Source organism: Mytilus galloprovincialis, chromosome 3 (genome assembly GCF_965363235.1).
Source record: "Mytilus galloprovincialis chromosome 3, xbMytGall1.hap1.1, whole genome shotgun sequence".
In the NCBI taxonomy this organism is placed as follows: Eukaryota; Metazoa; Mollusca; class Bivalvia; order Mytilida; family Mytilidae; genus Mytilus; species Mytilus galloprovincialis.
Genome location: NC_134840.1, coordinates 89120630 through 89252571, shown reverse-complemented (window position 1 = coordinate 89252571; position 131942 = coordinate 89120630). Strand labels below are relative to the sequence as shown.

At 33.1% G+C, this 131942-nt stretch overlaps 1 protein-coding gene and 1 long non-coding RNA gene across 2 annotated transcripts; one reads left to right on the top strand and one right to left on the bottom strand.

Annotated features, from left to right (window-relative positions):
- Window positions 1-37293: 37293 nt before the first annotated feature.
- On the bottom strand, window positions 37294-121248 carry LOC143069311 (acetyl-coenzyme A synthetase 2-like, mitochondrial). Its single transcript, XM_076243878.1, has 14 exons — window positions 120870-121248; window positions 113628-113724; window positions 97447-97646; window positions 93242-93417; window positions 86121-86273; window positions 80389-80536; window positions 79200-79337; window positions 75118-75210; window positions 74116-74228; window positions 67445-67571; window positions 57791-57918; window positions 43215-43278; window positions 40642-40763; window positions 37294-38953 (listed from the first exon to the last, which is right to left on the bottom strand). Exons 1-14 carry the CDS (start codon window positions 121204-121206, stop codon window positions 38768-38770), a joined length of 2082 nt encoding a protein of 693 aa, XP_076099993.1. The 5' UTR covers window positions 121207-121248; the 3' UTR covers window positions 37294-38767.
- Window positions 121249-126689: 5441 nt separating this feature from the next.
- LOC143069309 (uncharacterized) lies at window positions 126690-131523 on the top strand. Its single transcript, XR_012976361.1, has 2 exons — window positions 126690-126824; window positions 131042-131523. It is a non-coding gene; the product is annotated as an uncharacterized LOC143069309 (long non-coding RNA).
- The last annotated feature ends 419 nt before the right edge of the window (window positions 131524-131942 follow it).

The window sequence follows — 131942 nt, the reverse complement described above, 5'->3', positions numbered from 1 at the left end:
ACCTCTCCAATGGAAATGAGTTTTAAATGAAAATTTTCAGTTTTCTTTAATTTTTCACTAGTAAAATTTTGTAGCATAGAAAAATCCATATCTGAAGTATTATTTCCAATAAGTTTTTCAGCTACGGATGAAAAATGAACATTAAGAGTATTTACAATATCTTGGTTGTTATAAACCGTTTGATTTTCATACTGCATTTTAGGTGGAAAAATATTATCCTCTTTTGGATTTAACTCTTTAATATGATTCCAAAGTTCTTTACTATTTTTGGAACTAGTTATGGCGTTTTGGTAATATTCCTTTTTTGCATTAAATATTAACTAAGTAATATTAATTATTTGGAAAACAAAAGGTCCTGGAATGGAGTATTTTTTTTAATCAACAGCATTGTCCTATATTAGTTATAAATAAAGTTGAAGTCTTTGATTCGCTGTTTTACGTCATGCCCGATAACAAATTGAAAACTGTACCTATACGCCTTAATATTTTTAGTCCAGATTTTTAGTATTCGTATTGTTATCTTAGAAAGTCTTACTGATTAAAATACTACAATAGGTAACAATTTGACAATTTAGTAGTGTCAACCCTGTGATTATGACCCGTGTATATAGCATATTAATCCTGAATACACCGTTTGTTGGTGCGCCTGTCAGATGCGGAACGTACAGATAAGGTAATAGGTAACAGGTGAATATACTATTGGTATCGGTAACGGACTCGACCCGGAACTTCTTAATTATTGGCAATATTAATTACGTGGAAAACAAAAAGGCCTGGAGTGGTGCAATTTGTAATCTACACCTTTGTACTATATTAATTATATATAAAGTTGAATTCTTTGATTCGTCGTTTTTACGTGATGACGGCTGACAAATTGGACCTAAAAAAACAAAAAGCGGTCACTAAATAGTAGAATTATAGAATAGAATCAGAGATATAGGACTATAGTATTATATGTCTCTGTTATAGATAATGCAAATTTTAAGGTTTTTCTTGTCGTAGAACACACCGAGGGGTGTCAGGATTGATCAAATGAAAGACCGACCGGACCTGAGGTCTTTCTTTGAACAATCCTGACACCCTGAGGTGTGTTCTACGACAAGAAAAACCTTAAAATATGCATTATCTGACTTATATACCGTAAAAAAAAAAAATATTTTAGAAAGATTTGTAAAATTTAGTATCCTATTTTACCGACAACACTAAAGTGGGATATTCCTTTCTAATGCGTTCAGGTTTTAATACGCCCTGCGGCTCATTTAGAATGTGAAATAAAACTCACTAAATAATTTAGATACCACTGTCACTCTAATATAATTGTAATCAATTTAATTATTGTAAGTTTATTGTCTTCATTTTGTATGCCATAACCATTTAATGTAAATGTGTTTGTGCGAATAAAATATTGTCTATTGTCTATATTGTCTATTGATATAAACCTTTTAAAAAATATTATCCATACACAATTAAAATATTACTTTAACTGCATGAAGTAAGACACAAATATATTGTTACCATCCGATAACGGTGTATGACAAATACAAGACACATTGTAAGTACTTTATTGTACCACTTAGCTTATGAAAAAGGGGGAGGGGGTATGGTTTTTTTTCTATTTGTTATGTTATTTCTATCGCGGAAAAGTGGTTATTTTTTAACAATTTTACTTGAATCGAATGAAAAATTCAGAAAGATTGTCTTTTGAATAGCAATACATTTTATTAAAAGATAATCAGGATATAATTATGAGGGGGGGGGGGCTCAATTATATACCCTCCGCACCCGACCCTTTCGTGAGTTACGTTAATGTTATTCAATAGAATATAAGATTATCTTATTAGTTGATCATTTGATAGAGTAAAAGGTATACATAAATTTTACAAATCTTTATAGAATAATTTTTTTTTTTACGGTATATAAGTCAGATAATGCATATTCTAAGGTTTTTCTTGTCGTAGAACACACATCAGGACAGGGTGTCAGGATTGTTCAAAGAAAGACCTCCTTCCGGTCAGTCTTTCATTTGATCAATCCTGACACCCCTCGGTGTGTTCTACGACAAGAAAAACCTTAAAATATGCAAATAGGAATGAGTGGTAGTGATGAGCCGCTGGAATAGGTCACTATTTCATGCTCCATTATATATGAAACAAAAACACATGGCCAGATATTTTGCTGTTGTTACATATTCTAATGAATGATTAAGTAATGTGTAATTAAATGTGATTGTATTTTCTATTTCTGATGACTGAAATTACATTACACTTAATTAACTGGGTGGAATGCCATTTCCACGTTGTTTCCCACGATGCCCGTTTGTCAAGATCTTTTTGTAATGTTGATGCATCATACTTTGATTTTATTGCCAAATAAACTATTGTGTCGTCCGCAAATAAACGTACTGTAGGTGTTCGACTAGTTGGAATGTCGTTAACGTAATACAGGAAGAGACTTGGTCCAAGAACTGACTCCTGTGGAACCCCTGACTCAACTGCAATACTAGTATACTCCGATTCCCCCTCTAAAACTACTGCCTGTTTACGATTGCTTAAACAATTGATATCCAGTAGTTTAATTTCCCCTGTATCGGGTATTTAAAAAATGATTAAGGAACACTCTTTTTGTATGGCCAAAAAATATAAGAAAAATACTCATGGGGAAATTCACTGTGGATTGTAACCTACGTTTGTCTTAGGCAATATATGGCACTTTTGGGTTTTATATATACATATATTAAAAAAACAAGAAGTGGTTAGAGTGCTAATGAGAGGATAAGTCACAATGTATAAAAGAGTTAACAATTAAGGTCAAAGTACAACCTTCAACACGGAGGCTTAGTGATGCACACCGAAATCTAACTGTCTAATCAATAAAAAATCAAAGAGTTTATTGCTCTGAGGTGGGAAAGATGTATAATGGTAACTTGAACATAAAAGCAGCCCCCAACGAATTATCCTGCTCTGTCCCATTATTGTTGTATACGTAATATGTTCTTCCAATAATAATAATCTTTAATAAGACTCTTCAATGTAAACTTCGATATGCCAGAGACATATAGCACATATATCATATGTCTCTGGATACACTAAACATGAAAATCTGGAAATACTGTTGATTCAAATTAAATTTCTATAACTGAATCAAGTACATTCCTATACATTCGTCAACTTGATCGTGCGGTTGTTTTAGAGTACATACAATCTAACTCTCTTTCATCTTGTAATAGTATTAAAACATTTGACTTTTCTACAATATACACAAGTATTCCACATTCCAAACTAAAAGACAAATTAAAAGAGATGGTATTGCTTTGTTTCATAAAAAAGAATGGCCAACGTAGATACAAGTATCTTGTCTTAGAGAGGGATAAATCCTACTTTGTAAAGGATCACTCTGATTCAAACAAAAAATTCTCTGAAACTCACATTATCAAGATGCTTGATTTCTTGATTGACAACATATTTGTTACGTTCAGAGGACTATTTTTCAACAGACTGTCGGCATTCCAATAGGAACAAATTGTGTCCCTCTTCTTATCGACTTGTTTCTTTATTATTCTGAGGCTGATTTCATACAGAAACTTCTTAGGAAGAAAGATAAGAAGTTAGCAATTTCCTTTAACTCTACTTTCCGCTATATTGATGATGTTCTTTCATTAAATAATTCAAAATTTGGTGACTATGTTGAACTCACCTATCCCATCGAACTAGAGATAAAGGATACTACAGATACTGTTAAGTCGGCCTTATATCTTGACTTACATCTAGAAATTGACAATGAGGGTCGGTTAAAAGCAAAACTTTACGACAAAAGAGATGATTTCAGCTTTCCAATTGTGCACTTTCCATTTCTAAGTAGCAACATTCCAGCAGCACCTGCATACGGGGTATATATCTCCCAATTGATGCGATATTCCCGTGCTTGCATTTCCTATCATGATTTTCTTGATAGAGGGTTGCTGCTCACAAGGAAGCTATTAAACCAAGAGTTCCAAATGGTGAGGTTGAAATCATCCCATCGTAAATTTTACAGACGCCATCACGAGTTGGTTGACCGTTATGGAATAACCGTTTCACAAATGATATCGGATATGTTCCTTGCGTCGTAGCTGCAATCCCCTTCCCTTTCATGAATGTGACCTATCGAATTAGACTATTTACCGGATTTGTTATCACATAAGCAACACGACGGGTGCCACATGTGGAGCAGGATCTGCTTACCCTTCCGGAACACCTGAGATCACTCCTAGTTTTTTGTGGGGTTTGTGTTGCTTATTCTTAAGTTTTCTATGTTGTGTCATGTGTACTATTGTTTGTCTGTTTGTCTTTTTCATTTTTAGCCATGGCGTTGTCAGTTTATTTTCGATTTTTGAGTTTGACTGTCCCTCTGGTATCTTTCGTCCCTCTTTTACAGTAATTAATTAGGAAACCCTGCCCACCTAAGGCTTTGAATGTGTATATTTCTTCTTTATATAAAGCTGTGGTCACCCATTACCGGATAGCACGAACCAGGAACATATATATAATTATACTGTTCCCAGCTCGAACCGACGCCGAACGGATGAAAAAAAAAGGTTTTCCGTTGACAAAATTTTTATCCTTTAGGAGTCCGTTGGTGTACTGACCAAATAAAACGGACATGTAACAAATGTCTAACGGACACATGAAGGATATGAAACGTATGAGAAACGGAAAGGAACTGGTCTGAACTGATGTCGAACTTGCATCCAATAGACTGCATAAAGCGGACACATAACGGAAGCGTACCGGATAAAACGGTTGAATAAAATAAGCAGAAAATTAAACACAGCAATAATGATCAATTTGAATACAATATACTTTACAACGAGATTTTTTTTTCGTGTGACTGGTTTTAATGAATTCTTAAATATGCCGCCAAGTGTGGAAAAGGAATGGGAAAAAAATGTCAGAAAAAAAGCCTGACCATTCAGAAAATGAGTCAAAAATAATCATGATACAAAAGATGTCTTACATGTCAACAATAGATTTTTTTGACTTTTTCAATGGGTATGTATCCGTTTAATCCGTTATCTTTCCTTTATCCTTCCGTTCAGCTGTTGTCACACCTTACCGGCCGCGGATAGCACGAACGGACGACTAACGAATGAAAAAAAGTTTTTCGCTGACAAAATTGTTATCCGTTCAGTTGGAAGTTCGTTGAACTGACCAAATAAAACGGCCACGTAACGTTTGCCTGCATAACGAACTAACACAGGATATGCAACGTACGAAAAACGGAAACGTACCGGATAGAACGGATGTCGAACGTGCATCCAATGGAGGAGTACCCGATAAAACGGATGATCAAGATATGCAGAAATGTTAAAGGCGATAATAATAATACCTGTAAATCGCATGAATATTCAAAAAGTTTCCGTGTAACTGGTTTATTATGTTCTTCAAAATTCGGCTAAATTTAAGGATAGGGTTCTGAACTGAATTTTAATGTGCGTATTGTTATGCGTTTACTTTTCTACATTGGCTAGAGGTATAGGGGGAGGGGTGAGATCTCATAAACATGTTTATCCCCGCCGCATTTTTGCGCCTGTCCCAAGTCAGGAGCCTCTGGCCTTTGTTAGTCTTGTTTTATTTTTTTTGTCGAGGCTGCAACTTTTGAAAGCTCGACATAGGGATAGTGATCCGGCGGCGGCGTTAGCTAACTTTTTAAAAGCTTTATATTTTAGAGGGTGGAAGACCTGGATGCTTCATACTTTGTATATAGATGCCTCATGTTACGAAGTTTCCGTCAGTCACATGTCAAATGTCCTTGACCTCATTTTCATGGTTCAGTGACCACTTGAAAAAAAGTTCAGATTTTTTTTAATGTTGAATTCTCTCTTATTATAAGTAATAGGATAATTATATTTGGTATGTGCGTACCTTGCAAGGTCCTCATGCTCGTCAGACAGTTTTCACTTGACCTCGACCTCATTTCATGGATCAGTGAACAAGGTTAAGTTTTGGTGGTCAAGTCCATATCTCAGATACTATAAGCAATAGGTCTAGTATATTCGGTGTATGGAAGGACTGTAAGGTGTACATGTCCAACTGGCAGGTGTCATCTGACCTTGACCTCATTTTCATGGTTCAGTGGTTATAGTTAAGTTTTTGTGTTTTGGTCTGTTTTTCTCATACTTTATGCAATAGATCTACTATATTTGTTGTATGGAATGATTGTAAGATGTACAATGTCATCTGACCTTGACCTCATTTTCATGGTTGAGTGGTCACAGTTAAGTTTTTGAGTTTTGGTCTTTTTATCTAATACTATATGCCATAGGTTAACTATATTTGGTGTATGGAAATATTTTATGATCTATATGTCAGTCCCGCAGGATTTATTTGACCCCGACCTCATTTTCACGGTTCATTGCTCAGTGTTAAGTTTTTGTGTTTTGGTCTATTTTTCTTAAACTATAAGTAATAGGTCAACTATATTTGTTGTATGGAAGCATTGTTAGCTGTACATGTCTGCCTGGCATGGTTCATCTGACCATGACCTCATTTTCATGGTTCATTGGTCTTTGTTTAGTTATCTTGGTTAATGCTAAGTTTATGTGACAGTTTTTAATAAAGCTTTATACTTAGGACTATCAACATAATATCAATAATTAGTAAAGAAGGCGAGACATTTCAGCGTGTGCACTCTTGTAATTTTAGTTTCTTGTGTACAATTTGGAGTTTAGTATGGCGTTCATTATCACTGAACTAGTATATATATTTGTTTAGGGCCAGCTGAAGGACGCCTCCGGGTGCGGGAATTTCTCGCTGCATTGGAGACCTGTTGGTGACCTTCTGATGTTGTCTGTTCTATGGTCGGGTTGTTGTCTCTTTGACACATTCCCCATTTCCATTCTCAATTTTATTCTGATTTGAATAACAATTGCTTGGTAGTGAAGACGTGCTCTTACTCTAAGATCAATAATGAATAATAAGAGTTCATGACACTCAAAAAATCTGACATACAAATAATTCGCATTTCTGACTCGAAATTTTCAATTGGCATTTATCCGTTTCGCATCCGTTCAACACCCGCGTCCGATAGAAGTTTGTCGGTGAATTTATCTACCGGACCCCTAACATATGAATAACGGACATGCAAGTAACGCATAGTGCACTAGTGGTTTATGCCACAGGGTAGTGATATGCGTCAAGTGTGGTTACAATTCATTGATTTGTTAACTACCGCTGGCTAGCATACTTGCTGTGTGAAAAGAAAGCCGAGTGTGTAAGTCTTTCCTGTCAGTACATAGCCTCTACACTAACAAGACTCCTACAATGCCTCCCCGCGACAGTGCACGTAAACTGGGGTCTAGTACCTCAGGCTAAACTGCAGGAGATCGCGGAGCAGCAAGTGCCCTATACATGCAGTGTGTAGGCCCACCGGTGTGTGGATATGCCCTAGCACTCATCAACCGTGTCTAAGCTATGGGTAAATAGGCGGTTAGATGAGAGTCGTAGCCCAGTAAGGTAACTCATCTAGGAGATGGTAAACTTCGAAAACAAACCTGGATAGAATGGATTCATAAGCTCAGGACAGCAGCCCTTCTGGAGGATGGAGACCTTGACTACAAATTCCCTGGCTCTACAGGTTTGAGTGTTGGGCATGGGGTTAACTCCCCCATCCTATAAAAACTACTACAGTTACAGAAACCACAACAAATGAAATTAGATTACACTCTGTTATATGTTCAACGGGGGACTCAAACCACAGCGGAATGACTTTTCCTAGTGAAAGCCCTTTGTGGAAACTAGGAAAATGAATATGAGTCTTCTAGGGCCTAAAGCACAAATACATATAGGCTTATATGTAGCAATAATTATATGCAAAGAAAAGGCAAAATCATTACTAGAATGAACCAATCAGTGAAAGATTAGTAACAGCAAGATTTAACTCCAACTACTGTAAACTTTCTATCATACAGTGTTACGCACCAACAAATGATGCTGAAGATGAGACCAAGGATGATTTTTATGAACAGCTGCAGACTGCCATTTCCAAAGTACCTCAACACGACATGCTGGTAATAATGGGAGACCTTAATGATAAAGTAGGATCCGACAACACTGATGCTGAAAATGTGATGGGCAGGCATGGTTGCGGGGTGAAAAATGAGAATGGTGAACGTGCTATCGATCTTTGTCTTTGCAATAAAATGGTGATAGGAGGGCCCATCTTTCCACATAAAACATCACTAAACTAACATTGAAATCACCTGATGGAAGAACGGTTAACCAGATTGACCACATATTGGTGAACAACAAGTGGCGTAGATCATTAAGAGATGTACGAGTACTCAGGGGTGCAGATGAAAACAGTGATCACTTTCTACTGAAAGCTTCCATCAAGCTAAAACTAAGAAAGGCACCTATTGAAAACCAGAACAGAAAGAGACTAGACACAGCAAGGTTGAAGTCACCAAATGTCAAGAAAGCTTTTTGCTTAGAATTGAAAAATCGGTTTAGTGTTCAAGATAACTCTGGTGATAGAGAAGATAGTGTACAAGAGAAATGGGATAACATCACAGATATTTATAAGTAAAGGCGGCAGAAAAGACAGTTGGTCACAAGACAAAAAAGAACAAAGATTGGTTAACATCGGAAACATGTAAAAAAAAAATGAAGAAAGAAAGACTATAAAACTGAAACCAGTAAATGCAAAATCCAAAAGGTTACAAGATCAACTGCAAGTAACATACAGAGCAAAAGACAAAGAGGTTAAAAGAAGTGCTAGAAAAGATAAAGACAATATCTGGAGGACCTTTCAAAAGAAGCAGAAAAGGCAGCCATTCTTGGAGAGTTAAGTACAGTTTACAAAATCACCAAACAACTCTGTGGAACATCAAATGCACAGACAGCACATGTAAACAACAAAAATGGCAAAGCATTGAAAACAGAAAGGGAACACGCGGAAAGGTGGGTACAACATTTCAAAGGGGTATTAAACTGCCCTGAGCCTGATTTCATAGCTACCCCTGAACCATCAGAAGATGATTTAAACATCAACACAGAACCATCAACTATAGATGAAGTAAGAAATACCATTAAATCATTGAAGACAGGGAAGGCACCAGGCATTGATTCCATTCAAGCAGAGATGTTAAAGGCAGACTTAGATACATCATCCAAAGTACTCCACATTCTTTTCCTTGTCATCTGGGAAGAAGGGGACATTCCATCAGACTGGAGCAAAGGCCTGATTGTGAAATTACCAAAGAAAGGCAATCTACGCAACTGTGACAACTGGAGAGGGATTACATTACTTGCTGTCCCTAGTAAGGTCTTTACAAAATTCTTCTTAAAAGAATTGATAAAATTGTGGATGAAAAGCTTAAAGAAGAACAAGCAGGCTTTAGAAGAGGCGGAAGATGCATTGACCAAATTTTCACTCTGAGGAACATCATCGAGCAATGCATTGCATGGAACACACCACTCTTCATTAATTTCATCGACTTCAAAAAGGCCTTTGACAGTATACATAGAGAAACTCCTTGGAAAATTGTTAAATCATATGGAATTCCACCTAAGATATTGATGCTAATAAAAGCCTTCTGCAACAGCTTTGAATGCAGTGTCATCCTTGATTGCTCTATTTCAGATTCATCTGGAGCAAAATCTGGTGTAAGACAAGGATGTATTATGTCACCAATCCTATTTTTATTGGCCATTGACTAGGTACAAAGAAATACAACATCAGACAAGAAAAGGGGTATCCAGTGGACCATGTTTAAGTTATAACCAGCTTGAAGACCTTGATTTTGCTGATGACATTGCCATATTATCAACAACAAGTGAACACCTCCAAGAGAAGACCAACATACTTAACAACTATGCAAAGCAAACTGGTCTGGAATGTCAATGCCAAGAAGGCCAAGGTAATGTCAATATACACTAGAAATACAACACCAATAACAATCAATGATCTGCCAGTGGACAGTGTTGAAGATTTCTCTTACATTGGAAGCATCATAAGCAAAGATAATGGAACAGGGAAGGATATAAAGGCAAGATTATCTAAGGCACGTGCAACATTTGCAAGACTTAATACAATCTGGAAGTCCAACCAGTACAGTTTAAGGACCAAACTGCGAATTTCTAACAGCAATGTAAAATCTGTCCTACTGTATGGTTCAGAAACTTGACGTGTTTAAGTGAGTGACCTTCAAAAAGTAGATGCTTTCCATACTAGCTGCCTAAGAAAAATCAACAAAACATTCAGGCCAAATAAGATCAGGAAAAAGAGCCTTTTGGAGAAATGCAATGCTAAGAGTATAACAGCAGAAATTAAACAACGAAGATTTAGATGGTTATGCCATGTACTGAGAATGCCACAACGTCGCACACCTAAAAAGCCTTATATTGGACACAACCAGGAAAAAGGAAACCAGGAAAACCTAGAATCACCTGGCGAAGAACTGTAACAGCAGAATTAGAAGCAATGGGCTACACCTGGGACCAAGCCCAGTCATGGCTAAAGTCAGAGAGAAGTGGAGGTAGTTTGGTGTGGCCTTATGTCCCACTTGGGATGAAGAGGATAAGTAAGTAAGTAAGTAAGTAACGCATACAAAACAGAAACCGAACGGACCAGTACGGTAACAAAAAACGGACGCCTACAGGATGTGAAACGGACACTTCATTCGTTAAATGTCCGTTCAAAGTTTTAAACATGCTCAAAATTTGCTACCGGGCTGAACGAACAACGACGGTAAAACGGACGCTAAATCGCGGACATTAAACAGAAATGAATGCACGTCTAACAGATAAGAACGGACGTCTAACGGACAAGAACAGACGTCTAACGGACATGAACGGACTGAAAAAAAAAGTAATCCGTTCGGCGTCCGTTCGCGTTATCCGTTAAGCCTCGGTCACACCTTAACGGATAGCTCGAATGGATGCCTAACGGATATATAATAGATCGTTTTTCAATCAGACTTGACAATTTGTTCCAACTTTCTTATACTGTATATGTCCGTAGTATATCACTGTATTTGAGGAAATCAACCTACAGTGCATGCATAGCAAAAATCATTAATTTCTTGTCAATTTTTTATGTATATTTCATATTTTCATATTTAAAGATCGTTTTTCAGTAATATCTTTGAAGGCTTGTATGGTTCGATTTAAACGCAGATTTATATGTACAATATTTGTTTGTTTAGTCATACATTTTTTTTGGGTTGTCTTTGTTCCTTTTTTCCCCTTTTCTGGTCAACTTGTATCATCTTTCGGGATAATCTGAATGTCTTATGCAATAAAAAAAATAAGTTAAAGGTTTACAAGTGTTTCAGTATTTCAGAGAGTTCATTTTACTGGTCAATGGATGGCACAACGATAAGCGCAACGGATGTCATCAGCTGGGTAACTGTAAGTTACTGGCTTCTATAGCTGTCCCAAAGCTCCATCAGCTTGGACTGTGCTCTCTTTGTGGCTGCTCTTTGGTAGCGGGTGAGTTTGTGCTCCGACACCAACTGGATCTGCATGGGCAGGTACCTGGCTTCATCACTGAGGACTTTCAGCATCACATACAAGTGCATGAAGGCTGGCACCCTTGGCCTTGCGGTTTAGTCTGTTGTGCTAGCCTTCCACGTCGTTGTTGGTGCGAATGGGTTGGCCAAAAACAGTCCAAGCACTGATGGGGAAGATTGTGCTGCCTATCCATGCATCTGCGTTCACTGATGTAGGTTAGCAGGCGATACATGCGGTTGTTAGGCTGTACACGACTTTTAAGCTTTTGGAAGGCTGCTGGGATGTGCTCTTTTGGTAGGTAGGGAAGTTCACAAATTAATGAGTTTCTGTGTATCAGCTACTACTATTGGCCGGGGTCAGTTGTATTGTCGGACTATAGGTGTTTCGGACCAATGAGGTGTCGGACTAACGGGGTGTCGAACCAATGGGGTGTCGGACTAACGGGGTTTCGGAACATCGGGGCTGCCCCGTAGGGAACAGTGTGGATGGTAAATAAATCTAGAATAATTACCAGTTTATTGTTACTTTTGCTTACTGTCTTTAATAGCATTACCTAAATGGCACGTATAGTCTTACAATTATTGCCATATATCATAACTTCCTTGAAAATTGTCTCTTCGCTCATACCCATATTTGTGACATTCCTAGTTCTTTCAGTTTTCTAACTATTTCGTGTTTTCACCATTTCCAAATGTCTTAACTTGAAAGCTTGTTCACCCTTCCAATTTCATGATATATACTAGTATATAGCTGTTTTCATAAGAACTATAAATAATATATGCACAAAAAAGATGTTGGAACGTTTTTAGTGTCAGTATCAAAGCATATATACGGTAGAACAAATTATGTGATCTGATTGACCACACAGATTTTATTTAAAATTTACCTTATTTCAAATAGACCTTAATTCAAATAAATACTGTAATTTAGTAATGTTTTGTCCAAGAACAATAGAATTTTGACATTACAACATTTTCATAAACATTTTTATCTAGAAATGAAATTAATAAAATGGGCCCATAAAAATCAACTTTGGGACGTTCAACAGTGGCAGAATCAGATTCGAGATTCAATATTTCATTACAGGCTCACCACTTGTACAACATATAATACAATCGTTATAACATATATACATTTAATAAAGCAGTAATTGTATAAATTAAAATACAAGTGCCATTCTATGAATAATTATGAGAGACTATAGAAATCAATATAAATCTATAACTATATAGTCTCGTTTCTTCTTTGCTTGTACCTTGTTTGTTTCGAAATTAGACTCTGGGCATTGTGGAGACTAAACGGGTATAACACCTTATTAGAGTTAAGCTCTAACAAAGTAGTCTCCCAATCCCATCGTCCAATCTTCTTTCTATTTTTTTTTCTATTGGTGTTGTCTTTATCTTCTTTCTTTGCTATCTTGTACCCTTTGAGATTTTTCTTTTTAATTTTTATTTAGTTGTATTTTCTGTATATTTCTTTATCCTTATGAAATTTCATTTGTAATTTGTAAAGATTTAAAGTGCCCCCATAATGCTTACAGGTCCATACTGTGTATGTATATCCATATATTATAGGCATTAGTTCTTTTTTTATGCCTACCAGTAAAAGTGATTTTTCACTTATTTCAAAAGTTGGATCTTCTGACTGTCCGTTTTGTGTCACATAGGTTCTAAACATTTTTAATTCTTGACAGTCTATAAATAGATGTTCTAATGTTTCGAAATGTCTATTGCAATACTTGCATTGTGGATCTATACCTCTTATTCCTCTATCTATTTGTTTTTCTCCTGTTAATACAGCTCTGTGTATTATTTTATAGATAAATTCTCTGTGTATATTATTTTTAATGTCAGCTATTGTTGTCCAAATATTTGTAAATTCTATTTTTTTGTTGTTCTTCTACTGTTATTATATTTTTCCTTTGTCCAATGGTTTCATAATAATTATGTTTTAGTGTAATGTTTTCTGTTAGTTTGATTTTACTTCTGTATTGGATATATAATTATTTTATTTTTTTTGCATTTTTCCCAAATTGTTCTGAGTGGCTGTATCTATTTTCTGCTAATTCCGGCAGAAGTTCTCTTGTTGTTATCCCTAGAAAATAAGTATATAGGGTTTTCCAGATTGTTGGTTTTCCATTGAACATATCACTTATTTTTTTGCAGCCGCATGGCATTAATCTTTTCTTCAAAATCAGGCATTTGAATTCCCCCCTTTTTTTTCTTTTTGTTCAAAGTTGTTCTTTTAATTAGCTCTGGGCCATTCCATATAAATTTATATCATGCTCTATTTATCCTTTTTGTTATTTCTTGAGTTGGTAGAATTACTCGTGCTACAAACCATGCTTTGCTCAACATATATGTATTTATTATGTGTACTTTTGAGTATATGTCTATATTTCTGTTTTCCCATTCCTTACATGTTTTTGCTATTGTTTCCACTATTGGGTTCTAGTTTATGACCATTTTATTTTCCCCAAATTTTATTCCTAGTACTTTAACATTTTTCTTAATTAAATCCTTTACCTGTTGATTATTGATTGCTTTTGTCCTTCCTATTTCTAATATTTCTGTTTTGGATTCATTTATTTTTGACCCCGATACCTCGCCAAATCTTTTAAATTCTTTTACAAGATGGTCGTAATCTGAAATTTCTGTTGTGATAGTGGAGCAGTCATCTGCGTGTTGGAATAATGCGCATTTTCTTTTCTGTTTGGTAGGTTTATTCCTTTTATCTATTTCGAATTATTGTTTGATGCCAAAGGTTCTATGAATAATGCATAAATTGTAATAGATAAAGAGCACCCTTGTCTTATTGAACGTTCTATTTTTTTTTCTTTTGTGAGATGACCGTTAATCTGTATCTTACTCTTTATATCTTTATGAATAATCTCAATCCACCTAACTATGCCAAGGGGGAATTCATTATTTTCATAACTTGAATAGTATAATTATGCTCCACTCTATCAAATGCTTTTTCTTGGTCAAAGGATACAAGATAGCCATTCCAATCATTTATTTCCTTTTAGTGTCGCTGGAACTTGTTAATTATTTCTTTTGCATCTTTTGATATAAGTATACATACACCCCTTGCCCTATTTTCTCCATCAGAACTGTAAATCTTATAATTTGTTGTGGCTTCAATATCAATTTGGGTTGATCTTTTTATAGTACTGCAACTGACATCGAAAAAGACGCTTAGTTAACGAGTTTAATGGTCCGGAATAACACACGGCTGCAAATTGTTTTAAATGATAGAATAATATCTATATTTTAATTTCCGTCGGGTCGTAAAAAGTTTCTATGGTCACATTTTTGTATTTTATCCCTTTAATGGGGGTACCCCACAATTTACGGTTTTGGGTAGTTACCTTAAAATCCAAAAATATATTTTTTGGTTAAATTTCCCGCTATTTTCGTAAATATTTTCTATGCACATATCATCAAGGATCATCGGAATGATAAAGACATAAATATAATACCATCTCCAAGTAACACTTTCAAACTTAAAGTTAGCTGTTTTTTAGGTAGAAATTTAACGCGTTTTTCTTTGAAAACGAGAAAACATATGATTCAAAAATAGTATTTGACATTTGAGAGGACAAAACATATTATTGCGATACTGCATGCAAATTTTGTTGGGCAAATTCCAAACAATTTTGTCAAAAACTCAAAAATAAAAACATCATTTGTACCTTTTTTTATTACGGAAATTTCCTATCCGTCAATCAGCTCCACCATTTATTTTTTCCTTCACCATCAATTTGATAGTTTCGATGTGATTATGTAGATTTTGTAGGAGAAGTTAATTTATTTTTGATTGATTTGAATATATATAGTAGTTCTTTCGTGTATTTTCTGTAAATAAGTTATATTTTTGTTAATAAAATTTGGACTTTATATAAAAGTTAACCAAATCCTTCGGATAAGAGGTTTTTCCGGATAATGACTATAGTTGACATTGTGTGAAAATACATTGTATGTCAATGTTTAACCTCAGAGCAATTAATATGCATGCAAGTGGTCGGGGGAAAAGTACTATTGAAGATTCGCAGAGATTTGGTGTGTGACAAGGTGATGCTAAAACCAACTTCTCTTAATTATTCTGCTTTCCGTGGGCGAATCATTAGTGATGTTATGAGACTTGCACCAGAAGGCAAAATTGGTGCGTTTTTAAATTAGATTGATTGATTGATTGTTGGTTGCTTAACGTCCAGTGACAAATATTTCATGCATGTTCAGGACGAGAACAAGTTAACAATAAAAACAATAGGTAGGTTTTGTCATAATAGAGGCCATTCGGGATGATGATCGGGAAAATTTAGACTGCCACTGGAAAATGATGGTATATTGGATTTGGGACAGAAATTTTCCATTCCAACAGGCCACCTTCGGACTCCTCAAAGAGTTGATGCAAGGGTTTTAACATGCAAAGAACGTGAAACTCCTTTTACACGAGGCAATCAGTCGAAAAATGCATTTTTCCCGATACTAGTATGTCACAGTTTGACGTCGCGAAAATAACATATTACGTTAGCAACGTCATTACCTCCCCTGTAACTGTATCGTATGCCCTTAATTAACGTCCCTATTATGACCGGACGTGACTGCGAACTTGATACATCCCGCACAGCCAAACGGACGCCCCACTTCGTTTTACTGCCGGTCGGGAGAAGACCAAGTGACCACATTTCGTTTCCCCAGTCACCCTTGGGGAACTTTAAATTAGAAACAACAGACATCCATACATGTGATCAAACTGATCAACATGTATCCCCACAACCTGACACTTTTATACGATCTCGCGCTCAGTTTCTTCCTTGTAGTTTGGATATGAAAACAGGGTTTTTATGTAAAAGACAAACCTTTAAAAAAAAACCCAGAAAACTACGCAAAACTGAGTCCTCTAAACGTGTTGACAGTCTTTTAAGTTGTGCTTATTAATTTGAGTAATCATTTATCCATGCATGACAAAGTACTTATTGAAGTCAACACCTGTGCAATTAAGTAAAACAGTTACTGAAAAATTAGAATTTGAACTTGCTGTCAGTTCATTAATAACGATTGTTAGTGATGTGATTTGTTCTTCCATAAAAAAAGTCTTTCTCATGTAGCACATCCTCTATATATACCGATCAATTTTACCCAAGATTGTCTCTGATGCTTACCAAACTGCAAAACTCCAGAACTACATGTAACTAGATATTGTGACACCTTACAATTCAGACACAGTGAGGCCAAGGGATATGAAATAAAGAGTTTAGCTCTGAACTCAATTTAGGGGATGCCATATCTGCTGCAGGAAAATTGAAGTCTATGTTAAGACTTTCAGAATTACACCAAGGTGTGTCTGAAAATATTAAGGATACATTAAAAGAAGAACAATTACTTCACCCTGCCACCAGTGCTCATATGAGCTATGTCCTCGTTTTGGTATTTCTATGGAAATGCATAGCTTGTTAATAGATATCGGAAGATGTGGTATGAGTGCCAATGATACAACACACCATCCAAGTCACAATTTATAAAAGTAAACCATTATAGGTCACGGTCCGGTCTTCGACACGGAGCCTAGGCTCAAAAGTTCATTTGTTAGTTAATTGATAAAAATAACACAAAGGCGCTTCTGAACCGTATATTGTCCCTAAAGATAACAAAAATTCGTAAATGGATGGATATTTCAAAATCAATCGTTTCTGTAGCAACATTCGCCCCATTACATTTTGGATTGGCAGTGGAGATACATCATGCATATGCATATGGGAATATGGGTCACTAACATTGATCGAAACTTTGTACTCACATTTCTTTTGTGTTTCCTATGCAAAGGTAAGACTATATCTGACGAGTTTGACCGAATCATGACGGTATTTACGCTCCAGATAGCATTTGTACTCAAAAACTGTGTTTGCTTTGAACAAACTCTGTCCTACGCCGAACTTGTTCTTATAAAAAAGGGAAGTGTCTTGTAATGCTAATACGCGTACTGAATCCGCATATGATGACTAAGAGATTGATTCATGTCCCTATTTTATGAATACTTGAGCTATTGTGTGTCACTTTTAAAAGTTATATAAGAACCATGACTGATTTTGAATTACAACATTAGAAAATTGGCATTGCATTGTATAATTTTTCATTCTTCCCTTAAAAAATTAATGAGTTAACTTTTTTACCAGGATTATCCCACTAAAAAAATGTTCATGCACCAAACTGACTTTGTTTTACACTCATTTTTTTTAAACCTCGCATTCGCCTCGTGTGACTATAGTATATTTTGTGTTATAACTGCCCTGTCTAGACTTTGCAAATACACGATGTGTTTATCTATAACTAGATACTAATTTTCACAAAATACACAACCTTTAAGATGCAAAATTAAAAACACTGTTTCAGTGCTTGAATTTTGTTTTTTTTTTCAAAGATAGAAAAAATATTGAAATAATTTGATAAACTGGTGTTTTATACTTTAGAAAATAATTCTGTAATATACTATAGTGAAATACTATACACAATATGAAAGTTTATGGATGTGAAAAGGTCAAGGCCACTTCTTCTTTTGCTATGTCTTAAATGGAAAAAAAATCAGAAGGTTCCAAATCAACGCCATTTTTTAATGGCAGCTTTTCATATAAGTAGTCAAATTTGTCGTTTTAACATCGTTTATACCATATGCTTATGATTGAATCGTTTTTGTAGCATTCTATTGAATAAATATCAGAATATTTCTCCTTTTTGTCCTTGTGGTTGAAATGTTGATATTTTTAGGTCTGACCTTTGACCTCAATTTCACAAAATTGTGACCACTCTGGATTTTTACGACCCAACTTTTCTTATTATACACGTTTTCCTCTTTCCATCGATATATAATTTAGGTGTGTGTTCTTCCGGACCATTAAAGTTTTAAAAAATGAACTCTGGTTGCAGTACTATTAGTACCCCTGTTTTTTGTAGACAAATGATATTTGCGTCTTGGTACCTATTGATAATATCTTTATACTTAGTGTTGATATTTTTCCTTATATTTTGTGAAATAATATGAAGGGTGCTCATGTGTGCTAGTAGAAGAGAGTATAGTAGTAATGAGAAGATACTTATCATAAATAAATATTAAATATTTTAAAAGTATTTCATGATTTTATTAAGACTATTTTTTGAGCCGAAATTTACCACATTTTGAACGAAAGAAAATTTATTGCGTGTTACTATCACGGAATTTTGACTCTGATTACACCAATAAGACATGGTTCATATGTGTGCCAAATATCTTTCGTGTAATGTTAATCGGTGAGAAGAAAAAAAACATTGAAAATAATTCTGCCTTGATTCAAACACGCCTTTTCTCGTGTCGTTAATCGTTTTGTAGCTTACACTATCAGGTCATTAACTAGGACAATTGTCACTAACTTCATTTCTCTTTTTTGCTTTTTGTGTGGTCGATTTGTATATTTGAAATAGTCCAGGTAGTTTCATGATCGTTGCTTTGTAATTGGAAATATTTTTTTGTTGGTTTTTATACCTTTAATTGTTTTATTTGAATTGATAGATTTGTTATAATTGTAATATACAAATGAAATCCTTCGGTCACTTTTCAGACCCGGAATATGGCACACATTCACAGTCCTGTTAAACTATGCCCATCAAGCCCGAAACGAAGTAGGAATGAAATACAATGGGATAAGTGTGTTATATGTCAGGGTTCTTCTACTGAATTGCTTATTAATATGCGAAGAATTAGCACAAACAAAGGCTTTATCGAGGCTATGGGAGCACGGAAAGATTGTAGTTTATTGCATGATGCTTCAGACCTAGACAATCTTCGTACTGTTGATTACAAAATGTTGTACCACCATTTTTGCTATAAATCTTACACCATCAGACACAACTGCAGTTATTTTAAAGCTGAATCAAGTTCTTGTTCGTCTTTAAAAATGTTTCGGGTCATATATAGAAGGTCGTCAAATTCCTGACTGGAAAAAGTTTCTTTGAGTCAGTGAGAACCAGCAGGCTTAATCAGATTTCTTGGCGAATCGATTGTTCAGCATCATGGTAGATCAACAGTTACTATGATACATGAGGGAGTCAAATTCTAGCTAGCACTTACAATGATCCTAAATCAGCTCAGAAGGAGTTATTATGGACGTCAAGTTGGTTACCTATTCCCTATTCCCTATTCGTTACCTATTCCCTATTCCCTATTCGTTACCTATTCGTTACCTATTCCCTATTTCCTATTCGTTACCTATTCGTTACCTATTCCCTATTCCCTATTCGTTACCAATTCGTTACTTACTATTCCCTATCGTTACCTATTCGTTACTTATTCCCTATTCCTTATTCGTTACTTATTCGATTTTTAATATCCTTCCCCCTTTTTAATTAAGTCTCCCAAACAAAGTTTGGAGACTTATTGTTTTTGCTCAGTTCTTATTATTTTTATTATGTCACCCGATCGACAATGTCGGGTGACATATTGCTTTTCCTCTATTATTATTATTTTTCTTCCACCTAATTTTGTCCGGCAGTTTTCTCAGAGCCAAAGGAACCAATCTAAACGATGGTGCACTATAGATGATTTTGGCAAACATGTTAGCAGGGTGTACATCGTTTCGGAGCATGCTATTACCTTGTTTAATTCGTTCCATCACTCGCTTATAATTCGCTTATAATACGTGTATCATACGTTGCACCTTTTAAAACATGATTTTCAATTGTTTTGTTGTCTCTGGTAGTAGATTTTAGGTTCTTACAGGTGATATAACTCTATAAGCGCATATGTACCCGTTCCAGCGCTCGGATAATACACTGTTAAATATTCGTTACTTATTCGCTTTTAATACGTTTGTTGTACGTTGCACCTTTTAGAAAAGGATTTTCAATTGTGTTCATATCTCTGATGGTAATAATGTGTTCTTATAGATGAAATATCCCTATTAGCGCGTATGTACCCGTTCCAGCGCTCGGATAATACCCTGTTACTTATTCGTTCCTTATTCGCTTTTAATGCGCGGGGTAAGTATACGTTGAACCTTGAAATAAATCGTTTTTTAATTGTGTTCATGTCTCTGGTGGTAACAATGTCTTCTAAGAGACGAAATGACCCTATTAGAGCGCATGTACCCGTTCCAGCGCTCGGTTAATACCCTGTTACCTATTCGTTACCTATTCACTTATAATACGTTTGTTGTACGTTGCACCTTTTAGAAAAGGATTTTCACTTGTGTTCATGTCTCTGGTGTTAACAATGTGTAATTAGAGATGAAATGACCCTATTAGCGTGCATGTACCCGTTCCAGCGCTCGGTTAATACCCTGTTACCTATTCGTTACCTATTCGTTACCTATTCACTTATAATACGTTTGTTGTATGTTGCACCTTTTAGAAAAGGATTTTCACTTGTGTTCATGTCTCTGGTGGTAACAATGTGTAATAAGAGATGAAATGACCCTATTAGCGTGCATGTACCCGTTCCAGCGCTCGGTTAATACCCTGTTACCTATTAGTTACCTATTCGTTACTTATTCGCTTTTAATACGTTTGTTGTACGTTGCACCTTTAAGAAACGGATTTTCAATTGTGTTCATATCTCTTGTGGTAATAATGTGTTCTTATAGATGAAATACCCCTATTAGCGCATATTACCCGTTCCAGCGCTCGGATAATACCCGGTTACTTATTCGTTCCTTATTCGCTTTTAATGCTCAGGGTATACATTGCACTTTGAAATAAATCGTTTTTAATTGTGTTCGTGTCTGGTGGTAACAATGTCTAATTAGAGATAAAATGACCCTATTAGCGCGCATGTACCCGTTCCAGCGCTCGGTTAATACCCAGTTACCTTTTCGTTACCTATTCACTTATAATACGTTTGTTGTACGTTGCACCTTTCAGAAAAGAATTTTCACTTGTGTTCATGTCTCTGGTGGTAACAATGTGTAATTAGAGATGAAATGACCCTATTAGCGTGCATGTACCCGTTCCAACTCTCGGTTAATACCCTGTTACCTATTCGTTACCTATTCACTAATAATACGTTTGTTGTACGTTGCACCTTTTAGAAAAGGATTTTCAATTGTGTCCATGTCTCTGGTGGTAACAATGTGTTCTTAGAGATGAAATGACCCTATTAGCGCGAATGTACCCGTTCCAGCGCTCGGTTAATACCCTGTTACCTATTCGTTACCTATTCACTTATAATACGTTCGTTGTACGTTGCACCTTTTAGAAAAGGATTTTCAATTGTGTTGATGTCTCTGGTGGTAACAATGTGTTTAGAGATAAAATGACCCTATTAGCGTGCATCTACCCGTTCCAGCCCTCGGTTAATACCCTGTTACTTATTTGTTACCTATTCGTTACTTATTCCCTATTCCCTATGCGTTACCTATTCGTAACTTATTCCCTATTCCCTATTTGTTACCTATTCGTTACTTTTTCCCTATTCACTATGCGTTACCTACTCGTTATTTATTCTCTATTCCCTATTCGTTACCTATTCGTTACTTCTTCCTTATTCGTTACTTGTTCAATTTGTGATATCCTCACCCTCGAATAGGTAACAGGGTAATAACCGAGCGCTGGAACGGGTACGTGCACGCTAATAGGGTCATTTCATCTCTAATTACACATTGTTACCACCAGAGACATGAACACAAGTGAAAATCCTTTTCTAAAAGGTGCAACGTACAACAAACGTATTTAAAGCGAATAAGTAACGAATAGGTAACGAATAGGTAACAGGGTATTAACCGAGCGCTGGAACGGGTACATGCACTCTAATAGGATCATTTCGTCTCTAAGAACACATTTTTACCACCAGAGACATGAACACAATTAAAAAACGATTTATTTCAAGGTGCAACGTATACTTACTCCGTGCAGTAAAAGCGAATAAGGAACGAATAAGTAACAGGGTATTATCCGAGCGCTGGAACGGGTACATACGCGTTAATAGGGATATTTCATCTATAAGAACACATTATCACCACCAGAGATATGAACACAATTGAAAATCCTTTTGTAAAAGGTGCAACGTACAACAAACGTATTAAAAGCGAATAAGTAACGAATATTTAACAGGGTATTATCCGAGCGCTAGAACGGGTACATATGCGCTTATAGAGTTATATCACCTCTAAGAACCTAAAATCTACCACCAGAGACAACAAAACAATTGAAAATCATGTTTTAAAAGGTGCAACGTATGATACACGCATTATAAGCGAATTATAAGCGAGTGATGGAACGAATTAAACAAGGTAATAGCATGCTCCGAAACGATGTAAACCCTGTTAACATGTTTAACCCCACCACATTATGTTAGTATGTGCCTGTCCCTAGACAAGAGCCTGAAATTAAGTAGTTATCGTTTGTTTTTGTGTTACATATTTGTTTTCCGTTTATTTTTTTGTATATGAAATACGGCCGTTAGTTTTGTTGTTTGAATTGTTTGAAATTGTCATATCTGGGCCTTTTATAGGTGACTACACGGTTTGGGTTATGCTCATTGTTGAAGGCCGTACATTGACCTATAGTTGATAGTTTCTGTGTCATTTTGGTCTATTGTGGGTTGTTGTCTCATTGGCAATCATACCACATCTTTTTTTTATGCAAGCGCTAACACGGTGATTTCATCCCTTCGAACCAATATCCATCTTCAAACATACGGACATAAAGCAGTTAAAAGGTAGAACGTATAAAAATCAAATAAGGAACAAATGAGTATCGAACATAAAGTAAAAGGATCGGTTGAGCACAAACAATATAAATAGGTCATAAAAAGATCATTTTACCTTAACAAATTTAGAACTATTACCAGATATAAGAGTATAAACAACAAGAAGTAATTGTAACAGGATGCTGTTACGAAGTCTCCCAAACAAAGCTCCCATAACTCGCAATTCATATGGTCCCATGTTCATTTGATTTGATTTTTTGTCCCATACAAGAATATATATGGCTTACTGGTGGGGATCTCCACCATTTACAAGTATTCAAACAGGAGGGGGTGGTGGTGACCCCCCAGGGACTTTACCTACATTTCATTTTATTTGTTTTATTGTCCCCTACAAGAATATATATGGTTTAGGGGTGGGGATGTTGACCGTTTACAAGTTTTCAAACAAGAGGGGGTGGGATGACCCCCTCAGGACTTCCCTTTTATCTCATTTTATTTGTTTTATTGTCCCCTACAAGAACATATATGGTTTAGGGGTGGGGATCTGGACCATTTACAAGATAATAGTACATTCTGAAATTGAACGGGGTGGGGGTGACCCCAATGAACTTTCATTTAATTTCATTTGATAGTTTTATTGTCCCTTACAAGAATATATATAGTTTAGGGGTGGGGATGTTGACCGTTTACAAGTTTTCAAACAAGAGGGGGTGGGCTGACCCCCTAGGGACTTTCCTTTTATTTCATTCCATTTGTTTTATTGTCCCCTACAAGAATATATATGGTTTAGGGTGGGGATCTGGACCATTTACAAGATAAAAGTACATTCTCAAATTGAACGGGGTGGGGTGACCCCCAGGAACTTCCATTTAATTTCATTTGATTAGTTTTATTGTCCCTTACAAGAATATATATAGTTTATGGGTGGGGATGTTGACCGTTTATAAGTTTTCAAACAAGAGGGGGTGGGGTGACCCCCTAGGGACTTTCCTTTTATTTCATTTCATTTGTTTTATTGTCCCCAACAAGAAAATATATGGTTTAGGGGTGGGGATCTGGACCATTTACAAGATAATAGTACATTCTCAAATTGAACGGGGCGGGGGTGATCCCCAGGAACTTCCATTTAATTTCATTTGATTAGTTTTATTGTCCCCTACAAGAATATATATGGTTTAGGGGTGGGGATCTGGACCGTTTACAAGATAATAGCACATTTTAAAATTGAACGGGGTGGGGGTGACCCCCAGGAACTTTTATTTAATTTCATTTGATTAGCTTTATTGTCCCATACAAGAATATATATGGTTTAGGGGTGGGGATCTGGACCGTTTACAAGTTAAAAGCATATTCTCGAATTGAAGGGGGACTCCCCTATATTTCATGTGATTTGTTTTATTGTCCTTCAATCATTTCTGAAGACTGCATGTATCTATCACTTACAGTTTTCAAGTTATATTCATTTGAAAATTTTAGAAAATAAAAACCCATAGGGTTCTATAGTAAACCACTCCCTTCTTTCTGCCCCCCCCAAAAAAAACCCCTTAATAGACCCCAATGCACAAATGAACGATTGATGGCTCACCTAGACATATTAGTCTAACATTTTATGAAACCCTAAGTAAATCTGACAAGTAGTTTTGGAGAAATGCTGCGGACAAGTTAATTTTTAAAGTGGCGGAAGAAGAAGAGGAAGAAGAGGAAGAAGAGGAAGAAGAAGAATAATAAAAATAATAAGAAGTGAGCAAAAACAATAAGTCTCCAAACTTTGTTTAAGAGACTTAATTAAAAAGGGGGAAGGATATTAAAAATCGAATAAGTAACGAATAAGGAATAGGGAATAAGTAACGAATAGGTAACGATAGGGAATAGGGAATAAGTAACGAATAGCCATTAGGTAACGAATATGGAATAGGGAATAGGTAACGAATAGGTAACGAAGAGGGAATAGGGAATAGGTAACGAATAGGTAACAAATAGGGAATAGGGAATAGGTAACGAATAGGTAACGAATAGGGAATAGGTAACGAATAGGTAACGAATAGGGAATAGGGAATAGGGAATAGGTAACGAATAGGTAACGAATAGGGAATAGGGAATAGGTAACGAATAGGGAATAGGGAATAGGTAACCAACTTGACGTCCATGGAGTTATTCAGGTTTTAAGAATTATTTTGTACGCCCGATGAAGTAGATACTCGCATGACTTTACATGTTATTCATGTAGACAAAGAGTTCGGTGTGAAAGGAATCAAGGGTAGGATAATAATAAAGTCGCAAGATACAGATATTCTGATCTTATGCGTTCATTACTTTCCCTCCATGCAATATACGCATGAGCTATGGTATCAAACAGGCACTATAACTTGCACACAAGATTTGCGCCGCTATATACCTATCCATGAAATATGTAAAAGTCTCGGGTTTGCCATCTGTAACATTCTACCAGCCGCTATGCTTTAAAATGATGTGTTCCAACGTAATCGGCCCTGTTTTTGATCGGTAAGGGCATTGTTTTTTTTTAGTCTTGAAGGACAACCCATATGATTTCACCGATTTGTCAAACCTTTTTAATTATGACGTCGATGAATCTATAGATGCAGCTCGAGATCTTGTTGTTTGATTGAATGATTTCAAGTCAAAACTAACCAGATGCTCCGCAGGGCGCAGCTATATACGACCGCAGAGGTTGAACCCTGAACAGTTGGGGCAAGTATGGACACATTTAAGCTGGATTCAGCTCTAAATTGTGAATGTGATTAAATAGTTGACACAGCATAGGTTTTGGACACAGAATGAATGTGGTCTAATGAACTTAAAATAAGGGTAGGATAATAATAAAGTCGCAAGATACAGATATTCTGATCTTATGCGTTCATTACTTTCCCTCCATGCAATATACGCATGAGCTATGGTTTCAAACAGGCACTATAACTTGCACACAAGATTTGCGCCGCTATATACCTATCCATGAAATATGTAAAAGTCTCGGGTTTGCCATCTGTAACATTCTACCAGCCGCTATGCTTTAAAATGATGTGTTCCAACGTAATCGGTGCTGTTTTTGATCGGTAAGGGTATTGTTTTTTTTTTTAGTATTGAAGGACAACCCAGATGATTTCACCGATTTGTCAAACCTTTTTAATTATGACGTCGATGAATCTATAGATGCAGCTCGAGATCTTGTTGTTAAATTGAATGATCTCAAGTCAAAACTAACCAGATGCTCCGCAGGGCGCAGCTATATACGACCGCAGAGGTTGAACCCTGAACAGTTGGGGCAAGTATGGACACAACATTTAAGCTGGATTCAGCTCTAAATTGGGATTGTGATAAAATAGTTGACACAGCATAGGTTTTGGACACAGAATGAATGTGGTCTAATGAACTTAAAATAAGGGTAGGATAATAATAAAGTCGCAAGATACAGATATTCTGATCTTATGCGTTCATTACTTTCCCTCCATGCAATATACGCATGAGCTATGGTTTCAAACAGGCACTATAACTTGCACACAAGATTTGCGCCGCTATATACCTATCCATGAAATATGTAAAAGTCTCGGGTTTGCCATCTGTAACATTCTACCAGCCGCTATGCTTTAAAATGATGTGTTCCAACGTAATCGGCCCTGTTTTTGATCGGTAAGGGTATTGGGTTTTTTTTTAGTATTGAAGGACAACCCAGATGATTTCACCGATTTGTCGAACCTTTTTAATTATGACGTCGATGAATCTATAGATGCAGCTCGAGATCTTGTTGTTAAATTGAATGATCTCAAGTCAAAACTAACCAGATGCTCCGCAGGGCGCAGCTATATACGACCGCAGAGGTTGAACCCTGAACAGTTGGGGCAAGTATGGACACAACATTTAAGCTGGATTCAGCTCTAAATTGGGATTGTGATTAAATAGTTGACACAGCATAGGTTTTGGACACAGAATGAATGTGGTCTAATGAACTTAAAATATTTTTTGTTTGCCTTTGAGCAATTCACTATGCTGTTGAATATTAATCCTCTCAAAAAAATGTTTGAAGAAATTTTAATTTCATTTTTATTTATGAAATCTGAAATGAGAAAAATTTACCCCCCCCCCATTTTTTTTTCACATCCCCCTTTCCCTTTTTCCAAAACTGATCTCAATTCAAATTCCTAATGGAGTTTGCAACAATAACTACTCATTTAAATACATCATAAAATATTAAAATGTAAAATAAAGTGCTTGTTATCACTGAATGGTAAAGATTGTTTTAATTTATCAGTTGGTAGTAAAAGTGAATATACAATGATTTAAGTTGATTCAACTAGTATTCTGGACAAAGAAAGATAACTCCAATTGAAAATTTCTTGCTATTGCACAATGTTGTGCAATTAGATATTTCTTGCTATTGCGCAATACTGTGCAATTGAAAATATTTGCTATTGCACAATACTGTGCAATTGAATATTTCTTGCTATTGCGCAATACTGTGCAATTGAAAATTGCTTGCTATTGCACAATACTGTGCAATTGAAGATTTCTTGCTATTGCTAAATACTGTGCAATTGAAAATTTCTTGCTATTGCACAATACTTAATATAATAATTTTGGATCCTGATTTGAACCAACTTGAAAACTGGGCCCATAATCAAAAATCTAAGTATATGTTTAGATTCAGCATATATAAAAAAAGCCCAAGAATTCAATTTTTGTTAAAATCAAACTTAGTTTAATTTTGGACCCTTTGGACTTTAATGTAGACCAATTTGAAAACGGGACCAAACATTAAGAATCTACATACACAGTTAGATTTGGCATATCAAAGAACCCCAATTATTCAATTTTTGATGAAATCAAACAAAGTTTAATTTAGACCCCGATTTGGACCAACTTAAAAACTGGGCCAATAATAAAAAATCTAAGTACATTTTTAGATTCAGCATATCAAAGAACCCCAAGGATTCAATTTTTGTTAAAATCAAACTAAGTTTAATTTTGGACCCTTTGGACCTTAATTTAGACCAATTTGAAAACGGGACCAAAAATTAAGAATCTACATACACAGTTAGATTCGGCATATCAAAGAAACCCAATTATTCAATTTTTGATGAAATCAAACAAAGTTCAATTTTGGACCCTTTGGGCCCCTTTTTCCTAAACTGTTGGGACCAAACCTCCCAACCTTCCTTTTATGGTCATAAACCTTGTGTTTAAATTTCATAGATTTCTATTTACTAATACTAAAGTTATGGTGCGAAAACCAAGAATAATGCTTATTTGGGCCCCTTTTTGGCCCCTAATTCCTAAACTGTTGGGACCAAAACTCCCAAAATTAATCCCAACCTTCCTTTTTTGTTCAAAAACCTTGTGTTTAAATTCCATTGATTTCTATTTACTTATACTAAAGTTATTGTACGAAAACCAAGAATAATGCTTATTTGGGCCCTTTTTGGCCCCTAATTCCTAAACTGTTCGAACCAAAACTCCCAAAATCAATCCCAACCTTCCTTTTGTGGTCATAAACCTTGTGTCAAAATTTCATAGATTTCTATTCACTTTTACTAAAGTTAGAGTGCGAAAACTAAAAGTATTCGGACGACGACGACGCAAGACGACGACGACGACGACGCCAACGTGATAGCAATATACGACGAAAAATTAAAATTTTTGCAGTCGTATAAAAATAAATCATTGTGACCTTAACAAATTGAGCGTAAAACTGGCTACAATTTAAATTTCTCCCTTGTCAAACTTCCTCCTTGTGAATCTACTTTTAAACAATATGTAATAAGAGCTTCACGCCAGACGTAAATTTGATGTCTTCCCATATAGAAAAATTACCCTAACAGAAGTTCGAATGGGAAAAAAAAAATGACTTGTTCCTGTCTATTTCGCAGGTCAGATGTCATGCGAATTTCTGCAAGATTTAGTTTGTACTTGTAAGGGGAACTCGGTGTTTTCAAAGGGTTGCATTTGCTTCGAATAAAATCTATCATGTATAGATTTATGCCCATGTCAGGCAAATGACCACAGGCACTTGTTTCTATCCATTGGAAGACCCACTATCAACGTACATTTAAATGTACGTTGATAGTGGGTCTTCCAATGGATAGAAACAAGTGCCTGTGCAAATGACATATGTCAAAATGTAAATACTCGTCTGGTTGCAGTTAGAAACATTGATGACGACGAAGATGACGATCTTAAGATTTATTTTTTCTGTGTGTGCCTTATAAATAATTGTTAGTTGTCGAATGAAAATTTAGCAGTCCATAATATTTTCTAAACAATAAATAGAACATCTACTCAAATTTGAAATCGTGAGAAATATAGTAATAATCTATCTAGTGGGGATTCCGAAAGATATGTAAATCAAAGAGCTGAAAGCTCTGAAGAAAAATGACGCCACTGTCTCTAATATTGGGATAGTTTTTATGCAAGTCTTGATTTTCACATACCGTAATTAGTTTAACAATGCAACATGTATCGTAAGCATATAATTGATATTCGTATATGTGTGTGTGTGTGTGAAGTGAAGGTGACAACTGGCTGGTTTTTTAAGACAAATGAATAGGTCAAGACTAGCTGAATTGTACAAATAAATACCGTAGAAAGGCTTGTATATTTCTCACTGGTACATAGTCTGAATCTGAGTCCGTTCGCTTCCATTCACGTTTGCGCCCACTCATTTTCACCCCTTTCACTTTCACACCCTACATGTTCGCACCCAATCTTAATTGGTTTTGTGTTTAATAACTATGTAAGCAAGTGTTTTCTTATAAGTATAATTGTTGTCATTGTCTCAAAATAAAGTGAGACAGCAATTTTTTTTTTGTGTTGAATAAATCTTAATTATGTTTTGGATAAGGTATTGCTAAAAATAATAATAATCCTTTCTAAATAAAGTGGTATTTTGTCAACGTTTTATTTTGTGTTGAATAACTCTTAATCATGTTTTGGTAAGTGTATTGCTATAACTTGTTTCATTGACTTGTTTCAAAATGAAGTGAGATTCTGACTATGTTTGTTTCTGCGTGTTGAATAAATTTTATCATGTTTTGGTTATATTAGTGGATTGCTATATTTTGGTTTCTATGTTTTATTGTTTCGTTGTTTCAGATCAATGGGACCAAGCTGTTAAAAACAATTATCTTTTGTGTTTTTTCCTTTAAAATCTTCAATGTTTTACTCATACCAAGCTATAAATACATTCAGTATTTACACCAAAGCAATTTAAAACAACAACCATAATTTTCCAATTATTCAACTTGAATTTGAATTAAAATTGGGCGTGAATGAGTAGAGTGTGAATGTGCGAACGTGTAGGGTGCGAAAATGTATTGGGCACAAACAGACCTGATGCCACACAGTCTGAACCCCTTCTCCCACAAAATATTAAGTAAATAATCTTTTTGTTACTGCTATCAAAGGTCTAATGAAACTCAGATAGTTTCAAACATTTGTCAAAGAATTCTAGTCAAACTGGCACCTAGTTAAATTGGCACCTGAACGTCGTAGGAAGGCGTCCCAGAAAAATAATAAAATAGCCTTGCCAGACGTCATAATTATTTGGACTAATACATGAGATATTGTGTATTTTTCTGCATTATTTTAACCAGTTGAGTATTTTACAGGATTGTTGGTTTAATGCTGTTTAAACTTTACTGAAAAACAAACACCTTAAATTGCTAATTATTTGGCATGAAAGTTTGATTTATTGAAAGGGACTCATAGTTTTCCATTTTATTTTAATAATTGACTTGTTTTTACAATTACACAAATTGTCTAATTGTTAAAACAACAGCTTTGGTAAGGGCTTCGTTGTTTACCTTTATACACTACATATTCACTTTCGTTTCATGGTTTACCAAAATACACAACAACATATTCACTATGTACTTGGTAACAGTAATTAATTAATTGAATAGAAAATATTATATCAAATATTATTGGATGCCGAATTGACGTCGAATAGGTGCCGATTTGACTAGATGCCAATTTAACCAGGTGCCGACTTGACTTGTACGTTTCAATTCCTCTGCGATCGTTTGCGGTATTTTCTTGAGAAAACCTATTTTCCATCATCAAAGAGAAGAAGAAACTGCTTTAAAATGATTCTGGAACGCTTCATGATTGTTAAAATAAGTTTAATTCACTCAAAAACAATTTTAAAACTTGCGATTAAACAGGAAGTTTCCGAAGCACGTGTAAAAGAAGAAATTAACCGGTGAGAGTGGAAATCCGTATATGACAGATATCCCTATAGTACGACTTTGAAAGTAAAACAGTTCAATCCTTTTGTAAAACAATCTTCAATATACCTATCACATTAATGTTTGAATGGTCTTAAGCTTATTCAAACCATATGAGTCGGTATGAAACACCAAAACGGAATGAACAATAACCGATTACGTTTTGTAGTTTACAAATTCTAAAACTGGTTCCCGTCAAACTACAACACTTTGTTCGAGTGTAGTGGAATACAAGCAAAAACCAGTGTAAACTGGGTCCTGGCTGGTTTAATACTACACAATGATGCATAATGATAACACAAGCAGATTCCAGTTTGTTTGGAAAATAGGAAATACGAAACCAAGCGCGGTAGGCAGAGCAATGTAATGAAGTTCAGGTCGGCAGTTATGGAACAATGACTGCGTCATTTTCCAAAAATAAATAAAAAATAAACTGCCATACATGTATGTTACTTGACCTTGGCATGGTTGGTGGGCTTAAACTACAGGAGACCATAGAACGTAATAGGTAATACTAGCTTCGATCATAATTTTCTATTTGCATTTGTTCTTTTTTCTCGTATTTTGCCATGCTGTTGTCTGCTTGTCTTCATTTTATAAGTTTTTAATGTTCCTTTGGTTTCTCGCGCCTTTTTTGTTTGCAATTGCTTGTAGAATACATCGGTGCTGTACATAACCCTCTCTCTCCCTTATTATATATTTTGAAATACTTGTAAACATTATAGCCAATTGTTGCTCATTTAGTCATCTGTATATGAAGGATGTTTTTTTTTACCTGTTTCTAATAGACGTTTTGTTTTCATAACTTTTACCCCCCTTTTTCTCTGTTTACAGTAATTTTTACTTCTGTAAAGCAAAGCTATACACAGAGCTTTATATTCAACCAAGTTCGACGTTAACTTCGTAACAAATCATTTATATAAAATTATACTCTTTCACAGCCAATAACAGAAATTTGATATTTACCTAGAAACTGACAAACACCTTACTATCAAAAGACGTGAAAAAAAAAGTTTTCAACAAATAATCAAATTTAATATCAAAACAACATCTTTAAATCTTACTTGTAACGAATTAAATACAAAAATTTCAAATTTAGAAAATGAAATAGGTCAAGGTCACTGTTATTTAACAGCTGTTTGAAAATTTCAAATTTTTTCACCCTATATGCAAAAAAGTCAATCTAAAGTAATTTTTGGCGATAAAAATATAAAACAAGTTCAAAATGTAGATACAAAAGATACTTTTCTATAAATTAGTTGTTTTTATTTTGCTCCAAACGCATATATGTAAGAGAAACAAGCTATCTAAATGTGACTGTGCATTTGTCTTGAATTTTTGCTTTGACCTTTGACCCTGATTAAAAAAAAAAACGTGACCACGGCAGACAACGACGACAACGCTATTTCGATGAGGCTTGTTCTCCTCTTCCTAGGAAGTTGCCCCTCTTACGTAACTATCAGAACCAAATCCAAAAATCCTCTTTCCCTTTCGTCTCATCCTTGTTTCGAAGAAGCCAGAAGCAATGAGACCAGTCATCGATTTGTCTATCCTCAATTCTTACATAATTATTCCCCATTTCAAAATGGAGACCAATCGTTTAATCAGTGCATCTATTCTTCCAGGTATGTGAACGACATCCGCTTATTGTCATGTTCCAGTTTGCTATTCATACCGCAAATTCCTTCGGTTTGTTTGGCACAAAAGGGTTTACCAATTCGGAGCTCTCCCTTTTGGTCTGTCAACTGCAATACTAGCCTATACCAAACTCACTGATCCAAGGAACTTTCTTCCGAGAAACTCTCAGATTCATTCTTACCTGGACGACTCACTGATCAAGGAACTTTCTTCCGAAAAACTCTATCTCAATACGGATGTAGTCATCATATTGCTTCTCTCTCTCTGGGGTTTCTCATCTCTTCGAAAAAGTCAGCATGTGACCTCATTCCGTCTCAGGACTTTATTTTCCTAGGCGAACATTACCTTACTCATAAGTGCATAGTTTGACCTCCTCATGAAAAGTTTCAGAATCTTTGATCCAAAATTCATGTTTCAATCTCAAAATCATTCACTGCCAGTTTTCACAACTTCTAGGTCTAATTCACTAGCCATCCATGTTGTTCCACTTGGTCACCTTCATATTCGACCTTTTCAATTTTATCTACATCCACATTGGCTCCCAGCTACACATGATTGGGAATTTCCAGTTCTAATCATTCATCAGGAACTGTATCCTCATTTGGTTTGGTGGACTTCTCAAGCAACCATTTTGAGAGAATGTAGGACAGAAAGTCACAGGACAAAAAGTCACGGACAAAAAGTCACAATTAATTTTTTCTGATTATTTTCTTTGAACAAAAAACGCTTATTTCTACAAAACTATTTTTGTATTTTTCTTGAACCATTGTATATAAACCAACTTTGTAAACAAAATCCTAGAAAAAATATCAAAGATGATCAAATAATTGTTAAAAAAACAAAATGTCAAAGTGGCTTGGCACTTAAATGGCTTCTTGGCGCCAAGAAATAGGGCGATATCTTTTTGCGCCAAAAAGTAACTCATTTGCGCCACAACTTAATTGCGCCAATACTTCTATTGCGCCACCTAATTTTCAAAACTATAGGTATCATTTGCGCCAATGAAACAATCATCCTAATAAAATTATCCCGCTTTCTGGCTCCATACACAATACAAAGTCATCATCTTTGTTTAACAACACCAATATCATCCAATATTCTGTGAAATTCTGCTTGACTTTTAGGTTGAGCCGATGCAGTTTCATTCTCTCCATATACATTGACTGACGCACATATTTTAAATCTTTCTTTTCTAAATTTTCTTCTTCAATTTTGAAGAGCTCTGAATTTTTTTTTATTTTTGAAGGTCGCTCTGGCAACATATATAGGTTGCTTTTCTTTTGTACACAGTTCTCAAAATTTGACGTTCTTATTTCTGGACTTTTGTTTCATGACATATAATCTAATTTTCCAATCAAAATAATTGTACAAGATTCATCTGTGAATAACCTAGCACAACACGACTTAACTGTACATCTCCACCTTATTTCTCCAGTTTTCCTTAACTGTTACATCTCCACCTTATTTCTCCAGTTTTCTGTACAAATGCCTGACGGAATTTTGTGTTCTTCAACAAAGATGACCGGTTTTTCCTGTATCAGATTCTATTTTCTTGAATGGTATATCAGACACTCTTGACTCGTGAAAAAATATTCTATTACTAAACAATTTATTTTTGGCGAGTTTTCTTAAATTTGACGAGTGTTCAATTAAATCTGAAGTGGAAATTTTAATAATAGTACATGTATGATAGGTAAAACATGTACAGGTATGGTATAAGTAAAAACATTTACAGGTAAATGTTGCGCAATTTCATTTCATTTATTGGCGTAATTAATACCATCAAAATAAAAGAGAGTGGCGCAATTAATACCTTTTCAAAACTGCAATTGGCGCAAATTGATTCTGCCCAAGAAATATATCTTTTGCATGATTAAAATTAAATAGATCTTGATTTTTCAAGTATAATGACACATTTCCTTAACTTTTATATCAATATATGTATTAAAAAGTAACTATTTCAAGATATTTCTCTTATATATTCAAACAATTGTCAACAAATTATTTGTGACTTTTTGTCCTACCAAATTTGTGACTTTATGTCCTGTGACTTTTTGTCCTGTGACTTTCTGTCCGTTTACCTTTTGCATCTTACATGTTCGCACCCAAAGTCCGTTCGCACCCTACATGTTCGCGCCCAATCTTAATTGGTTTTGTGCTTAATAACTTTGAAAGCAAGTGTATTCTTATAAATATAATTGTTGTCATTGTCTCAAAATAAAGTGAGACAGAATTTTTTTTTGTGTTGAATAAATCTTAATTATGTTTTGGATAGTGTTTTGTTAAAAAAAATAATAATCCCTTCTAAATAAATTGGGATTCTGTCAACGTTTTATTTTGTGTTGAATAACTCTTAATCATGTTTTGGTTAGTGTATTGCTATAACTTTGTTTCATTGACTTGTTTTAAAATGAAGTGAGATTCTGACTACGTTTTTTTTTGTGTGTTGAATAAATTTTATCATGTTTTGGTTATATTAAAGAATTGCTATATTTTGGTTCCTATATTTTATTGTTTCATTATTTCAGATCAAAGGGACCAAGGACGTATAACTAATATACGTCCTTGAAGGGACCAAGCTGATAAAAATAATTATCTTTTGTGTTTTCATTTAAAATCTTCCATGTTTTACTCATACCAAGCTATAAATACATTCAGTATTTACAACAAAGCAATTAAAAAAAAAACAATCATGATTTTCCAATTATTCAACTGGAATTTGAATTAAAATTGGGCGCGAACGTGTAGAGTGCGAACGGACCTTGGGTGCGAACGTGCGAGGTGCGAACGTGTAGGGTGCGAAAGTGTATTGGGCGCGAACAGACCTGATACCGCCTCCAACCTCGGTCGGGGAGCTTGTCTGGAAGTTCTTTCAGTTTCAGTAGTGTGGACTCCAGATCTTTTGAAGGAACATATCAACATTCTAGAAATGAAGGCAGTTCTTCTTGCACTGTCTCATTTTCACTCCCAACTGCAGAACAAATATCTGGTTCTAGCATCAAAACCACGTTGGTGGCTTATTTGCGAAAACTATTTCATGTCTTACCAGGAAAGACATCCGATTGTTAACAATTTTTTTATTATGTTCACTCGAAAATTCTGGTCAAATCAGTAGAAAAAAGCATATACCAAGCAAGGCACCTACTGGAATCTCAAAGACCTGAATACTCCGAAATAGGAGCAGAAGTATTATAAATAAACTCATCATAGATACCAGGACTAAAGTTAAACTAGAGGCTCTAAAAGCCTTTATCCCTCACCTTGGTCTATGTGCATACTCAACAAAGGAAACTCTCTAACTTTGTATGTGACAATAAAATTCATGACAAAAATCAGTTTTGTTGATTTTGTTAAGCTAACCATATAGTCTGTTTACTTTCTCTCGATCTTCTATAGTTTTGCTCAAAACACAAAAGAGTGTTAGAAAAAACCCTCATTTAAAGGCAATCACTCCTATAAATAGTGACAATCTACTAACTATATTGCCACAATTTATGGGGTATTAAATTAAAATCCTGGTACCTTTGATAACCAATAAGACTTGTTAGTCTAGACCTGCTCATCATTTTTGTGATTTAAAGTTTCTATTTATCTTTTATAATTATTTATCATATCTGGCCAAACAAAAAACGCAAAAAAAAATATGGCGAAAATCATCTGTAAAGGACAATAACTCCAGTAAGAAATTGTCAGACGAATTTTTTCAAATCTGACTTAATTGCAGCAGATCCTATTTATCTAGTCATTTTTGTCCATTTAATTTTCCAATTTCATTCTCAATTTTTTCTATTTATCTATTTTTATTTTAAGATTCAAGACAAAAAAAAAAAATTGTAAACATCGTCATCAAAGAGTGAAATTTTTAGTAAGGAGTCGACTGACGATTTCAATCATTAACTTATTTGTAGCACTTGTTTTGCTGATCATTTTTGCAATTGAAGGTGTCTCTTTATCTGTTATAGTTTTCAAGATATTAGGCAAAACATGAGAAAAATGGTAAAATTTCTAATGTAAAGCCAATAAATCCTATCAGTAGTTGTCTGACGGTTGTGATGTACTAGTATATGGACAATCGGTTGAGCTCAAAATAATAGACAAAACTTGATTTTTACACCTATGTTCTATTTTAAGTCATGTTGGCCATCTTGGTTTCCAAGTGGATTTTTTGGGGGGACCAGGTATAATAAAAACGAGAGACATTCAATCAAAACAACTATTATAAGAACATCTAAAATAAAAACAAATAAACTGCATAATTATATACTTATGCTACATTTTAATACAAGTAATTATTTATTTTGAAGATCATCAATAATAATTTATATGCTAAATAGTTTCTCTTATATCAAAAATGTACACATTTTTTTTGATGAATTAAACTAGATTTAAGGTTGAAATCACCAGTCATCAAGCACCAAAGGAGTAGGTTCAGTAAGACCCCTTTTTGGCCCCAAAATATAGCAGTTTTACAAAATTGTTAAAATGTAAACCTTTAGTTATTTATTGGACAGTAGAATGCTTCTGCTACATAAATATGGGCTGTTTTTGACAATACAATGCACATATATCCAGTACTAGCACCATTAAGTCATGCTAAATTACTGAAATCCTCATAATTCTAGCATTTTAGTTAAATTTTAGACGGTTTTCGTGTAAAACGAAAGTGGCCGCATTCGTGTTCATCCTTAATATTGAAATGTAAGTTGTATTTTATGATAATACATAACATATATAAAGGTTGAGGATGAACACCGATGCGGCCACTTTCATTTTTACCAAAAACCATCTGAAAAGTGACATTTTTCGGCATATTAGGTAGATTTTTCATATTTGAGCTTGAATCGGATTGTTTTTAATGACTAAATCTGTTAAAATCTTTCACATAAACTAATTAATTCAAATAAAATAGACACTTAAGTGTTTAAAAAGTGGTCAAAATCTTTTGTCAGATGAACCTGAAATTTGAGGCCAAAATCGGTCCTTACCGGACCTACTCCTTTAAAAGACTATGTACACTTTATACGAAAACATTTGACTAGAGATTACAACACATGAACAATATATTATTATATAAGATTTAGTTTTTAATCATATTTTGAAATCAATTCAGGTAACGTTCTACGTAAAAGTAAATTCACTTTTAAAATCTTGTGAGCCAAGGCTCTGTGTTGAAGGTCGTACCTTGACCTATAATGGTTTACTTTTACCAATTGTTATTTGGATGGAGAGTTGTCTCATTGGCACTCATACTACACTTTCCTACATCTATTAGCACTTTTAATTTCTTTAGTATATATTTAAACATCGATCTAGAAAATGAGACAATGGATTTGCCTATAAAAAAATTCATTGAAATTTTAGCACAGAAACCATTTCACAAAATTTCTGATTGTTTAATATAAACTTAATTCAACTGCAAGTTTGACACCTGGAATCAAATCTGAAATGCATATCATAACTAAATATCAATTTTCTTTGCAGTGATGTTTTTGAATTTTGTAATTTTTTAACAAAACTTATAGTTTTTGTGACAATATTTTTTCAAATTTCAACAACATTCTAGTCTCTGGGATAATTAATAGTTATAATATATATATTTTAGATTTTAGAACTTATCTTATAGATATCAATAATTTAAAACCTTGAAAATAAGTTCCTCAATACCAAATAAAAATCTGTACAAATTAAAATTACATATACTGTAAAACATGTATAAAATACTTTAACTTGTTAGAAAGGCAGTTCATATTCAGCTTCTATGAACTTTTCGCCATGTCTTTTGACAATTGCTTCTACTATTGATGGATCAAATAATGTTGAAACGTCACCTAGTTCATTAGGTTTGTTGGCAGCAATTTTGCGTAAAATTCTTCTCATAATCTTTCCTGATCTGGTCTTTGGTAGTCCAGGTGAGAACTGAAATTTGTAAAATTTAAATGAAGAATGGAATGAAAAGAGAAGTCATACGTTGTATTGAATTAAGGTAAAAAGACTTAAATTGTATTGGCTTAAAAAAAATCATGCATATCTATTTCCCACCAACCTAAAATAAGGTGCATTTTCAAAGGAGTAGGGGCAATAAGGCCCTTATGTGGCCCAAAAATCACTGCAAATTTAAAAGTTTTCATACTTATTCTTTAATAACTGAAAACTTGACTAAGGTACAAGATATTAAAAATAACAAATCAAATTTGACATTGAACAAGTAACTATGGGAACAAATCATGACATAATTTGCATATTTTGAAAAATTTCATGATTTTCCTTGTTTTTCATCAAATTTTTAAGTACAGTTTAGATTGAAAAAGTATGTGAGCACCCAAGAAACAACTTTATATTTGTTGAGATTGTGTCAATAGTTATAATAAAGCTTCTGTAAATTATTTTGTTGTTTCTTGGCTGCGCATGATGTTTCCACAACGGAAATAAAGATAGAAAACTGCATAAATTCTGTATTTTTCATCGTTTTTGTGAAAACAGTACATATTATGACGTAATTGTGACGTCATCAGATAAAAATCTTTATGTTTTTTATTTATATTTCTTGACCCTATGCATTTCTTAGCTTTATGTGTCAATTTGAAATTGGTATCAAACCTTTTATTTTATTGGGCCAAAACCAGAGTCCAATTATATTGATAACTTATATAGTACAATGCTGTTGATTAACAATTACTCCATTCCCGGCCCTTTTGTTTTCTAAATAATTAATATTACCAATAATTGATAAGTTTCAGGTCGACGTGTTCAAACAGAAAGGTTTTGAATGCAGAGAAAACTGCATGCATCTTATAATCAGCATGACTTTGTCAGATGACAATACCAATACTAACAAGAATGTGTCCATAATACACAGATGCCCCACTCACACTATCATTTTCTATGTTCAGTGGACAGTGAAATTGGGGTCAAAACTTTAATTTGGAATCAAAATTAGAAAAATCATATCATAGGGAACATGTGTACTAAGTTTCAAGTTGATGTAACTTTAACTTCATCAAAAACTACCTTGACCAAAAACTTTAACCTGAACGTCGCACTATCATTTTCTATGTTCAGTGGACCATGAAATTGGGGTCAAAACTATAATTTGGCATTAAAATTAGAAATATCATATCATGGGGAACATCTGTACTAAGTTTCAAGTTGATTGGACTTCAACTTCTTCAAAAACTACCTTGACCAAAAACTTTAACCTGAAGCGAACGGACGCACAGACGGACGAACGGACGCACAGACGAATGGAGGCACAGACCAGAAAACATAATGCCCCTCTACTATCGTAGGTGGGGCATAAAAATCCAGGTTAAAATAAGGCTTCCACATTATAAGATACTTTAATTCAGTCACTGACCCGCGATATCGTGGGTGTGTTCTAGTCTTCTAATATTAAATCTTAAAGAAATTACCAGTCTGTATTAAAGGTGTTTTTTACTAGACAAGATAAGTGAAATCGTTCATACTGACTCGATCAATGCTTTTTTGGTATCATCGGTGTATGATCAATCATATTCATTAATGATTAAAAGATGTTGTGTTTAAATGTTTTTTAATCATATTTTTAAAGAATCTTCCTTCAACTTTCTGTTCAGAGATAAACATACCAATATTTTATCTGGTTGAGCAAAGCCGGTAATCTTTGTTTTAACCATTTTCCTGAGTTCTTCTTCAAGTTCCTCTTCATTATGTTTACCGTCTTCCATTAACACTACGTAGGCATATATTCCTTTAAGAATATAATGTATAAAGTAAAAATCCAATAGTACAATACTTAAGTGAATAACGGATACACAACTAAAGTGTGTGTACAACTCATATGTCAAGGCTACATTCTAATTATAAAAAGTCAGTAAATCTGATTTGACCAAACATGATCTGTTACTCCATTTTACACACTTACCAGGTTTGTATTGACATAAGCATTTGAGGGGTGCCATATGTGGACCAGGATCTGGTACCATTCTAACGTACCTGAGATCATTCCCTATTTTGAGTGGGGTTCGTGTCTCTAGTTTTCTATGTTTTGTTTTAGTGCACTGATTGTCTTTTTGTCTTTTTCTTGTTTTGCCATGGCGTTGTCAGTTTATTTTCGAATTATTTATAGTTTGAATGTTCCATTGGTGTTTTCCCTTCTCTTTTACAGTTACTTAAAAAGTCAGCTGCACCTCTGCATGCATTGTACACAAAATAACGTTTAACTTTTAAAAACTTTATTCTATGAAAGAGGTCAATCGAAATGAATTTTCTTTGTAAGTAATCATTATACAATGTAACAAATATTAGCACAATTTATGTTGACATTAATACGAAAAAGTCTTTAGACAACTGTTAATTGCTAAATGCAAAGAACAGATATGAGTTTGCCTCTTAGTTGTAAGTTTGTGATAACACAATAAAACCGGTCTATCGGCTTTTGTATGTTAATTTAAAATTTATCGTACAAAATTTTAAAATTTTGCCCAATATCCAAAATAGTAATACAAGTTTAGAACCCCCAACAATGAAAGACTTTTTTTTTTTAATAAATATATAAATTGTTATATATAATAATTTACACACCCTGTTTGGTGTGTATCTCCTGCCATATCAGCTTGTAACTGTTATATTTAAATCAGAAATTATGAATGGCAAAATGGATTTTTTTTTAGGGATAAAAAAAACCAAAAAACGATTTGTTTGCTCATCAATCTCTTAAGTATTAATATATCAACTTATCTGTGTAAACATCAGACGTGTACGTGTAGCCCTTTGTAGTCCATCATACATATTTCACTAAACCTCTTCACTTTGTACTCTATTTGGCCATTTAAACATTTTTTGATTCCAGAGTCACTGATGAGTCTTTTTTAGAAGAAACATGTGTCTGGCATAAATATAATAAAATTTTTATCTTGGTATCTCTGATGAGTTTATTTGCAACCACTGGGTCGATGACACTGCTGATGGAGATTTATTTCCCCGAGGGTATCACCAGCTCAGTAGTCAGCACGTCTGTGTTGACTTGAGTTATCATTGGTATGTTCATAATTATAAATTAACTGTTAACAAAACTTTGAATTTTTGAAAAACTAAGGCTTTGCTATCTCAGGAATATAGATTACCTTAGCTGTATTTTGCAAAACTTTTAGGAATTTTTGGTCCTAAATGCTCTTCAACTTTGTACTCTATTTGGCCTTTTAAACGTTTTTTAATTCAAGCGTCACTGATGAGTCTTTTTTAGACGAAACACGCGTCTGGTATAAACATAAAATTTTGATCCTGGTATCTATGATGAGTTTATCCGTAAAGAAGTACTTTTATTTATGGGGTACCCATTTTCGTGGCTTTCGTGGATTGCTTTACGCACAAATTAAAGTGTCCACGTACTATAAACCATATTCACAAAGAACAATAGTTATCAAAGGTACCAGGATTATAATTTAATATGCAAAGACACGTGTTTCGTCTACATAAGACTCATCCGTGACGCTCAAATCAAAATAGTTATAAAGCCAAAGAAGTACAAAGTTGAAGAGCATTGAGGAACCAAAATTTAAAAAAAGTTGTGTCAAATACAACTTAGGTAATCAGTATTCCTGGATTAAGAAAATTCTTAGTTTTTCGCAAAATTCAAAGTTTTGTAACTAACAGGAAATTTATAAAAATGACCAAATAATTGATATTCATGTCAACACTGAAGTGCTACAAAATCTTTGAATTTTCAGAAACTAAAATCCCTGAGTGTAACAACCCATTTGACAAAACAAACTGCATTTTTAGGCATTTTATGAATCAATAAAAATGAGGACAAGGACAATCGACAGAAACATGGGACAAAAAAGTTATTTGCATACAAGCTATAGATCAAGGTCTGCATCCTTCTCAAAAATAAAGCTTTAAACAAATAGTATATGTGTTATACGACAACACATATATATATACGTTTCTTTCTACTTTAATGAGTCGAAGTTCAACTATAATTATTATATTTCTATCCATAAATACAGAAACTGTTAGCAGGTATATTTAATTACAAATCCTCTGAAAACTTTTATTTTTCCACTTCAGTTATACTAGTATACGAAAAATTGAGCATAGATGATGATAGTTCTGTGTTTTTTTTTAGTCCACTATTCTCTTATTCGGAGTCATAATATTGATGATTAAGATTAAAATGATAAAATTAAAATCAAATTACCTTCGCCCTTTATTTCATGAGGAAATCCTACAACTGCTGACTCTGCAATTTCTGGATGATCATCCTACAATTTAAATTAAAGAATTCTTAAATATTCGGATTTATTTGAATACATACGATTATGATACATATATTTTTGAAATTCATGATCAACAATTTATAAAAACACTATGAATAACACTGTTACTACGCAGTATATAAATAAACTCATCATAGATACCAGGACTAAATTTTGTATATACGCCAGACGATTCATCAGTGCGGAATAGAGAACATGTAGATTTTGTTCTCACTGATGTTCCAAAATAGTTATCACAGACTTTTAAAGATGAAAAATTCTGATCACAAATGTTAGAAGACATTATTTAATTTGATTGAAAACATTCCTCAAATATAGGATTTGAACTCAATATACAAATTGACAAATTGGGATAAAATAAAATTAAAAATTCCATCAAGGAGAAGAATCGTTACCATGAGTTGTATATAATTTGTTATGCCGGCTTAAATCCGTAGTTAAGATTAATGATATATATAATCATGATTCTAAAAATGTGTAAATAAGGGAATGTAGTTGGTCGTGACAATTTATAAAAATCTATAATTTCAACTTTTATCTATTTATACAACTTTTAGCCATGATCACAAATAAGAGCAATTTGAGTGAATAGTTCCCTTTAATAGTTATTACAAATTAAACAATTCCTGATCACGAAATCATTTTTCTTTTCAGAGGTCTTAAATCTTTTTTCAATATTATGACTTTTCTAACTGGGTCTTGATGCATAGTATGTGACCATAAAGTGATTGACTCTGAAAGAACCTTATGCTTTTCATGTAATTAGACTTCTTCGTTGGTGGCTAAGAACACAGTTATTTCAAAGTGCATTTCATTTAGACAAAAATTGCAAATTAAAACAAGAATGTGTCCCCAGTACACGGATGCCTCACTCCCACTATCATTTTCTATGTTCAGTGGACCGTGAAATTGGTGTCAGAACTCTAATTTTGCACTAAAATTAGAAAGATCTTATCATAAAGAACATATATACTAAGTTTCAGGTTGATTGGACTTCAACTTCATCAAAAACTACCTCAACCAAAAACTTTAACCTGAAGTTGGACAGACAAACAAACAAACAGACGGACGAACGGACAGACGGACGAACGGTACGACAGACGACAGTACGATGGATGAACGGACAGACGAATGGTCGCACAGACCAGAAAACATAATGCCCCTCTACTATCGTAGGTTGGGCATAAAAATTCAAATTTTTTTTACAGTGTAGTGTACCACTTTTTGGAAAATTGTATCAACACTATATATATATATAGAAAAGTATATCTGCTCTAACTTAAAATATGGATAATTAATGTCAAGAAGGTGTGAAATTCATTTTGACAGCTTCAGACATACAATTTTTTTTTTACCTTTTCATGATATTCATAATGGACCAAATCACTACTTTACCTAAAAATTTATGTATCAATTTTTTTAAAATTTAATTTCATACCCCTAATTTATTATGGATAAAATATAAATAAATAAATTTGGAAGCTGTATGAGAAAAAAATGCAAGTTAAACACTGTCCACACTATGGACTCTATTTGTAGATAAAGAAAATCAAAGGACAATAACTGTGTCCCCTAACCTATGGTAATAGGATAGAAAGACTTGACCAATTTTAGTTAAAATTGACATAAACTAAGATTAGGAAATTATTACAGCTTAATTTCATGACAATAGAATATTCATTGGAGATGGACTATATGGTCATTATCATATTTACACTTCGGGCGTTTATTTTTTTACGCTTAAATCAAACAATTTTAACTATCAAGATTAAGGCCAACAAAATTAAATATTGCAAAAAAATACTTTTTAAATGCCTTTTTATATATAATGTAGCATTTATGTAAAGCAGTTGAATACTCATTCAATGTATCAGATAAATACACTTGTCATAGATACCAGGATTAAATTTAGCATTTACTCTAGATGCGCGTTTCGTCTACACAAGACTCATTAGTGACGCTAGAATCCAAAACAGTGAACAACCGTAACAAAGAAATACATATAACATGGATTAAAAAGCAGCAGGGAATTGAAATTTGTTACAGTTTGGTCAATTCTATCCTCAGGTAACATCATACAAGAAGTCTGGTTCTTTTTCTTCAGTGAAATCAAAAACAAACAAAAAAAAGGTTTTTCACCTTCCATTTTGGTTTTTAAACTAGAGGCTCTAAAGAGCATGTGTTGCTCACCTTGGTCTATGTGCAAGCAGTATATTAAACAAAGGACACAAATTATAGACGACAATTGAATTCATAATAAAACTGTGTTTTGGTGATGATGATGTGTTTGTCACATAACGGTAACATATAAGAAAAACTCCACTTCAGTTCTTATATGACAGACATAGATTTATCGGAATTCAGAGAACTCTCACACTTTATCAAAACTGGGAATTCCCTCTGACGTGTTTCTAAATTTATAAATACACTAAATATAATTTTTGGTACAATGTCAGAGAGATCCATACAGTTACACACACGTTATTGTCTTGAAACTAGAAAAATGCTTGTTTTTGGCCCCTTTTTGGCCCTTACTTCCTAGACTGTTTGCCCAATAACCCCTTTAGATATATCACAACCTTCTACTTATGGCATTAAACATTGTGGTACAATATCAGAACAATTGAAATCTTAATACACAACTTTTTGTCCTGAAACTAGATAAATGCTGTTTTGGCCCCTTTGGACTACTTATTCCTAAACCTTTTGGGACCATAACCCCGAAATCATTCCCAAGCTTCCTTTTGTGGTATAAACATTATGTTAAAATTTTAATGATTTCTTTTCACTTATTCAAAAGTTATTATCCGGAAACAATCAGTCTTCGGACGACGCTGACGACGATGACGCAGACGACGACGACGTGATACCAATATACCACCAAATTTTTTAAAATTTTTGCGGTCATATAAAAACGGCAAAATTTTCTTAAAATTACCAATTAAGGGGTAGCAACCCAACAACTGGTTGACCGATTCATCAGAAAATTTCAGGGAGATAGATGTTTACTTGATTAACAATTTTAACCCATTTCAAATCCTTGTCAGATTTGCTCTAAATGTTTTGGTTTCAGAGTATAAGCCAAAATCTATATTCTACCCCCATGTTCTATTTTTAGCCATGGCACCCATCTTGGTTGGCTGGCCAGGTCAACAGACACATTTTTTTAAACTACATACCCTAATGATGATTGTTGACAAGTTTGGTTAAATTTGCCTTAGTAGTTTCAGAGGAGAAGATTTTTGTAAAAAATTACAAAAATTTACGAAAAATTGTTAAAAATTGACTATAAAGGGCAATAACTCCTTACAGTTTCAACTGACAATTTTGGTCATGTTGACTTATTTGTAGATCTTACTTTGCTGAACATTATTGTTGTTTACAGTTTATCTCTATCTATAATAATATTCAAGATAATAACCAAAAACCGCAAAATTTCTTTAAAATTACCAATTCAGGGGCAGCAACCCAACAACAGGTTGTTGGATTTGTCTGAAAATTTGTGGGCAGATAGATCTTAATCTAATTAACAATTTAACTAACTGCCCGTTTTGCTCTAAATGCTTTAGTTTCAGTGAGAAAAACCAAAAACGGCAAAATTTCCTGAAAATTACCAATTTAGAGGCATCAACCAAACAAAGATTTCAGAGCAGACAGATCTTGACCTGATAAACAAATTTACCCCCCATGTCAGATTTGCTCTAAATGTTTTGGTTTCAGAGATATAAGCCAAAATCTACATTTTACCCCTATGTTCCATTTTTAGTCATGGCGACCATCTTGGTTGGTTGGCCGGATCACCAGACACATTTTTTAAACTAAATACCCTAATGATGATTTGGCCAAGTTTGCTTTAATTTGGCCCAGTTGTTTCAGAGAAGATTTTTGTAAAAGTTAACTACGACAGACGACGACGACAGACAACAAAGACGTAGCCAGGTGATCTAAAAATGGTTAAAAATTCACTACAAAGGGAATTAACTCCTTCAGGGGTCAACTGACAATTTTGGTCATTTGACTTATTTGCAGATCTTACTTTGCTGAACATTATTGCTGTTTACAGTTTATCTCTATCTATAATAATATTCAAGATAATAACCAACCAGATGCTCCGCAGGGCGTAGCTTTATACGACCGCAGAGGTTAAACCCTGAACGGTTGGGGCAAGTATGGACACAACATTCAAGCTGGATTCAGCTCTAAATTTGGATTGTGATTAAATAGTTGACACAGCATAGGTTTCTGACACAGAATGAATGTGTTCTAATGAACTTAAAATTTTTGTTTTCTCTTCGAACAATTCACTATGCTGTTGAATATTAATCCTCTCAAAAAAATGTTTGAAGAAATTTTCTTTTTTATTTATGAAATTTCAAATGAGAAAAATTGAACCCAATTTTTTTAATCACATCCCCCTTTCCCTTATTCCAAAACTAATCTCAATTAAAATTTCTAATGGAGTTTGCAACAATAACTACTCATTTAAATACATCATAAAATATTAAGATGTAAAAAAACTGCTTGTTATCACTGAATGGTAAAGATTATTTTAATTTATCAGTTGGTAGTAAAAAGTGAATATACATTGTATATTGTATATAACAAAGATTTAAGTTGATTCTGGACAAAGAAAGATAACTCCAATTAAAAAAAAATCTTGCTATTGCACAATATTTTGCAATTAGATATTTCTTGCTTACTATTCTGGACAAAGAAAGATAACTCTAATTAAAAAAAAATTTGCTATTTCACAATATTGTGCAATTAGATATTTCTTGCCATTGCGCAATACTGTGCAATTGAAAAGACTTGCTATTGCACAATACTTAATATAATAATTTTAGATCCTGATTTGGACCAACTTGAAAACTGGGCCCATAATAAAAAATCTAAGTACATTTTTGGATTCAGCATATCAAAGAACCCCAAGATTTCAATTTTTGTTAAAATCAGACTAAGTTTAATTTTGGACCCTTTGGACTTTAGTGTAGACCAATTTGAAAACAGGACCAAAAATGAAGAATCTACATACACAGTTAGATTTGGTATATCAAAGAACCCCATTTATTCAATTTTTGATGAAATCAAACAAAGTTTAATTTTGGACCCCGATTTGGACCAACTTGAAAACTGGGCCAATAATCAAGAATCTAAGTACATTTTTGGAAAGATTAGAACTTGTTCTAAATCTTTACTAAGGCACTAGCCTCCCTAACAACACGACAGGTTAGCTACTGTTACTAAATGTATTCACACTGAAATATAGTTCCCTATGGTTTTCATGTATGTGCACATAATACTCATATAAACTGAAAAATGAATTTATTATTGGAGCAGTTCATTTAAGAATGTATGTCATTAAGGTGTGTTCATTTGCAGACTGTTTATTAATTAGTTTAATTAATTGAGTATTGATACAATAATAGTTTGATTGACATCTGTCATTACCACTAAACAATCAGACAAGGTGGACCTTTAATTACAATGCCCCACCTCCTAAACTGTCAATCAAATTGACCACATTACCTATCAACCTAAGTCTTACATAATTATACAGACCCAATGCAATATACAGTGTACAATATACATCTCAATAAACAAATATTTGACCTCATAATTGAATACACAAATGTATATATTAGATGTTTGATATATATAAGGATGATTTATTTATTGCCTATTACTTTTGATTTACGTTACTTAAAGTGATTCTGTAAATTTTATTTGAAAGATAAATGATTAATTAAGGATTAACAAGATCTCTTAAAATAAATGAAATATGAATTTAAATATGAATATATATGAAAGGTAGCCTATTCATTCAAGTAAAGCCTATAATTTACTTGATAAATTTCCAATATTTATCTATAATTAATGAACAATTTAGATTAGTTCCCCCTTTTTTTAACAGGAATTGGCTGGAAACAGTTTTAAATTTTTTAAAAGTTTTTAATTATAGAAAACCATTGTTTATTAGGTTATTCCCCATCGATCAGTATGTCTATTTTAGTCATTTAAATTTTTATTAGAAGTGAATATATATTTTTGCAATCATAGTGCGGTGACTGAAGGCAGATTTTTTTTAATTTAATCTCCCCACCGAACACACACCTACATAATATATCATTGGAAAGAGAAAATCGTGTACTATAATAATATGCCTGTCGTCAGGACTTGATATGGTCACATTTTTTTCAAATTGAGGTCAAAGGTCATATGTAAAAATCTGTGAAAATTTGGGAGGGTTTCAATTTTGGCATTTTTTTCTATTTCTAAACTCTACCTAAATACAAATGATACTGTTTTGTCTTTAGTAATGTTTGTTATTATACATAAACCTTAATCATTGAGATTTTTTTATCAAAAAAATTCCTAAAACGACGTTTTATAAATAAAACTTCAAAAATCAAGTTTTCAACCTATAAAATGTTTAGAGCACCTTAACCTTATGAAAAATATCAATTTCAGGTAAAAATCAAGTGTCATGCAGGACAATACTTTTAAAATTATTTTTTAAACTGTCATAGTGGGTGAGGTATCAAACCAAAGCCATTGAACACTACAGTCAAATATGACCTCATATTGAATTTGCGAATACTTCAGGTTTTTTTATAGACTACTCGTTGCTTTTGGTTTTTTTCACAATTATTACTGCTACCATAGTGTTATCTTTTGTAATCGTGTATTTAACTCTGGTTAATATCGAATACATTATAGGTTTTGTAACTATATCCCCCCTTTTTTCCCTTGCAACGTACTACAAACTTCAAAAGTATTCCATATAAAAAAAAAAGATGTCATATAATTGCAAATGAGGCAACTCTCCAAATGAGACCAAATGAGACATAAAACAATTATAGGTCCCGTACGAGCTTCAACAATGAGTAAAATTCATACTGCATAGTCTTTAATTCCCGAAATGAATTATGTAAAACAAACAAAAATCTAACGGCCTAATTAACATGATTAATGTACAAAATAAATAAGAAAGAAACAAATATAGTATAGAGAAACAAACGACAAACACTGCAGTACCGTTTCGTGACTTGAAACAGACACATACAGCAAGTGGCGGGGTTTAACTTTTTTAAGGGCACGCCAACACTCCCCTAATCTCGGGGCTTGAACCATGTGTACAAGTGCAACAAGCTTTATACCAAATCAACCGTTATCTCCATCATCTTCATTTTCATCAACCGTCACAAGACGTGTTTTAATATTTCTACACATTTCACTCATGGCAACAGGTCTGCAAATGAAAGGTTCTGCTGAAAGCGAACACGTTATTTTGAGTTTTTCTTTACAAGTACAGACAAGATATTGTAGGAAGTCCAAAGACATTTGTTCCTAAAAAATACCAGCTTCAAACCATCCCTAGGCTATCAATTCATCCAAGATTTAACAGAGATCTAAAAGGGGGTTAGGAAGGTGTGATGACATCCATATGCTTGTCTGCAAAGATGCTGCGGAAACATTATACGAGACGTACACACTATCTTGAATTCGCTCAATTGCATGGTTGGCAACACATTGGATAGCGTCGCACTTTACTTTAAGAAGCATAAAATCCTTTGGCACTCAATGTTTCAACAAGGTGTTTTGAACCAAACTCATGGTACATTTGTAAAGCCAATCCTAAATGAAAAAGAGTAAAACAAAAACGATTGCCTCAACAATCGCATTTCCACAATTTCTCTGGTGCCATTTCCTGAGAAAAATCTTGGCTGTATACAGTTTCACTGAGTAACCATAGAATGAATTGCAATAACTACGAAGGCATTGACTGAATTAAGAAGGAAGAGACAATTCATCCGAAGTTGGGTAGTCTCTTTAGAGTTTCGATGTCTTTTCTAAATAAACTTGCAGCGGAATGAAATTAATATCTGTCCGTTATTTGTATCTATTACAGTTGACATTGAGATTTTGGGGTCAGTTTTCAATTGACTAGAAGCTTATATGGCATCATAAATAGTTATTTTGCTACTAAATATTACGTTATATTTGCCTTGAACTTGTAAAAGTTGTTTGACAACTGAATTTCTATAGAAATGAATGAGCTTAGACTGCATTTTACATTTAGAATATTTTAAATTAGAATCAGCGGGAAGAAGTGATCTATATGTATCAAGTAACGGTGTCACGAGGAATGACCAATAAATCGTTGTCAATAGCCAAATTAAAATTAGTAAAAGTAGTATCGTGTTCTGAGATATCTGCTTCCACGAGTTTGGATTTTTTTATTTCGTTTTTAGCAAATAATTTGTAATGCAACCAAAATGACAGAGTGCTTGAAGTTTAAAAGATTGACGGGAAACTATTTCAACTTTAACTTTATCTGACACGGATGAAACATTTTTAATACGCTCATCTGATTCAAACTTGAATATTTTTTTATCTTTCTAAAATGTTTTGTTGCAACAAAATATACATGCGCTCTAGTTGAACGACTGCATTCTAGAACGTGTACAAATACCCGAAACTGAGGGACAATTAACAGTCAGATAATTGTATGTCGTCATTAAATATCAGACTAGAAGCCTCTAAAAGGGGGAACACATATGTTTACTTGTTTAAGTTTTGTAGTATGAACGATGATAAACTGCCTGCACGGAGTTCTTCAAATTAACAGATATGGCATGAAACATCTTGATGTTCACCTCATCCAATCTTTTATGCAATGCAGATACACAAATCGACTTCCCTAAACTGGTAAATTGACTCAAAATTTCAATCGAGTTTTTTTTTTTTTTTTGCATATTATGCACTGCATAAAATTTAAAGACTTTTGTCTTTTCTTTGGACTTAATGGAGTGAAGTTGCAAAGGACTTTGCATATCACGGAATATTTACTGAAACTATCCGTCAATTATTTTGATTTTACAATAAGACTTTTCTGACAAAGTATATTTGATGTTTTATAACGAAAAAACATAGAATATAAACATATACAAACAAATTATGTGGCATATATCATTGCACTTTCATTGAAAATATGTGTATATAATAGCGAAAAAGGTAGTTATTTCATATATCATTTGAGAGCAAATTATTGACTAATACACAAAATGTGACGGAAGGCAAGTGATTGAGTTCCGTGTTGAAATTGAAGATTTTTACTCCATTCTTTTTCCATTGATTTCTTAAGTTTTTTTTCATATTTTGGTTCCGAAATTTTTATCACTTATTAGTTTTATTAAATACTGTATGCTTAAAATATTATGGGATAATTTTTATTCATACTATGAAGAAGAAACTAAAGTTTGAGTCTGAATTTGCAATTAAAATTACCTCAATTTTAAATAGTCTAAACTTCGCAAATTTTATTGATTAGAAGGAAATAAAATACCGAATAGAATATTTAGACATATAAGAATAGCTTCAGGAAAAACTATTTCAATTAAATGTAAGCAAACAAACATTTTTTCATTTTGAAAAAGGGGGGTTGAAACTCTCCAATATACTACCAGTCATAAAAACGACTTTTTAGAAAAATGTGACCGTACAAAATTCTGACGACAGGGCAAAAACTAAAGAAGACATATTTGTCTTTAAGTTAAGACCATTTTTAGCCGTGTGTTATTTGGGGAGATTAAACTCGCGATCTAGACGACTTTTTACACTTCTGTCACCGCACTATCAAGAAAGAATCCACATTTCAATAAGTAAGTTTTTTAATTTGTTTATGTTGAAAAAGTAAATTTTCAATGCCCTGTGTTGAAAGATACTTTTACAAAAATTAAACAAAAGGCACTCTACAACTTTTAATCTTCAATGTCATATAACCTCTGTTTCAACTTACAAAATGCCCCAAAACAACATTTTTAGATTATTTTTGTTGACACTTTAAAGTTCTTAGTTGTTGGTCTAAATTTTATGTCTTACAAGTATAGTTGGTAACATTTACTAGAAGAATTTTTGATTTGCAATTTTTTGTTTTTTTGAAACATGTTCAGAACAGGCAACATTATTTGGATAAGATATAAACTGCAGTTTAAATAAAATTGTGCAAATTAAGAGACCCATATTATTTGATTTGAGCTCATTTTATCCTCATTCTGGAAAAGCAAGTTTTCTTCTAAAGACCTGCTGTTAATGCAATTTTCAACAATAGTGCTTTATTAATGTTCATTTTCCCCCACCATACCTTAATATGAAATTATTCAAACTACTCTTCTAATCTTTCCATGAGTGATATCCATCACTTTGATTAGATTCAGCATATCAAAGAACCTAACTGATTCATTTTTTGTCAAAATCAAACTAAGTTTAATTTTGGACCCTTTGGACCTTAATGTAGACCAATTTGAAAACGGGACCAAAAGTTAAGAATCTACATACACAGTCATGACAGTTAGATTCGGCATATGAAAGAACCCCAATTATTCAATTTTGATGAAATCAAACAAAGTTTAATTTTGGGCCCTTTTTTGGCCCCTAATTCCTAAACTGTTGAAACCAAAACTCTCAAAATCAATCCCAACCGTTCTTTTGTGGTCATAAACCTTGTGTCAAAATTTCATAGATTTCTATTATTGCGAACCCTATGATAGTTTTCCATAGATTCACCTGCAAGTTACCTGTCCATTTAAACTTTTGTAAGTTCTATTGTCCCATCTAACAAATACAACAGGTATTGTTCTCTGTATAGTTCATTCACCAGGACCTTTAAATTTCTTCTAGGAGAAATATATCACTCATTGATTAATTTACCTGACCAAAAAATTATCTGTTTTTTTATTGAAATACTTCTATAAACTCACATAAACTGTATGCAATATTGTATTTGTTCAATATATCATTAATATATTTTCAATCTGTTCAATATAAAATCTGATTTAATAATAAAAAGTTTATTTTAGACACATTTTTTAGTATTTTCCAATGAATTTGCATGTTTTTGTTGTTTATTGTTTGTAATTTATAGACTATGTTTATGAAGGAAGACCTTAATTTAAAAATAATAATATTAAAATTTTTATTTATCAAACACACAAAAATATTTATTGAATATTTGATCAGAAATCAACTTTAATTTTTAAATCATTATTAATATTGAACACATTAAAAACGAGTTTTTGGTATTGAATTAATACAACACCACATGCAGTTTTGTGGGTCCTTTCTTAGTATTGGTAGAAGTATTTTTTCATCATTGACAGTTCAATTTTTTGTTCAGGTAAATTAATCAATGAGTGATATATTTCTCCTAGAAGAAATTTAAAGGTCCTGGTGAATAAACTATACAGAGAACAATACCTGTTGTATTTGTTAGATGGGACAATAGAACTTACAAAAGTTTAAATGGACAGGTAACTTGCAGGTGAATCTATGGAAAACTATCATAGGGTTCGCTATAACTTAAACTAAAGTTATAGTGCGAAAACCAAGAAAATGCTTATTTGGGCCCTTTTTGGCCCCTAATTCCTAAAATGTTGGGACCAAAACTCCCAAAATCAATACCAACCTTCCTTTTGTGGTCATAAACCTTGTGTTAAAATTTCATAGATTTCCATTCACTTTTACTAAAGTTAGAGTGCGAAAACTAAAAGTATTCGGACGACGACGACGACGCAGACGACGACGCCAACGTGAAAGCAATATACGACGAAAAAATTTTCAAATTTTGCGGTCGTATAAAAACTGCAAAATTTCCTTAAAATTACTAATTCTGGGGCAGCAACCCAACAACAGGTTGTCCGTTTAATCTGAAAATTTCAGGGCAGATATATCTTGACCTGATTAACATTTTTAACCCCTGTCAGATTTGCTCTAATTCTTTAGTTTCAGAAATAAGCCAAAATCTACATTTTTCCCCCATGTTTTATTTTTAGCCATGGCGGCCATCTTGATTAGTTGGCCGGGTCACCGGACACATTTTTTAAACTAGATACCACAATGACGATTGTGGCCAAGTTTGATTCAATGAGAGCCTTGGTGTAGTGGTTAGTGCATCGGACTACTAACACAAAGGTTCCTGGTTCGATTCCCGTCTGGGATGAAAATTTCAGGAACTGAATTTTCGGCTCTCCCTTGACACCATTTGCGAGTATGGTCTTGAGGAAACAATGATAGTCCGTCGGAAGCGGACGATAAATGGGTGACCCGTGTTAAGAGAGAGCCGTATCTCTTGCTCGTTAAAGACACGCTTGTAGATTTCGAAAAAGAGCAGGCTAATGCCGCTACAAGTTGCAAAACTTGTTTCCAAATCCACTATAAATAAATATGTTTAAACTAAATTAAATTTGGCCCAGTAGTTTCAGAGGAGAAGATTTTTGTAAAAGTTTACGGACGAAGGACGACGACGGATGCCAAGTGATGAGGTCAGGTGAGCTAAAAAATCTAACAATAATCATTAAATTGGTACGTACAATTTATCCAACATCAACAAATATGTTAATCTTTTATTCAAACTGTGTAGCTACAAAAATATTTTTTGTTATTGATTCATTTTCACCAGAATTAATGCACATGGTGCAATATCAAAAATCAAATAACATTGTTAGAATCAGCATTTGGAAGAATCCCAAGAATTCCCTTCTTATGAAATGCTTCTTATTCAAACTATTTCTGTTCAATAATAACTCAAAAACTCATTTACATGAACCAGCTGTAACGTTAATCTAAAATAAAATATGATTTAATACTGTGCAATTGAAGATTTCTTCCTATTGCACAAGACTGTGCTGTTGAGCTATACTGCACAATACTGAGCAATTCAAGATTTCTTCTTGGAAACTTTTCCAAAAATTATGAATTTAAAAACTTTTGAAGATAAAAAATATGAACCCCCCCAAAAAAATTGGGAAAACATTCCCCAAAACTTATTGAGCCCCCTCCCCCTTGGAGTAACAACACCCAAACCCAATCCAAGCCTTCCATTTACGGTATGGAACCTTGCAGTACAATTTTAGAGAGATCCATACATTTAAACACAAGTCATTGTCTAGAAATGATTTGATACTGCGCAATTGAAGATTTCTTCCTATTGGGCAATACTGTGCTGATGCACAATACTGTGCATTTAAGGTTTCTTCTCGAAAAATATATAAATTGCAAAATTTTTGAAGAAACAAGAATGTGTCCATAGACTATCATTTTCTTTGTTCAGTGGACTGTGAAATTAGGGTAGAAAATCTAATTTGGCATTTAAATTAGAAAGATCATATCATAGGGAACATGTGTACTAAGAGTCAAGTTGATTGGACTTCAACTTCACCAAAAACTACCTTGATCAAAAACCTGAAGCGGGACAGACAGACGGACGAATTATTCGACAGATTTCATCCGTCTTAACTCCTATTTATGAATATGAATCATGTAAATAAAGTGAATAAAGAAAGGAGTAGGTTTAGTAAGACCCCTTTTTGGCCCCAAAATATAGTAGTTTTACAAAATTGTTTAAATGTAAATTTTTAGTTATTTTTTGGAAGGTATAACGCCTCTCCTACATAAATATGGGCTTATTTTGGCATTACAATGCACATATATCGGGTATTTGCATCATTAAGTCATGCTAAAGTACTAAAATCTTCACAATTTCAGCATTTTAGTTAAATTTTAGACGGTACCCGTCTTAAATGAAAGTGACCGCATTCGTGTTCATTCTTGATATTGAAATGTAAGTTGTGTTTAATGATAATACATAACATATCAGTGTTCTCCCCAGGATTTTTTTATATATGATATATAAAGGTCGAGGATGAACACGGATGCGGCCACTTTCATTTTTGACAAAAACCATATGAAAAATGACAGTTTTTGGCATATTTGATAGATTTTCATATTTAAGCTTGAATTTAAGCCTTTTTAATGAGTGAATCAGTTCAAATCTTTCACAAAACATAATTGAATCAATTGAAATAGACATTTAAGTGTTTAAAAAGTGTCAAAAATCTTTCGTCAGATGAACTTGAAATTTGAGGCCAAAACCGGCCCTTACTCCTTTAGGATAAATAACAAGCTATAAAGTAAAGATGTTACTGTATTCAAATTCTACCTGTAAGTGGAATTTTGTAATGCTAACTCGGCAACTGTCCATTTTGCTGATAACAACATAACGTTTACACAAAGGTCATAGAATCAAAATTTCATAGAGATCCATTTATGTCAACTAAAGATATTGCCTGGAAACCAATCAGGCGACGCTGATTCCGCCGACGGTGGTTGTATACAAAAGTTTAAATAAGGAAAATTCAAAACAGAAATTCAAAATGGCAAAATCAAAATTTCTATTTAATAGCTGTCATATTCCTGACTTGATACAGGTGTTTTTCCCCCATAGCTCCCATTATGATAAATAATCAAAGTAACCAAAAACTTTTGTGGGATATCACCTGTAATTAATCCACCTTTTTTAATTTAGAGCAAAAAGAGGTTGTTTTTGTAAAATATTTTTAAAAATATTAAAATTAGAGTTTTTCGCGAAAAGAAAAATAATCGATATTATTTCTAGCTAAAATTATCAATAATATAAAAACTGAATAAAAACTTGACATACAATTACATCTTCAATTTCAGCTGTTCCCAATCTATGACCACTAACATTCAGCACATCATCCATTCTTCCTGTTATTCTGTAATAACCTTGCTTATCTCTGACTGCTCCATCACCACTAAAGTAATAGCCTGCTCAGAAAAAAAAGTTGTTTTATTGTGAAATTGCAAAACTACATACTTGTATATTCAAGGCTTAATAGATGTTTATTTCCAAAAGAACAGTCCAAAACCAACACATCTTATTTGAGTACACTCACGCCAACCAGAAAAAACTATATATGACATATGTCTGTGATGTTTTCTATAACAAGACGCATTCAAGAGCCTGACTGGCTCACCTGTAATATTTTGCTTTAATCTTTCATCAATGATTATTTTTGCTTTTCAATTGAGAGGCTTAAAAATGCCATTGTATCTGTCATATTTTCTTCAAACGCAAATAAATGAATTTAAAAAAAATGTTCCATTTTAGCCAAAGTGTCTATTATGTTTCTTGACGTACAAGGAAATAAAATACAAAATTTATTCTAGATTCATTTGAGAAGATATTTAAAGTTAAAAATGCAAACAACTTGTGTAAAATTGTCCTTAAATGGCAATAATTCCTAAAGGGTCAATTGACAATTTGGTCATATTTACTTTTTTGTAGATCTTAATTTGCTGAACATTTTTGCTGTTATTGCGAACCCTATCATAGTTTTCCATAGATTCACCTGCAAGTTACCTGTCCATTTAAACTTTTGTGAGTTCTATTGTCTCATCTAATAAATACAACAGGTATTGTTCTCTGTTTAGTTTATTCAATGGGACCTTTAAATTTCTTGCAAGAGAAATCTATCAGTCACTGACTAATTTACCTGAACAAAAAATTGAACTGTCAATGATGGAAATACATGTACAAATAAGTAATTATTAAACTGCATGTGATGTTGTATTTATTCAATCAATAACACATTTTCAATTTGTTTGATATAAACACTGATTTAAAAATTAAAAGTTGATTTCTGATCAAATTTCAACATTTTACCTATTAAAATTTGCTATTTTTTAGTCTGTTCACAAATAAAAACTTAAAATGATAATGTTTAAATAAAGGTCTTCATAAATGTATTCTTTATAACTGAAGAACCATGAAAAACATGCAGATTCTTTGAAACATAAATGCATGCAGTACTTAGAAAAAATCAGAAATAAACTTTTTATAATTAAATCAGTGCTTATATTGAACAGATTGAATATATATTATTGATATTGAATAAATACTGTATCACATGCAGTTTATGTGAGTTTATACATGTATTTCAATCAACAAAGAAGATATTTTTTTGGTCAGGCAAATTAATCAATGAGTGATAGATTTCTCCTAGAAGAAATTTAAATGTCCAAGTGAATAAACTACACAGAGAACAATAGCTATTGTATTGATTCAATGGGACAGGTAAACTTGCAAAAGTTTAAATACCTTGGTAAAGAGCAGACGACTCTGTGGAACACTTTCATTTGGTTCGCTATAACAGTTTACCTTTATCTTCAATAACATTCAAGATAATAACCAATAAAATGCTTTGCTGAGTGCAGTCTAGATCTGATACGACCGCATCAGTTGAACCCTGAAGAGTTGGGGCAAAATGGACACAATATTCAAGCTTGATACCGTCTGAATTTGGATTGTGATAAAAATTTTGACATAATATAGGTTTCTGACAAAAAACAAATGTCAAGGTCTCACAAATCTTTTGGACAATACTGTGCAATTAAAGATTTCTTCTTGAAACTTTTCAAAAATTTTTAAATTTGGAAAAAATAAATTAAAACAAATTTGAATCTACAAACTTTTTGACCCCGCCCCCCCTTTCTCACCCCCCATTAGATGCAATTACCCCAACACTCGATCCAAGACTTTCCTTTGTAGTTTGGGACCTTGTATTACAATTTCAGAGAGATCCATATGATTAAACACAAGTTATTGTCTGGTAACTAGAAAATGCTTGTTTTTGGCCCCTTTTTGGCCCTTTATTCCTAAACTGTTGACACCATAGACCCAAAAATGATTATCCGAACCTTTTACTTGTGGTATTAAAGATTTTGGCACAATTTCAGAGCAGTTGAAAGAGATATATATACACAAGTTATTAACCGAAAAGTAGAAAAATGCTAGTATCGGACTCTTTTGGGCCCCCGATTCCTAAATCGGTGGGACCATCATCCCCAAAATCGATCCCAACCTTCCTGTTGTGGTATTGAACCCTCCTATTAAATTTCAAAGAGATCTATTCACCTAAACTAAAGTTATTGCCCGGAAACCAAATGTGTCTTAGGACGACGCAGACAACGACAACAACATACCGTCATAAATATTCACAACTTAATATGTATATAATACTTTTCATAGGGCTGTCCACTACTGTCAATGATTTGCATCATTATGTTAAATTAGATAAGGAATGCCGTGTTGACCTACTATTTTGGTTACTTTTTCTGAGCAGCTGGAATAGTAGACAATTTTACTCAAGTTATGATATTGAACTTTTTACTGATGCCTTATCAACAAAAGGATTTGGTGGATATTTCAAAGGAGAATGGTTTTATTTATCATGGCCATCAAACATTGCTTATCCTGACAAAACATTTTCAATGGCTTTTCTTGAATTATACCCTATTGTAGTATCTGCAATACTGTGGGGCTCACAGTGGACAACAAAACGCATTCTTTTCTGGTGTGACAATGAAGCTACAGTAGCTATAGTAAACTAGAGGCTCTAAAGAGCCTGTGTCGCTCACCTTTGTCTATGTGAATATTAAAGAAAAGAAGCAGATGGATTCATGACAAAATTGTGTTTTGGTGATGGTGATGTGTTTGTACATCTTACTTTACTGAACATTCTTGCTGCTTACAATTATCTCTATGTATAATGAACTTGGCCCAGTAGTATCAGTGGAAAATGTTAGTAGAAAATTACAAATATGAAATTGTTAAAAATTGACTATAAAGGGCAATAACTCCACAAGAGGTCAACTGACCATTTTGGTCATGTCTTATTTGTAAATCTTACTTTGCTGAACATTATTGCTGTTTACATTTTATCTCTATCTATAATAATATTCAAGATAATAACCAAAATCAGCAAATTTCCTTCAAATTACTAATTCAGGGGCAGCAACCAAACAACGGGTTGTCTGATTCCTCTGAAAATTTCAGAGCAGATAGATGTTGACTTGAAAAACAATTTTACCTGGGTCAGATTTGCTCTAAATGCTGTAGTTTTTGAGTTAAAAGCCAAAAACTTCATTTTACCCCTATTTCTATTTTTAGCCATGGCAGCCATCTTTGTTGGATGGCCGGGTCACCAGACCCATTTTTCAAACTACATACCCCAAAGATGATTGTGGCCAAGTTTGGATTAATTTAGCCCAGTAGTTTCAGAGGAGAAGATTTTTGTAAAAGGTTACTAAGATTTACAAACTAGAGGCTCTAAAGAGCCTGTGTCGCTCACCTTAGTCTATGTGAATATTAAAGAAAGGAAGCAGATGGATTCATGACAAAATTGTGTTTTGGTGATGGTGATGTGTTTGTACGTCTTACTTTACTGAACATTCTTGCTGCTTACAATTATCTCTATCTATAATGAACTTGGCCCAGTAGTTTCAGTGGAAAATGTTAGTAAAAATTTACAAATTTTATAAAAATTGTTAAAAATTGACTATAAAGGACAATAACTCCTTAGGGGGTCAATTGACCATTTCAGGCATGTTGACTTATTTGTAAATCTAACTTTGCTGTACATTATTGCTGTTAACAGTTTATTAGGTCTTTCCACTTTTCGTGGAAAGACCTTTTGTATTTCTTCTGATTATTTTTTTTTCTTCTGCCGTCTGAGATGCTTTTTTTTGTCTTACAACATATCGAATGGATTTTTGGACAATGATGTTGTACAGTAATGGAGGTTTCAAAACTCACCCTGTGTGACCGAACACTTTTTCTTATAGGAGTTATCTCCCCGCGTCCCCTTTTTCTTGTTATCGCTATATCTCTAAAACCGTAAAAGATTTTTACAAACTATTTTCACCAAATTGTTCGTCTACTCTTAAAAATGATTTGGTTAATTTTGACTTGAGTGATCGGAATACATCTTATGGGAGTTATTTCCCTTTGCAAATTTAAGATAGGCGATTTGTTGGATTAATTCATACGATATAAGTCGTAGAGGCCTACAGTCTTTTGATATGAAGTCCTTGGTCCATTTGAAGGAAATTGAGGTCAAGGTCAAAGGTCAAGGTCATGAAATAAATTTTGAATTTTGCTTGTTATCGTTATTCCAAAGAAACTGTGACAGTAAATAATATGATGTGTTTGCCAAATAACTGTTTACAAAAAGGTGCAACTTCAACCTATTTAAGTCGAAGAGTTTTGGTTAACCCTTATAAGAGTTTTCTCCCCTTTTGTATTTGAAATCTGCATTTCTCCACAACCATACGAGTGATTGACCTCGGGCCTTCCAATTAGTGATCACTGACCTATGACCTTGAAATTGAGGTCAAGGTCAAAGGTCAAAGTCATGTTATAAATTTTTAATTTTGCTTGTTATCGTTATTCAAAAGAAACTGTTACAGTTAATGATATGATGTGTTTGCCAAACTACTGGTTACAATAAGGTGCAACTTCAACCTATTTAAGTCAAAGAGTTTTGGTTAACCCTTATAGGAGTTTTCTCCCCTTTTGTATTTGAAATGAGTATTTCTCCACAACCATACAAGTGATTGACCTGGGGTCTTTTGATTCGAGATCACTGACCTATGACCTCAAACTTGAGGTCAAGGTCAAAGGTCAATTTGACGTTCTAGATTTTGACCGATGCTAAAAATTCTTTCTAGTTCATTATAAAACAATTAGGTCTACTGCATAAACTTAATAATCTTATTTTTTTTTATATCAGTTTGATTTACCACATTACATCAACACTGAGTGACATTTTCTAACATCGTTTTTTAAATTTCATTCTTATTATCGAGGTGGAAAGACCTTCAATTGTTCTCTGAAGAATTGGTTTTTAATCTCTATCTATAATGATATTCAAGATAATAACCAAAAACAGTAAAATTTCCTTAAAATTACCAATTTAGGGGCAGCAACCCAACAATGGGTTGTCTGATTCATCTGAAAATTTCAGGGCAGATAGATCTTGACCTGATAAACAATTTTACCTATGTCAGATTTGCTCTAAATGCTTTGGTTTTTGAGTTATAAGTCAAAAACTGCATTTTACCCCTATGTTCTATTTTTAGCCATGGCAGCCATCTTGGTTGGATGGCCGGATCACTGGACACATTTTTTTTAACTATATACCCGAAAGATGATTGTGGTCAAGTTTGGATTAATTTAGCCCAGTAGTTTCAGAGGAGAAGATTTTTGTAAAAGATAACTAAGATTTACGAAAAAATGGTTAAAAATGACTATAAAGGGCAATAACTGCTAAAGGGGTCAACTGACCATTTCGGTCATGTTGACTTATTTGTAAATCTTACTTTGCTGAACATTATTGCTGTTAACAGTTTATCTCTACCTATAATAATATTCAAGATAATAACCAAAAACGGTAAAATTTCCTTTAAATTACCAATTCAGGGGCAGCAACCCAACAACGGATTGTCCGATTCATCTGAAAATTTCAGGGCAGATGGGTCAGGATCCCTTATAGACCTTGAGATGAGGAACTCAGATGACGTAATTAAAAAAAATATTAGTCCGCCATACAATTGTGGATGCTGTGATTTTAAAAATGGACATAAATGAACAATAAGAACTGTTTTATAGAGCTGGTGTGATGAGAAAAGAAAGATGTAGATTTGACCTGAAATAAATTATTAGAAAGGACAATTTTTTTATTGAATTTTATGATCAGAATTTTGGGATTATTTCATGAGGAGAGTGACATTTTTCACCATCTTCCGGGGTCCATCAATTTGCGAAAAAAGTAATCCCACTTGCCACCCCGAAAATTTAACCAGACATGTATAAATGTATCAGCTTCGATATGAGCCATCATACATGTTCAAGTAAACGATATGGACTGAGCAACGGAGGAAAACGTTACCATTACCGCCTATGGAGAATTAATTGTAAATGTATACCCAGATAGATCTTGACCTGATAAACAATTTTACCCGGAATCAGATTTGCTCTAAATGCTTTGGTTTTTGAGTTATAAGCCATAAACTTCATTTTACCCCTATGTTCTATTTTTAGCCATGGCGGCCATCTTGGTTGGTTGGCGGGGTCACGCCACACATTTTTTAAACTAGATACCCCAATGATGATTGTTGCCAAGTTTGGTTTAATTTGGCCCAGTAGTTTCAGAGAAGATTTTTGTAAAAGTTAACGATCCGGACGACAACAACGGACGACGCAGACGCTGACGACGACGCTGGACTCCGGACGCAAAGTGATGGGAAAAGCTCACTTGGCCCGTTGGGCCAGGTGAGCTAAAAAAATACTGGATATATGTGGCTTCAACTCAAGTCATTATAATGGTCATAGTTTTAGAATTGGAGCAGCTTCTAGTGCTGGTAAGGCAAAAATAGAAGATCACTTGATAACCAGGTGCTCCGCAGGGCGTAGCTTTATATCACCGCAGAGGTTGAACCCTGAACAGTTGGGGAAAGTATGGACACAACATTCAAGCTTAATACAGCTCTGAATTTGAATTGTGATCAAATTTTTGACATAATATGAGTTTTTGACACAAAACAAATGTCAAGATCTTACAAATCTATTGCGCAATATTGTGCAATTAAAGATTTCCTCTTCAAACTTTTCAAAAACTTGGAATTTGTGAAATTTGGAAAAAAAAATTGAGAACTACTACCACACCCTTTTTTTTTGGCAGTTAGTTCAAAACCAGACATTTCTTTATGTATAATTTACAAGAAGTGTAAGGGAGGTAAATCCGAACATACCCAACATTGTATGTTAAATGTTTTTGAATTACCTCCCTTACACTAGCTGCTTTTAAATTGTCTTAATTGTCCATTGACCAGAAAAACCTTGTTTTCCCCCTTTTTTGGCCCTTTTGCCGCTAATTCCGAAACATTTTGAGCAATAACCCCCAAAGTCAATACTAACCATCCCTTCATGGTATGGAAACTTGTGGTTTAATTTCAGAGAGATTCATACACTGAAACACAAGTTATTGTTACAAAACTACAAAAATGTTTATTTTGGGGCCACCTTTTTGGCCCCTAATTCCTAAACTGTTAGAACCATAACCCCCAAAATCAATCCCAACCTTCCTTTAGTGGCATTGAACCTTTTGGTAAAAATTTATAGAGATCCATTCAATGAAGCAAAGGTTATTGTCCGGAAACTAAAAGGTCTTCGGACGATGACGCTGACGACGATGACATGATACCATTATAGGACGCAAAAATTTGTTTGCGGTCGTATAAAAACATTAGGGCGCTGGACTTCAGATAGTTACATCAGATACATTAGGGTAACGCCAGCATCTATTAAAACAGCTCAAAGAAGGTTAGGTAAAATTTAAGGGAATGCTCATTATCAAATGTTCTATACGCATGTATTTCACAGAGTTTCTGTATGATATTGTTTTTGTTTGACAATTGATTTTGATATTGTGTTATTATTATGTGATTACTTTAATTATTTTTTTTTCTTTTCATGGCTTTACACTTGTTGACACTCAGCTGTTACCATCTGTGTTATCGACATTTATGAAATTTCATCACTGGTTGTTTCAAAAATTTCACTCATCCCCCAAGAATTTTTGGGGATAAACTGTCAAATTTCATACAAATTCATTCCAACACCAATTCAACATCAACACTACTAGGCTTCCTCATAGCCTCCTTATAGGCTTCCTCATTGTCTCATTATAGGCTTCCTCATTGTATCAATATAGGTTTCCTCATAGCCTCATAGGCATGATAGCCTCATAGGCATGATAGCCTCATAGGCTTCCTGATAACCTCATGCGTTTATTTTGAACCATCGTTCCAATTGGATTGGTGTGTGATGTCAAGCCAGGGGTCTATACTTTGCTACTTTTTAGTATGCACATAGCTAGGCTCTTGTTTAAATTAAAAATTTTAGCTGAATAGGTTCCCCAAGGGCCAAATTATAAATGACGTATATATATAAAATAAAAGTTTAAATTAAATTATGATTTATGTTTAATTCAAACATAGATACCAATGGCATTGCTACACAATATTTTCCAAGAGTTTATTTGCAAGAAAGGTTATAGCAGGAAAAATTATGTTGATAATAATGTTGATGTGAGCACTAAATCCTTAATTTTACATATCATGAGTTCAAATGGTGTGTTCTGAAAGAAATCAGGGGTAATTTAATTATTTAAATTACTATGAACTCATTATGTGTGACTTTGAGGATTTTGTTCACTGACACATTTATTAGCAAAATTGAAATATAGGGCAGAAAGTTACATCAGGATGGTTTAATTGTCAGGTCAAAGAAATTGCAAGAAGATATGATGTTGGATGTTTAACTCAGGTGTTAACACACATTTCCATATTGCATAACAGATTACCAAAGAAAAGATACAGTATAAACAACAGACAATTAAAATAAGATTAGAACAACATCACACCAAACATAAATAAATTTACCCTAAAAAAATATTTACAAAGAATCAGAACACAATGCAAACATGGAACAAATGACAATTAAACATATTCAGGATCATTTCTGAGAATTTTGTATAAAATGTATATTATACTTTGAGTATTTAAAAACATATAAATATACACATATATAATTGTGCATTTCTGATCATCTAACTCTAAATAAATATCTTCAGATTACTCCGGACTGCAATTTAGATATATAATCCCCCAGTATTTTTCAAGGAGAACCAAATATCCTTCAGAAGTAAACTGTTCATTGCATTTTGGATTTTATTTTATTAATGTTGGTCAGCGATGTTATTCGAAATAGAATTTTACTCAAACATATACGACAATTTTCAATTTTACCCTGAGAGTGATATGAAATTTTCAACCCCTGACATTGATCCTTACATGGGATATGGTAAAACATTTGTTAGCAAAAATAACTGAAATCCCCAGACTATAGACAAGCTTGTATGTGAGAAGAATTAGAATGCCAATAACAACGAGAAGAATTCACATTAAAACAATATTAGTAGTTCAAGAGCATGTATTTCAGTGGTTGTCATATTCAATCAATAAAACTTGAATGTATGGGGTTCTTTGATAAGCTAAATCTAATCATAAATTTTTGGGGTTCTTTTCTGAATGTGTTTTTTAGATTTTTAATTTATGGTCTCGTTTTCAAATAGGTATTCATTTTATGTAAATACTTGAGTTAATCTCTAAACATCTGAAATATAGCTTTAACTTCAAATTTTATTTTATATAGATTAGACCGTTGGATTTCCCGTTTGAATGATTTTACACTAGTAATTGTTAGGGCCCTTGATAGCTTGCTATTCTGTGTGAGCCTACGCATCAGTTGAAGACCGTACCTTGACTTATCATGGTTTACTTATAAATTGTGACTTGAATGGAGAGTTGTCTCATTAGCACTCATACCACATCTTCCTATATCTATATACACTTTAATAATATATAGTCTATATACTGACTTATGCTTTACCTTTGAAGGGCTTGAAATATGTATCTATAAAGCGCTGATGGTCCCCGTATATAGTCCTCGCCATCCCTGGCCAACAAGAATTGATACATAAAGCTCCCATTACATTATTTCCCTGCAGTTCAACTCCCTTAAATAATAATTCAAATCATGATTATATTCAGTAATAAAATACAAATACATCTGTTACATTGTTCAAGTACAGATTAAGTTTTGCAGGAAGAAATGTCTCGAAGAAATTGCCTGCAAAAGTAGTGAAAAGGACAAATTCAATTTTAATCAGGTATACCAAAAAACTAGAAAAAAAGTATGCCCTCACAGTCAAGTGGCGCATAAATTCAGTGAATGCTTGACTTGCAACTATCCTTTGTCTGTATACCTTATAGCTGACATATCAATTATGAGGTCTATGACTTTTGAGAACCAAAACTTAAAAGGATTGCTAAATCCTGACAGTTTGCACACAAAAACCTTACATATTAGTAATGCTACATTATAAATCAGTAGTATACATATTCTTTATACATTTGAAGTATCAAATAAAATTCCTAATACTTCTACTAGAATAGAACACCACATCCTTGACATGTTATTAGTTCATGACTGAATCAAAGTACTGAGTACCTATGCCTTATTTTTAGCCTGCATTTTTAGTATTCTAAAAATAACTTAAAACGAACACTAAAGCATTTAATAAACTGTTAACACAGAGATTGGTCTCGCTTTTTGTAATTTTGATAATGCAAATATTGAAATTAATAAAATGGTAACACTTTGACATGTGAGTTTTGCAAATATTCAAAGTCAGTAAACCATGACTTAAGGTACATGGCTATACAATCTCCATAGAAAGGAGATGATGTTCCAATGCTAATACAACTGCATACCAAATACCATTGACCTATCATAAGTAGTTCCCTTTAAGCTGGGGTCACACAGTCATGATTTTTACTGCCGTCCTTGACAGGACCATTCCCAATTAAAATTTATTAAAAGTCTGATCAAAATCCGATGAATCGTGGATGGAAATTCAAACTTTAATTAAAATTTGTAAAAAAGAAAATTTAATCACAACAACAATCAGATATTCAACCGTTTCCAAGCAAATTTGTCCTGATAATCCCGTTCTAAATCCTCTTCTAATCCGATTTGTATTTTTCGCCAGGTAAAATTCGACCGAGTCTGTCACAACTGCGTCCCGATTCTACCGAATGTAATCCGACAGAGATCAGATAGTGACAAGACGGTGATCTGTTCGAAAACTGTCGGCATACTCGGGATGATCAGGTACTGTCGGAACGTAATCCTATCACAGTCCGCTCTATCGCATTGCAAACGGCTTTGTCTACTCTCAGTCGTATTGTATTCTGTTATTGTCGGGACTCTGACGTGGGTATCATCGACGAATTTAGAATTAATAAAGGGACTGTTTCGGAACGGTTTCGGCAAAAACAGTTCGCAATCGACAATATCTGGATGCAATCTGAACTCAATCGGCAGAAAAACAGCAATGAAAAATTTCTCCAGATCATTCCCGTTCCACAGGACAACGTCCCGAATACACAGAACATTGTTAGGACTTCGATCCGATGCAGCAGAATCTGTCACGACATAGGCACGATTGTAATCCGACTAGACAAAATTGGCTGAGTTTCCACGAATGTTACGGGACGCACATAACTGTCGGGGTGCTTTGCCGACCTATTCGGATCCTTCCCGACCAGTAGGAATCTGTTACGAACTAAAACGACTGCGTTCAGACAATAATAGGACATTCCAGATAATTGAGGATACTAATCCGACTTTTTAATTTTCCGTGTCATATCGCTGTCTGATCTCAAACGGGAGCAATAATCGGCAATGTATGAACCCCACATTAAACAAACCTAAACACAAACTTATACATGTAAACTAAGCAAAATATCAAAGTCAATAAACCCTAACTGAGGGGGCAAGGTTAAATTATCTCCATGGTAATGAGATGTGTCAATGCTATTACAATTGCATACCAAATATCATTGACCTATTACTAGTGGTTCCCATAAACCAACCTTATCACAAGATTTTACATGAAAACTAAGCAAAAGTTTCAATGTCAATAGACCATGACTGAGGGGGTGGGGCCAAATAGAAATGAGATATACCAGTGCTTATACAACTGCATACCCATTATCATTAACTTACCACTAGTGGTTCCCCATAAACTGAACTAATCACAAACTAATACATGAAAACTAAGAAAAATTTAAAAGTCAATAAAGCATGACTGAGGGGAAGGGGCCAAATTATATCTATGGAAATGAGATCTGTCAATACTTATACAACTGCATACCAATTATCATTAACTTACTACTAGTGGTTCCCCATAAACTGACCTAATCACAAACTCATACATGAAAACTAAGCAAAGTTTAAAAGTCAATAGAGCATGACTGAGGGGATGGGGCCAACTAATCTCCATGGTAATGAGATGTGCTAATACTAATACAACTGCATACCAAATATTTTTGACTTACACTAGTGGTTCACCATAAAGTAGAACTAATCACAAACTAATACAATGTTGACGCCGCCGCTGACATCGGAAACAGCATACCTATGTCTCGCTTTTTGACTCCATCAAGCAAGACAAAAATTAAGGTCACTGGCAGATGAACACTGCCAGACATGTATTTTGGTGGGGTTAGTGTTGCTTATTCTTTAGTTTTCTATGTTGTGTCATGTGTACTATTGTTTGTCAGTTTGTCTTTTTCATTTTTAGCCATGGGGTTGTCAGTTTAATTTCGATTTATGAGTTTGACTGTCCCTCATATCTTTCGTCCCTCACTTTTTTTTAACTATTTATTTTAGATGAACCTGCCAGATATGACTGTATGTTAACTATTTAGATTAGTAGTGCAGTTATTACATTTATTTTTTTATTTATATTTGCATTTACAGTTTGAAACTTGGTGGGTTTTGATGAAGTAGTACTGATAACAATTACTGTGGATTCATTATTATTCGTTGGATACCAATTTTCGTGGATTTCGTGGTTACCCAGAAACCACGAATTCCAATGTAAAACGACGAAAATAAATGAATGCACAGTAAGTCATTTAGAGTCAATTAACAGTGGTAGCAGAGGTCACAACATCCAGTGAGGTGGCGACTGCTCTGAGTTATCAGAACCCATCAAGCTTGACAACAGAAAAACCATATCAGCAATGAAAGAACAAAGTGCAGATATGGCAACTGGTTACAGAATTGGACAAGAAGAGAGGCATTAGCACTTAGTAACCAGGACAACTAAGAGAAGTAGCATTAGAAATATCACCAGAGGATTTGAATGTTGATGAAGGAGTTGACAATTAATTACAAAAATAGATTAATTGATTTATTAAAAATAAAAATTGAAAAGGACAAGATAGATCAAGCTTATGCATAATGTACAGCTTTTGGTAAGTATTACAGGGAGTCTATATGGTGTGACTATATTATTGAGTGTGAACAGAAGTATGACAAGTGCAAAAAATATGACATGGCACTTTCTGATTCAATATTAGCATTAAAATCTTGGATAATGTAACAGACATTTAGCTCTAACTGTATTTTCTTTAGTTAAAAGGAGTAGGTAAGGGCCTATTTTTGCCTCAAATTTCAGGTTCATCTAACGAAAGATTTTGGACACTTTTTAAATACTTAAGTGTCTATTTACCTTAATTCAATTAGTTAATGTGAAAGATTTTATCTGATTTAGTCATTAAACACTCCGATTAAAGCTTAGATATCAAATATGCCAAAAAATGTCACTTTTCAGATGTTTTTTTGTCAAAAATGAAAGTGGCTGCATCCGTGTCATCCTCAACCTTTATATATGTTATGTATTATCATCAAATACAGCTTACATTTCAATATCAAGAATGAACACAAATGTTGCCACTTTCATGCAAGATGGGAACAGTCAAACATTTAACTAAAAAAACAAACATTGTGAAGATTTCAGTAATTTGGCATGACTTAATGATGCTAGTACCCGATATATGTGCATTGTATTGTCAAAAACAGTCCATATTCATGTAGCAGAAAAATTCTACTTTCCAATAAATAAAAAGTTTACATTTTAACAGTTTTGTAAAACTGCTATGTTTTGGGGTCAAAAAGGGGTCTTACTGGACCTACTCCTTTGATATCATGAAGGCAGCTCTTAATAGAATATTTGCATCAAAATTACAGAGTTATAATACTATAGTTAATACTAAAGAAGAATCAACATTGTTTTGACAGAGGTCTTAGTTCAAGGATCTTCAAGGAGATTTGGTGCACCCAATCGCCTAAAAAGATCATTTAATCAACGTAATGCACAATCCAGCCTTAATCAAACTATTAATAGCAGCATATATCCTTGTGATTCAAAAGATTACTGGTTTAGGAATTGTCCTAACATATGATGTTAAAATGACAGAGGAACAAACAGACACATCTGAAATTGTATACATAACTCTATTTACAACTTCTCAACAAAACATTACACCTCAAGATTTTTTTGTAGCTGAGGAATTTAATGCTGCAGTTTTAGATTCATCATGTACCAAAACAGTTTGCAGGTCTAAATGGTAATATCAGTTTTTAGACATTTTTGACTCTGCTAATGATAATGAAATGCAATGAAAGTCATACACCTTTTTAAATTTGGTAATGGTCAAACAGTGTATTCTTATCAGTCTGTAAAGTTACCTACCACAATTGGGTCTTTAAACTGTTACATAGAATTAGAAGTAGGTGACTGTGAAATACCTCTATTATGGCGCTAAGATTCTATGAAAAGTGTGCAAACAGTTCTTGATCTCCATAATGATAAAGTAACAATGTTTGGAAAACCAGTTGATGTTCAATTCACCTCAAATGGTCATAAATGCATGAACATTAAAGACAGAAAAACTGGGCAAATCAACACTTTAGTGAATGAGGAGGAAATCCAGAAGATTCTAGATCTGGATTCTCTAAGAAAAAAAGAAGGATATTATATAAAAGCTGAAAACAGTTTGGTCATGCCTCATCTGAATGAATAGTGCATTGTCTGTTTCAAGTTTCAACGTGCAAAGCCAAAGCCAACGGTGACATTTTTCAATGTAAGTGATATATTAACCAAATTGTTGCTATGGATTTCCATGAAATTAATCATAATTTCAACTATTCGCACAAAATTGACTTGTTTAGCCGTTTGATTGCAGCATGCATTATCAGGAGAAAAGACTCAGAGTTAGTTGTTGACAAATTCATGCAGATATGATTTAGTGCTACTGGAGTTGGAGTATACACTGACAATGGCGGGGAATTCAATTCTCAAATGTTTCTGATATGGCTGCTATCTAAACATCACAATCAAAGACGAAAGCAGGATACAGTACCTGGTCAAATGAAATTAAGGAGCCACATAATGGAACTCCGAAACAGTTAACAAAATCAGAGTATTAAAGTTCAAATATATCTTGGGGAAACTGCAATTAGCTGGGCTGTACACGCCAACAATAGTCTTGTATATCAATGGATATAATAATAGTTCTTATCAGATTTTGTTTAGAAGAAATCCTAACCTGCTATCAACACTAATCAATAAACCTCCAGCTATTGAAGGAGTAAAACAATGGGAAAACACTTATTTGGTCTTCACTAGGCAAGAAAAGCTTTTGTAGCATCAGAATCCTAAGAGAAAATTAGACATGCTCTTTGAAAGCAGGTTCGTCCCTAAGTTTAGAAATTCAAAAATGGCATTAAAGTATACTTTCTTCAGGAAAACCAATAGAAAATACCGGGTTCAGTAATTGGACAGGACAATGTTGTTGTGTTTATAAGATATGGGAGAACTTATGTAAAAGTGCATAAATGTAGGATTTCAAGAGATTTTGATGAACAAAAAGCTTAAAAAAACAAAACAAAGGAAAAGAGGGGGACATTGAATGAAAATCTCAAAACTCAAAACTTTGACAAGAGTAAGCTGAGCATGAAGTCCTTTGTTATGATAGTGATACAGGGAAAGACTCGCATGTCAACAATAAGTCAGACGATGAACATGGTGCAAGTGAAGATGAAGTAGAAGGCCATACATTTGAAATGGGAAGTCAAGGAGATGATCCCGAACTAGACAGCAATAATCCTGTGAATTAAGGGATAAGCAGGACAAATCATCCAACTGGCAAATCGCCCAACTTTAGAAAAAATCGCCCAAACTGGTTTACCATCTCGCCTCTCTTCTTAAAAAAATTATTAAGTTTACTCCTGGCAATTCTATTCTATTTAGCCAATGGCAGCCATGTTTTTTGTTTGAAGAAACAGAGAAAGAGAAAAAAAAACTTTCTAGATACCCTTATGATCATTCAGCTCAAGTTTTGTTGGAATTAGTTCAGTTGTTTTAGAGGGGAAGATGTTTGAAATTGTTTGCACGGGACAGAGGAGGACAGACGACAACGGCGCCAAGTGATGGCAAAAGATCAGCTTCTTTCGGAACAGTGAGCTAAAAAGTCCCTATAGGATGACATTGAATGCAAAGAGATTTCAAAAGAGTATTTTAAATCTTTATTCACGGTCATCTAAAACACTCTAAATCATTTTCATTTAATATGTCCCGTCACACCATGTTGAATCAAGTATTACACTTTGTGAAAAATAAATAAATTACAGGCGAGCAAACTTACATTTTTATCAACAAGGGCAGGTTTGATACCAAAGAATGGTCTCATTGGCATAGCAGGTAATATTTCAGCTCCTTCCTCTGATGGTCTAGGTGATATAGTAATTCCACCAGTTTCTAGTTCGTAAAAAAAACAAAGAAATATATATATACAACATGCAGAGACATATTTAAGAAAACATGTACATTTGCATTTCTTCATATACTGGAGTGAGATAAAAGAGTTGGAATTATCTTCTTGGTTTTAATTTCAATAGATATAATTTCTTCAGTTGTCATTTAAAAGTATCCTTGATTTCACTATGAGATATTCATGCGGTATATTCATGAATGAAAATACAATTTACCCAAGCAGGTGAAATTTAAAGAATGTTAGGGTTGGAATTCCTAGATTGCTAGAATTCACCCAATTTAGGTGCTCTCTATACAAAACAAATCCCATTTTGTTTGACACCAAAAGGTCTCAGTTCTGTTAGTGATTGATTAGCAATATTTAATTGTCAAACTTAAATTCTCCTGATTTTTAAATGGATCTAAAAATTTGAAAGTTTCAGAAATTTAGATTTTGTGACTTTTATAGTGTGTTGAACATTATTTATTTTTGTCCTAATTGGCAAGTGTTTGTGGTATGGAATTTTTCAAATAAAAGGATTCCAAAATGCAGTTACGGTCATCTGTTAGTTGTTGGTATATATTTCATTGTATGATTTTAAGTCTTTAGAATTATCGTCCTATATATTACCATTAGTTTTTATTTGACTCTTTAAATGTTTAAGAAAGAAGAATAAAACAAAGACTTGCTCTAAAATAAAATATATGAGTCTCCAATTTATCGCAGTTTCTTTACATCTCATTTGTTTATCAAAACCTGCTTGATTGTAAAGCACTTTTGCAATAATATGTCAGAACACCTAAAAAGAAAAAAATTATCAGCACATTTCTCAATCATATTTTTTAACCAAATTCCCCATTGTATTTAAACTTGGGCACTTATAAATTTATATACCTGTCTGCCACCATGTGTCAACAACATCAGCTTTCCTGTCACCAACAACAACATTGTACCAATCAAAGGCTTCCCGATTTAATGGTTCACCAACTGAAAATAAATGATACATTAAACATACTAACACCTGATTCTCAGACCGTGTTCACAACACATCTACTTATTTCACAATATTAAGTAATAAGTGATAATGACTTAAGGTTTGATTGCTGCAACATGTTTGACATTTTATTTATTGATTATCTTTGGTTACCTCAACAAGATTGTTTTTTTCTCTTCAGTCAGTATGGCAAAAGTGAGAAACAATCGAGTTAAGATGACCAATAATAATCTGTTTATCTATGAAGACGTTGTTTATATCATTGGCAACAGGCATGTGCGTCCTTCCTTTTTAGCAATAATTTTTCATATCACTCTACTGTGTTGAGAAAGGAAATTATCAGTCAGTGAGATCTAAAGAAAATTTCATAAAATAGTGATAAAATATATCATGTACTGTGAAATCATTTATTTACGTGGATTTCTCCAAATTGATTTACATTTTCATGAAGGACTTATTAATAAAATTATTTAAGGAGGCTCGAGGGTATAAAAATTTCACAAAAAAATAAACATTTATTTTTCATTACAAATTGTATTTATTACCTTAAGTAGTTGTTACTTTATCATATGGTACAAAAATAATTTTAAAAAATCAATTCGTGTTGGCCCTAGATGAATTTTAAAATGTAGATATATCATAGAAAACACTTCAAATAATCTCCCTCTGGTACAAAAATGCCATTTTTTGGCATTAGAATTGAAATATTTTTTTTAACTCATCGGTGACCTATATTTTTTATTATTATTTTCAATTAAGCTATTCTTAAACTAAACTATTGTAAAATTTGAGCGATTTCTGTAATTAAGTTCTTTTTTTATTTTGATATTACCTCTATTTCTCCTATTAGTTCAACAGAAAAAAAGGTACCTTTACAAAAATGTATGCTCCTTTCTAAGGCAGATTGTGAGCGTAAATGAATGGTGACCCCATTTTTTAATTTTATTTTTCTATTAAGTATAAGATAAAGTTTATTTATAGAAAAATATAGCCGTATCCTATATAAAATAAAAATTCGATTTAGACCCGCGAACCCCCTTAAGGGCAAAAGAAAATGAAAAAAAAAAAATCTTTTTTTTTTTCTTCTAGTCAAGTTTCATCATAATTTTCATGGAAAGTTATACAACTTACTGAAGACTACAAATAATTGATATTTGAAATTCTAATATTACATGTATCTAATATTTAATGCGAAGAAAAACTGGAGATACTAAAGATCCTGTGTCGCTCACCTAAGTCTATGTGAATTTTTAACAATAAACACTCTCTTCCAATGTAGACCAGTATAGAATTTATGACAAAAATCTCTTTCCTGTTAATGTAACACTTCTGATAATTTTTCTACTTAAAGTTTCTCTCTATCTTCAATAGTTTGTGCCTAAACACAAGAAGGGTAATAAACATGAGGCTCTCAAGAACCTGAATCGTTCAAATGTATAATTTTGGTTTTTAATACTGTGGATTCATTTTTATTCGTGGTATACCAATTTTCGTGGGTTTCGTGGGTCACAGCGAACCACGAATTTAAGAATTCAACGAAGAATAATCCCGAAAAATGTGTATGGAGTCGGATGTTTATTTGTCGGTTTTGTTATGCAGTTCTAGTATAGTGTTGACTAGCGATAAACATTGTAACATAACACGTGTTTTTTTATTGAAAGAAAATACAAGTATTTTAATTAAATCAATAATAAATATATCGAATATCAGTGATCATTTACTTTTTAAAATTGATTAAAACTGTTCATGGAAAATAACTGCAAGTTGTTAATAACCGTGTCATAGTTTGGTTTACTAGTGATTAAAAAATCAATAGGATTAAGTACGGGGATATTGCCCGTAGGTAATATTGTTTATGACACCTTTTACTTATATGATTGTTTATTATATTGTGATTAGGGATTAACGTTTTCAATCATAAAGTTTTGAATGCCTTATAGAATTCCGACAATAATTTATATATTGTAAAACAAACAAATAATTAGTTGTCTCTGTCCATTATTGTAATAGAAGTTTTCAATGAACACTTTAACCTAGAATGACCAAGCGAGGATTTTGACAATTCAAAACTTTTTCAATAAATTCCTTCTTTTTTATTTGTTTTATTATTGATCAAACCAAGGAGGTTATATGATCTCCTAAATCAAAAAGAAATCCACGAATTACGTATCTGAATTTTTTTGTTGTTGTAATCAGCGATCCACGAATTTACGTATACCACGAAACGTCTTTTTTTCTCTATCCACGAAAATTGATACCCACGAAAATAAATGAATCCACAGTATATATTATTGAGTGGTTTAAAAATGCCATTTAAATTTTTGAACCTGTCACATTTTCTTCAAAAGCAATATGCATTTTACCCCTATGTTCCATTTAAGCCATGGTAGTTATGTTTCTTGACGTAAAAGGAAATCAAATACAAAATTTATACTAGATACTCTGAAACTCATTTAGCGCAAGTTACGGGTACCTGTAAAGAGCGAAACAAAATAGAAACAGAACGGACCAAACAAAACAAAATGAAACAAACGAATTATTACAAAACGAAACGAAATACAACAAAACAAAACAAAATACAGCAAAACGAAACGAATTGAAACAAAATAAACATTTTTTATTACAATTTCAACTTAAATGTAACCGCTTTAAATCAGCCTACCGTAAAAGGGTTGTAAATCTAGTCTAAGTTAAACACCACCATCATTATCTGCTCAATGTCTTTATACATTCCAATATAGGGAAAGAGAGTATACAGGTCTGAAAAGTGGGATTACCGGGATATGATTGAGTGGTTAGAATGCTTTTCTAGATATAGTATAGAAATGCAAACTTATTATGTATTTATTCACCAAATAATGGGTATTGAGATATATGGTGCAGCAAAGTTCCCATCTTTGCCTTTTCTTTATATGTACACGAGTAAAAAAATGCAAATCAACCTTTTCATGCAGTGTTTGTGAAATGTTTTTGTGTGATCAGGTTCACATTTGGTTTATATTTACATGTAAAAAACATTACACATCATAATGTTGGGTAATTTGTTGTTGTGAACATGAAATATTAGCTCACAGACTGACGTTGAGCCTCAAGTAAAGCATGATATTTAAGGAAAGCAATGATATCAGTGTTTATGCTTTAGTTCGCTCTCAGATCTAGGTACGGATGTGTAAACCAAGGTTGGTTAAGAGTGATAGTTAGGGAGAATTGGGATGGTTGGAGGATAACTGCAGCTAGTTTATGTGAGGCAAATTCTAGACATTATTGTGAGTTTCAAGAAACTTCGGGTTGGCATCGGTCTTTCGGGTCTGCAAGGATCTTGAAAGCAGATTTCAAGTTGCCTTTATGTCAGAATGTCAGATTTCGGGTTTTTTGTCATTCTAGGCAAACCCTTTGTCACATGTTTGTCAAGTATACAAGTAAAATTGAGGTCAATTAAATGGCCTTCCAAACACTTTTCCATCCATAACATAAAAATGCAAATCAACCTTTTCATGCAGTGTCTGTGAAATGTTTTACGTATTTACCTATGTCTATATGTTTGGCTCACACATTATTGTCAATATAATGGAATTCAATGCCACTGTCATAAAAATGAGAGGTTTAGCATGTTTAATTCCTGATTTACTACATCAGGAAATGCCAGTACCAAGACAGAAGTATGTCAGTTGTTTCCATCCGTTAAATGTGTTAAAGCTTTCGATCTTGCCATTTCATTAAGAATTTTCTGTATTGAATTTCTTTTGGAGTATTTTTATTATTTTACTTTTTGATATTTACATATCATTTTGCAAGTAACTATGCAATACTTTCTCAATTTTTTGCATTCATTTATAAAATGCTCACAAGTCTTCATAAAGTCAGTGACGGTATAAAGCCAAAGTTTATGCTGCAAATGTGTTTTGACTGCACCAGTAGCAAAGCGGCAGTATGTTTAGTAATTCTAAAGATATATACTTTGGAAGAAAGAAGACAGTCTTACCACATCCCAACTTTCTTAATGTTGATCTGTCATATTTTGTGACCCAAGATTTTCCTTCCTTCAGCAACATACGCAGTGCAGTAGGTGCTAAATATATATGTTGAAGTTTAAGGCGTTCTACCATTTCCCAATATCTTCCTGTAAATAAAAATAATACTTTCAAATTGTATGGACAATTACACTAAAAACTATGAAAAGCAGCTTATAAGTTTCCATTGGTATATTATTATTAACTAATTGTTGATATGTATTCCCAAGATATAAGGATTGCACCATCTTACATTGTTTATATTTCACAACTTGTTTGCTATGCCTGTGTCTGTTGTGACGTTTTTGATTCTAACGAAGGTAATCTATGAATTACTGGTAAATTATTAAGCCAGGGATATCGTTACCACAAATTACTTCAAGCCTGTTGATTTTGCTATTTCACCTTCATTAATGGTTGAACAAATCAAAGTGATAGATATCACTCATGGAAAGATTGGAAGAGTAGTTTGAATAATTTCATATCAATGTATGGTGGGGACAAAATAAGAACATTAATAAAGCACTAATGCTGAAAATTACATAAACAGCAGGAGTCAATTTCACAAAGAAACTTACGACTGAGATTGGTCTTAAGTCATGAACAATTCAGTGTACTTACGATAAATCTTAGTCGTAATGTTTTTTATGTGTACATACATGAGAACAATAGGGAACTATATTTCAGTGCAGTGAATACATTTAGTAGCTAACCTGTCATGTTGTTAGGGAGGCCAGTGCCTTTAGAAAGATTTAGAACACGTTCCAATCTTTCCATCTCATAGATAGTTCCCCTTTAAAAAGTACTTAAAAGGGAAGCTTCTGTGTTATTTGTAACTTTTCCATTCATCTAATATGTATGGAGTCTGCTGCATCTTCCTCTTTGTTTACATTGAAGACTTTTTCCAGGCCTCGTTATTGGATATTAAATTCTATTCAATATAATGTTTAATAGCGCTAACAGTTTGATGTAATTGGCTTATAGGGATAGCGTTTCATATCATATTATCTAATTATTTTCTTTAATCCCTTACTGTTCCACTGTGGTTCTGGGAAAAAAATCTTGACTTTAAAAACAATCTCTTCAGCTAGCAAATTCCTATTTCAATAATTTTATGATACATAATATCCGAAAGTATTACTAAATTCCATTTTCACCTACCCGGATCTGGGTAAACAGGTGTACTTTCAAACAAAACAGTCGTTCCACCATTGAATAAAGGTCCATACACAACATAACTGTGACCTGTAATCCACCCAATATCAGCCACACATCCAAATCTTTCTCCTTGTTTATAGTCAAAAACGTGCTGAAATTTAATCAACAAAATCTTAAATCATTGAACTATCATGATATAACTTTCAATTTAAGAAAGAAAAAAACACCAACTCACAAACATTAAATCTAAAATTTATAAAAATCGAAAGGGAGCTCATGTCAATTGGTCGAGAATGATTCAGACCATTATAAAATAGTTTTAGTGCTAGGCGAATTCAAGTTCAGACTATTAAATATTGTCCAAGGCTACAGCCGAGTAATGTCTAGTAAATTTCAGACCGATTCAGACTGGTGGAGCAAAATCAGTACAGTTAATGCCTACCATTGATTTTAAATATAGATAGGAGATTAACAAGTGTATAATTTATACATGTTTAACTCATTGATTTGATTGATACGCTTGCCATGAGACCTATTATTCCCTTGTCTGTTATCAATAGTATTCATGAAATCAATAGAAGAAGTAGTAGATATGTTCCCTTATACAAGTATATTGTCATTTAGACCCAGGGGACAAGCTGTGTGAATTCCTTTAATCCAAAACAGTTCGCTAATTTTACTGGAATCTTCAAATTGTTTATGTGATTGCCCTTGTTGTTTCTGGATTGTTTCGAGCGGTTTAAATCTAATAGATTTAATATTGTTGTACCTAAATGTTGGTAAATTATACTTTTGAAATTCTGAGGTTTTCAGAAGCGGTATAGATGTTCCTGTGTTCTTTTAAAAAAACTCTCGTCCTGTTTGTCTGACATATTGTATACCACACTTTGGCTTTGTTCATGTAACCAGATAAATAAGGCTTGGGGTTTTTCATGTTATGTCACAGGAAAAGGAATGCGAAAAAACTCTCCTGTTCACTCACTCAGTTGACCTTACAGTATTATCAGAAGATAATCTAGAACAGGTTTGTCATTTTCTGGCATTGCACAGAAATATTTGTGGATATCCATGTGCATTTTTATTGAATTTAATCTTGTTTGTCCATTTATTGTTTTGGTCTTTGTTTGGAATGATTCATGTAGGAATAGGTGAAACCGGTTAAATACATTTCTAGCTGTGATGAATGTACCTTGGCCAATGGTATAAGCCACACAAAACTAGATAAAATGAAGTTTCAGACATAATGTTTTGAGTCAATCGGTGGATTCTGTAAGGAATTTTTTAATAGATGAAGCATGCTTATATATAAATTCAGTCTGTACATGGTGTCTTTTTGTTGTAGAAAAGTAAAAGTACATGTCTGCTTCCACTCCATGTTTTTGTAAGGTGTATTTCTATGTGTATCCATCTGCCGAGTTAAGCTTTTTCCCACTGATTTTGATAGTTTGTTCTTATGTAGTACTGTCCCACAACTGAACTGTGTAGGGGAGGGTTGAGCGCTTGCAGACATGTTAAACCCAGCCACATTCTGTATGTGTCTGTACAAAGCCTGAAGCCTATAGTTCAGTGATAGTCATTGGTTCATGTCTGTCAAATATGTTTTTCTTAAATTGATTTGCTGTAAATTAGGCCGTGAGTTTTCTCAATGGAATTGTTTCATAATTTCATGTCGGGACCTTTTATAGCCTACTCTATGACGAGAACAAGTTAACAATAAATACAAAAGGTAGGTTTTGCAATAGAGGTCATTTGGGATGAAGGTAGGAGAAATTTGGACTGCAACTTGAAATTGAGAGTAAATTCGCTAGGGACCAAAAGTTTGACTTGTAGCAGGCCACCTACAGACACAGGGATTTGAACTCATGCTATTGTGATAGGGTGATAACACTGCCTTTACTATGTCCAGCGGTCCAAACCACTAGGCTACCTAGGCTGAATTACAAAATTCGCATTTTGGTGGCCTAAAGTTACCTTTCCTTGTCAGAAGAAATCCAGAGTTGTAACACAGCAAATGATATATTAGAAATAATGATGGAATTGATTGCAGATTATCTATATTTAATATCTGTCGCTTAGAATCGTAAGATGCAGTCATAGAAATAACAAGACACCATTGAGGTGGATGACATTGCTATGGGTCCTGCTGTAAATAACGTGTGTTAAAATTTGTATCTTTACCATAGGACGTGAGGTTGTCAACTGAAACCAAAGTTTATAAATTTGGCCTTTGAGTTAAGAAGTTGTACACACATTATGACACACCCTCTGGTGTTTGTTAACATAATGTCAAGTATAAATTTTAAAGTCAAAACCATTCTCAAGAATTAGAGTGGACACAATCTATACCTTATGACATTGGGTTGTCAACTGAAACCAAACTTTTTGACCTGAACTTTGACCTAGAAAGTTGTATAAACAATATGACACACCCTCTGGTATTGGTTAATAAACATGTCAGGTTTAAAGAATGAAATCATAACGTTTTTTTAAATAGAGCAGACCCAATTTGTTAACAACAGACAGACATACAAACTAATCACTACAGGGCGGTGGAGGCCCCAATTACTTGAAGTACTATAAACTTTTGACAACTCTACAGACCCATCCATTGGATCATCAGTGAAAGTGATACACTACTAAAAACAAATTACTCTTAATATCAACACAACAATGTAAAACGCTTTTAAACAAATCACAACTCTAGAATTCTAGTTCTCAAGTTTGTTCTAGGTGGCTGAGTAGATGAAGGGTTATACTGTATTCAGGCGGTATTCTCACAACATTACATTAGCCTGATTTTCAAATCTTTGCAAGGGAAGATAAAAAAAATTGCTTTTGAAAAATTGTTAAGCTGATATTCAGAGAAATTGTAAATATAATATGTGTTTTCAACCGTGTATTACCTTCACTAGTGATCCAATGGATGGATATGTTGTAAGGTTGTCACTTGTTTAGACCAACTTATTAATTTCTATGGCTGCATGTAACTGTCCTTTATGACTTATAATATAGCTAATCTAATATCAATTCTATTTTTATTCTATTCAAGGTTATCTATCATGTACTGTGTTACAACTATAGATTCTTCTGGCGTGGAACTATAACACTAGGTCACAGAAAGCAAAGTTTTTTAGTTCAGTCAAGGTGACCGAGTGGTCCGGAGTGCTTGACTATTTGCAGGGGATGTTTTCACAATATCCCAATAGCGTGAGTTCAATTTCCGGCAAGGGCAGAACAAAAAATTGAGGAATTTAACACTGTTTTTAGCTGATATTCATAGCAATTATAAATAAAATACATGATTTCATTCGTGTATCTGTCCATCTCTTGATGCGCCTTACGTTACAAGGTAACACTTCGACTATTGAAATTGAATATTTTTGTAGAGCGAATGTGTTAGATTGGTCTAGAGCGCTGGACATGAAACTCAGGGATTGGTGCTGTCAGGGTTGGCAAAAACCCGGGTTTTATGAGTATTGCCCAGCCCAGTGGGAAATACTGGGAAAACCCGGGTTTTACTGGGTTTTAATGGGTAATACTGGGCAATACTGGGTAATATAAAATACTGCCCTGAATTTTAAAGAGGATTCAGTGATCAAACTCAATTGCAATACATTTAAGATATTTATAAACACATTTTGATTTATAAATTAGTTTACTTGTTTGAGAGTGATAATACAAGTGTATATACATTTGAAAAGTACTATTCTTGCAACTATGAGACAAGTAAACATGTAGGCACACATTACACAAATACTAATTGGAAAAGGCATTTATCAATAATTTTCTTCTGAAAGTCTATTAAACCACCCTCTCGTCTAGATTGGTCAAACTGTTAACATAAATTCAAAGAATTCATTTTCAAATGTATATATCTTACATTAAGAATTAACAAGAAAATGTAAGAACAATTACTTTTGCATAATTTATATGTACATCACTAATTAATAAGTAATTATTCAGATTAGGACATTGATATGTTTATATAACAATATTCAGCCTTTTCATTTCTATAAAGTTTAATGACTTGACCCTGTAGGGTGTTTATTTAGCAATATGATTGCATAGACATTTAAATTTATAATTCACATAAACACTGCTATAAAAATAAACAGGCCAATAGTCACCCATAAAACAGTACCCTACATGAAACTTCATACAAAAAAAAACCCTGACCAAAGGTGCTCTGTTTAGTTAAATAGTTTTTTTAATCAACGATTATTTGATCTTTTGTAGGACTTTCATTTTAAATGAAAATCAAGTATATAAGAAATATTTTAGACTTTTGACACCACTTAAACTTTCAGCACTATTGTGCTATTTTGGTGCTATGTGGTGTGGCGCCAATAAGAATTGAAACAGGCAGATATGAAGGGGTTTTAAGTGAAAATAGATTTTGTTTTAATGATTCATGTATGCAACAGAAACTCATTGAAGATGAGAAACATGTTTTACTCAAATGCCCTTTATATTCACATGCAAGACAAGAGGTTTTTACTAGAGCAGTTTCTTTTAATATTGATTTTTTAGACTTAAATGATGATGAAAAATTTATATTTTTATTTACAAATGAAAATTTGTGCTTTTATTCTGCCAAAATCTGCCATGATATTTTAATTCAAAGGAAGAATGTTTTATATAGATAAAAAATGTTTTGTATTTTTATCGAGCTGTCCTTTTTATGTAAAAGTCTCTCATAACTCTTTTGAGAGTGGCTCTCGAATGTTTTTAAGATTGTTTTGTACTTTTAATTAAAACATGTTGTATATATTGTATTCATGTTTGTATTGTACATGTAGAGAGGTGAGACTATAATTAAATATTTGATTTGATTTGATTTGATTTTATAAAATGCATTTTTTTTAAAGTTTGGATAGTTGAAACAATACATGGAAATTAACAAGGTATTGATAATCCTAAAATATTCAAATTTTGTATTCTGCCTACATAGAAGTAGTGGAAAAAAGAATGAAATTGAATTTTCAATCTTCTAGAAACATGACTCTCAATGGTTATCTGTATAAAATGTATATATTTAGCTATAATACTATGAAACTACAACAAGACTTTACTATTTTGTGTTAAAATAAGCTTAAAAAGTCTTATTGCCCAGTATTACCCAGTATTACCCATTTCTGGGAGTATTGCCCAGCCCGGGAAAACCCGGGAATTCCCGCCTGGGTTTTCCCGGGCGGGTAATACTTTGCCAACCCTGGGTGCTGTAGTGCATTAAAGGTGTGATTTGGGATCCTTTTCAGCAAAAAAATCTTACTATTACTGTTGGCAGTGGCCGATCCAGAAATTTCTGACTGCCTAAGAGGGGCCTGTGCGGCCGGCACGGGTCATACTTCAATGATACCCTTGATATCAACCATATTTTCCCCAGAAAATGTGGGGGGGGGGGGGCTGGGCCTTCCCCTCAATCAGCCTCTGGTTGGGAACAATTTTCAGACTTTAATATATGCAAAAAACCTAAGGAAGTGACAACCATACAATACATACATATATAGTAATGGATCTAAGTTGGTTTGAGACTTATTATATTCATAAGAAATGTATACAACATCTTATTTATCAATTATCTAATAATTAACTGTCCTCAATTAAAAAATGTACATGATTAATAAACAATATGTATCAGACAGGAACAAGTCTTCTGAATACACTTAAATATATTGCAACTTTTGACTTTGGAATACAACAATACAGCACTTTTAAATCTAAGGATGCATTACCTTTTGTGTCATGCCAGCATAAAGTAGATAACCAGCTGTTGAGTGAGCTAGTCCCTTTGGTTTACCAGTAGAGCCAGAGGTATACAACATAAACAAATAATCTTCACTGTTCATTTCTTCTGGTTTACATTCAATTGATTCTGATTCCATTTCCTTTTAAAATAGACACAATACTAATGAATATTTAAAAATTCTAAACAGTAAGAAGTTCTCAATTTACACTGTAACAGGTATTATCTTTTAATTCCACTCTTTCCAAAAAATATCGATAAAATGTTTACCTGAGCGCAGCCTAATATAGGCGAGTGATATGAGAGCCAAATTTACATTTGTAATGCACCTACCTAACATACGGCTAAATTATATATCACTGGAAAGCTGAGAATGTGTTCTTTCTAAATATCCCGGTCGTCAAAAGAAACTACGGTGCTTTTTTTTTTAATCGTGGTCAAAGGTCAGGGTGCAATTTCAATTCATGGATACCTCCAGTAGAAAAATTGAGTCAAAACAAATGCAAACACGAAACAATACTATAGGAATACTGTATTACTGTTGGGAAAATATATTTCTGTCACAGATTAATTTATTTTGGTCGATTTTAACGGTAACTTATGTTGCGTAACGTTTTCTCTCGGAGTCTTTGAAAATCAACCATTAAGGTAGATAGGGTGTCTTCCTCCATTTTGGATTTGGAAATACAAAATGTACCAGAAAACAAGGTCTAGATCTTTAATAGAATGTGCAAATTTTGAGAGTAGTAGGAAATTCATATGTAAGAACTTCATTTCAATATTGAAAATGACATGTTTTATCATATTTTTGGTTGTATTTTACAATAAACAGCTGCGCCATGAGCCATGATACGCCCGACGTCTTGTGTGAAAGTTTTATGCAATAATCATGAATAGTTTCTGAGAAACGGAGGGACATATGAAACACCCTCCCCCCCTCCTTCACCCTCTTTTTTTACTAAATATCACTAAAATAAAATTTTGAATCAAAACCAAAAAGTATACAGATCTTTAGATTTATATAACAAAGAAGTGTGTAAAGTTTAGAGCAATAATCATAAATCGTTTTTGAGATACGGCGCGACATGTAAAAACCCCCTCCCCCTTTTTTACAAAATACTCAATAAGTCAAAAATGAAATTTTGCATCATCACCAAAAAGTATACAGATATTAAGATTAATATAACTAAGAAGTGTGTAAAGTTTTAAGCAATAATCAAGAAACGTTTTTGAGATACGGTGCGACATGTGAAAAAAAAACACACCCCTGTTTTAGTTACAAAGTGCTGTAACTCAAAAAGTTTAAATCTTATTTTCACCAAAAAGTATACAGATCATTTGACCATCATAAGAAACAACTATATTAAGTTTCATGAAATTTGGATAAGTCGTTCTCAAGTTACGATGCGACATGTTTACGCCGGACAGACAGACAGACGGACGGACGGACAGACACTGGACATTTGTATACCATAATACGTCCCGTCAAAATTTTGACGGGCGTATAAAAAGTAAACCATTATAGGTCAATGTACGGCCTTCAACATGAAGCCTTGGTTCACACCGAACAACAAGCTACAAAGGGCCCCAAAATTATTAGTACAAAACCATTCAAACAGGAAAACCAACGGTCTAATCTATATAAAAAAAAGAGAAACAAGAAACACATATAAATTACATAAACAAACAACAACTACTGTACATCAGATTCCTGACTTAGGACAGGTGCAAACATTTGCAGTGGGATTAAACGTTTTAATGGTACCAAACCTTCTCCCTTTTTCTGAAACAATAGCATAACATAACAACATAGAAATACACAGGATAAAATATCAATTGGCAGGCTTAACTCAATCAAAAAACGTAAATTAATACACTATGAAGGAATAAATTTGATCTGCGATATCAAAATGCAATATGTTATCTCAATCTATGGTGTAGTTTACGCTTTATTGCAGAAAATTGGGTTTTTCATGCATAATGTATACAAAATCTGTCAATTTTGAACACCGTGTAACGTGAAAATTAGCCCGGTGACCCATTCTTTTTATTATATTCTTTTTTAAAAGCATGATATAAACGACATTTTGGCAAATTATTAAAAAAATCTATGGATTATAATTTAGACACCCCATCTACCAAAGTCACACAAATGTATCTGTAGTTGCCCTTGCATTATTTAAATCTTATAAGACCTCCATATCAACTGATTGAACGTATTTACAAACATATATTTGCAAATTTGGTACAAATAATCCCAAACAAAATATTTGAAGCAAGGGGAAAATATTACATATGACATATTTTTAATTTCATAGAAAAATCCCATGATGAACTGTACATTAAAATGGAGGAAACGTATGGTCTCCTGTTATTTTAAAAGCCTGCCAACTGCTTCAACATCAGACAACCTTAGGACAGATTTTTTTTTAATGTAGTGCAAAATGTTGAGTCTGGATCATACCGCAATTTCGTTAACATCACTATATCAGATATGATGAGAGTACTAACTAACATTACTAAAATGAGTAAAGTGCTACTAGACTAAGTATATTTATATCAACAAATAGACAATTTTGATATAAAACATCACAAGGAAAATATGATCACTCATTGTACGTCAAACTGTGTTTGATTTTGCTTTGGTCGGCCACCGTGTATCTTGAGATATCTAATTAATCAAACAACACTTAATACACAAAGTACTTTGTACTTTTAATTACACTGGTGATGACGTTTGGCTACTTTGGCACTAATAGTATACTTACTTTTTTTATAACTTGTTTCACCGCTTCAAACAAAGGACAAGGTTATCTTAATATTGAACCTTTTATTTGGCTTTCTTATGTTAATATTCCGTTATCATAATTATAGTTAAATGATCGAAATGTTTGACCAATGGGATGTCAGACCATTTAGGTGTCGGAATAATGCGTTATCGGAATATCATAGCTTCATTTTCACTTGTAATCTCATCATTCTTATCGGTCAACATATTCATACAAAGACCACTTCCTTGGCATGGGCATATATCAGTACAGCAGAGGTTTTGCTCAAAGCGGACACAATTAAGATCTACTACAGATTGATTTTAAAATTGGGAATGGACATGAGGAATGTGTTAAAGAGACAACAACCTGATCAAAAAGCAGACATCGACCGAAGACCACTAATGGGTCATCAATGCAGCGTAAAACTCCCACACCCGGAGGCCTTCTTCAGCTGGCCCCTAAACAAAAATTTATACTAGCTTGAAGTGATAATGGACGTCATACTAAACTCTGAAATATGCACAAGAAATTTATTTCAAAAATCATACAAGACTAACAAAGGCCAGAGGCTCCTGACTTGGGACAGGCGCAAAAATGCGGTGGGGTAAACCATGTTATTTTAGATCTCAACCCTCCGCCTATACCTATACCTTTGCATGAACAGATCAAATCTTGTAGAAAGTCGGATGACATCATACCAGTTAATATAATTGGCATCGAACCGATGTTGTCTTTTAGCCAACCAAAGTCATACAGAGAACATTTTTTGTTTCTGACGTTGTCTTGGATAAGGTTTGACCCCCAGAAGAAGAAATAATACCATGTAGAACGTATGCTCCATCTTCAATTTTTCTAATCTCATGATCAGCCAAACTTGTTAATAGTTATCAAAGGTATGTCCATATATATGGTGCATTTGTAATAAATCTAAATGAAAAGGAGTAAAAAAAAATGTCTTTTTTATAGATAATATACATTCTGCTAAAGCCATACATCTAAGAACTTTGTTAATAGGTATATCGTACTCTTTATTAACTGACCCATATACGCCATCATCCAAAAGATAATACAGAAATGTTTTTAAAGCAGGTGGCATAATTTCAATTGAATGATTCATTGAAATGTCTTTAGATAATGAATATTCATCTGCTTGGATTACAACTTTACCTATCTGCTTCCGTAAAATACTGGTAGCTGCATAAAGTATTTGCAACCAGTTTCGCAGTCACTGCTCATATCTTAAAATTTGACAGACTGTATATCACAGTCATTTTAAACGGTTAATTTTCTGTCTTTAAGGCATCTAACACCCTTATAGAACTACTGTATACAAAATTGAACGTACCTTGGCCTTGTTGAGGCTGTATACATGTAACTATAAATTGACCAAAATATATTTTTTGTTTTTGCTGAAGCTGATATGTTGTGTAGTTCCTCTGCAGCAATACTTGGGCAGAAATTAAGTCTGGTTTAATTATCAAGTTAAGTTGTTAACAATAATACTTTCTTGTGTACAGTAAAGTCATCTTTAATCGTCGAAACGTTAGAAAAGCTGTTTCATGTTCAGAATTAAATAGCTCTTTACTTTCTGATTTCAAATTTTGTAGTAAATATTTAGTGATGCCAGCTCGATAGTATAAAGCTAAAATTCTCATGAGTTACTTTGCAAATCAGATAATTGTAGGAGATATGTGTAGCAACACTCAATACGGCATGAGTTTGCTCCTCAGAGGATACCTTAAGATGTTGTGTAACTTGCTTATAGGCTTTATACATTTGCAAAATATACAAACAGACAAATCAGAATGAGTTGTAGATATATACTGCCCTCGTTGATATATGAGAAGAGACTGGCTCAGTAAAATTGGTAATTGTAGTACAAAGTCTTTCTACAGACAAAACAGAAGATTATAAGTTGTGCTTACTTGTTAAATATTTATAGCAACTCTTATGATATTTTGTACTTTCAAATGGGATGTTTTCATATAATTTTTTTCTTACCTCTGTCAGAGACATATAATACTTGTGACATATAATACAAGAATTATATGTCTCTGCTTCTGTAAACTTCGTCTTTCCGTTTTTCCACAGCGGCAATACAACTGTATCTTCATTTAAGTGTTGAACTGCATAGTTTCTATGTAGTAAATACCTGACAGACTATGCATCTGTGCCAATCAATGGACAGTTTTTGCATTTTAGCATAGGAAGGATTTTATTTTAACTCTGTGAAAATTCGACACAACTCAGAAGATTTTCTACAATATTCAGATACAACTCCTTATTTAGAAAGGGGTGAATTCGACAGAACTCAAAAACTAAGTTTTAGTTTGATTTGATCTTAATTTCGGACGATTTTATATTTATTTAAGTAACACTGAAGTTAATGATAGAAATAGAACCGTTTAAATATGATGTATCGTACTCTTCTAGCACTATTAAGTATGGAACGCCATGACTGCCTTATGTTGATGTTCAGCAAATATGTGCAGTGCTCACAACATTATATGCAGTGTTCACAATATTATATGCAGTGCTCACAACATTATATGCAGTGCTCACAACATTATATGCAGTGTTCACAATATTATATGCAGTGCTCACAGCATTATATGCAGTGCCCACAACATTATATGCAGTGTTCACAACATTATATGCAGTGCTCACAACATTATATGCAGTACTAGTGCTCACAACATTATACGCAGTGGTCCCAACATTATATTAAGCGGTCACAACATTATTTTTTTTGGATTTTGTATCTTAATTCAAAACTTACCCAGAAATTAGTTTAGATCAATATGACTCTTTTTTCATAGACAATCGTTACTATCCAATAATAGTAAATCAATCTTTTTCTACTCACAGTTTGTTTCAGTCTTTACCTAAATGCAAAACTTAGATCCATGATTTTTTTTATTAGTTGTAAGTGGCATTGAACTAGCTGTCAGTAACTCGAGTACTCTCAGATCAGTACTTAGTGTCTTTTTGTTATGTTATGTTGTTCTGTTACACCACTGTCCCAGGTCAGAGGGAGGTTTGTCCCAGGTCAGAGGGAGGGTTGGGATCCCGCTAATATGTTTAAACTCTCCACATTCTGTATGTATGTGTCTGTCCCCCAAGTCAAGAGCCTGTATTTCAGTGGTTGTCATTTGTTGATGTGTTACATCTTTGTTTTTCATTCATTTGTTTGTTCATAAATTAGGCTGTTAGTTTTCTCATTTGAAATGTTTTACGTTTGTCACTTCGGGGCCTTCTATGGCTGACTATGCTGTATGGGCTTTGCTCATTGTTGAAGGCTGGATAGTTGTTAATTTCTGTGTTATTTGGTCTCTTGTGGAGAGTTGTTTCATTGGCAAGCATACCACTTTTTTATGTATATTAACCGTGCATGACAGACTGACAAACAAACGTTGTAAACATTTTATCCACTCCCACAAATTCCATTTTCCGAAGAGATGATAACTATAAATGAAAAATTGAATGCTTAATTGGGTCTTGAAAGGGTAAATTTTTCTTATGAAAGTTTATATCTTAAAATAACTTTAAGGCTGCTGCTCATATTTAAAAAAAATAACTGCTTGACGTGCTAAAAAGCTTGTACAAAATTTGGAATAATTGATCTAAAGTTATGTTACACCTGCAATGAAATGCTTTAAACTGTATTTTTCATATCTGTTAGATACTTAATCATGTAAAAATGCAAGTTCTGAAAATCGATGACAAATAATGACTCTATCATGACATATATAAGCTACTGTGATATGGGACTTAGGTCTGATATAAAGCTGATTATTTTATTCAAAATGTATTTAAGCTTTTTTTTATTAAACTGAATACAGACTATAAAGTGGCACCTTGCTAAAGTTCTTCAGTAGGAAATTAACTCGAGGCATACATCATACAAACTTTCCTTCGATATTTCATTAAGATTTCAATTATATAAGAAGATATGTTACTGCCATATATCTTGTAAAGTGAGTGGTACTCTCACTGCATATACAAGAACCCTTGCAACAATTATTATAGGGTCTATTACAGCCACCTTCTAGGCAAAACTTGTCTTCCTATTGGAGTATCCAATATAACCTCATGTGCATGTGGAATTCCAAATTTTCCCTTCTATCATTCTAGTCACATGCATGAAATATATGCAACTAGACACAAAGCAACCAATCCCATGTCAAATCATTGTATATCATCAGTAAGCACAATTTCTGTCCTTATTTCAGTTGAGTTTTAGTAACAATGAACTTGACATACTGACCTAAGAATGTTTTTATCATTATATATGATTTAATTATATCATTAGATCTCTAGTTCAAAAATCAAATCATACCTTTTCTAGGTCAAAATCCACATCTGTCATGGGTACATCTCTCTTTGTTCTACGATACACAAATACTCTTTTTACACATCCACTAAGTTTAACAGCATCATCAACTACTGCTTTTAATGGAATCTTCTTACCCCCTCTGATTCCCTCATCTGCTGTTATAACTGTTTCTGCTTTAGCTGAAACATCCAGATGATTTTTTTTATATAATACGGTATATATATTACGATCAATATTCAATTTTTTTTTATATACTGTGAAAGTACTTTAATTCGTGGGTATCAATTTTCGTGGTTTGAGCAACATTAACATGTGTGTGGGTTTTTGAATTTGTGGATTTTAGTTTTCTTAAAAAAATAAAAATTGAAAATTGAAGCAATTAGAAACAAAGGTTACAATTGTTTGCATTGAAGGAAATTGCAAAGTAAACATTGACCCTTGGGTAGTGATCATGCTAATTAACTAAGGGGTTAAGTGAACGACAGATTAAGGATTATCAAAGGTGTTAATTAGGTCATAATCTTGTCACCTATAGAAAACAGTTACATAATCAAATGCTGTAAACATATCTTGAATTGTAAAATAATTCTTCAAAAGCAAGTCCAGCATGAAATAATTATTTCCAATATGTATAAGAATTATTAAGATATAAAATGAACACTTTATCATATAGCATATTAATACCGGAAATCTTACTTTCGTCGATCAAACATATTTGTTTTGAGAATTAAAAAATCAAAAAGTGGACAGTTTAGGTTTTTAAAGATTTAATTGGTATAATCCTGCCTGCAGTTGTAGTTCATAGTGCGTTTGCCCTGTGATTACTATTGTAGATTTGGCAATATTCAATATATTCTCTAGATCATATCAGTAGTCAAACCTACATGTCTTGATTTGGACAACGGTTGTTATATTTCGTTGGACACTTAAATTCATGGATAAATCCATCCAAGAAAACCCCGAAAATTGGTACCCCACTCAAAACTTTTGGGTGGTTCGCTGATCATTTAAGGTTTTTCTGGTCATATTTTTTGTAATCCAGAATTAAAAGTATGAAAAAAAGCGTTCAATTAGTTATAAATAACATAATATTAAACCAGCTAGATAATAACAATGGCACGTATTTCAGCATTTATTGAATAGAACCAAAAACCTAGGGTGCTCACAAAAGGCAGCTTAACTGCCTAAAAATGCTTATTTAGGGCCCCTTTTTGGCCCCTAATTCCTAAACAATTGGGACCATCATCCCCAAAATCTATCCCAATCTTCCTTGTGTGGTATTGAACCTTCTTAAAAATCACATAGAGATCCATTCACTTTAAATCAAGTTTTTGTCAGGAAACCAAATGTGTCTTCAGACTACGATGCAGACATCATACCATTATATGATCCCAAAAAACATTTTGCAGTTGTATAAAACCTGTAAAATCCATCCTTTTTAATGAATAAAACCCAATAATTCGAACACGTAAAATCTTAATATATAAAACGGAAATGAGCTCCTGTCAATTTTCCAGAGTTTCATGCAAATTGATTAAAGAGTTTTTGAGCTATAGTCTGACATGTTGAAGACGAACAGATAGACAACTGTATACCATAATACGTCCCGTAAACAGGCTTATAACCAGATGCTCCGCAGGGCGTAGCTTTATACGACCGCAGAGGTTGAACCCTGAACGGTTAGGGCAAGTATGGACACAACATTCAAGCTGGATTCAGCTCTAAATTTGGATTGTGATTAAATAGTTGACACAGCATAGGTTTCTGACACAGAATGAATGTGTTCTAATGAACTTAAAATTTTTGTTTCTCTTAGAGCAATTCACTATGCTGTTGAATATTAATCCTCTCAAAAAAATGTTTGAAGAAATTTTCTTTTTTATTTATGAAATTTCAAATGAGAAAAATTGAACCCAATTTTTTTAATCACATCCCCCTTTCCCTTATTCCAAAACTAATCTCAATTAAAATTTCTTATGGAGTTTGCAACAATAACTACTCATTTAAATACATCATAAAATATTAAGATGTAAAAAAACTGCTTGTTATCACTGAATGGTAAAGATTATTTTAATTTATCAGTTGGTAGTAAAAAGTGAATATACATTGTATATTGTATATAACAAGGATTTAAGTTGATTCTGGACAAAGAAAGATAACTCCAATTAAAAAAAAATCTTGCTATTGCACAATATTTTGCAATAAGATATTTCTTGCTTACTATTCTGGACAAAGAAAGATAACTCTAATTAAAAAAAAATTTGATATTTCACAATATTGTGCAATTAGATATTTCTTGCCATTGCGCAATACTGTGCAATTGAGAAGACTTGCTATTGCACAATACTTAATATAATAATTTTAGATCCTGATTTGGACCAACTTGAAAACTGGGCCCATAATAAAAAATCTAAGTACATTTTTGGATTCAGCATATCAAAGAACTTCAAGATTTCAATTTTTGTTAAAATCAGACTAAGTTTAATTTTGGACCCTTTGGACTTTAGTGTAGACCAATTTGAAAACAGGACCAAAAATGAAGAATCTACATACACAGTTAGAATTGGTATATCAAAGAACCCCATTTATTCAATTTTTGATGAAATCAAACAAAGTTTAATTTTGGACCCCGATTTGGACCAACTTGAAAACTGGGCCAATAATCAAGAATCTAAGTACATTTTTAGATTCAGCATATCAAAGAACCTAACTGATTCATTTTTTGTCAAAATCAAACTAAGTTTAATTTTGGACCCTTTGGACCTTAATGTAGACCAATTTGAAAACGGGACCAAAAGTTAAGAATCTACATACACAGTCATGACAGTTAGATTCAGCATATCAAAGAACCCCAATTATTCAATTTTGATGAAATCAAACAAAAGTTTAATTTTGGACCCTTTGGGCCCCTTATTATGTTGGGACCAAAACTCCCAAAATCAAACCCAACCTTTCTTTTATGGTCATAAACCTTGTGTTTAAATTTCATAGATTTCTATTTACTTATACTAACGTTATTGTGCGAAAACCAAGAAAAATGCTTATTTGGGTCCCTTTTTGGCCCCTAGTTCCTAAACTGTTGGGACCTAAACTCCCAAAATCAATACCAACCTTCCTTTTGTAGTCATTAACATTGTGTTTAAATTTCATTGATTTCTATTTACTTAAACTAATGTTATTGTGCGAAAACCAAGAATAATGCTTATTTGGGCCCTTTTTTGGCCCCTAATTCCTAAACTGTTGAGACCAAAACTCCCAAAATCAATCCCAACCGTTCTTTTGTGGTCATAAACCTTGTGTCAAAATTTCATAGATTTCTATTAACTTAAACTAAAGTTATAGTGCGAAAACCAAGAAAATGCTTATTTGGGCCCTTTTTGGCCCCTAATTCCTAAAATGTTGGGACCAAAACTCCCAAAATCAATACCAACCTTCCTTTTGTGGTCATAAACCTTGTGTTAAAATTTCATAGATTTCCATTCACTTTTACTAAAGTTAGAGTGCGAAAACTAAAAGTATTCGGACGACGGACGACGACGACGACGACGACGACGACGACGACGACGACGACGCAGACGCCAACGTGATAGCAATATACGACGAAAATTTTTTCAAAATTTGCGGTCGTATAAAAAGGAGGATAACCTAAAAAATGGGGCAAATGAAAATTCCCTGTGAATAAAAAAATACAAATTTCACTACTATATATATGTTGTGTACAAGATATAAGTTTGTACAAATTATAATTTGTACAGAGTTTGTGTACAAGTTATAAGTTTTTTGACACATACCTTCTTGCACCAATTGATACAGGTTTATCTTCTAGAATGTACTAGTTTAATGTTTTGAAATCAAATTTATATACTTCAACCTAACATTTAGTGCTAGTCTCTTTGTCCTCAAACTGGAAATAAGGATACCTGAATGGTTCAAATTCTAATTTTATTTTTGTCCTTATACCATATTCGTACCCATAGAAAGTCTTTTTGTGGTCTTATATTTTTTTTTTTTATTAAATGCTCAATATTAGAAGTTATGATGAAGTTGTGCAAATGTCACAGAAATCTGTGAAATAAAAAACTGTGTTTGCATCATCCATAAACACTGATAACTTGTACAAAAAAACTGTACAAATTATAATTTGTATAACATTACAACTTGTACACAACATATATATGAATTCTTTGTTATATTTTAGAAAACCGTACCATTTTTGATTCTGTCAGATAATGATCCAGCACTAAAACCAGCAAACACCACATTGTGAATAGCACCAATCCTAGCACATGCTAACATGGCTGCTACTGCCATGGGAGTAGTGGGCAAATAAATTGCAACAGGATCACCTTTTCCTACTCCATGCCTTTTCAGTACATTGCTCATTTTATTTACCATTTCTGATAATTGTCTGAATAAAAAAAGTTAAAATATGAATATTACCCTGATTTTTTAAGCCTTTGTTGTGCAATGTATATATCTATGGATGCATTTCTTTAAGTGGGAGAGATCCGTTTGCGCCAAAAATGCGTCCTTTTGCGCCACAACTTTTTTTTCTCAAATGCTACGTTTGCGCCACATGTTTTAAAAAAATTCGTAAGGGTTCCACGGAACCCGGTGTCTCGCCTACTTTTTCTGTTAATCGCAGACTCAACAAAAATGAGGAAAAACATCAATAAAAATTTCCCTCACGATACTGTCTTTTGATTGAAAGAAGCTTCCAAGTTTGGTAAAAAAATCCAGGATAGTTTATGAATCTAATAAATGTTTTATAAACTTTAACTGCAGACTGTATGTAATATTAACTGGAAGAAAAACTAAGTCCATTTATAAGTAAAATACGGAAAAAGTGAATATTTTTTTTTACAAAATTTACTTCTGAATAATATCTTATGATCAGAAATAAGCTTTTGTCTAAGTTTGGTAGAAATCCAGGATAGTTTAAGAACATTATAAAAATTTTAAAAACTTAAACCACAGAGTGAATGTTTTGTTTCTGGCAAAAAAACTAAGTCCATTTATAAGTAAAATACGGAAAAGTGGAAATTTATTTTTACAAAATTTTCTTCTTGATACTATCTTATGATCATAAACAAGCTTCTGTCCAAGTTTGGTACAAATCAAGGATAGTTTATGAAAGTTATTAAAATTTTATAAACTTTAACCACAGAGTGAATGTAATGTTTCCTCGCAGAAAAACTAAGTCCATTTATAAGTAAAATACGGAAAAAATGGAATTTTATTTTTACAAAATTTACTTCTGGATACTTTCTTATGATCATAAACAAGCTTCTGTCCAAGTTTGGTAGAAATTCAGTATAGTTTAAGAAAGTTATTAAAATTTCAAAAACTTTAATACAGAGTGAATATTTGTGGACGCCGCCGACGACGACACCGACGACGACGACGCCGACGACGACGGAATGTAGGATCGCTTAGTCTCGCTTTTTCGACTAAAGTCGAAGGCTCGACAATTAGATGGTTTCATTTGCGCCAAAAATAAAACATACGATTGCCCTAGTTAAAAGAAAATTACTTCCTTACTCCTTTATTCGGACTTGGAACCGGCAGTGTAACACGGCACATGTTTCCTTTTCTGCAACATATGTTTTTATTGCTGCTGCTGCTTTTTATTGTCCAAAAACACAAACATTGAAGGATGAAATCCATAAAATAGTTAATAATAGTTCATAATAATAATAAAGCCCATACGCATGGTGGGAACAAAGCTCTGTGTCATCAACATTTGTGGCTAAAACATAAAGAGCAAAAACTTCTATTTTCTATATTGGCATATCTTTGTTAAGCAAAGCAATAAGTTTTATTCTCTCTCTGTACATTGACTGTCTAATGCTGCTTAAGTCATTTAATTCTCTTCAGAAACTCGTCTTTATGGTGCAATATCTCCTAACATGTGATACATAGCCAGAAATTAGTAGTGGTTTTGCTAATTAATATTCATAATATGTAAATGAGAATTGTACCACGTGATAGTACTTTGAACTGGACTGGCTTGATAGGCTTGATATCATTAAAATCTTTAAAACACGGATATTATAAGTTGCCCGTCACAGAGTCCTTATTTACAATCACTTTGATATTTCCGTAAAGTTGTCAGGCGGTCAAAATCAAAACAATGAACGCGAATTTAGTGAATTTTTCGTGCTTTCGTGAGTTTATTCTTCTTGAAATAGTGACAATTTAATTTTACGTGGGAACCTAGAGTTCAACGACTACACATACAAGGTTTGGACTTGCTTATTCTTTGGAAATTCAAGTTTCATATTTCACCCCGGCAACCTGTTTTTGTAATGACCTTGTAAGCCAATTTTCAACAAGAAGTTTGCAAATTTGACGTTTCAGCCATTTTAGCCTGTATTTTACACTGCAATGTTAAAAGCCTCTCGCTTCGATTTTTAAAATAGCTCAGGAACCTGTATTTTTGCAACAACAGTCATTATGTTTCGTTTAAATGGTGTATATTGTTGTGTATATTCATTTCCTGCCCCGGCAACCTGTCTATCACTTAAATTAAAATTAAAACAGACATTTTTTTCAAAATTCCCTATCATTTTAATGTAATTTCCGTGACACGTATCCGATTTCTTTAGTATAATATTCAAATAAGCAAAGTGGCGTTGATTTCTGGATATGACCTTTTGGGGCAAAAATAAGAATACATATATAGTAATCATTAATATTTATGATAAATATATGTACAGGTAAATTGGCACAAATGAGTTCCGAATATTGGCGCAATTGATACATTTTGAAAATAAAATTTGGCGCAAATGATACCCCTGAAAAACAGTAATTGGCGTAAAAGGACTGCTGCCCTTTATGTGTACTCTCTGATTAAGATGTTTATACTGTTGTAACACAGTACTGTGCAGTCTGATACATTTTATTCTTATCAACAAAATTAAGTCAAATATAGGCTTACTTTTCAGGTTGATGCTTAAAATAAAGACATCCAGTGATTACTTTTGTTTTTCACTTAGGTTTAGATCTTTTTTTTCCAAAACAAGGAAAAATGTGTATAATTCAGATTTTTTCCAAATTAAAGCTTAATGTGCAATAATTTGAATAAGACCCTTTTTTAGCTCACCTGGCCCAAAGGGCCAAGTGAGCTTTCTCATCACTTGGCGTCCGGTGTCCGGCGTCGTTAACTTTTACAAAAATCTTCTCCTCTGAAACTACTGGGCCAAATTTAACCAAACTTGACCACAATGGTTATGATCTTGAATATTATAGATAGAGATAAACTGTAAAGAACCAATAATGTTTAGTAGAGTAGTAAGATTTACAAATAAGTCAACATGACCAAAATGGTCAGTTGACCCCTTTAGGAGTTATTGCCCTTTATAGTCAATTTTGAACCATTTTTCGTAAATTTTCGTATTCTTTTACAAAAATCTTCTCCTCTGAAACTAGTGGGCCAAATTTAACCAAACTTGGCCACAATCATCATTGGGGTATCTAGTTTAAAAATTTGTGTCAAGTGACCCGCCAAACCAACCAAGATGGCCACCATGGCTAAAATTAGAACATAGAGACAAAATGCAGTTTTTGGCTTATAACTCAAAAACCAAAGCATTTAGAGCAAATCTGACAGGGTTAAATTGTTTATCAGGTCAAGATCTATCTGCCCTGAAATTTTCAGATGAATCGGACGACCCGTTGTTGGGTTGCTGCCCCTAAATTGGTAATTTTAAGGAAATTTTACTGTTTTTGGTTATGATCTTGAATATTATTATAGATAGAGATAAACTGTAAACAGCAATAATGTTCAGCAGAGTAAGATTTACAAATTAGTCAACATTACCGAAATGGTCAGTTGACCCCTTTAGGAGTTATTGCCCTTTATAGTCAATTTTTAACCATTTTTCGTAAATCTTAGTAATCTTTTACAAAAATCTTCTCTGAAACTACTGGGCCAAATTAATCCAAACTTGGCCACAATCATCATTGGGGTATCTAGTTAAAAAATTGTGTCCAGTGACCCGCCAAACCAACCAAGATGGCCACCATGGCTAAAAATAGAACATAGGGGTAAAATGCAGTTTTTGGCTTATAACTCAAAAACCAGAGCATTTAGAGCAAATCTGACATTTTGGTAAAATTGTTTATCAGGTCAATATCTATCTGCCCTGAAATTTTCAGACAAATCGGACAACCCGTTGTTGGGTTGCTGCCCCTGAATTAGTAATTTTAAGGAAATTTTTCAGTTTTTGCTTATTACCTTGAATATCTATAATACTAAAATTACGAGGTCCAATTTATCAGCCGGCATCAGGTAACCAGATGCTCCGCAGGGCGTAGCTTTATACGACCGCAGAGGTTGAACCCTGAACGGTTGGGGTAAGTATGGACACAACATTCAAGCTGGATTCAGCTCTAAATTTGGATTGTGATTAAATAGTTGACACAGCATAGGTTTCTGACACAGAATGAATGTGTTCTAATGAACTTAAAATTTTTGTTTTCTCTTAGAGCAATTCACTATGCTGTTGAATATTAATCCTCTCAAAAAAATGTTTTTTATTTATGAAATTTCAAATGAGAAAAATTGAACCCAATTTTTTTAATCACATCCCCCTTTCCCTTATTCCAAAACTAATCTCAATTAAAATTTCTAATGCAACAATAACTACTCATTTAAATACATCATAAAATATTAAGATGTAAAAAAACTGCTTGTTATCACTGAATGGTAAAGATTATTTTAATTTATCAGTTGGTAGTAAAAAGTGAATATACATTGTATATTGTATATAACAAAGATTTAAGTTGATTCTGGACAAAGAAAGATAACTCCAATTAAAAAAAAATCTTGCTATTGCACAATATTTTGCAATTAGATATTTCTTGCTTACTATTCTGGACAAAGAAAGATAACTCTAATTAAAAAAAAATTTGCTATTTCACAATATTGACTGCAATTAGATATTTCTTGCCATTGCGCAATACTGTGCAATTGAAAAGACTTGCTATTGCACAATACTTAATATAATAATTTTAGATCCTGATTTGGACCAACTTGAAAACTGGGCCCATAATAAAAAATCTAATTACATTTTTGGATTCAGCATATCAAAGAACCCCAAGATTTCAATTTTTGTTAAAATCAGACTAAGTTTAATTTTGGACCCTTTGGACTTAAGTGTAGACCAATTTGAAAACAGGACCAAAAATGAAGAATCTACATACACAGTTAGATTTGGTATATCAAAGAACCCCATTTATTCAATTTTTGATGAAATCAAACAAAGTTTAATTTTGGACCCCGATTTGGACCAACTTGAAAACTGGGCCAATAATCAAGAATCTAAGTACATTTTTAGATTCAGCATATCAAAGAACCTAACTGATTCTTTTTTTGTCAAAATCAAACTAAGTTTAATTTTGGACCCTTTGGACCTTAATGTAGACCAATTTGAAAACGGGACCAAAAGTTAAGAATCTACACACACAGTCATGACAGTTAGATTCAGCATATCAAAGAACCCCAATTATTCAATTTGGATGAAATCAAACAAAGTTTAATTTTGGACCCTTTGGGCCCCTTATTCTGTTGGGACCAAAACTCCCAAAATCAATACCAACCTTCCTTTTATGGTCATAAACTTTGTGTTTAAATTTCATAGATTTCTATTTACTTATACTAACGTTATGGTGCGAAAACCAAGAAAAATGCTTATTTGGGTCCCTTTTTGGCCCCTTATTCCTAAACTGTTGGGACCTAAACTCCCAAAATCAATACCAACCTTCCTTTTGTAGTCATTAACATTGTGTTTAAATTTCATTGATTTCTATTTACTTAAACTAAAGTTATTGTGCGAAAACCAAGAATAATGCTTATTTGGGCCCTTTTTTGGCCCCTAATTCCTAAACTGTTGAAACCAAAACTCCCAAAATCAATCCCAACCGTTCTTTTGTGGTCATAAACCTTGTGTCAAAATTTCATAGATTTCTATTAACTTAAACTAAAGTTATAGTGCGAAAACCAAGAAAATGCTTATTTGGGCCCTTTTTGGCCCCTAATTCCTAAAATGTTGGGACCAAAACTCCCAAAATCAATACCAACCTTCCTTTTGTGGTCATAAACCTTGTGTTAAAATTTCATAGATTTCCATTCACTTTTACTAAAGTTAGAGTGCGAAAACTAAAAGTATTCGGACGACGACGACGCAGACGACGACGCAGACGACGACGCAGACGACGACGCCAACGTGATAGCAATATACGACGAAAAATTTTTCAAATTTTGCGGTCGTATAAAAACAACATATCAAAGAATTCAACTTTATATATAGCTAATATAGGACAATTGTGTAGATTAAAAATTACACCACTCCAGACCCTTTTGTTTTCCACATAATTAATATTGCCAATAATTAACAAGTTCCGGGTCGAATCGGGTACCGATACCAATAGTATATTCACCTGTTACCTATTACCTTATCTGTACGTTCCGCATCTAACAGGCGCACCACCAAATATATACACGGGTCATAATCACAAAGTCGACACAACTAAATTCAATCATTGTCAAATTGTTCCCTATTTTAGTTTTTTTTAATTAGTAAGACTTTCTAAGATAACAATACGAATACTAAAAATTTGGACTAAGGTGTAGAGGTACAGTTTTCAATTTGTTAGCGGGCATGACGTAAAACAGCGAATCAAAGATTTGAACTTTATTGGACAATGCTGTTGATTAAAAAATACTCAATTCCAGGACCTGAATATTACCAATAATTGAAAAGTTCCAGGTCGACTGGTTCAAACAGAAAGATTTGAAAGCAGAGAAAACTGTGTATCTTATAATAATCGGCACAACTTTATCAGATGACAATACCAATACTAAAATAAGGCTTACACATAGTTATATACTTTAATTCAGTCACGGACCCGCGATATCACGGGTGTGTTCTAGTTATTATAGATAGAGATAAACTGTATACAGCAATAATGTTCAGCAAAGTCAGATCTACAAATAAGTCAACATGACCAAAATTGTCAGTTAACCCATTAAGGAGTTATTGCCCTTTATAGTCAATTTTTAACCATTTTTCTAAAAATTTTAGTATTCTTTTAAAAAATCTTCTCCTCTGAAACTACTGGGCCAAATTTAACCAAACTTGGCCACAATCATCATTAGGGTATCTAGTTTAAAAAAAGTGTGGTGTGACCCTGCCAACCAACCAAAATGGCCACCATGGCTAAAAATAGAACATAGGGGTAAAATGTAGATTTTGGCTTATAACTCTAAAACCAAAGCATTTAGAGCAAATCTGACATGGGGTAAAATTATCTTTTAGGTCAAGATCTATCTGCCCTGTAATTTTCAGACAAAACAGACAACCTGTTGTTGGGTTGCTGCCCTAGAATTAGTAATTTTAAGGAAATTTTGCAGTTTGGTTATTATCTTGAATATTATAATAGATAGAGATAAACTGTTAACAGCAATAATGTTCAGCAAAGTAAGATCTACAAATAAGTCAACATGACCAAAATTGTCAGTTTTTCCCTTAAGGAGTTATTGCCTTTATAGTCATTTTTTAACAATTTTCATACTTTTTTGTAAATTTTTAGAATATATTTTCCACTGTAATTACTGGGCCAAGTTCATTATAGATAGAGATAATTGTAGCAAGAAGAATGTCCAGTAAAGTAAGATCTTCAAACACATCACCATCTCCAAAACTCAATTTTGTCATGAATTTATCTGTGTCCATTGTTTAATAAGCACATAGACCAAGGTGAGCGACACAGGCTCTTGAGAGCCTCTAGTTTTAATTTTAAAAATCTTCTCAAATGAATCTAGTATAAATTTTGTATTCTATTTCCTTGTACGTCATGAAACATAGACACTATGGCTAAAATGGAATATATGGGTAAAAAATATAATAACAAAAATACTTAACTCAGAGGAAATTCAAATTGGTAAGTCCCTAATCACATGGCAAAATCAAATGACAAAACACATCAAAAACGAATTGACAACAACTGTCATATTCCTGACTTGGTACAGGCATTTTCAAATGTAGAAAATGGTGGATTAAACCTGGTTTTATAGCGTTAAACCTCTCACTTTGTACAACAGTCTCATCAAATTCGGTTATATTTACAATGATGCGTGTACTAAACAGACATAAAAAATAAAATAGTCAAAATATGGGTACAGCAGTCATCATGGTGTTACAATTTTAAAAGAAACAATTTCACGTGTCTGACATCAGAAAATTTATACGTCACATATTTTTGTCTTTCAATCTTTATCATGTTTATAGAAACAATTTAAAATTTCATGCGGGCAATGTTAGCAAACAGGTTTAAAAAATCAAAAGTATGTAAGAATTAATTTCAGAAATAGACGGATATTTAAACAGTCCTAAAGTTCTACAGAATTTATAAGAATTCACAAATGGTTCATTCCAATACGTGATTAACTAATTTTGACGCTTGTGGTTCCACATATTTTCTAATTTATAATAGAAATATAACATAATGACATATACTAGAACAATAACATGACAGGATCTTTTAAAGTACAGAGTCACGTTATAAGAACCAACGAAACACAAAAAGTCGCATATATAAAACACACCAGCAAAAATGAAAGATAATACAAACACACATTGACAGGATGTATAAATACTGAGCCACCTTAAATGGATATCACAGAAAACAATCCAACAGTAAAAGTAATATTAATAATAGAACAAAGACAAATGAAATTAAAGAACCTTAGTGAGCACGCTCACATACCCCACGTCCCCACATTGTCATTAGAGAAATTAAATAAGTGTAAGAAAAAAAAATTGTATAGAAAAAATATTGAATAATAATTTCCTGTCAATATGCACATCAACATAGTATGTCCTTATTATTTACAAAATTTCATGAAATTCTGTTGTGTGGTTTCAGAGGAGTTGAGATGACAAACTGTTGCAGAAGTACATTGAAGCAAATAAGTTCAAAGGGGCGTAACTCCTAGAAAAAAAAATTGAATCGTAATTTCCTGTCGATATGCACATCTACATAGTATGTCCTTATTATCTACAAATGTTCATGAAATTCTGTTGTGTGGTTTCAGAGGAGTTGAGATGACAAACTGTTGCAGTAGTACAATAAAGTAAATAAGTTCAAAGGGGGGTAACTCCTAGAAAAAAAATTGAATCGTAATTTCCTGTCGATATGCACATCTACATAGTATGTCCTTATTATCTAAAAAGGTTTCGTGAAATTCTGTTGTGTAGTTTCAGAGGAGTTGCGATGACAAACTGTTGCAGTAGTACATTAAGCAAATAAGTTCAAAGGGGCGTAACTCTTATGAAAAAAATTGAATCGCAATTTCCTGTCGATATGCACAACTACATAGTATGTCCTTTTCATCTGAAAAGGTTTCGTGAAATTCTGTTGTGTGGTTTGAGAGGAGTTGCGATGACAAGAAACAGGACGGACGGACTGACGGACAGACTGATGGACGGACTGACGGACGGACGGACGGGTCAAAAACATTATACCCTCCGCAACTTCGTTGCGTGGGGTATAAAAACAATATTACATGTTGTTAAGATCATGAAGATGATAAACCATGTCAGTACGCAGAATCTATACACCAAGACCATCATGTATTATTTGTGAAGTTGATACGGAATATTTAAAAGCATTTATTTGCTTTTAAAGAAAATATGACAGATACCATGAACATTTAAATGGCATTTTCAAGCCACTAATTAATACATATTAAAGCAAAAATAATCATTGATGAAAGATTTAAGCAAAAAAATAACAGGTGAGCGATTCAGGCTCTTGAGAGCCTCTTGTTCAATCTATTTTTTGTTCAGTCTTTAAACAATATATGCTACATTAAATGCTAACTGTTGATATATGAAGATCTGGTATGAGTGCCAATGAGACAACTCTCCTTCAAAGTTATAATTTGTAAAAGTACGGTCTTCAACAAGGAGCCTTGGCTCAAGCAAAACAGCAAACTATAAAGGGCCCAAAAATGACTAGTGTAATTAAACCCATTCAAACGGGGAAAACTATGTTCATATAATAATTTTGTGAAAAACAGTTGAAATTCCAAATTAAAACTTTCTCCCAGTTGTTTTTACTTTAATACATTTAAAAATAAAAGAAGCTTAGTGAGCGTGCTCACATACCCCATACTCCACATTGTCACTGGAGAAATAAAATAACTGTACAAAAAAAATTGTATAAGAAAAAACCAGGTGCTCCGCAGGGCGCAGCTTTATACGACCGCAGAGGTCGAACCCTGAACAGTTGGGGCAAGTATGGACAAAACATTCAAGCGTGATACAGCTCTGAATTTGGATTGTGATCAAATTTTTGACATTACATGGTTTTTTTTTACACAAAACAAATGTCAAGATTTTATAAATCAATTAAAGATTTCTTCTTCAAACTTTTTAAATCTAAAATTAAATAGTTGACACAGCATAGGTTTCTGACACAGAATGAATGTGGTCTAATGAACTTAAAAGTTTTTTTTTTTGCCTTTGAGCAATTCACTATGCTGTTGAATATTAATCCTCTCAAAAAAATGTTTGAAGAAATTTTCTTTTTATTTATGAAATCTGTAATGAGAAAAATTTAACCCCCCCCCCCCCTTTTTCTTCACATCCCCGTTTCCCTTTTTCCAAAACTGATATCAATTCAAATTTCTAATGGAGTTTGCAACAATAACTACTCTTTTAAATACATCATAAAATATTAAAATGTAAAATAAAGTGCTTGTTATCACTGAATGGTAAAGATTGGTTGGTAGTAAAAGTGAATATACATTGTTTATTGTATAAAACAATAAAAAAAACTGTATCAGCAACATTTTATATTGGCAAATTTCCAATGAAGTTATTTACATCAAGTTATTGGCAAATAAAAATAGAAAATGACATCATAGTCATGTCTGGCAAATGTCCAACATACATTATCTAAAAACATTTTAGATAAGATAAGGAAAAAAAGCTTCATCAGCAACATTTTATATTGGCAAATTTCCAATGAAGTTATTTACATAAAGTTATTGGCAAATAAAATTGGAAAATGACATCATAGTCATGTCTGGCAAATTTCCAACATATATTATCAACTACTATTCTATACAAAGAAAGATAACTCCAATTGAAAATTAATTGCTATTGCACAATATTGTGCAATTAGATATTTCTTGCTTTTGTGCAATACTGTGCAATTGAAAATTTCTTGCTATTGCACAATACTTGATATGGAATCCTGATTTGGACCAACTTGAAAACTGGGCCCATAATCAAAAATCAAAGTACATATTTAGATAAAGCATATCAAATAAGCCCAAGAATTTAATTTTTGTTAAAATCAAACTTAGTTTAATTTTGGACCCTTTGGACCTTAATGTAGACCAATTTGAAAACTGGACCAAAAATTAAGAATCTACATACACAGTTAAATTTGGCATATCAAAGAACCCATTTATTCAATTTTTGATGAAATCAAACAAAGTTTAATTTTGGACCCCCATTTGGACCAACTTGAAAACTAGGCCCATAATTAAAAATCTAAGTACATTTTTAAATTCAGCATATCAAAGAACCCCAAGGATTCAATTTTTGTTAAAATCAAACTAAGTTTAATTTTGGACCTTTTGGACCTTAATGTAGACCAATTTGAAAACGGGACCAAAAATTAAGAATCTACATACATAGTTAGATTCGGCATATCAAAGAACCCCAATTATTCAATTTTTGATGAAATCACACAAAGTTCAATTTTGGACCCTTTGGGCCCCTTATTCCTAAACTGTTGTGACCTCAACTCCAAAAATCAATCCCAACCTTCCTTTTGTGGTCATAAACCTTGTGTTAAAATTTCATTGATTTCTATTTAAGAATTGAATGCTTCTTTTTGTAAATTTATTGGGGTGTAAAAGCGTTGACCGAAGTACATTTTGTATGAAGCGCGGAAGCGCGTCATTCTAAAAATGTACGCACGGTCAACGCTTTTACAACCCTATAAAGTTACAAAAAGAAGCATTCAATACTTATAATTACATTTTTTAGCTATGATTATGAAAACACGAATTTTATATATTTTATTATTTAATTCACCTGTGCACTTTATTGTTGGAGCACGTGTTATCATGAACGAAAAGTTGTATTGAGCATTGCAACTGCTTACGGAATAACACGTGATGTGCAGTTAGCCAATTAGAATAAAATATTATAATGAAACATACATCTAATGTAATTATTTACTTATACTAAAGTTATTGTGCGAAAACCAAGAATAATGCTTATTTGGGCCCTTTTTTGGCCCTTAATTCCTAAACTGTTGGAACCAAAACTCCCAAAATCAATCCCAACCTTCCTTTTGTGGTCATAAACCTTGTGTCAAAATTTCATAGATTTCTATTCACTTTAACTAAAGTTATAGTGCGAAAACCAAGAAAATGCTTATTTGGGCCCTTTTTGGCCCCTAATTCCTAAAATGTTGGGACCAAAACTCCCAAAATCAATCCCAACCTTCCTTTTGTGGTCATAAACCTTGTGTTAAAATTTCATTGATTTCTATTCACTTTTACTAAAGTTAGAGTGCGAAAACTAAAAGTATTCGGACGACGACGACGACGACGACGACGCAGACGACGATGACGACGCAGAGGACGACGCCAACGTGATAGCAATATACGACCAAAAAATTAAAATTTTTGCGGTCGTATAAAAATTAAATCATAAGGCCACACCAATTTGATTAATAGTTCTTTGGATTTTCGTGCTACTGTTTTTGAGAAATCAAGTTTTCAACAACAACAAAAAACTAACGCTTCCGTATTTTTTTGGTCCGCATGCCGCTCCGAAATTAGTCTTGCATTGAAATTTTTTTTTCTCACTGACGCCTTGTTTTTGCATATAATCTAATTTCTGAGTTCAAAGGCATGTGTGATCAATCAATAAAAAGTGAAAGGAAATATAAAAATCAAAATGTCCAGACATTGATCAGTTGTTGTGGTTTCGGCTCAATGCCGAGGACAAGCAATCATTGAATAAATAGCTGCCATCCATTGTTCGTCCTCATTTACATTTGAAGATATATTTTATGAAGACAAAAGGGTAAAGTCTGTCAATACTTCGTTTGATGATATCAAACACATACAAATTCAACAACAGCCGTCAGCATCACCTATATAGTCCGAGATTACTCAGATGTCCAATGGCTGATTTGCCAGACAAGCTGGGGCTGGGGATTGTCTGGCAAAACAGCTGTTGGACCTCAGAGTAGTTTCGGACTACACCTATCAATGTTGGCACTGACATGGATATTTCTGTGTTGGGAGAGTTAAACTGTAATTCCCAGAGCGCATCATACAATTCACAGTAGAAGTTAGTTTTGATGAGAACACATAATATCCTTCTTTTCCAAGCACAGCTCTTAATATAACAATAAGGAGATATAGTTAATTGCCAATAAGACAACTATCCACCAAAATTCAAAAGAAGTAGATGTAAGCAATTATAGGCAACCAAACATTCTTCAACCATGAGAAAATCCCATGTTTTATTTAGGACCTTTCCAGAATAAAATGTATGGGGGGAGGAAGGCACCTGAATTAAAATTTGATAAGTGGTGGTTATTTAAGAAAGATTGCTTGAATATTTAAATGAAATATCCAATTTAAAATGTATGCATGGTGGGGTCAAATAAAGTGCCTTCCCCTCCCCCTACATTTATTTTTGGAACAGCCCTTGGTGGAATTTAATTAAACCTCAAACATTGTCAAAAAAGGCTTCTCACCAAAAAGTTACAAACTGAAAGTATCAATTTAGAAATTGTCATGTGTTTTGCATGCTCTTTACATTTGTGAAGGTCATTGGTATTGCCATTTCTATTAGTCACATTTAAGAGGATTTTTTTTCAAATATTTGCATGCTGCAAGGTGAAAGAGACTACAGTTGTTTGCTTAGAGTCAGAATAATGTATTCAAATGGGATAACAGGCCTTATTCAGCAAAACATCAGTGCTTTTCCTTCTTATTCTGTTTGATAAAAATAGCATGTATCACTTTTAAAAAAAAAAATATTGCTCGCTCCTCTTGCAGACCCACTCGCCTGTCAAAAACTCATTTCAAGAATTTTTTTAAAACAAAAAAAAATTGCTCGCTCCCCCCATTTTTTTTTTAGAGCAAATGTCCGAAGAACTATTTATCAAATTGGTGTGGCCTAAGAGGTAAGGTCAATTTCCCCTGGGTTTTTTTAACAAAAGGGCCAATTTCAACAAGTTGAGAGCCTGAATCGCTCACTTGTATTTCAGAGGAGAAGATTTATAAATGTTAGCAAACGCGATGAAGAAATTGTGTAAAATTGTCTTTAAACTTTAAAGGGCAATTACTCCTTAAGAAGTCAATTGAAAATTATGGTCTTATTAACTTTTTTGTAGATCTAACTTTGCCAATCGCTGAACATTATTGCTGTTAACAGTTTATATCTATCTATAATAATATTCAAGATAATACCAAACCAGATGCTCAGCAAGGCGCAGCTTTATAGGACCGCAGAGTTCGAACACTGAACATTGGGGCAAGTATGGACACAACATTCAAGCTTGATACAGCTCTGAATTTGGATTGTGATTAAATAGTTGACACAACACAGGTTTCTGACACATAATGAATGGGGTCTAAGAACTTAAACTTAAAAACTTTAAATTTTAAATTGGACATTACCTATTATGGTCCAATATCCAAAATCTAAATACATGGTTAGATTCAGCATATCAAAGAACCCCAAGAATTCAATTTTTGATGAAATCAAATAAAATTCAATTTTGGACCCCTTAGACCTCAATGTGGACCAATTTGATAACCGTGCCCAAACATCAAAAATCTAAATACATGGTTAGATTAGGCATACATGTATATCAAAGAAACCCATATTTACAATTTTTGTTGAAATCAAACAAAGTTTAATTTGGGACCGCAATTTGGACCAACTTGAAAACTTGGCCTATAATCATATATCTAAATACAGGTTAAGATTCAGCATATCAAAGAACCCCAAGGATTCAATTTTTGTTGATATCAAACAAAGTTTAATTTTGGACCACTCTTTGGACCAACTTGAAAACTGGTCCCATAATAAAAATAATAAGTACATGTTTAGATTCAGCATATCAAAGAACCCAAGGATTCAATTTTTGTTGAAATCAAACAAAAACAAGAATGTGTCCTCAGTACACGAATGCCCCACTTGTACTATCATTTTCCATGTTCAGTGGACCGTGAAATTGGGGTAAAAACTCTAATTTGGCATTAAAATTATAAAGATCATATCATAGGGAACATGTGTACTAAGTTTGAAGTCGATTGGACTTCAACTTCATCAAAAACTACCTTGACCAAAAACTTTAACCTGGAGCGGGACGGACGGATGAACAGACGCACAGACCAGAAAACATAATGCCCCTCTACTATCGTAGGTGGGGCATAAAAAAGTTTAATTTTGGACCCCAATTTGGACCAACTTAAAAACTGGGCCAATAATAAAAAATCTAAGTACATGTTTAGATTCAGCATATCAAAAAAACCAAAGGATTTTGTTGAAATCAAACAAAGTTTAATTTTGGACCCTTTGGACCTTAATGTAGACCAATTTGAAAATGGGATAAAAACTTAAGAATCTACATAGACAGTTAGATTCAGCATATCAAAGAACCCCAATTTTGATGAATTCAAACAAAAAAAAAAGTTTAATTTTGGACCCTTTGAGCCCCTTATTCCTAAACTGTTGGGACCATACTCCCAAAATCAATCCCAACCTTCCTTTAGTGGTCATAAACCTTGTGTCAAAAGTTCATAGATTTCTATTTACTTAAACTAAAGTTGTAGTGCGAAAACCAAGAAAATGCTTATTTGGGCCCTTTTTGGCCCCTAATTCCCAAACTGTTGGGACCAAAACTTCCAAAATCAATCTCAACCTTCCTTTTATGGTCATAAACCTTGTGTTTAAATTTCATAAATTTCTATTGACTTATACTAAAGTTATAGTGTGAAAACCAAAAGTCTTCGGATGCCGACGACGCCAACGTAATACCAATATACGACTAAAAATTTTTCAATTTTTGCGGTCGTATAAAAACTGCAAAATTTCCTTAAAACTTTCAATTTAGTGGCAGCAACCCAACAATTGGTTGTTCTATTCGTCTGAATATTTCAGGGCTGATAGATTTTGACCAATTGAACAATTCTACCCCATGTCAGGTTTGCTCTAAAAGCTTTAGTTTTGAGATATAAGCCAATCAAACATAAGAACATAAATCAAGCACTATTGCTGAAAATTGCATTAACAGCAGGTCTTCCATCAAATATAATCAAATCTTATTGTACCTGTATGTAATAAATTCTTCTGTGCCAGGTTCATCTTTTTCCCATATTAAAGCTACATCATCACCATTCTTTTCTAAATGTCTGTCAACACAATTAACTGCAATATATAAAAGAATGTTGCAAAGTATTTTGAAATAATAAATAATGTGTGATCATTTTGTTTTTCAACAAAATCAATCACATCATAATTGAATATAAAGGATCTATAGAGCCCATGTCTCTCACCTAGGTCTATGTTCATTCTCAACAATTATCACTCTCTAACATCATTGAGTATAGATATAAGTATAAACATGTAAGTAGAATATAATTCATAGTTTAAATCACGTTTTTGTTTAAGTAACATGTAAGTAGAATATAATTCATAACTTAAATCACGTTTTTGTTGAACTTGTATTGCTGATCATATTGTATGTTTCCAGTATATCTTTTTCTTCTCTAGTTTCTGCTCATATTTGCAGCAAAAAGTTGTTTAGGAGCAATAAAAGCTATAATATGTAGATAATTGACAATGCATAGCTATGCGTACCTATTCACAGATATTATCTTGCTGATCATGTTTGATTTTTAAAGTTTATATTTAATTCTTTATTTATTTAAAGAGGATTGCCAACAGCCAGATGCTACATGTGGGTCTCCTCCAAAGTTTATATGTATATATTACAGTTTTCGAAATAAATGACGACAAGAATGTGTCCATAGTACATGAATGCCCCACACACGCTATCGTTTTTTTATGTATAGCCCCAAGTGGGTGTACTGAAATAAGGGTCAAATAAGGGTAAAAAGGCAAAAAAGTAAACGCCAAGTCAGTCGTGATCTGATCATTAATACTAATTAATGCAATTGATGTTTTACTTGAAAAATCCACAACAACATTTATTGAGAGGTTCTAGTGATAACTTTTGTACAAATATGTTGACTAAGCCATAGGGTTTACCAGGAGCATCTTCCTCAGATTTCTGTCAGAAAAATATCATTATAATATTACCTTCTGTTGGGTGGAATTGAGAAATAAGTCAGAGTTAATATTGTAGATTCATTGATATTCGTTGGATATCAATTTTCGTGGATTTCGTAGAAATGGGAGAACCACGAATTGAAATTTTCAAAAAATACAAATTTTCTAAAGGAATATATGCAAACTTTCCCAAAACCACGAATTTAAATATCCACGAATATGCAAGTTTTCCTCAATCCATGAAAATTGGTACCCAGGAAAATAAATGAATCCACAGTACATCCTTGCTCCATCCTTTGTCACTTTGAAGGTTAGAAGATATTATAAGTTATCTTACCTCCTATAGATTTATAGAGATATGATTGGTTAAAGGACTACACGTCAGACTTGGGGTCAATTACATTGGAATGTAACTAATTAAATTACACATTACATTGCAAAAATGATCAATTACACTTATTACACATTACACAGTTTTTTAAATGTAATTAACTAAATTATTTAGTACAATTACTTTACTAAAATAAATAATTAAATTACACATTACATTTCATCATAACTTTTTTAAACTTAAAATAATATATAACAGGCTATTATTTGAACTTGGAATTATTTTTAATTATGGAATTTGCATGATTTCTTCTGCTTGAAATTTTTAATAAATTCCATGTTTATTCTCTACTTAATTGTGCTGTGCTGTGCACAACACTTTCTTTTACAAAGAAGATAGTACATTTTCAATAGAATGTACTGTTCCGCGCACAACACTATCTATACAAAATACATTGTATGGAAAGTGTTAGGAACCGCTCAAACATTATAATACCAAATAAACATGGAATTTATAAAAAAAATTCAAGCACAAGAATTTATGCAAATTCCATAATTAAAAATAATTCCAAATTCAGTATTAGCCTGTTATATATTACATGTCCATCATGTATACATAGCATGTGTAAAATATTCATTCATGTAGGCTTACAGCATAGTTTTAACATTGCATCTGATCATCCTTTGTACTTTTAATGTTTTGTTATTTAGTCTGCATCTCTCTGGGTTGAACACTTTGTTTCCACAGGAGCTGATGTGGTAGGTATTGCTTGATCATAAGATCTGTGTTGATAGGAGAGGGAATGTGTTCCTATTAACTTGCCAAAATAATAAGGGGTATTTAGATGGGAGAGATCTGTTTGCGCCAAAGATGCGTCCTTTTGCGCCACAACTTTTTTTCTCCAATGCTACGTTTGCGCCACCTGTTTTAAAATTACATGACATCATTTGCGCCAAAAAATAAAACATACGATTGCGCCAATTAGAAGAAACAACTTCCCTCCTCCTTTATTCGGACTTGAAACCCACAGTTTACACAGCAAATGTTTCCTTTTCTGAAACATACTTGCATTTGATCATCGTTTGTACTTTTAATGTTTTGTTATTTAGTCTGCATCTCTCTGGTTTGAACACTTTGTTTCCACAGGAGCTGATGTGGTAGGTATTGCTTGATCATAAGATCTGTGTTGATAGAAGAGGGAATGTGTTCCTATTAACTTGCCAAAATATTAAGGGGTATTTAGATGGGAGAGATCTGTTTGCGCCAAAGATGTGTCCTTTTGCGCCACAACTTTTTTTCTCCAATGCTACGTTTGTGCCACCTGTTTTAAAATTACATGACATCATTTGCGCCAAAAAATAAAACATACGATTGCGCCAATTAGAAGAAAAACAACTTCCCTCCTCCTTTATTCGGAATTGAAACCCACAGTTTACACAGCAAATGTTTCCTTTTCTGAAACATACTTTCTTCTTACTGCTTCTGCATGGGTACTTCCTAATTTGAAGTATGTAGTAGGCTGTAGCTTGTAACAACTTCACTTTATTGTCCAAAAAGACAAACATTAAAGGATGAAATGCATAAACAGTTCATAATAATTCCTTTGGAACGCTTCTGTTTCATTACTGATAGATAGAGTTTCAGCCCATACTGATGATGGTTGAAACACATCACAGTGTCATCAACATATGTGGCTAAAACTTATTTAGCAAAAACTTCTATTTTCTTCTCTTTTGGCATATCTTGTATTAAATATTCAGCAAAGCAATACGTTTTCTTCTCTATCTCTGCATGGACTGTCTAATGCATTTCAAGTCATTTCTCTCCAGATGCTCATCTTCATGGTGAAATATTTCCGTAAGTATGATACCTTTTAAGCCAAACATAAGAATTAATATTAAATCATTAATATTTATGATAGATACGTGTACAGGTAAATTGGCGCAAATGAGTTCCGAATATTGGCGCAATTCATACATTTGGAAAACAAAATTTGGCGGAAATGATACCCCTGAAAAACAGTAATTGGCGCAAAAGGACTACTGCCATTTAGACAACTTAGATGTGAAGCCATTATATTAAACATAATATAAATAAATAAATCATAAATAAATTAAAAATTGGTCAATTTTTTTAAATTTTATAATTATTCTACTGTACCCAGTATGCTCGTCAGTAGATTGAAAATGATTTTAGTAGTAAAAACAATGTATACTGTCTAAATATATGCAATATTTTGCTACTTAGATAACATATGTAAGAGTGGCATTGTCCCTAGACTGTTTTATTATACATTTAGTCTGATTAATTGCCATGACTGACTTTTCATTGGACGAGAAGGGTTGAGTATGTTCTAAATGAACCTGTCTAAGAAAGATTTTTCACACATTTTTGTTTTTGTTTAACAAAGTAATTACTTATCAATCTATTTAGTTAAAAATCTGACTTAAAAACTGAACAACACTTATATGTGATTCTCACATTTTTTTTTTCAATTATAAGACTATTAAGAAAAAAAATTCTGAATGTCAAATAAATAATATAAAAACTTCAGAATAAATTAGACTGCATTTGGGGTTAGTAAGGAGCTACTTCCCTTTCAAAACAAAAAACTGGTACAACCCTTTATAAAAACAACACTGTGCTAAGGAAAAAACTGAGGGGATTTAACAGACGAAGAAATTAATGACATGGATGATGAAAGGATGAAATAAATTAAAATAAACATAATTCTAAAAGCTAACAAGTTGTTATCGTTGGCATTAAGGAGTTAATTCACTTTCAAAACAAAAAATCTAGAAGGTATCAAAGACAAAGAAATTGATACATGTAGTCAACAATTGACATAAATTCATAAAAGAAATTAAAGTTTAATAGTTGTTATTGTGGGCATTTGCTTTCTGTATAGACAAATGGAAGAAGGTTCTAAATATTGTAATCATTTTGATAGGCTACTAGTCATAATACCACGTGAAGATAGTCGGTAAGATAAATTCGTTACAAGGTGTGCTAGTGACCTAACACGATATATATGGGTCTGTAAATTCCATATGGGGATTGGAGCTTCCCTCTCACCCCATATGTAATTTATTGACCCCATATATATGATTGCCAATGAGACAACTCTTCACAAGAGACAAAAATAACACAGAAATTAGCAACTTAAGGTCACTGTACTGCCTTCAACAATGAGCAAAGTCCATATCGCACAGTCAGCTATAAAATGCCCAGAAATGACAATGTAAAACTATTCAAACAAGAAAACTAACAGCCTAATTTGTGTAAATATATAATATATGTGTGTGTATTATAAGATAGATATATATTTTATTCCCAATAGTGGACCCATTACAGGCATAATCTGTACATTGATTTTTTATCACACAATTGCAATAGACAATAGAAAAAAATAAAAATAGAAATACATTTGACAAAAAATATGAAATATAAATTGAGTTATGTGTGTATATATATATATATATATATTTCAAATATAATTCAAATATCTATAATACTAAAATAGCGAGGTCCAATTTGTCAGCCGTCATGGGGTAAAAACGACAAATCAAAGAATTCAACTTTACATATAGCTAATTAAGGACAATGGTGTAGATTAAACATGACAACACTCCAGACCCTTTTGTTTTCCACATAATTAATATTTCCAATAATTAACAAGTCCCGGGTCGAATCCGATACCGATACCAATAGTATATTCACCTGTTACCTATTGTATGTTTCGCATCTGACAGGTGCACCACCAAACGGTGTATTTAGGATTTTGCTATATACACGGTTCATAATCACAGGGTTGACACTACTAAATTCAATCATTGTCAAATTGTTCCCTATTGTAGTAATTTAATCAGTAAGACTTTCTAAGATAACAATACGAATACTAAATATCTGGACTTCAAATAAGCAAGGACGTTAGTTATACGTCCTTGAAATAAGGCATATAGGTACAGTTTTCAATTTTTTAGCGGGCACTGATGACGTAAAACAGTGAATCAAAGAATTCAACTTTATTTATAACTAATATAGGACAATGCTGTTAATTAAAAAATACTCCATTCCAGGACCTTTTGTTTTCCAAATAATTAATATTACCAATAATTGATAAGTTCCAGGTCGACGGGTTCAAACAGAAAGATTTGAAAGCAAAGAAAACTGTGTATCTTATAATCGGCATGACTTTATCAGATGACAACACCAATACTAAAATAAGGCTTACGCATTGTTATATACTTCAATTCAGTCACGGACCCGCCATATCACGGGTGTGTTCTAGTATATATCTATAGATTACTAATAAATCCAACATTTCCGGTATGAATAGTTTTAATTCACTAGTACTTTCATGCTTTAAGGATGTCTGCTGGTCATGTTTTTGAATTCTTGTCATATTTTCGATTTTCTCAGGTTTTATCCATACAAATGTATTAAAATATTTTTTACACGAGACCCCACTTTTGTCTTCATAAATCTGTTCAATAGATCATTGATGACCATTTGAATTTTTGTCATGAAATCCTTGTTATTTTTTCTTGGTTTAAAGGGTAAAAAACAATTCCAATGTTAACAAATAGTAAAGTCTGAAGAAAACCCTTTTCCCGCCATTTTCTAAATGTCTCGTATTTTGAAAACTACACACGAGACTATCGATTTTATTACTTCATTTTTTTTAAATATCAAAGTTGTTTTCATTTTAAGCAATCACATGAAATCCTTGTTATTTTAAATTAGAGCAGCAGACATCCTTAAATAACAATCTTTAGGTGAAACTATACATGATTAACGTAACTATGTAATGGTAGGTATGTAACATCATAGCTGTAGTTGAGTATATAAAGGGAGATAAATCGTATTACACTAAGTCTATATATAGAAGTATGGAACGTCATGATTACACAATAGAAAATGTATAGTTTGCATTCAATCGTGATTTAAATTTAAAAATGAAATGTTTTTCCTTGACTTCCCGTGTAATGTCACAGCCCATATTCGTTTACATGTATATGTTTATATGGCAATAAATATTTGATTTTTTTTATAAAATCCTGAATTTAGTATTTTCGAAAGTTCTGGCTCTGGTGTCAGATTGCTTGAATCATAAAAAAAATTATTTGATAAATTTCAGTACTAAAAATAACTAGTAAATAGTTTGAGGTTGGTGTTTTATGTGCTGATATTGTAACATTATGATTTTTTTCAGATTGGCACTGGATTTTCTACAAATGACGTTATTTTTTTGAAAATAATACATTGTACATTGTAAAATGCAGTTTTCAAAATTTGGAATTAAATGTATAAAGTTAAGACTGTTTTCATCTTTATGTATCAAGGATGTATAAAAAGAATTGTCAATAGAATATTGAATAAATAGATTTTGAACAACCATTTTAAATAAGAGCCATTATAATATTAACTTGCTTGTTGGTAATAAATATGACAAAAAAAACATGACAGATCTGGTGTCTGACAGTCAGATGATAAACATTGTAGCTATACTTCATAAAATCCTTCAGAATTTTTCTCAACAACTCTAGTAATGAGTATTTTTGACATTAATTAAAAATGGCTAAACAGGTAGGTTTAATTTAATTAGTTCAAGATTACAACTATGAAATTTGAACTTTCAAATAGACTTTGAATTTGTTATACATAATTTTGTCACATTGGAGTGTTGTTGTTGTTCCAAATAGATATAAAGAAACTGACAAACATGTCACAATGTACAAAAACATATAAGGACACCACAGTGAAGACATTGGACAATACAAATTTCTGGCTGCAGCAAGAAAGTTAAATAATTTCCTAACGTCAGCGGTTTCTATATAGTCCAAGATTACTCTGACGTCCAACGGCTATTTTGCCAGACAAACTGGGGCCGTGTCTGGCAAAACAGCCGTTGGACGTCAGAGTAATCTCGGACTACTATTAAACATACCTGAAGCATTTAGTTGTCCATCCATAAACCATCTTATCTTTCCTTCATTGAAGTTGCAATCACTGACCTGGGAAAATTCCTTCGACCATTTCAGTCTGGACCTTGCAAGTGTTGCCCAGAATGTTTCTGAACTGTTAATACTGTAGTCGTACAGGTTCTGGTGTATATCTAAAGTATTGTCTTTCTCGAATTCAGGGAACAAAGTAGTTGTCACTCCTTTTGAAGAGAATAGATTGGAACTACTAAGTGAAACATATCTTTCTGACAACTTATGGAGTTTTGCTACAAATAATCTTGCATTCGTCAACGAAAAAGTCCTCTGTTGTGTCGAAAACATATCTAGGTCATGACAGGATATCTACCGTCTAGGGGAAAGCAACTGATCTGGCCATTTCAGATTTCTTTTAATAATAATATATTTCCTTCTATAGGAACACATCAGATTATGGGTCTCACTAATTTATAGCGAAAAGAAGCGTCAAAAAGACTATTCAGCAACAAGAAAACTTTAATAAACCAAACCTGACTTATTTCAGAAACATATATTCATGTATTATATATTTATATCAAAAGTAATGGTTTTCAATTCAAATGGAAAGTCTTTTTTGAACGAATTTTATTATAATGACAAAACCTTAGAGACAGTTGGTACTTATTGTTACTTGGGTATAAACGTTAGATATAATGGCATTTTTGATGTCGCCATGACTTCGCTAATGGAAAAAGCTAGGAAAGCATATTTTAAAATAAAGAAAGCAATAGGGTTAGATAACCCTTGTAAACTTCTGGAAAAACTTTTTGATTCCTTAGTAGGCTAGCCCATATTCTCCTTTATTGTAGTGAAATCTATATACTAGCTAGGGAATTATTTCGTCATTTAAAGACAATGATGCCTATGAAAAGTTGTATATAAAATTTATTAAAGAAATCTTGGGAGTACACTGTAAGGCCTCGTGATAGATCCGTGTTTTACTTGCTCGGATACTAATATTAAAAACACATATTTTTGTATCTATTCTATATTTTCAAAACTACATATGTACAGTTATCCTACAAATCTACAACTCTCAGTTTATGGCTACACGTGCTGTTCTTATCTATAAAGTCATGAATATTTATTAGCTATTTTGGCGGGGATGTTATGTTTATCTTTTTAATACTGGTAAATGAAATCATTACAGTGTGTATGGAACGCGTAAAGCACATTAATAGATAATCACAGTTTATCGGCGACAATGATAGATTATCGGTCGACCATTATAGATGTACGGCGTAAAGTATACTTTACGGTCGACCATCATAGATCGTCTAATTAATGTGACTCGCGCGCAGACAATGATAGTTACTTCTTTGATAATGCATTTACAGTCGACAAGGTGAATTGTTTCGACAATGATAGTTAACCTCGACCAAGTGAATTAAAACACAAGTCGTAAATTCGATAATTTTAGATAAAACCGGAAATGCTAGCCAATTGTAAAATCGATTTTGATTGGCGGTCAACTTTTTTCTTTGGAAGTTAATTCCTTGAAGTTAATTCCTTAAAGCAAAAGTTACCCTTTCTAAAACATGTTCAACAGGTGTTTTAAAAAATAAATTTCGGACTTCACATCCTTGTATTAACTATGATGGTAAAGTGCATCGGACTATTCGTGCAACAGAATGGACACAAGAGGAACATAGTTTCCAATTTTCAATCCTCGAATATTGAAGCTTCTTGTAAAATTTAAAAGTTCCACACATAAATAAAGTTTTGTTTTCTCTATCGTTTACAAAGTAAAATACCTTTTATTATCATATACATGTATATTTGTATTTTTTCTCTAAAAGGTTTGATTTTTACACTAGGTAAATGCATATTACAGGTGGCTAGATGATCACATGTTTACCTGTAATATTGCTAAGAGGTGTCAGAAGTTAAATTTCTATAACAACTGGCCCCAATAAACGTTGACATAACAGGGAAAAAGTGTTTTTTTAAGAATTTTATAATCAATAAATTAATTCGAGACTGTTTGACAGTAAGAAACAAATTTTCAACATTCATAAACAAGAAATCTTTAAAGATTTATGCTCTATGGTTCTTTTTTTGTGTGTAATTATTTGGGTTGTTCTTTTGTTCAGAAATCTATATATCATTTCATATAATAATATTTTATGAAGTTAGTGTATCTTAACACTGATTAGGACTCCTAAGTGCACTAAAAACTTATAATATGACACTCTTGACAAGAAGGAGTACTATTAAATGTAAAAAAAAATCATGTTATGTTAGAAATTGATATTTAATGCATAAACTCAAAATAATAAAATAAACAGAATAACAAATAAATGAAGTATTTAACAATGTTAATCTTGCCGGTTTTTCTTTGATTTTACCGAAAATCGATGAACCGCAAGATATGGGTCAAATTACATATCTGATTACTCTATTATCTTAAAAAAAAATGAAAATTTTAAACTTATTTGCATAAGAAAATATCTCAGACATTATATATGTTTAACATAGAAAATACTTTAAGATTCCGTGATTATTATTTTTAATAAGACATCTATAGATAAAAGCTTAAGTGTACCTTGGTGAATTCAATGTTGTGATGTCATAGCAGATCTTAGAATACAGAAAGTTGTTATACTTATAACGATATTTTTATGAATTGACAAAAAAAAAGTTTGTCCCGGGTAACCGCCCTCCCCCTCTATGATTTGGTATTGCCGAAGTGGGAGGCTAAAGTTTAAAAAAAAACGCGACCTAACAGACTACAGAACAGCAGACAGTGGATACAACATTTGATATGTTTTAAAGACACAGTTGGACACAAAATGATTGCACTGGGAAATTTCAACTATCAAATGATGCCCTATGAATTAATTGACATACTTGAGCTCGTCTTAGGAATATATTCTCAGTGAACAAAAACGAATTCAGTAAATGTTTACTATAAAAACAGACAACAGACTTGCTGTCTTGAATACAATTGTGGCTTGTATTGTTTAATTCATTTTTAAAGCAACATTTGATCGATTGTTGGTATGTGTTTTCTCATTTTTACGGCTGTAATTTGTTTTCAGCTTTGCCAAATTAGTGGAGATAACTCAGATAAAGTATTTTTACAATTATAGAAATGACCTATTTTAATATGTAGCATTTGATTTTTTTTGGGGGGGGGGGGGGGGTGCTATGGATTTTTTTGGGGAAAAAAGTTTGTTTCCAGGTTATGGAGAAAAAAAATATTTGTTTTTGACCCTGAGAAAAAAAAGTGTTTGTTTCATCCTCAGCTGCCACTATATGTAATTCTAAAATTGAAAGAAAAAAATTGTTTTCGTCTTTTCGCCAAAAAAAAGTTTGTCCAGAAAAAAAAATCCTTGCCCCCTCCCCCGAAATTCAAATCTGCCTAAGAGCTATATACCGTAATTTTGATTACTTTTTTCTCAGTAAATTTTTAAATAGATATAGAATTAATGAGTGCAATTTAGAAAAAAGGAAAATTCATTTACATTCTACAAAAATGAATAAAAAAAAATAAGTATTAAAGGTTATTTTCCAATATTCCCGTTGTTTGTGCATGACTCTTCGATAACTAAAAAGAAGAACCAGACTTTCATAAAAAAAATTAAGAAGATGTAGTATGATCGCCAATGATTCAACTCCAAAATAGACCAAATGACACAGAAATTAACAACTGTATGTTACCATATGGCCTTCAATAAGGAGCAAAGTCCATACCGCATAGCTATAAAAGGCCCCAAAATGACAAATGTAAAAACAATTTATGCACGGAATAATGAAAACAAATATGTTTTACAGCAACAAACGACAACCACTGAATGGATCCTCGCTATATCATTTCAAACCTTATACAGAACATGAAAACTAGTTATAAATCAATATGACCGTCAATGAACTATGGAAGTTATACTATAATACTAGCAAACAACCTTCGGCCATCACTATATCATCGTCCTACACATACATGAAATATTTGTCACTGGCATTAAAACAATCACAATCAATAATTCGTCGTTATTTCAAGTCAAACCTTAGTTGGAAACATGGAAAATAAATACAAATTAACATGATTGTCGATGAAATATAGATGTTATACTATTATACTAGCAAATAACCTTAGGTCATCACTATATATATATATATAGCTATTTCAGCGTCCTAAACATACATGAAATATGTTCCACTGAACGTTAAGCAACCAACAGTCAATATTTCATCACTATTTCAAACCATTGAAGGTAACATGGAAACTAATATGATTGTCAGTGAACTATAGAAGTTATACTACTAAAAAAGCAAACAACCTTATATCATCACTATACCATCATCATACACATACATGAGATACTTGCCACTGGGTTTTAAGCAATCAACAATATATAATTCTTCGCCAATCGTATCAAACCTTAGAAGTTACCATGCAACCTGATTACAAATAATATGATTGTCAATGAGCTACCTATGGAAGTAATGCTATTATAATACAACAGATCGTTGGCGTTTTAATGGGCGGAGTTGCCTTCCTGGAAATATTTTATATTGCTATATTTGACAATGACCATAATAATAAACAATAAAATAAAGCAATATCTTACAAAAATAATATCAAATTGCACAAAAGAAGGAGAAATAATGGATTTAATATATTCAAAGAAGACGGTGAACAAAAACTATTTGAATTTAATTCCTTTACAAATTGCGAGAATTATTAGAAACAATAGCAACATGTACAAAATTTGTTTCTGAATATATTCTGTCTATAGATATTCATTGGTTATAGTTCTGCCAAATTAAAATATTTTGATTCTTTCAGATTAAGCTGTCTGCCTGTGAGGCTTACTTTCTTTTACAAATGTTTCACCGTCTATATGATTCTTTTTTGTTTCTCTTGATAAACTTTATTTAATTATGTACAATTAGATATTCACTAGACAGTATTTGTCGGCCTCTGATGAGGGTTTACCTTGGAATATTCCTGAAAGAACCCGAAACATTGCATATTAAATTCTATAGAATTAAGCAATATAAAGTACGTAGTGTCAGGTCAGAAATATTGATGCCATACCATGAATAAGTGGATTTATGGTTATTATATACACCAAACAAATAAAAAGCTACTTTCTCGGCATTTCTTTTAATTTAAAAATTAAAATCTGGTAATGATCAGTTGATATTGCAAGAAACTTTTCTGTACCGCATTTATTTGCTAAGGTTTGCTTCTTAATTACACAGTAAAATTATATGTGTCCGATTTTCCAATAATTAGTTCTGTAGCCCGAGTTGTGACTGGATTTACAGGTGTGCGATTGCGCAATTTATTGCCCTCCAATTAATCACCTGAAATTAAGCTGGAGGTGAAGTTCTAAATGGATTATCACTTGGTAATTGTTTTTACAACTAAACAAATTACTTTATTTAAACAGAAGCACTGGGCAATACTATGGTATTCAATCCGGAAAAACAATATATGTCACGGTACATATATATTATATATATGTGTGTCTCTGTTAATGATAAAAAAAAATGCACGATTTTTTAATATAAAATATTTGATATAAAAAAAAATATTTTGTTATATTAAAAATGATAAATGATGCATTAATATAGAAATTAGAAAGTAAATTATTCTACAACGACTTGCCATGTATATGAAATTAGTACCAGTTATAACTTATTAACTTTGTCACGGTAAAATTATTATAAGTATAATAATTAATAACTGTAAACTTGCATGTAATATAATTTCGTCTCAATTTTTACAGATAAACAGTATTCTAAAATACTATTAATTGTCGGTTGTTGAGATCGAGGACGTATATTAGAAGGATAGGAAACTCCCGATACCGTCTTGATAAAATCCGAGAAGTGTCGCGAATCGCGAGAAAACACGAGATCTGCATAAAGCTTCAGCGGGAACCGCCGCTTCGAGATTTCTTCATCAATTTGTAAGTATAAAAACATTATATGAATAAACAAAAACATATTAAGTAGATGTAATTTTGTGGTATTAAATGATATTCCACTACAAAAACATCATAAGACGCTTATAAACATCATAATAAGGGATTATAAGTAAGGATGCCAGATGCTGCCAGATGCTGCCCATGATGTAGTCCAAATAATTATGACGTCTTGAAAGGCTATTATAATTTTTTTCTTTGACGCCTTACATCAACGTCATAACGCCAAACTCATATATTCAGTTGGACTTTGATAGGGAATTTACTGCTTTATAAAAACGTTTAGCTCATTTCTCCTCAAGATGCTTCACTTTAAGGTGTATAAAATATATTTTTACACCAAACTCGGTACATTTTGACCAACCTGAATTTCCGGATAATGTAAAACAATGGTTCCGGAAATTCGGGTTTTACCGAGTTTGGTGTAAAAATTATTTTATAATCTAAAAAGAAATCCGACAAACGTTTTAAAAAATGCAGTCGACATGTTCCCGCCTCGGATGGAATTGTTACTTATATTATTATTTCTGTAGGGATTAATTGGAAATATTTTCGTAAAACAAACACATAAAAGGTAAGAATTTTTATATATGCATTTTGTTTTAGCCTTCTTTGAAAATTTGATGGCTAAATTGGGTCTCAAAGTTGAGAGCAAAATATGCTCTCAAAGTCAAACCGAAAATGGCGGCTTCAGCATTATGACGTTGATGTAAGGCGTCAAAGAAAAAAATTATAATAGCCTTTCAAGACGTCATAATTATTTGGACTACCCATGATGCTGAGACCGAGGTGGTATGACCCGTCATGTTGCATTGAAATTATTCATTTTTATTGCATTTACTTGTACAAAATTATTTAATTTCAAGTTTTAGATAATATTTACGTTTGCAGATGAAATTAGAGCGTCTTTTGTTGTGTATTTCACGTGTAATATAACATATAAACCAGCCCTTTTCAGTAAACAAAATGGCGACTTCCATGGAGAATGGCCTTGTATTTTTTTCAGCTAAAATTGCATTTTTGGTGTTAAAAGACGATCTAGGTTGAATGAGTTCCTTGCCTGTTTTATATTTACGTTTGCATAGCAAGTTTCAACTCTATTTGTTAAGTGGTTAGTCAAATATTGAAGTTATTTCACCCCCTCCATCTTTTTTGTCAATTATTTACCAACCAGAGCAGGGATGCTATTTTGCAGCTATACTGTTGAATATAGGCTACACAATCACATATTGCATTATTTTTTCCTATTTTTTAAACCTTTTTACACTTGCATAGCAAATTTCAGCTTCTTATGTTGAGTATTTTGATTAGATATTGAGCTACAAAATGAACAATTGTTTAACAGCTCTGTTTTGTTTCATAATATCTACCTATCAGAGCAGAGCTGCTAGTTTGTAGGTATAAGGTCAATGCACATTGCATAAAAATGCATTAAAGTTATTTTGTTCCTTACATTAGATATATTTAGACTTGCAGAGAAAAAATGAGCTTCCTATTTTGGAAAATGAAATAGATATTGAGCCTTTCTTTGCTAATATTAATTTCATTTTTTCGTTCTCAAAATATCTGAACCGGGGCAATGCAGTTAATTAGCAGCTCCAAAATATAGGAATAGTAAACAAAATGTACTTTAATGGTCTCTTGTTCCTTACATGCTTTTGAGCTTACTGGGCAAAATTAAGCCTATCTGGCATAAAAACATAGACCATTATTTTTCCCATTTGAATGGTTTTACACTGGTAAATTCAGGGCCCTTTATAGCTTGTTGTTCAGTGTGAGCCAAGGCTCCATGTTGAAGGCTGTACACTGACCTATTATGGTTTACCTTTATAAATTGTTAATTGGATTTCACACCACATCTTTCTATATCTATATTTTTTTATTTGTCTTATACTTCTGTCTGAGTTATCAGGGGTCCCTCATCATGCTCATGCAATATCAAAAATGATAAAAAAGAATAATCGTGTTATGAAACAATAATTAGTGCGGTCGGGGTTGCATAATAGGTTTTAGCATGCAGCTTCTCTGTATTGTCAAGGTCAACATCCAGTGTTATAAAGTGATACAGTTTGTTTTCGTAAAACAAACACATAAAAGGTAAGAATTTTTATATATGCATTTTGTTTTAGCCTTCTTTGAAAATTTGATGGCTAAATTGGGTCTCAAAGTTGAGAGCAAAATATGCTCTCAAAGTCAAACCGAAAATGGCGGCTTCAGCATTATGACGTTGATGTAAGGCGTCAAAGAAAAAAATTATAATAGCCTTTCAAGACGTCATAATTATTTGGACTACCCATGATGCTGAGACCGAGGTGGTATGACCCGTCATGTTGCATTGAAATTATTCATTTTTATTGCATTTACTTGTACAAAATTATTTAATTTCAAGTTTTAGATAATATTTACGTTTGCAGATGAAATTAGAGCGTCTTTTGTTGTGTATTTCACGTGTAATATAACATATAAACCAGCCCTTTTCAGTAAACAAAATGGCGACTTCCATGGAGAATGGCCTTGTATTTTTTTCAGCTAAAATTGCATTTTTGGTGTTAAAAGACGATCTAGGTTGAATGAGTTCCTTGCCTGTTTTATATTTACGTTTGCATAGCAAGTTTCAACTCTATTTGTTAAGTGGTTAGTCAAATATTGAAGTTATTTCACCCCCTCCATCTTTTTTGTCAATTATTTACCAACCAGAGCAGGGATGCTATTTTGCAGCTATACTGTTGAATATAGGCTACACAATCACATATTGCATTATTTTTTCCTATTTTTTAAACCTTTTTACACTTGCATAGCAAATTTCAGCTTCTTATGTTGAGTATTTTGATTAGATATTGAGCTACAAAATGAACAATTGTTTAACAGCTCTGTTTTGTTTCATAATATCTACCTATCAGAGCAGAGCTGCTAGTTTGTAGGTATAAGGTCAATGCACATTGCATAAAAATGCATTAAAGTTATTTTGTTCCTTACATTAGATATATTTAGACTTGCAGAGAAAAAATGAGCTTCCTATTTTGGAAAATGAAATAGATATTGAGCCTTTCTTTGCTAATATTAATTTCATTTTTTCGTTCTCAAAATATCTGAACCGGGGCAATGCAGTTAATTAGCAGCTCCAAAATATAGGAATAGTAAACAAAATGTACTTTAATGGTCTCTTGTTCCTTACATGCTTTTGAGCTTACTGGGCAAAATTAAGCCTATCTGGCATAAAAACATAGACCATTATTTTTCCCATTTGAATGGTTTTACACTGGTAAATTCAGGGCCCTTTATAGCTTGTTGTTCAGTGTGAGCCAAGGCTCCATGTTGAAGGCTGTACACTGACCTATTATGGTTTACCTTTATAAATTGTTAATTGGATTTCACACCACATCTTTCTATATCTATATTTTTTTATTTGTCTTATACTTCTGTCTGAGTTATCAGGGGTCCCTCATCATGCTCATGCAATATCAAAAATGATAAAAAAGAATAATCGTGTTATGAAACAATAATTAGTGCGGTCGGGGTTGCATAATAGGTTTTAGCATGCAGCTTCTCTGTATTGTCAAGGTCAACATCCAGTGTTATAAAGTGATACAGTCCTGAACTGGAATTATCAATGTTTAAAACAACATCTACAGACTCAACATTCATATGCAATACTCACACACTTCAGAAACAGGTGATCACAATATTAGTACATCAATTCCCAAGTATCAATGTACATTTTTTCCCCACAGCACTTGCTAAAATCAATTTGAAACAAGCATTTGGTTTACTTATTAAATATAACACACTTTGACACACTGAATTTGTTATAAAATATGACTTGGTATGAAATATATATTATTCCAGGTTGACATATACATGTTTTGGTCATTGTTGGTGTTTGTATGTTTTAATCGAATGGTGAAATAATCAATAAATCTTAACGCCAGGTCACAATGTACAACTTGCAAAAATTACAATTTAAATAATATAAATAGTTTTTTTATACCCCATATTAATTTTTGGTATAACGTTGTCTGTTGTCAACATGTCGGACACTAGCTCAAAAACAGTTTAATCAATATTTAGATTATACTTGGTGAATTGTTTATCTATTGACTAGAGCTCCATTTTGGGTTTTTTTAACAAATTTCATATTATATGTTTCCTAGTTTTTGTTTTTTTTCTTCTGTTTATTAATTTCTGTCCTCATTACTTTATAGAATGCCTAAGAGGAAGTAAAGGTAGAATGTGCCATATCACAGGAAAAGACGTGGAACTGGCAAACCAAAATTAGACAAAGGGCAAACTGAAATACATGCACTTACGCCAGACATCGCACATGATGAAGATCTTTTGTCATCTGAAACAGAAGAGCTTACATGCACCAGTGTGGATTCAGTCTCTTTGGATCATTCATATTTGTCTGATAACCAGACAGTGGCAGAACTTTGTTTAGATGAAGAAATTGATGTTAATCCACATATTAAACTTGAATGCAAAAAAGAATGTGTAATATCTTATTTATATGTTCACGGCATCGAACTAAATAGAGAACATGACATCTGGTTAGGATTGCCAAGTGTGTATGACAACATAACAAGTATTGAGAGACTATTGTCTAAATTAAAGAGTTACACTGTTTGTGTATACATGTATATATGTAATATATGTTGTGTTTGAGATAAATAGATTTAAATCTAAATTGCTTTAGTTTGAGTTTCAACTTCTGCCTTTTATGACAAGTTTCTAATACACATGTACATGCAAAACTATGGATGATAAATATGAACAATATTAATCATATTATTCACAAAATAGTCTAAAGATGATACAAGTAAAAACAGGAGATGACATGTAATTGCGATAATGTAAAAGTACATAACTGAATTTGAAGGTTACTGTATGGCTGTCAACAATGAGCAAAATCAATACATGTACTGTATATACCTTACTGTCAAAGACCAAAGTTGCGAAAGTTTACAAAATGAAAAGATGAAAATCCAGCCTAACCATGTGGCTAAAACAAAGAACAAAATCCAATTTGACCAAATGTTCTCAACAACAACAAGTAAAGTGCATTGTTTACCAATAATGAAACACCTTATAGCTCATTTCAACAAT

Coding starts and splice junctions, on each gene's coding strand:
- LOC143069311 (XM_076243878.1), bottom strand. CDS start 121,206: ATGTTTTCGACACAACAGAGGACTTTTTCGTTGACGAATGCAAGATTA. Junction 93,418..97,446: donor ATCTGACAGAATCAAAAATG/GTACGGTTTTCT, acceptor TGGATGTTTCAG/CTAAAGCAGAAACAGTTATA. Junction 38,954..40,641: donor CTCAACCAGATAAAATATTG/GTATGTTTATCT, acceptor TACAAATTTCAG/TTCTCACCTGGACTACCAAA.